The sequence below is a fragment of the Phyllobates terribilis genome, unplaced genomic scaffold (genome assembly GCF_046119375.1).
Source record: "Phyllobates terribilis strain yellow unplaced genomic scaffold, ASM4611937v1 Scaffold_1__5_contigs__length_1240528914, whole genome shotgun sequence".
Lineage (NCBI taxonomy): Eukaryota > Metazoa > Chordata > Amphibia > Anura > Dendrobatidae > Phyllobates > Phyllobates terribilis.
Window position 1 is genome coordinate 537,424,289 of NW_027362761.1, and position 143,624 is coordinate 537,567,912.

The 143,624-nt window shown below is 45.8% G+C and overlaps 1 protein-coding gene and 2 long non-coding RNA genes across 3 annotated transcripts; all 3 read left to right on the forward strand.

Moving 5' to 3' along the window:
• The first annotated feature begins 4,710 nt into the window (after window positions 1-4,710).
• On the forward strand, window positions 4,711-12,716 carry LOC141268813 (uncharacterized). Its single transcript, XR_012321446.1, has 4 exons — window positions 4,711-4,741; window positions 9,164-9,226; window positions 11,845-11,913; window positions 12,519-12,716. It is a non-coding gene; the product is annotated as an uncharacterized lncRNA (long non-coding RNA).
• A 68-nt stretch (window positions 12,717-12,784) lies between these two features.
• LOC141271163 (von Willebrand factor A domain-containing protein 5A-like) lies at window positions 12,785-64,827 on the forward strand. The gene is given in 9 exon segments (XM_073681298.1): window positions 12,785-12,826; window positions 13,956-14,178; window positions 14,380-14,549; window positions 29,225-29,345; window positions 30,148-30,193; window positions 30,195-30,309; window positions 33,876-33,964; window positions 47,025-47,166; window positions 64,744-64,827. Coding segments are annotated over 9 exon segments (1,032 nt in total).
• A 22,635-nt stretch (window positions 64,828-87,462) lies between these two features.
• On the forward strand, window positions 87,463-96,035 carry LOC141268802 (uncharacterized). Its single transcript, XR_012321443.1, has 6 exons — window positions 87,463-87,610; window positions 88,693-88,725; window positions 90,436-90,468; window positions 94,285-94,317; window positions 94,952-95,097; window positions 95,611-96,035. It is a non-coding gene; the product is annotated as an uncharacterized lncRNA (long non-coding RNA).
• The last annotated feature ends 47,589 nt before the right edge of the window (window positions 96,036-143,624 follow it).

The following is a 143,624-nucleotide window of genomic DNA, read 5'->3' on the forward strand; positions in this document are numbered from 1 at the left end:
CTAAGGATGATAACGATCAGTAACCGCTCTAAGGATGGTACCGATCAGTAACCGCTCTAAGGATGGTACCGATCAGTAACCGCTCTAAGGATGGTACCGATCAGTAACCGCTCTAAGGATGGTACCGATCAGTAACCGCTCTAAGGATGGTACTGTGGCGCCCTGCTACGCCTTGGTGCCACAGAACCCAGAAGGGTGCATGGATGGACTTCTCCACAAGAGGCCCTCACACATTCACACATCTCCACCCTACCACCTCAGACCAGCAGAGGGAGCCCGTTAGGGATATAAATAGGGAGGGTGCAGCCAGGCAGCTCAGTTTGTTCTAGTCAGAGTTCAGAGACCGAGAGGAACAGAGCTCAGAGTGAGCTGAGAGCAGTGAAGAGAGCAGCAAGCTGGCTGCTGTGCTTAGGCGAGCCAAGGCCTACAGCACGTGTGGAAGCCTAGTGAGGGTCTGAGTGTGGCCGAAGGTGAGAGGAGAAGGAAGAAGTAACAAGGGGGCAGAGGAGCATACCAGGCTCACCCGATATATACATACCGGACACCGGGTCCGTGCCTGCAGGGACTATTTATACCCAGTAGGAACCACCAGAACCCCTGGAGGACTACAGGTCCCAGGTTCACCAAACGCTGATTACAGTACCAGGGCTAGGAGTCACAGAGGTCCCAGCGTCCAGGGAGAGTGATCTCCAAACAGAAGGCCCTACCACCAAGTCAGCAGGTGCAAGGAGAGACAGTAACCAAGCTAGGCCTAGTTCCAGGCAGGCCAGAAGCTTAGAGAGTAAAGCCACGGATCAGGAGGCCCTGTACCCGCTCACTGGGGAGAGTCCAAAAGTGCGCCCTTCGCCTGGAGTACCCTGGACCGTGCCTGCAGCATCACCAGTAAAGGTACTGAAGCTTAACCCCGTGTGAGTGTCAGTCTTTCCTCCGGGACCGTCCTGCCGTCTCTCCCCTGCACCACCATCCATTACACCCCACGCTGCCCTGGAGCCAGCTCTACCTGTGAAGAGCCACACCATCCCTGCTGCCGTAACACCAGCTCCAGAGGACTGCTCCGCAGCGGCGGCCCCCTTAGCCGCATCCCACAGGTGGCGTCACAAACTTTCCCAAATCCCCTATAAACTATCCCCCTTTTACTGACCGCCCTGGGTCACGGACCGGGCCAGCCACCGTGATATTCCCCCAGCAACCAGAGGCCCGGCTGTCAAGTACTCCCACGGCCCAGGGGGCGGGTCAGTACAGATCAGTAACCATACCTCCCAACTTTGGAAGTAGAAAAAGAGGGACACATCATGTGGCGCGTGCAGCGTGTCGTGGCAAATTTTGGCCACACCTATTTACCATTTCTTTCTGCCAGGGCCGGCTCCAGGTTTTTAACACATACACGATTCATGATGCACAGATACGGCAGAGAAATATATATATAGTACAATGCAAAGATTTCACTCACTTCTTATATTACATTAGTGATATCTATTGTAAATTCAACAATAGTTCAGAAACCGGCGAATCCTCACAGTGCAAAGTGCAGACCGGACAGTATAGTCATCCATACAGTATTATGGGCCCCGTATATTGCTTCATACAGAATATTGAACCCCATATAATGCTGCATACAGAATAATGGGCCCCATATAATGCTGCATACAGAATAATGGGCCCCATATATTGCTCCATACAGAATACTGGACCCCATATATTGCATCATACAGAATAATGTGCCCCATATATTGCACCATACAGAATATTGGACCCCATATATTGCTCCAAACAGAATAATGGATCCTATATAATGCACCTTACAGAATATTGGACCCCCTATAATGTTCTCACAAAAAAACAACAGCTTTTAATAGTTTAATGACCCCCAGTATGCCTTTTTTACAGTATCCTCAGCACCATCTTTTCCTATACTGAAAAATAGCAGCCCTGATACACTAAAATGTAGCAGGTGTCGGCTCTATATCATAGCTGACACCTTGCTGCATCGGCCACAATCTGTGTTCCAACTAGGGATGGGCGGACCTGACTCGAACTTTTGAGAAAGTTTGGTTCGGGTACCAGAACAGTACCACAACTCGAAACCCATTGAACATAATGGAGACCAGAACTTGCAAGGGGAATTAAAAATCTCTCTCTCTTCTGCGCCACCACTGACTTACCTAAACACTGCAACGGACTTCAGGAGAAAGTCCATGTTTGGATTTCAGGCCCAAACAGTGACTGTCCGCTACGAATGCCGAACATTTCTGTTCGGGTTCGCCCATCAGTTACAACTGATAGCAACAGCAGCATCTAGATGGTTAACAGAGAGGAGGGGGCTCTCTCTTTAACCCCATCAGCACCCAGCGATCATGGTGTCCTGATGGTGGCAATTGCAAATTGAGGCCTCGGGGCATTTGCCAGCTGCAGTTATCCATAGCTCCCAACCGTACCGTTTTCAGCGTGACTGTCTCACTTTGAGGGCTCAGTTCCGTGTCCCGTCACGGCTCAGCTGTTCTCCCAGCTTCTATAAATTCTGGCTGTGGAGGGTGGTGGAGCAGCGGGCACAGGGGTAGTAGCCGGCAGCTGCAGCTACCACGTGTGCCGTCTGCTAAAGAAAATGAATATTCACTCTTCCCCACGCCCATGGGAGTGGAGAGGAGTGAATAGTCATTCTCCTTAATAGCGCACACTGTCAATCGCAGCCACCGGCTCCTGCAGCGGCTGGGCGATCCTGTGTGCCCGCTATTAGAATGAATATTCACTCCTCCCCACTCCCATGGGCGTGGAGAAGCGTGAATATTCATTCTCTTCTTAGTAGCAGGCACACAGGATCGCCCAGCAGCTTCAGAAGCCGCGGCCGTGCTGACAGTGCGTGCTATTAAGGAGAATGACTATTCACTCCTCTCCACGCTCATAGTCCCGGCATGGACAAGAGTGAATATCGCCGCAGCTCATATCAGCGTCTGAGGGCGCATGGCAGTGATGTCATGCGCTGCTCAGATGCTGACATGAGCTGCTCCTTGCAGAACAGGACACAGTGCTGGAGCAGAGGGGAGGAAGGAAGGTAAGTAGAAGTGTTTATTTTTTCATGTGTGCAGTGATGGGGGGGCAATGCATACCAGGATTGGGGATGAGGGGGCCATGCATACCAAGATTGGGACATGTGAACACGGCCTTACAGACACAAAAAAGTAAGATGTCGTATAGTGAAGCAGCATAAAGATGAGAATGTTCTGTCGGCTCTGACTGTGAATGAAGGAACAAAAAATAATCCACAGCTCCCAACCAGAGATGAGCAGGACGCACAGATGATGTTGCGCTGCCCGGGGTGATCAAAAGCCGCCAGGGACGCTGGATGGTTAGAGATTCACGGCCTCCCGTCCTGCCACCAGGTACCAATGACCTGGACGCTGAACCAGAGACCCAGGAATCCATCTGCTCATCTCTAGTCCCAACTGTCCTGGATACAGCGGACAGTCCTAGATTTGGGTCTGCACCCTGCAGTCTTAGGCTGAATTTTCCTCACTATCAGCGCTCCTCGGACAACTCCTCCTGCCAGGGGAGAAAGATAATGGTAAATGGGCGTGGATTGGGGTGCGGCCAGGGGTGCCGCATTGTCTGTCCCTCTTTCTCTTCTTCAAAAGTTGAGAGGTATGAGTTATCTGTTAGGTCCGGCCAGGTGTAAGTGTTACGCCACGTTCAGTGTTTGGTCAGTATTTTACATCTGTATTTGTAAGCAAAAACCAGGAGCGGAACAACAATAAAAACACGTCAGCACTTCTGTATTTATCACCCTCCTGGTTTTGGCTTACAATTACTGATGTAAAATACTGACTGAGTACTGAAGGTGTGAACGCGGCCTTAGGACTACACAGCGCATTTGGCCACAAGATCCCTGCTACATGCAGCACAATACAAGTAAATTCTGACTCAGAGGGAGAGGGAGAACCCCAAAGTGAAAAAAAAGTTAACTCATTAGCTGCCAAATACTTTGATTTCTAATCTCTGCAATGAAAAGGTGAAACAAAACAGACAAAAATATATATATTATTCCGCTCTGCAGCCACTAGTATTACATTCTGTGTGCAACTTGAATATGATAAATTTGGTGAAAGGTTCTCTGTAAGAATATTAGCAAAGTTTGAATATTGCTAATTTTTCTAAATTTTTGTCAAACCAGATCTTTTCACAAAAAAAAAAAAAAAAAGCCAAACGTCTCAACTTAAAATAACTGCTAACATAAAGTACAAAGTGTCCTGAAAAGGAAATCTCAATGTCACCCGGATATGTAGAAGCGTCGCAGAGTGATTGCCACAGGTCAGAATTGAAAAATGGAGCTGTGTCAGGAAGGGGTTAAAGAACACAAACATCCTGCAATACACCAATAGCTCAACCAACAAGCACCAGTCTGATGATTACCTCACATCATAGAATACAAGCTCAGCTCCAGCTCATACACCTCTTCCTATACTTGTCTTGCAACTAATATTATAGTAATTACGGCAGTCACGTGGCGCCCCTGTTATGGTTTCGCTTTACTAACGGGAACTGTAATGTGAAAAGTACCTTAAATAGTAAAATACACGCGCAACCCGTCTGTTTTTTACTCTTCGTTTCCGTACTTGGTTACTTCACCTAACGGAATACACCCGCAGCTCTCTGCTCTGCTCTCTGCACTCAACATTCTGAATGTTTTATGATAATTACGGTAGAATTAGAATCTTCCGCTTCTGTGCGGAGACGTTGACAGCGAGAGGTCAGAATGTTACAGGACTACGATTCCCAGCATGTTCTATCAGGCGTGTACCTGCTGGGATGTGTAGTCCTCTGGGGCGGATTAAGAGTAGCAAGGGCCCCGGGCAGTTTAGAAGTTCACATGAAATTAATTTGGCACAATATTAATATATTAATTATAATATTTTTTTTAGGCTGTGTGCCCACTATGCGTTTTTTAAGCAATTCCACTGCAGAAACGCTTAAAAAACGCTTGGTAGAAGGTCTGCCATGTTCCCCAATGATAATCCGCATGTGCTGTGCACATGCTGCGGAAATTTCCTCTGCGGATTATCATTGTAGAAAAATCCGCAGCACTACCAATTATTTTGTGGAAGCGCTGCGTTTTCGCCGCCATTGACTTGCATTGGAACGCATGGAATCCGCATCACTGCATCTGCACATGCGGAATCCAAGCGTTTCAATGTGCGGATGGTACCCGGGTGTGGAGGACAGGAGACTCTCCTCCGGACCCGGGTACCATAGAACCTGTAAAAAAAAGAATAAAATAAAAAATAAATATTATACTTACCTTCTGATGGCCCCCGATGTCTTTATCCGATGCGTCCTGGCTTGCCGGCAGCTCACGATGGTCTGAAAAGGACCTGCCGTGACGTCATTTAGTCATGTGACGGGTCACGCGACCGCTGACGTCGGCAGGCCATCAGAAGGTAAGTATATTATTTTTTACCATTCTTTTACAGTCACACTATATAAATCCATGCTGTTTGCATGGATTTATATAGTGTGACCAAGTTGTCAAGCACTTTCCAAGTGATGCTAAAATCTCTTGGAAAGCGCTTGACAACCCGCATGCGGAAATGCATGTGAAGAACGCTTCACATCCGCATGTCCCTGGCAGGAAAACGCATGTACAATCCGCATGTACAATCCGCATGTACAATCCGCATGTATAATCCGCATGCTTTTTTTCTGCCAGGGAGATGCAGAAACGCTCAAAAAAAATCCAGAGCATTTCTGCATCGTGGGCACATAGCCTTACATTAATTGTATGACTCAATATGGAGCACACGGCGCCATCTATACACAGCATGAGGCCGCACGTAGCCATCTATACACAGCAGGAGGCCACACGGCGCCATCTATACACAGCAGGAAGCCGCACGGCGCCATCTATACACAGCGGGAGGCCACACAGCGCCATCTATACACAGCGGGAGGCCACACGGCGCCATCTATACACAGCGGGAGGCCACACGGCGCCATCTATACACAGCGGGAGGCTGCACGTAGCCATCTACACACAGCAGGAGGCCGCACGTAGCCATCTATACACAGCAGGAGGCTGCACGTAGCCATCTATACACAGCAGGGGGCCGCACGTAGCCATCCATACCCAGCGGGAGGCCGCACGTAGCCATCTATACACAGCAGGAGGCCGCACGTAGCCATCCATACACAGCGGGAGGCCGCACGTAGCCATCTATACACAGCGGGAGGCCGCACGTAGCCATCTATACACAGCGGGAGGCCGCACGTAGCCATGTATACACAGCGGGAGGCCACACGTAGCCATGTATACACAGCGAGAGGCCGCACAGCACCATCTATACACAGCGGGAGGCCGCACGGCGCCATCTAAACACAGCGGGAGGCCGCACATAGCCATCTATAAACAGCGGGAGGCCGCATGTAGCCATCTATACACAGCGGGAGGCCGCACGTAGCCATCTATACACAGCGGTAGGCCGCACGTAGCCATCTATACACAGCGGGAGGCCGCACGTAGCCATCTATACACAGCGGGAGGCTGCACGCAGCCATCTATGCACAGCGGGAGGCCGCATGGCACCATCTATACACAGCGGGAGGCCGCACGTAGCCATCTATACACAGCGGGAAGCCGCACGTAGTCATCTATACACAGCGGGAGGCCGCACGTAGCCATCTATACAAAGCGGGAGGCCACACGTAGCCATCTATACACAGCGGGAGGCCGCACGGCGCCACCTATACACAGCGGGAGGCTGCACGGCGCCATCTATACACAGCGGGAGGGCGCACCCCCCAGAGACAGCGGGAGGCCTCACGCAGTCACGCACACATAAACATATACAGACATATACATACACGCATAAGCACATTTGAAACACAAAAATACATATAAACAGACATCACACAATGATATCTGCCTGCACACACACACACTCACTCAGTCACACATACACACACTCACTCTCTCACACACAGACACTCTCACACACAGACACACTCACACACAGACACTCTCACACACAGACACTCACACACACAGACTCACCATCCCCCGGCTCGGCTTCAGTCCTCCTGCTCCTTTCCGGTACAGCACTGCAGGCCGGGCGCGCACTGCGTGACGTCACAGCTACAGTGGTGGCCAAAAGTATTGGCACCCCTGCAATTCTGTCAGATAATACTCAGTTTCTTCCTGAAAATGATTGCAATCACAAATTCTTTGGTCTTATTATCTTCATTTAATTTGCTTGCAAGGAAAAAACACCAAAGAGAATGAAGCAAAAATCAAATCATTGATCATTTCACACAAAACTCCAAAAATGGGCCAGACAAAAGTATTGGCACCCTCAGCCTAATACTTGGTTGCACAACCTTTAGCCAAAATAGCTGCGAACAACTGCTTCCGGTAACCATCAATGAGTTTCTTACAATGCTCTGCTGGAATTGTAGACCATTCTTCTTTGGCAAACTGCTCCAGGTCCCTGATATTTGAAGGGTGCCTTCTCCAAACTGCCATTTTGAGATCTCTCCACAGGTGTTCTATGGGATTCAGGTCTGGACTCATTGCTGGCCACCTTAGAAGTCTCCAGTGCTTTCTCTCAAACCATTTTATAGTGCTTTTGGAAGTGTGTTTTGGGTCATTGTCCTGCTGGAAGACCCATGACCTCTGAGGGAGACCCAGCTTTCTCACACTGGGCCCTACATTATGCTGCAAAATTTGTTGGTAGTCTTCAGACTTCATAATGCCATGCACACGGTCAAGCAGTCCAGTGCCAGAGGCAGCAAAGCAACCCCAAAACATCAGGGAAACTCCACCATGTTTGACTGTAGGGACCGTGTTCTTTTCTTTGAATGCCTCTTTTTTTTTCCTGTACACTCTATGTTGATGCTTTTTGCCAAAAAGCTCTACTTTTGTCTCATCTGACCAGAGAACATTCTTCCAAAATGTTTTAGGCTTTCTCAGGTAAGTTTTGGCAAACTCCAGCCTGGCTTTTTTATGTCTCGGGGTAAGAAGTGGGGTCTTCCTGGGTATCCTACCATACAGTCCCTTTTCATTCAGATTCCGACGGATAGTACGGGTTGACACTGTTGTACCCTCGGACTGCAGGGCAGCTTGAACTTGTTTGGATGTTTGGATGTTAGTCGAGGTTCTTTATCCACCATCCGCACAATCTTGCGTTGAAATCTCTCGTCAATTTTTCTTTTCCGTCCACATCTAGGGAGGTTAGCCACTTTAAACTTTTTGATGACACTGTGCACGGAAGACACAGGAACATTCAGGTCTTTGGAGATGGACTTGTAGCCTTGAGATTGCTCATGCTTCCTCACAATTTGGTTTCTCAAGTCCTCAGACAGTTCTTTGGTCTTCTTTCTTTTCTCCATGCTCAATGTGGTACACACAAGGACACAGGACAGATGTTGAGTCAACTTTAATCCATGTTAACTGGCTGCAAGTGTGATTTAGTTATTGCCAGCACCTGTTAGGTGCCACAGGTAAGTTACAGGTGCTGTTAATTACACGAATTAGAGAAGCATCACATGATTTTTCAAACAGTGCCAATACTTTTGTCCACCCCCTTTTTTAGTTTGGTGTGGAATTGTATCCAATTTGGCTTTAGGACAATTCTTTTTGTGTTTTTTCATTGAAGACAAATTAAATGAAGATAATAATACCAAAGAATTTGTGATTGTAATCATTTTCAGGAAGAAACTGAGTATTATCTGACAGAATTGCAGGGGTGCCAATACTTTTGGCCACCACTGTAGGAGACACGGCCGCGCACAGGGCCGTGTCTCCTAGCAGTGACGCTGCCGGGTCAGCACAGGGAAGTTAACAGCTGTAGTGCTGGCCCGGCCGGAGAAGAAACAGCGTCTGTGCGCCGCTGCTGGGGAGTGGTCCGGGGGCCCCCCGCCACTGTCTGCCAGTACGTGCCGCGGCGCCGCACATATAATGAGGGCAATGTGGCCATAGACACCACTGAGCCCCGGGCCCCCTGGAGGCCTGGGGCCCTGGGCGGTAGCCCAGATTGCCCTCATTATAATCCGCCTATGGTAGTCCTGCAGAATATATATATGTTATGCTGAGCTGTTAGTTTTCTATACAATAAAATAAAACGGCTCCAATAATATTAATTTTATTTTTTTTTTTTTTTTTTTTTTTTTTACATTCAAGTGGATTTTCTTGCGGCAGAAACAGAAATTCAGATTTCATCAGACCGGGGACGAGACCGGTAAGGTGAGTGTTACTAGGGGCTTGTGCACATTACGTGTTTTACACGCTGGCGGAATCATCAAGGTTTCCTTAAGAGAAGCCGGCAGTCTTTTTCCTGATGTGTTTTTGCTGGCGATTTTGCTGTTGTCTTCTGGAGTCTGTTAGCAGGTTTTTGCTATGTAGCCTGAAGACAGCATGCTGTAGGGTTAAAACATAGATTTCAGTGATGCCTCTCTTATCAAGCTCAGAGATTTTGTTTGCTTACAATGATTGTTTTAGCACCAGAACATTATCATTGATGGGACTAACTGGTTTGAGAGCCCGTTACGACACGCCCCCTCCTGTGATAGGCCTCTCACTGTCTATGGACTTTGTACATGGAGAGCCTGGTGGGGGTGGAGTTAGCTGTGGTGTGGGCGGGGTTAGCTTTCTCAGCACTGCTTCATTAAATCTAAAAGCTCTAATTGTATCAGAACGGCTGCGCCCAGTAAACTAAGTGATACGTCATTGGATTCAGCTTATCTTTGCCTACATCAGGCTGCTCTCAGATGAGGTAGCGAAAACCTGCTGATAGATTCCCTTTAAATTTTAACAAATAGAAGGAGCCCCAAGGACGGACCGACCGTCGCTTCTGTTCACTCGAACCCTGAGCAGTTCAGAGAAGTGACAGAACACAGAATGTGTGCACAGTGATGTGGTTCTTACATTGCTCTGCACTATGGTCACTTTTTGTGGCGTTTTTGCAGGTGTGCGCATAGCCTTATGTGATTATGTTACAAAATTACAAAGTATTCAGTACATTCCCGTTATAAAGGTTTTTTTCCGCGAAAAGAATAAAATATAATCAATAGATCTTGGAATAGCAATAATTTCCACAATTGGATGTGTTAAAAAAAATGTTCCTGTGCTGAGATAATCTTATAAATGTGCCCCTGCTGTGTACTGTGTAATGGCCGTGTCTGACCGTGCAGGAACATGGGCTGATCATACCACATCTCCTGGGCAGGGGAGGAAGCAAAAGAGTATACAGACATTACAGCAGGGGAGGACGCAGGAGAGTATACAGACATTACAGCAGGGGAGGACGCAGGAGAGTATACAGACATTACAGCAGGGGAGGACGCAGGAGAGTATACAGACATTACAGCAGGGGAGGACGCAGGAGAGTATACAGACATTACAGCAGGGGAGGACGCAGGAGAGTATACAGACATTATAGCAGGGGATCACAGCTGATTCTTTTTGTGAGGTAAAACATTTCCCTTCCTGTTTTTAATTAGCGTTTTACCTCACACCAAGAATCAGCTGTGATCCCATGCTGTCCTGTCTGTATACTCTCTTTTGCCTGCCCAAGAATACTATAGATATTGACATTTACCCTTTGTCTGCCCCAGACCTTGCGTGTGTGCCTCTGACCTATGCTGCTGTTTAAGCATCTGGGTACAATGGTGTTGCACACTACACTAATCCATACATTAAAAAGAAGGGTATACAGATAAATACTCCTCCTGTGCTGTGTACCATGGTCGTAGCCTAACTGCCCGGCTCAGTGGCCATAAAGGCAAATCAGGAACATTGCCAAGACTTTCCTAACCTTCTCTGTGTTAGCTCGGTGGCTGGCTTTATGGCTCATGTAGATCACTAAGCCAGTCCCGTCTCTCCATACCTATGAAGGTAGGAGGAGGTACGGTAATTGATATTGGTATCAGCCAATCAGAATGTGTCCTGTTTGTGGACCACATGACAGGGACTGACATCCGGCATCTGCTCAGTTCTCAGATGTAAATGGAGTATTAGTACATTTAATTTATCACTTTGCAAATGACTGAAGGATCTTTTGTAGTTCATGAATATTGGGAGGTATAGAAAGTGATAAGATGGATCTGCCCCTGAAAGCGGAGATCCACTGTGGTCACCACTGAGCGTGGAGGTCCACTGTGGTCAACCCTGAACGCGGAGGTCCACTGTGGTCACCCCTGAGCGCGGAGCTCCACTGTGGTCACCCCTGAGCGCGGAGGTCCTATGTGGTCACCCCTGAGGGCAAAGGTCTAATGTGGCTACCCCTGAGGGCAGAGGTCCAATGCGGTCACCCCTGAGGGCAGAGGTCCAATGTGGTCACCCCTGAGGGCTAAGGTCCAATGTGGTCACCCCTGAGGGCGGAGGTCCACTGTGGTCACCCCTGAGCGCGGAGGTTCACTGTGGTCACCCCTGAGCGCGGAGGTCCACTGTGGTCACCCCTGAGCGCGAAGGTCCACTGTGGTCACCTCTGAGCGCGGAGGTCCACTGTGGTCATCCCTGAGCGCGGAGGTCCACTGCGGTCATCCCTGAGCGCGGAGGTCCACTGTGGTCACCACAGAGTTCTGGCTCTGTTGCTTGGCAGCTGCCACCATTATACTCAGTTCTTGTGGAAAGTGACCATTGGGGAGTATAATGGGCCTCAAACTGTCCCTGAACAATCGGGGAGGGGTTTATGTAGTAACACCTCCTTAGATGAGGGAATGATATATAGGATGAGGTTCCACATTACATTTTCCCAAAAATTACAACCTCTGAAAATAAAAAAAATGTTTTATTTGTGTAAATTTTAGCTGTCCTTTGCATAAACTTCATTCAGGTTTTGTCTGGAATTGTCTCGTTTCTAGGTTGCCCAGATAAGATGCCGGAACGTCCTCTTTCATGTGGGCTTCTTCGTGCGGATGTCAGGTGGCCGGGTGAGGAGCCATGTGTTTGTGAACAGCCGTGATCCACGGTTCTGCTGTAGATCACGAGGGGCAATCAATAGGCCACTCATAGACCTCGGCCAGGATGACTTAGTGTATACGGATCTGCAGCCGAGTCAGGAGTATTAAGGTTTTCTGGTTTCGGAAAACCCTTATTCCCCGGCTGCAGCTTGTTTTAGGAAAACAAACTATACTTTAGTCACTCTCCTTGGGTCTCTGCCGCTGCTCCTGGTGTCTATCATTGCATGTCAACGGCACTGCAGACAATCACTGAGCTCTGTGATTGGCGTCAGCGCTGTTCATGTGATGTCAGTGCTGCAGATAATAACAAATACTGGGGGGAAGCAGTGGAGACTTAGCGCTGGATCCAGGGATGGATTTGCAAGGTCACCCTTGTATTTGTTCCATGATGGGCCCTGCAAAACCTGGGCAACCACATCAGATGATGTTACTGGGGGTACCAGCAATGACATGTGCCTGCCTATTGGAGAACATATATTTATCATGTCCCTTTCCCTTTCCCTTTCCCCCCTCTCCCCATTTTTTAGGTGGGAGGGGGGACAAGCAGCTGCTTTTCTTTACTTTTTGTCATTCAGTTCCTCTGCAGGGGATCTCAGTTGACATCCAGGTGAAAGGCTTTGTGGCTGATGTGTCCTCAAAGCTCAAGTACAAGAATGAGGAGGAGAAGGCGGTGGAGGCGGTCTTTGTGTTCCCCATGGATGAAGACTCTGCTGTCTACAGCTTTGAAGCCACAGTGGAGGGGAAGACCATAGTAGCCGACCTCCAGGAGAAGCAACAGGTTTGTTATTTCTTAGTAATTAAAAGCACTGCATACTCTTTCTATACAGACTAGTTGGGGCACATGGGAGATCTCATGATTGGCATCCACAACTTTTATGAGAACGTGAGCTTCTTAAAGGGAACCTGATGTGACGTCTGAGCTGCAGGCTGTTATAGAGCAGGAGGAGCTGAGCAGATATAAAGGATTATGGGAAAAGATTCAGTGTCACCTTTAAGCCAGAAGAACCACCCACTGGACTCCTAAGCATAGAGCAAGGATTTCAACCCTTTAAGGACTTGGGAACTTTTTGTTTTTGCTCTTCCCTTGTTCCAAGAGCCATAACTTTATAATTTTTCCACCAAGCTTATTTTTGCAGAATGCATTGTAGTTTTGAATGATACTATTGAAAAAAAATCCACATCTGGTGAAATTGTGGAAAAAAAAAACACATTTCTGCTATAACTTTTAGGATTTTGTTTTAGGGTCTAATGGGAACGTTTCTCCTTGTGGAGAGTGACAAGCCAAGCCTGGCATGTTAGAGTGAAGCGACTTATAAGCCATGCAATGCTCCTCTGGGAAATTAAATATGCAAATTATCTCTTCAGAGAGAAAAAGGACTAAAACTCTAGTGCCACCTAGGTGATTCTAGGGTTCTAGTCCTCCTTCTTTCTGAAGAGGCAATTTGCGTATTGGGTTTTGTTTTAACAGCTTTCATTGTGCTGTAAAAATAACCTGCCAATATGATTTTCCATGTTAGTACGATTATGGTGATACCAAACTCATCCTTTTTTTATTAATTTTATAGTCAAAGAAAATATTGCAGTTGTAAAAAAAAAATTGTTTGCGTCTGCATACTTTGAAATCTATATCATTTTTATTTTTCCTTGTGTTTTTCAGCCCTTAGCTGTTATTTTTAGTGATGCCATTTTGGGTTATATATAACATTTTGATCACTTTTTATTATATTTTTTTTGTGTGAATTGTGGTGACCAAAAATATTAATTCTGGCATTCTGATTTTTTTTCACTACTCCAGAATGGGTTTATGAGTGCTCCATTCACTTCTACAGGAGCAGCGGTCATGCATGAGCACTACAAGTCCCATAGAAGTGGATGCAGCTGTGGCCACGATCCAACGATCTGTCAATCAGGCCTAAGTTGTGCTGATTTTTGCGAATTAAAATAAATTCTGGAGTTTGGCATATGGATACTTTTTTTTCTTTACCCTTTGTTGGTCTGTTCTTTCCTCCAAGGCTCACAAAACTTATGAAGACGCCATCCATGAGGGCCGTCAGGCGTATATCTTGGAGGAGATTGAAGATTCCTCTGATGTATTCACTTGCCTTATCGGTAATCTGCCTCCAAGTCAAGTGGCCGAGGTCACCATAAAATATGTGCAGGAGCTTCCGGTGGAGGCAGATGGAGCCGTGCGGTTTATGCTGCCTGCTGTCCTCAACCCAAGATATACCCCAAAAGGTACGGACTGCCCCCGTTAGTGGTTACATTGCAATTCCGAGCGGCTGAATACCGCATCACAAACTCGGCTGCCATATTGCCTGGCTCAGAATGATTGGGGACCGGGTTGCCACATACCGTGGAATGGTGGCCAATGACGTTCTCGATGATCTGGCCAGTAGTCTAGTGCAACTGGGGTCTACATTATTTTTCTTTTTGCAGACCAGCTTTTCAGTGTGACTGCCACCCGCCCACAGGTGCCTATCGAAGAAATCCCGTACACTCTGAGCCTGAGCGCTCACTTCCAGTCTGCATACGGCATTGCCAAGATAGTGTCCAACTGTGAGATCAGCCCTGTGGAGTACACGAATGAGGACAAGACCACCGCCAAGGTGAGGGGTTTAGAGCAAATTGTTCCCTCCAGTTATCCACAAGGGAACTGCAGTTGTACTGCTTGTTAGAAACCAAATGTCCTGTGCTCGCTCCCTGCCGTGCTAGCAGTTAGAAACCGAGTGTCCTGTGCTCGCTCCCTGCCATGCTGGCAGTTAGAAACCGAGTGTCCTGTGCTCGCTCCCTGCAGTGCTTGCAGTTAGAAACCAAGTGTCCTGTGCTTTCTCCCTGCCGTGCTAGCAGTTAGAAACCGAGTGTCCTGTGCTTGCTCTCTGACGTGCTAGCAGTTAGAAACCGAGTGTCCTGTGCTTGCTCTCTGACGTGCTAGTGACGCGCCCCCTGGGCCGTGGGGTACTCGGTGTCGGACTGGTCATTGCTAGGGGAGATGTCACAGTGGCGGTGACCCGGTCCGTGACCCAGGGCGGTCAATCAAAAGGGGAATTTTACTGGGGATTAATAGTTTTTATATATAGTTCGTGACGCCACCTGTGGTATGCGGCTATATGGAGCCGCCGCTGCTGTGCAGAACCTCTGGAGCTGATGTTTAGTGCAGCATAGTTGGTTCAGCTCTCCACAGGCAGAGCTTAGCTCCAGGGCAGCGTAGAGATGTTGTAGATGTTATAGGTGATGCTGGGCGTTGTAGTGCAGGGGTGATGGCGCAGATAATAATCACAGAGACAGTGGGGTGCAGTCTTCAGGGTCTTTACTCACGGTTGTTGCAGTCCAAGTTACAGGTACCAGTGTAACTTCCCTCTTCGTGCTGCGCTTACTCAGAGAGAGGTTCAGTCAACCCTCAGATATCTCCAGAGTACTTAGTGGGACCTCCAGAGTACTTAGCGGGACCCCCTTCTGTGTGTTCTCTCTCTCTCTGGCCGTCTCCCTGCACCTCATACCTAGTGTCCCAATCCGGTACCCGCATGCCTTGTCGGGCAACGTCTGTTCCTTCCCCTGGGTCCTCTATGGCTACCTTCTTGGTGAAACTGATATGGACTGTTGGCTGCAGGACTTGAAATACTGCAGCCTCCGGTTTCTAGTTGAGACATAAAGTACTCTGCTAGTTGAAGGACCGGTCCCCTTTGTGCGGCCTGACCCCTCCACCTCCTGGTAGATTCAGGCGTACGGGTGGCCTCCAGCACTGCCCTTACCCCTGGGGTCCCTTCCTCGTTCCTGGAGCCTTTCCTGCTCCTCTCCTTCTCCTTCAGTCCTCGGCCTCTACTCAGGCCCTCCTCCTGATCAGAGCTCCTACAGAGCTCCTGCTCCACACACTCTCCTCCTCTGACTGACCTAGCTGTACAAGATGGCTTCTCTATTTATACCTTCCTTCACAAGTGCTCCCCTGAACTACGTCCTCCACCCACACCCACTACATAGTTTCACCCTTCAGCTAGGGACCAGGGACTGTGCTCTCCCTTAGGAGCAATCTCGCCCTGCCCTTACTGAAGTGGAATGTGTTGGATGCAGGTGTTAGGGTCCCGGGCTGTACTCCTTCCTTACCTGAGAGTGAGATACCACACCTCTGGGTAAGATGCAGTACCTCTGTGGCGACCGAACCCTCAGTGGCGCCACACTAGCAGCAGAAAAGAGGATCTGTCAACAGATGCGTGATACTGATCCCACTGGTACCGTGTGTGGGGTGCAGTCAAGATCTACATTGACTTTACTCTGTCAGTGCAGAGAGGAGAGGAGCTGATACAGTAGTCTTCAGCACATCATGACAGGTACTCTCCTCAGACATACTAAAGTCAATAGGTACAAGCCATCAGTCTGGCACTGTTCTAAGATGCCACCATCTCTAGATCTTCCCCGATCACTTGTAAGAAATAACTGCTCAGACAGGAAGCTGGAGGGGGGAGATTGTTACATCCACAAAAGGGGCCAAACTCTGATTCCTGGGACCTCCACAGATCCTGAGGGCAAGGCTCTGAAATGTCCTGTGGCTGCACCCGGAGTGCCAGTGTTCCAGTCATTGTATATGGGACTGCCAGAAATAGCTGAGTGCTGAGCCGGCAGTCACATAGACAAGGAATGGAGCGGAAACAGTTACATTTCGATTAGGCAATTCAGATGCTCACTCTCGGGATCAGTGAGGGTCCCAACGATCAGACCACCAAAATTCTGTAGATAGGTGATTCTCATTGTTGAGAATAACTCTTTAACGCCCATGGCTTGGGACTGGGCCGCCCAACCAGCTTGTATATCTGTGATGGTCAGGTGTCCGTTCACTTGGCCATAAAACATGACATGCATTGTTCAGTTTTCCACCAGTCCAAGCAGTTTACAGATATTTTTCACTATATTCCTGGTACCGGATCAGCAAGTGTAAGATACCTAAAATGATTAGTGGAAATTCACACAGGACTGATACACAGTGTAAAATCCACTGAGCATTACAATACCAGCAAAGGGGATGAAATCTCAAAAAAAAAATCTCACCCTCGACATGATCTCAATAAATGGAAACTTGAGGAGGCAGAAAAACCGTCCTGAGCTCACCCTGCTCACACAGTTGAGTATTCTTGTGCTTCAGAGCTGTGAACTTAGTCCACATTCACACGATCAGTATTTGGTCAGTATTTCACATCAGTATTTGTAAACCAAAATCAGGAGTGGGTGATAAATCCAGAAGTGGTGACGTGTTTCTATTATACTTTTCCTCGGATTGTTCTACTCCTTGTTTTGGCTTACAAATACTAATATAAAATACTGACCAAATACTGAACATGTGAACGTGGTCTTATCCTGCTCACAAAGTCGAGTATTCTTGTGATTCAGAGCTGTGATCTTATCCTGCTCACACAGCCGTGTATTCTTGTGCTTCAGAGCTGTGATCCTATCCTGCTCACACAGCCGAGTATTCTTGTGCTTCAGAGCTGTGATCCTATCCTGCTCACACAGCCGTGTATTCTTGTGCTTCAGAGCTGTGATCCTATCCTGCTCACACAGCCGAATATTCTTGTGCTTCAGAGCTGTGATCCTATCCTGCTCACACAGCCGAGTATTCTTGTGCTTCAGAGCTGTAATCCTATCCTGCTCACACAGCCGAGTATTCTTGTGCTTCAGAGCTGTGATCCTATCCTGCTCACACAGTTGGGTATTCTTGTGCTTCAGAGCTGTGATCCTATCCTGCTTACACAGCCGTGTATTCTTGTGCTTCAGAGCTGTGATCCTATCCTGCTCACACAGCCGAGTATTCTTGTGCTTCAGAGCTGTGATCCTATCCTGCTCACACAGCCGTGTATTCTTGTGCTTCAGAGCTATGATCCTATCCTGCTCACACAGCCGTGTATTCTTGTGCTTCAGAGCTGTGATCCTATCCTGCTCACACAGTCGAGTATTCTTGTGCTTCAGAGCTGTGATCCTATCCTGCTCACACAGCCGAGTATTCTTGTGCTTCAGAGCTGTGATCCTTTCCTGCTCACACAGCCGAGTATTCTTGTGCTTCAGAGCTGTGTAGAGTAGATGATGGGGGTGATGGTGCGGATGTCCCAGTACTGGTGGTGCAAGTACGACGATGAAACACGGAGTCTGGTAGTGCAGTTTCAAAAGCTTTACTCACGGTTCTTTATCAGGTCCCTTGTGCACAGGAGGACCACCCGAGTCATGCTGCGTTCACCAGGTCAGGGACTTGGCCAACTCACACAGCCGTGTATTCTTGTGCTTCAGAGCTGTGATCCTATCCTGCTCACACAGTCGAGTATTCTTGTGCTTCAGAGCTGTGATCCTATCCTGCTCACACTGCCGAGTATTCTTGTGCTTCAGAGCTGTGATCCTATCCTGCTCACAAAGTTGGGTATTCTTGTGCTTCAAAGCTGTGATCCTATCCTGCTCACACAGTCGTGTGTATTCTTGTGCTTCAGAGCTGTGATCCTATCCTGCTCACACAGTTGGGTATTCTTGTGCTTCAGAGCTGTGATCCTATCCTGCTTACACAGCCGTGTATTCTTGTGCTTCAGAGCTGTAATCATATCCTGCTCACACAGCCGAGTATTCTTGTGCTTCAGAGCTGTGATCCTATCCTGCTCACACAGCCGTGTTTTCTTGTGCTTCAGAGCTGTGATCCTATCCTGCTCACACAGTCGAGTATTCTTGTGCTTCAGAGCTGTGATCCTATCCTGCTCACACAGTTGGGTATTCTTGTGCTTCAGAGCTGTGATCCTATCCTGCTCACACAGTCGTGTATTCTTGTGCTTCAGAGCTGTGATCCTATCCTGCTCACACAGTTGGGTATTCTTGTGCTTCAGAGCTGTGATCCTATCCTGCTTACACAGCCGTGTATTCTTGTGCTTCAGAGCTGTGATCCTATCCTGCTCACACAGCCGAGTATTCTTGTGCTTCAGAGCTGTGATCCTATCCTGCTCACACAGCCGTGTATTCTTGTGCTTCAGAGCTATGATCCTATCCTGCTCACACAGCCGTGTATTCTTGTGCTTCAGAGCTGTGATCCTATCCTGCTCACACAGTCGAGTATTCTTGTGCTTCAGAGCTGTGATCCTATCCTGCTCACACAGCCGTGTATTCTTGTGCTTCAGAGCTGTGATCCTATCCTGCTCACACAGTCGAGTATTCTTGTGCTTCAGAGCTGTGATCCTATCCTGCTCACACTGCCGAGTATTCTTGTGCTTCAGAGCTGTGATCCTATCCTGCTCACAAAGTTGGGTATTCTTGTGCTTCAAAGCTGTGATCCTATCCTGCTCACACAGTCGTGTGTATTCTTGTGCTTCAGAGCTGTGATCCTATCCTGCTCACACAGTTGGGTATTCTTGTGCTTCAGAGCTGTGATCCTATCCTGCTTACACAGCCGTGTATTCTTGTGCTTCAGAGCTGTAATCATATCCTGCTCACACAGCCGAGTATTCTTGTGCTTCAGAGCTGTGATCCTATCCTGCTCACACAGCCGTGTTTTCTTGTGCTTCAGAGCTGTGATCCTATCCTGCTCACACAGTCGAGTATTCTTGTGCTTCAGAGCTGTGATCCTATCCTGCTCACACAGTTGGGTATTCTTGTGCTTCAGAGCTGTGATCCTATCCTGCTCACACAGTCGTGTATTCTTGTGCTTCAGAGCTGTGATCCTATCCTGCTCACACAGTTGGGTATTCTTGTGCTTCAGAGCTGTGATCCTATCCTGCTTACACAGCCGTGTATTCTTGTGCTTCAGAGCTGTGATCCTATCCTGCTCACACAGCCGAGTATTCTTGTGCTTCAGAGCTGTGATCCTATCCTGCTCACACAGCCGTGTATTCTTGTGCTTCAGAGCTATGATCCTATCCTGCTCACACAGCCGTGTATTCTTGTGCTTCAGAGCTGTGATCCTATCCTGCTCACACAGTCGAGTATTCTTGTGCTTCAGAGCTGTGATCCTATCCTGCTCACACAGCCGTGTATTCTTGTGCTTCAGAGCTGTGATCCTATCCTGCTCACACAGTCGAGTATTCTTGTGCTTCAGAGCTGTGATCCTATCCTGCTCACACAGCCGAATATTCTTGTGCATCAGAGCTGTGATCCTATCCTGCTCACACAGTTGGGTATTCTTGTACTTCAGAGCTGTGATCCTATCCTGCTCACACGGCCGTGTATTCTTGTGCTTCAGAGCTGTGATCCTATCCTGCTCACACAGTCGAGTATTCTTGTGCTTCAGAGCTGTGATCCTATCCTGCTCACTCTACCGAGTATTCTTGTGCTTCAGAGCTGTGATCCTATCCTGCTCACACAGTTGGGTATTCTTGTGCTTCAGAGCTGTGATCCTATCCTGCTCACACAGTCGTGTGTATTCTTGTGCTTCAGAGCTGTGATCCTATCCTGCTCGCACAGTTGGGTATTCTTGTGCTTCAGAGCTGTGATCCTATCCTGCTTACACAGTCGTGTATTCTTGTGCTTCAGAGCTGTGATCCTATCCTGCTCACACAGCCGTGTATTCTTGTGCTTCAGAGCTGTGATCCTATCCTGCTCACACAGTCGTGTGTATTCTTGTGCTTCAGAGCTGTGATCCTATCCTGCTCACACAGTTGGGTATTCTTGTGCTTCAGAGCTGTGATCCTATCCTGCTCACAAAGTCGAGTATTCTAGTGCTTCAGAGCTGTGATCCTATCCTGCTCACACAGCCGAGTATTCTTGTGGTTCAGAGCTGTGATCCTATCCGGCTCACACAGTTGGGTATTCTTGTGCTTCAGAGCTGTGATCCTATCCTGCTCACACAGTCGTGTATTCTTGTGCTTCAGAGCTGTGATCCTATCCTGCTCACACAGTTGGGTATTCTTGTGCTTCAGAGCTGTGATCCTATCCTGCTCACAAAGCCGTGTATTCTTGTGCTTCAGAGCTGTGATCCTATCCTGCTCACACAGCCGAGTATTCTTGTGCTTCAGAGCTGTGATCCTATCCTGCTCACACAGCTGTGTATTTTTGTGCTTCAGAGCTGTGATCCTATCCTGCTCACACAGCCGAGTATTCTTGTGCTTCAGAGCTGTGATCCTAACCTGCTCACACAGTCGAGTATTCTTGTGCTTCAGAGCTGTGATCCTATCCTGCTCACACATCCGAGTATTCTTGTGCTTCAGAGCTGTGATCCTATCCTGCTCACACAGCCGTGTATTCTTGTGCTTCAGAGCTGTGATCCTATCCTGCTCACACAGTCGAGTATTCTTGTGCTTCAGAGCTGTGATCCTATACTGCTCACACAGCCGAGTATTCTTGTGCTTCAGAGCTGTGATCCTTTCCTGCTCACACAGCCGAGTATTCTTGTGCTTCAGAGCTGTGATCCTATCCTGCTCACACAGCCGAGTATTCTTGTGCTTCAGAGCTGTGATCCTATCCTGCTCACACAGCCGTGTATTCTTGTGCTTCAGAGCTGTGATCCTATCCTGCTCACACAGTCGAGTATTCTTGTGCTTCAGAGCTGTGATCCTATCCTGCTCACACAGCCGAATATTCTTGTGCATCAGAGCTGTGATCCTATCCTGCTCACACAGTTGGGTATTCTTGTACTTCAGAGCTGTGATCCTATCCTGCTCACACAGCCGTGTATTCTTGTGCTTCAGAGCTGTGATCCTATCCTGCTCACACAGTCGAGTATTCTTGTGCTTCAGAGCTGTGATCCTATCCTGCTCACTCTACCGAGTATTCTTGTGCTTCAGAGCTGTGATCCTATCCTGCTCACACAGTTGGGTATTCTTGTCCTTCAGAGCTGTGATCCTATCCTGCTCACACAGTCGTGTGTATTCTTGTGCTTCAGAGCTGTGATCCTATCCTGCTCACACAGTTGGGTATTCTTGTGCTTCAGAGCTGTGATCCTATCCTGCTTACACAGTCGTGTATTCTTGTGCTTCAGAGCTGTGATCCTATCCTGCTCTCACAGCCGTGTATTCTTGTGCTTCAGAGCTGTGATCCTATCCTGCTCACACAGCCGAGTATTCTTGTGCTTCAGAGCTGTGATCCTATCCTGCTCACACAATCGAGTATTCTAGTGCTTCAGAGCTGTGATCCTATCCTGCTCACACAGTCGTGTATTCTTGTGCTTCAGAGCTGTGATCCTATCCTGCTCACACAGTTGGGTATTCTTGTGCTTCAGAGCTGTGATCCTATCCTGCTCACAAAGCCGTGTATTCTTGTGCTTCAGAGCTGTGATCCTATCCTGCTCACACAGCCGAGTATTCTTGTGCTTCAGAGCTGTGATCCTATCCTGCTCACACAGCCGTGTATTTTTGTGCTTCAGAGCTGTGATCCTATCCTGCTCACACAGCCGAGTATTCTTGTGCTTCAGAGCTGTGATCCTAACCTGCTCACACAGTCGAGTATTCTTGTGCTTCAGAGCTGTGATCCTATCCTGCTCACACATCCGAGTATTCTTGTGCTTCAGAGCTGTGATCCTATCCTGCTCACACAGCCGTGTATTTTTGTGCTTCAGAGCTGTGATCCTATCCTGCTCACCCAGCCGAGTATTCTTGTGCTTCAGAGCTGTGATCCTATCCTGCTCACACAGCCGAGTATTCTTGTGCTTCAGAGCTGTGATCCTATCCTGCTCACACAGTTGGGTATTCTTGTGCTTCAGAACTGTGATCCTATCCTGCTCACACAGCCGTTTATTTTTGTGCTTCAGAGCCGTGATCCTATCCTGCTCACACAGCCGTGTATTCTTGTGCTTCAGAGCTGTGATCCTATCCTGCTCACACAGCCGTGTATTTTTGTGCTTCAGAGCTGTGATCCTATCCTGCTCACACAGCCGAGTATTCTTGTGCTTCAGAGCTGTGATCCTATCCTGCTCACACAGCCGAGTATTCTTGTGCTTCAGAGTTGTGATCCTATCCTGCTCACACAGTTGGGTATTCTTGTGCTTCAGAACTGTGATCCTATCCTGCTCACACAGCCGTGTATTTTTGTGCTTCAGAGCCGTGATCCTATCCTGCTCACACAGCCGTGTATTCTTGTGCTTCAGAGCTGTGATCCTATCCTGCTCACACAGCCGTGTATTTTTGTGCTTCAGAGCTGTTATCCTATCCTGCTCACACAGCCGAGTATTCTTGTGCTTCAGAGCTGTGATCCTATCCTGCTCACACAGCCGAGTATTCTTGTGCTTCAGAGCTGTGATCCTATCCTGCTCACCCAGCCGAGTATTCTTGTGCTTCAGAGCTGTGATCCTATCCTGCTCACACAGCCGAGTATTCTTGTGCTTCAGAGCTGTGATCCTATCCTGCTCACACAGTTGGGTATTCTTGTGCTTCAGAAATGTGATCCTATCCTGCTCACACAGCCGTTTATTTTTGTGCTTCAGAGCCGTGATCCTATCCTGCTCACACAGCCGTGTATTCTTGTGCTTCAGAGCTGTGATCCTATCCTGCTCACACAGCCGTGTATTTTTGTGCTTCAGAGCTGTGATCCTATCCTGCTCACACAGCCGAGTATTCTTGTGCTTCAGAGCTGTGATCCTATCCTGCTCACACAGCCGAGTATTCTTGTGCTTCAGAGCTGTGATCCTATCCTGCTCACACAGTTGGGTATTCTTGTGCTTCAGAACTGTGATCCTATCCTGCTCACACAGCCGTGTATTTTTGTGCTTCAGAGCCGTGATCCTATCCTGCTCACACAGCCGTGTATTCTTGTGCTTCAGAGCTGTGATCCTATCCTGCTCACACAGCCGTGTATTTTTGTGCTTCAGAGCTGTTATCCTATCCTGCTCACACAGCCGAGTATTCTTGTGCTTCAGAGCTGTGATCCTATCCTGCTCACACAGTCGTGTGTATTCTTGTGCTTCAGAGCTGTGATCCTATCCTGCTCACACAGTTGGGTATTCTTGTGCTTCAGATCTGTGATCCTATCCTGCTTACACAGCCGTGTATTCTTGTGCTTCAGAGCTGTGATCCTATCCTGCTCACACAGCCATGTATTCTTGTGCTTCAGAGCTGTGATCCTATCCTGCTCACACAGCCGAGTATTCTTGTGCTTCAGAGCTGTGATCCTATCTTGCTCACACAGTCGAGTATACATGTGCTTCAGAGCTGTGATCCTATCCTGCTCACACAGCCGAGTATTCTTGTGGTTCAGAGCTGTGATCCTATCCTGCTCACACAGTTGGGTACTCTTGTGCTTCAGAGCTGTGATCCTATCCTGCTCACACAGTCGTGTATTCTTGTGCTTCAGAGCTGTGATCCTATCCTGCTCACACAGTTGGGTATTCTTGTGCTTCAGAGCTGTGATCCTATCCTGCTCACACAGCCGTGTATTCTTGTGCTTCAGAGCTGTGATCCTATCCTGCTCACACAGTTGGGTATTCTTGTGCTTCAGAGCTGTGATCCTATCCTGCTCACACAGCCGAGTATTCTTGTGCTTGAGAGCTGTGATCCTTTCCTGCTCACACAGCCGAGTATTCATGTGCTTCAGAGCTGTGATCCTATCCTGCTCACACAGCCGAGTATTCTTGTGCTTCAGAGCTGTGATCCTATCCTGCTCACACAGCCGTGTATTCTTGTGCTTCAGAGCTGTGATCCTATCCTGCTCACACAGTCGAGTATTCTTGTGCTTCAGAGCTGTGATCCTATCCTGCTCACACAGCCGAGTATTCTTGTGCTTCAGAGCTGTGATCCTATCCTGCTCACACAGTTGGGTATTCTTGTGCTTCAGAGCTGTGATCCTATCCTGCTCACACAGCCGTGTATTCTTGTGCTTCAGAGCTGTGATCCTATCCTGCTCACACAGCCGAGTATTCTTGTGCTTCAGAGCTGTGATCCTATCCTGCTCACACAGTTGGGTATTCTTGTGCTTCAGAGCTGTGATCCTATCCTGCTCACACAGTCGTGTATTCTTGTGCTTCAGAGCTGTGATCCTATCCTGCTCACACAGCCGTGTATTCTTGTGCTTCAGAGCTGTGATCCTATCCTGCTCACACAGTTGAGTATTCTTGTGCTTCAGAGCTGTGATCCTATCCTGCTCACACAGCCGAGTATTCTTGTGCTTCAGAGCTGTGATCCTATCCTGCTCACACAGTTGGGTATTCTTGTGCTTCAAAGCTGTGATCCTATCCTGCTCACACAGTCGTGTATTCTTGTGCTTCAGAGCTGTGATCCTATCCTGTTCACACAGTCGAGTATTCTTGTGCTTCAGAGCTGTGATCATATCCTGCTCACACAGCCGAGTATTCTTGTGCTTCAGAGTTGTGATCCTATCCTGCTCACACAGCCGTGTATTCTTGTGCTTCAGAGCTGTGATCCTATCCTGCTCACACAGCCGTGTTTTCTTGTGCTTCAGAGCTGTGATCCTATCCTGCTCACACAGTCGAGTATTCTTGTGCTTCAGAGCTGTGATCCTATCCTGCTCACACAGTTGGGTATTCTTGTGCTTCAGAGCTGTGATCCTATCCTGCTCACACAGCCGTGTATTTTTGTGCTTCAGAGCTGTGATCCTATCCTGCTCTCACAGCCGAGTATTCTTGTGCTTCAGAGCTGTGATCCTATCCTGCTCACACAGCCGTGTATTCTTGTGCTTCAGAGCTGTGATCCTATCCTGCTCACACAGCCGTGTATTCTTGTGCTTCAGAGCTGTGATCCTATCCTGCTCACACAGTCGAGTATTCTTGTGATTCAGAGCTGTGTTCCTATCCTGCTCACACAGCCGAGTATTCTTGTGCTTCAGAGCTGTGATCCTATCCTGCTCACACAGTCGTGTATTCTTGTGCTTCAGAGCTGTGATCCTATCCTGCTCACACAGTTGGGTATTCTTGTGCTTCAGAGCTGTGATCCTATCCTGCTCACACAGCCGTGTATTCTTGTGCTTCAGAGCTGTGATCCTATCCTGCTCACACAGTTGGGTATTCTTGTGCTTCAGAGCTGTGATCCTATCCTGCTTACACAGCCGTGTATTCTTGTGCTTCAGAGCTGTGATCCTATCCTGCTCACACAGCCGAGTATTCTTGTGCCTCAGAGCTGTGATCCTATCCTGCTCACACAGCCGTGTATTCTTGTGCTTCAGAGCTGTGATCCTATCCTGCTCACACAGCCGTGTATTCTTGTGCTTCAGAGCTGTGATCCTATCCTGCTCACACAGTCGAGTATTCTTGTGCTTCAGAGCTGTGATCCTATCCTTCTCACACAGCCGAGTATTCTTGTGCTTGAGAGCTGTGATCCTTTCCTGCTCACACAGCCGAGTATTCATGTGCTTCAGAGCTGTGATCCTATCCTGCTCACACAGCCGAGTATTCTTGTGCTTCAGAGCTGTGATCCTATCCTGCTCACACAGCCGTGTATTCTTGTGCTTCAGAGCTGTGATCCTATCCTGCTCACACAGTCGAGTATTCTTGTGCTTCAGAGCTGTGATCCTATCCTGCTCACACAGCCGAGTATTCTTGTGCTTCAGAGCTGTGATCCTATCCTGCTCACACAGTTGGGTATTCTTGTGCTTCAGAGCTGTGATCCTATCCTGCTCACACAGCCGTGTATTCTTGTGCTTCAGAGCTGTGATCCTATCCTGCTCACACAGTCGAGTATTCTTGTGCTTCAGAGCTGTGATCCTATCCTGCTCACTCTGCCGAGTATTCTTGTGCTTCAGAGCTGTGATCCTATCCTGCTCACACAGTTGGGTATTCTTGTGCTTCAGAGCTGTGATCCTATCCTGCTCACACAGTCGTGTGTATTCTTGTGCTTCAGAGCTGTGATCCTATCCTGCTCACACAGTTGGGTATTCTTGTGCTTCAGAGCTGTGATCCTATCCTGCTTACACAGCCGTGTATTCTTGTGCTTCAGAGCTGTGATCCTATCCTGCTCACACAGCCGAGTATTCTTGTGCTTCAGAGCTGTGATCCTATCCTGCTCACACAGCCGAGTATTCTTGTGCTTCAGAGCTGTGATCCTATCCTGCTCACACAGTCGAGTATTCTTCTGCTTCAGAGCTGTGATCCTATGCTGCTCACACAGTTGGGTATTCTTGTGCTTCAGAGCTGTGATCCTATCCTGCTCACACAGTCGTGTATTCTTGTGCTTCAGAGCTGTGATCCTATCCTGCTCACACAGTTGGGTATTCTTGTGCTTCAGAGCTGTGATCCTATCCTGCTCACACAGCCGTGTATTCTTGTGCTTCAGAGCTGTGATCCTATCCTGCTCACACTGCCGAGTATTATTGTGCTTCAGAGCTGTGATCCTATCCTGCTCACACAGCCGTGTATTTTTGTGCTTCAGAGCTGTGATCCTATCCTGCTCACACAGCCGAGTATTCTTGTGCTTCAGAGCTGTGATCCTAACCTGCTCACACAGTCGAGTATTCTTGTGCTTCAGAGCTGTGATCCTATCCTGCTCACACAGCCGAGTATTCTTGTGCTTCAGAGCTGTGATCCTATCCTGCTCACACAGCCATGTATTTTTGTGCTTCAGAGCTGTGATCCTATCCTGCTCACACAGCCGAGTATTCTTGTGCTTCAGAGCTGTGATCCTATCCTGCTCACACAGCCGAGTATTCTTGTGCTTCAGAGCTGTGATCCTATCCTGCTCACACAGTTGGGTATTCTTGTGCTTCAGAGCTGTGATCCTATCCTGCTCACACAGCCGTGTATTTTTGTGCTTCAGAGCTGTGATCCTATCCTGCTCATACAGCCGTGTATTCTTGTACTTCAGAGCTGTGATCCTATCCTGCTCACACAGCCGTGTATTTTTGTGCTTCAGAGCTGTGATCCTATCCTGCTCACACAGCCGAGTATTCTTGTGCTTCAGAGCTGTGATCCTATCCTGCTCACACAGCCGAGTATTCTTGTGCTTCAGAGCTGTGATCCTATCCTGCTCACACAGCCGAGTATTCTTGTGCTTCAGAGCTGTGATCCTATCCTGCTCACACAGTTGTGTATTCTTGTGCTTCAGAGCTGTGATCCGATCCTGCTCACACAGTCGTGTATTCTTGTGCTTCAGAGCTGTGATCCTATCCTGCTCACACAGTTGGGTATTCTTGTGCTTCAGGACTGTGATCCTATCCTGCTCACACAGCCGTGTATTCTTGTGCTTCAGAGCTGTGATCCTATCCTGCTCACACAGCCGAGTATTCTTGTGCTTCAGAGCTGTGATCCTATCCTGCTCACACAGTCGAGTATTCTTGTGCTTCAGAGCTGTGATCCTATCTTGCTCACGCAGCCGAGTATTCTTGTGCTTCAGAGCTGTGATCCTATCCTGCTCACACAGCCGAGTATTCTTGTGCTTCAGAGCTGTGATACTATCCTGCTCACACAGCCGTGTATTCTTGTGCTTCAGAGCTGTGATCCTATCCTGCTCACACAGCCGAGTATTCTTGTGCTTCAGAGCTGTGATCCTATCCTGCTCACACAGTTGGGTATTCTTGTGCTTCAGAGCTGTGATCCTATCCTGCTCACACAGCCGTGTATTTTTGTGCTTCAGAGCTGTGATCCTATCCTGCTCATACAGCCGTGTATTCTTGTACTTCAGAGCTGTGATCCTATCCTGCTCACACAGCCGTGTATTTTTGTGCTTCAGAGCTGTGATCCTATCCTGCTCACACAGCCGAGTATTCTTGTGCTTCAGAGCTGTGATCCTATCCTGCTCACACAGCCGAGTATTCTTGTGCTTCAGAGCTGTGATCCTATCCTGCTCACACAGCCGAGTATTCTTGTGCTTCAGAGCTGTGATCCTATCCTGCTCACACAGTTGTGTATTCTTGTGCTTCAGAGCTGTGATCCTATCCTGCTCACACAGTCGTGTATTCTTGTGCTTCAGAGCTGTGATCCTATCCTGCTCACACAGTTGGGTATTCTTGTGCTTCAGGACTGTGATCCTATCCTGCTCACACAGCCGTGTATTCTTGTGCTTCAGAGCTGTGATCCTATCCTGCTCACACAGCCGAGTATTCTTGTGCTTCAGAGCTGTGATCCTATCCTGCTCACACAGTCGAGTATTCTTGTGCTTCAGAGCTGTGATCCTATCCTGCTCACGCAGCCGAGTATTCTTGTGCTTCAGAGCTGTGATCCTATCCTGCTCACACAGCCGAGTATTCTTGTGCTTCAGAGCTGTGATACTATCCTGCTCACACAGCCGTGTATTCTTGTGCTTCAGAGCTGTGATCCTATCCTGCTCACACAGCCGTGTATTCTTGTGCTTCAGAGCTGTGACCTTGTCACTTTTTATGGCGCTCAGTTTTTGATCCCCAGTATAACATCGGCGTTCTCTGATCTCTCCATTTTTATTTTTTTATCTTATTTTTATAGCTCTCCTTGGCTGAAGGACACAAGTTTGATCGAGATATGGAGTTATTGGCTCACTACATGGAAGTGTACAGGCCGTCTGTGGCCGTGGAGGCCGGGCTGGACTCAGATCTGGCCGTACCAGGTACATTAATGGCTGATTTATAGGAATTCTGTCTGCCTGTGAACACCGTCTGACAGTAGACAGCTGTGCCCTTCATTACTTTTGTATCCTTAGATATTGGAAAGTAAAGATGGACACATCGGTAACTTTTATATAATGTATCTACATACAAGTTTGTCAACTTTCCCAGGTGTGTAATTAATTATGCCTCGCTCTGATCCTGAGAATAGCCAGTATTATACTTCAGAGCAGCATTCACAGTCCAGCTGGTTGTTATTGGAAACAGTAAGCTTTTTGAAACATCCCCTACCTGAACAGCTGTGCACAGGGAGGTGCAGTTAGTTATCGATTCTACATCATACAGTGTCTGGTATAAAGACAACACTTCCCAGAATGCTCTGTGCAAACACCAGGTTCTGCTTTGCTTCACTTTGCTGCTGTTCCTCCGTTTGTCAAACTGCATACAGGCATAATATAGAGTTGGGCCTTCAGTATAGGGCAGGGAAGACATTATACAATGTCAGAGGCAGTGCTTGCTGCAAGATGATAGGACGTTCCAGCACCTATAGTGCTGGGCAGAAAGCTGATGAAGTGGAACTGCCCACTGAAAATTGGAAATGGGGACAATTGCCGGACATATTATTTCTCCCAATTAGTTTTATGTAGTCTTGCAGACCATGCTTTTCAACATGTTGTGTGTGAAAGGACAATTAGACTTTAATCATTGAGAAATCACATATTCCGCATTCCATCTTCTACGTTATCTTCTTCTATTATTCGCCTCCTCTTCCTCTTTATGACTCATGTTTATATTTCCTTTCAGGCTCTTTTATGTCCGACCAAGTTGTCATGTTGAGTTTGTTTCCCAGCTGGAAAGGAAGAGGCGATCAGCAGCGACTTTATCTTTCTTATGGATCGGTCCGGAAGCATGCAAAGTCCCATGAGTGCTGAGCCTAATGCGCCAATACGTATACAGAGTGCCAAGGTCAGCACAGCGCCCCCATATGCCTCACTGTGTCCTAGCAGGAATTGTGCACCTTCCACCTTCATTTTGAGTCTGCTGAGTCACCGCTGTGAGCACATATTACAAGTCTGGTACTGAGTTATATGCGTAATAGGCCTAAGACCATAAGTAATGTATGTGCACAGTGACTCCACCAGCAGAAGAGTGAGTGCAGCTCTGGAGTATAATACAGGATGTAACTCAGGATCAGTACAGGATAAGTAATGTAATGTATGTACACAGTGACTGCACCAGCAGAATAGTGAGCGCAGCTCTGGAGTATAATACAGGATGTAACTCAGGATCAGTACAGCATAAGTAATGTAATGTATGTGCACAGTGACTGCACCAGCAGAATAGTGAGTGCAGCTCTGAAGTATAATACAGGAGGTAACTCAGGATCAGTAATGTATGTACACAGTGATTCCACCAGCAGAAGTGTGAGTGCAGCTCTGGAGTATAATACAGGATGTAACTCAGGATCAGTACAGGATCAGTAATGTAATGTATGTACACAGTGACTGCACCAGCAGAATAGTGAGTGCAGCTCTGGAGTATAATACAGGATGTAACTCAGGATCAGTAATGTATGTACACAGTGATTCCACCAGCAGAATAGTGAGTGCAGCTCTGGAGTATAATACAGGATGTAACTCAGGATCAGTAATGTAATGTATGTACACAGTGACTGTGCACCAGCAGAATAGTGAGTGCAGCTCTGGAGTATAATACAGGATGTAACTCAGGATCAGTAATGTAATGTATGTACACAGTGACTGTGCACCAGCAGAATAGTGAGTGCAGCTCTGGAGTATAATACAGGATGTAACTCAGGATCAGTAATGTAATGTATGTACACAGTGACTGTGCACCAGCAGAATAGTGAGTGCAGCTCTGGAGTATAATACAGGATGTAACTCAGGATCAGTACAGGATCAGTAATGTAATGTATGTACACAGTGACTGCACCAGCAGAATAGTGAGTGCAGCTCTGGAGTATAATACAGGATGTAACTCAGGATCAGTAATGTAATGTATGTACACAGTGACTGTGCACCAGCAGAATAGTGAGTGCAGCTCTGGAGTATAATACAGGATGTAACTCAGGATCAGTAATGTAATGTATGTACACAGTGACTGTGCACCAGCAGAATAGTGAGTGCAGCTCTGGAGTATAATATAGGATGTAACTCAGGATCAGTACAGGATCAGTAATGTAATGTATGTACACAGTGACTGCACCAGCAGAATAGTGAGTGCAGCTCTGGAGTATAATACAGGATATAACTCCGGATCAGTGCAGGATAAGAAATGTAATGTATGTACACAGTCACTGCACCAGCAGAATAGTGAGTGCAGCTCTGGAGTATAATACAGGATGTAACTCAGGATCAGTAATGTAATGTATGTACACAGTGACTGCACCAGCAGAATAGTGAGTGCAGCTCTGGAGTATAATACAGGATGTAACTCAGGATCAGTAATGTAATGTATGTACACAGTGACTGCACCAGCAGAATAGTGAGTGCAGCTCTGGAGTATAATACAGGATGTAACTCAGGATCAGTAATGTATGTACACAGTGATTCCACCAGCAGAATAGTGAGTGCAGCTCTGGAGTATAATACAGGATGTAACTCAGGATCAGTAATGTAATGTATGTACACAGTGACTGTGCACCAGCAGAATAGTGAGTGCAGCTCTGGAGTATAATACAGGATGTAACTCAGGATCAGTAATGTAATGTATGTACACAGTGACTGTGCACCAGCAGAATAGTGAGTGCAGCTCTGGAGTATAATACAGGATGTAACTCAGGATCAGTAATGTAATGTATGTACACAGTGACTGTGCACCAGCAGAATAGTGAGTGCAGCTCTGGAGTATAATACAGGATGTAACTCAGGATCAGTACAGGATCAGTAATGTAATGTATGTACACAGTGACTGCACCAGCAGAATAGTGAGTGCAGCTCTGGAGTATAATACAGGATGTAACTCAGGATCAGTAATGTAATGTATGTACACAGTGACTGTGCACCAGCAGAATAGTGAGTGCAGCTCTGGAGTATAATACAGGATGTAACTCAGGATCAGTAATGTAATGTATGTACACAGTGACTGTGCACCAGCAGAATAGTGAGTGCAGCTCTGGAGTATAATATAGGATGTAACTCAGGATCAGTACAGGATCAGTAATGTAATGTATGTACACAGTGACTGCACCAGCAGAATAGTGAGTGCAGCTCTGGAGTATAATACAGGATATAACTCCGGATCAGTGCAGGATAAGAAATGTAATGTATGTACACAGTCACTGCACCAGCAGAATAGTGAGTGCAGCTCTGGAGTATAATACAGGATGTAACTCAGGATCAGTAATGTAATGTATGTACACAGTGACTGCACCAGCAGAATAGTGAGTGCAGCTCTGGAGTATAATACAGGATGTAACTCAGGATCAGTAATGTAATGTATGTACACAGTGACTGCACCAACAGAATAGTGAGTGCTTGCACCAGCAAGTCTGGAGAAATAGTGTATTTAAGGATACAGCAAGGGTGTGGTTATTAACAGCAGAGGGTGAGGATCACCGCTAGGTCCTAAAGGTATAATCCCCAAGCAAGCTAAGGATCACCGCTGGGTCCTAGAGAGAGGTGGATCATGAAAGGATCAGGAAGATGTTTGCAAGGCCAAACGCAGCGACCTTCTACAGCCGGACACAGAATGACTGTCTATCAAACTTGACACACTTTTCACACTCCACCAGCAGAATAGTGAGTGCAGCTCTGAGGTGTAATACAGGATGTAACTCAGGATCAGTACAGGATAAGTAATGTAATGTATGGACACAGTGACTGCACCAGCAGAATAGTGAGTGCAGCTCTGGAGTATAATACAGGATGTAACTCAGGATCAGTACAGGATCAGTAATGTAATGTATGTACACAGTGACTGCACCAGCAGAATAGTGAGTGCAGCTCTGGAGTATAATACAGGATGTAACTCAGGATCAGTAATGTAATGTATGTACACAGGGACTGCACCAGCAGAATAGTGAGTGCTGCTCTGGAGTATAATACAGGATGTAACTCAGGATCAGTAATGTAATGTATGTACACAGTGACTGCACCAGTAGTATAGTGAGTGCAGCTCTGGAGTATAATACAGGATGTAACTCAGGATCAGTACAGGATCAGTAATGTAATGTATGTACACAGTGACTGCACCAGCAGAATAGTGAGTGCAGCTCTGGAGTATAATACAGGATGTAACTCATGATCAGTACAGGATAAGTAATGTATGTACACAGTGACTCCACCAGCAGAATAGTGAGTGCAGCTCTGGGGTGTAATACAGGATGTAGCTCAGGTTCAGTACAGGATCAATAATGTAATGTATGTGCACGGCATACACACTCATCTTCTATTGTAAATCTTCTGATGATGATGGAAGAGGTTTTTATATATCTGTATACAAACAATTATTGATTCCCCCTTTTGGCTGCAGCGGTTTGTGCCTCCTGTCACCCAGTTTCTCTCTTCCAGGACACTTTGATACTAATGCTAAAGACCTTGCCCCTTGGATGTTACTTCAGTGTTTTTGGATTTGGTTCCCACTTTGTCTCCCTTTTCATGTAAGTATGTCGCAATGTGTCACATAATATCGCCTCACCCACCATCATTAGGACACTTAGTAATTTGCACAATTTTTTATTGGCTCATGCTCCATTGGTTGCTTTATCCTTGACTCGCAAATCGATTTGCTTTTCAAAATAAAAAAGTGAGACCTTTTTTTTCCCATGTTTCATTTTAATTGCAATTCTAATTAATTGGCAAAAAAATATTTATACCTGAGTTTTTTTCCTGCTTCATATAACCCAAAAGTGCCAGTCTGGATTGAATTGCACCAGGTATTATAAAGTGTCCTTCTCATCTTCATAGATTGATATTGTCAGATTGATGTTGTAAAAACAAGCACCAATCAATGTACTTACTGCTTATTAAAATTTTCAGCCGTTCTTGAGATATTAACACTTTTGTTTACAGTTAGTTGCCTAAGAAACCGACCACCACTGCAGTCTAGTATTAGAAGGTAACAGTGCACTGCGCTGCTCATAGCCAGCTTCAGAACAGTGTGCTACATGTCAATAGTAAAGAGCTGGTCAGCACTGCACATGTATCAGTGGTGGTTTGTCTCCAAGGCAACAACCTGTTAAAAGAAGAGTGTTAATATCTCAATAACAGCTGAAAATTTTATTAAACAGTTAATAGCAAAATTGCTTGTAGTTACAAGCACTATCTGATTATACCCATTTATAAAGATATGAATAACTCTTTAAGGCAGTTGCTGAGAAAAAGGCACCGCCATGGGCACAACTTGTACACCATATCATGCTGATTTATTTTTGAAGTGGTGGAAATCCCAAGAGTGTTATAGACGATTGGAAGTCTGGTTTATCATTGGATTTACTAGAAGCTGCATGTATAACTCTGCATGAAACAAACGGCTGCTGGTGTCCATAATTTTAGCCTATAACTATAGATCTGTGTGATGGGAAGCAGTGAAATTGGGGCTCTATGTCAAGAAGAAAGAACTGTCATATATTATGAAATTAATTATTAGGTACAATTTTATCATTAGTTTTAATTGGGTGCAATCATTTTCTCAGAAAGTCTTAAGGCAGAAAAATTTGAACCCCACTCTTAAAGAAGCACTCCCATCAAAGTTTTTATCCTCTTAATACGCTATATTGCAATAATCTTATTATACGGCACTGTGTATTTACAATTGCTCATTTTGCCTCATCCCTACTAATTCTTCTCTTTTCTCTGCTGTATGTAGAAACAGGAAGCCTCTATTCCCTGCATTTATCATTTCCCTCTTCAACTCTTGACCCATCTGCTCCGCTCCTCTCTGCCAGGAACTTTTACAGTGACTCATAAGTCATATAGGGACCTCCTGTTTCTACATAGAGCTTAGAAGGATTCAGCTAATCAGTTTTTAATCACGTGAGGTCATAGACCTAATGGAAAAAAAGAAGAATTAGCTGGGTAGAAAGGCAAAATAAGCAATTTTAGGTACACAGTGCTATATAATATGATAACTGCAATATATTAAGAGGACACATATTTTGATGGGTGTGCTTCTTTCAAAGGTTTCTCCAAGAATGTGATAAAAATCGCCCCTGTGACATATTTCCAATTGCAACCCATGCTAGTCATACTTCAGGATGGGTTGCAGTTAAAAAGAACACAGCTCAACAGTCTCAACTGCCAGAGGAGCGGCATCATGAGCAAAATATACCTCAGTCACTCAGAGCGCAGGGCAGTAATAGGAGAAAAAAATAAATCTCCTTGAACTGAGCATAACATGTTTTTTTTTGTTCTCCAGCTTCAGTTCTACTATGTGATCAATTAGTATCTTTGCCCTCCTGTGAAGCCATCTGACTGAGCAAAGCAAATAAGCACAGAGGAGGATGAAGTTGAAGAAAAAACCTTGTTGTGCTCAGTCAGCAAGGAGATTTATTTTTTTCTCATGTCACAGCCCTGCTCAGCAGCTGAGTGAAGTATGTTTGCTTTTGATGCTGCTCCTCTGACATTTGAGACACATGTCTGGAGCTGTGTTCATTCCATCTGCAACCTGTCCTAACTAGAGATGAGCGTTGTTCTACTCGAACTGTTCGCCAATCTCAAATTCGAGCTGTTTTGGGCGGTGTTCGAGCCGTTCGGCGAACACGAACGATTTGAGAAAAATTCGGCTGTTCGAGGTTATGTTCGATAACTGTTCATGCACCAAAATCATAACTGGATTTTTTCTCAGTAATGATGAAAATTAATGTTAATACGCAGTTTGAGTGTACAGCGGGGTGGGGGGAGGGGCAGGGGATGGATCTGTGCAGGAACAATGAAGATCTCCATTTTTTTTTCTCTTTCCCGCATTTGCAGTGGGGAGGTGCAATCTGTCAGCCTATCAGCAGCGCACACACGGAGCGAAGTGCTTTTTTTCACACAAGCAAGGGCATGTGTCATTGGCAGTGTATGTCACATGTCCTTGCCCTATAAGACCAAGCCATTTTCCCCGTCGCCACCATTTTCTCACTGCTGCAGCTGCGTGTTAGACGGCACCGCTGTTGCTGTGTGCGCTATACCTTGTTAATTTCAAGCCAATTTTCGCACAAATCTACAGATAGCTTGGGAGTAGGGAATAGTTGTGATTGCAGTCCTTTTAAGGACTAGGTTACAGCATTTCCTACGACTTTTATCAGGCAGGTCTGTGCTCTTAAATAGATAGATTGTGGGAGTAAAGACTAATTGTAATTGCAGTCCTTTTCAGGACTAGGTTACATCAGTTCCTATCAGTTTTTGCCAGGCAGGTCTGTGCCAGTGCTGTGCAAGTTTTTTTCACAGCATTTGGCTGAATCTAGCAAAGCTAATCCTTTTTGGCCTATTGCAGAGTGTGTTAGTCAGTGGAGTAGCCTATCTGTGTTGCAAGATATACCACCTGTGTATAGAATACCAATTTTTTTACTGCACCTAGTGAAATAAAATCTTTTGGGCATAGCATCATTCTATTAGTCCATCTATACTGACCTCCATCAGGTTGCAAATTGAATATAATTTTTTTCTGCATCTAGCTCTGAAAAAATATTTGGGCTTCTAGCAGTGTGTGGGACTTGTTCTATTAGTCCATCTATACTGACCTCCATCAGGTTGCAAACTGAATATAATTTTTTTCTGCATCTAGCTCTGAAAAAATATTTGGCCTTCTAGCAGTGTGTGGGACTTTCTCTATTAGTCCAACTATACTGACCTCCATCAGGTTGCAAATTAAAAATAATTTTTATCTGCATCTAGATCTGAAAAAATATTTGGCCTTCTAGCAGTGTGTGGGACTTTCTCTATTAGTCCATCTATACTGACCTCCATCAGGTTGCAAATTAAAAATAATTTTTATCTGCATCTACCTCTGAAAAAATATTTGGGCTTCTAGCTGTGTGTGGGACTTGTTCTATTAGTCCATCTATACTGACCTCCATCAGGTTGCAAACTGAATATAATTTTTTTCTGCATCTAGCTCTGAAAAAATATTTGGGCTTCTAGCAGTGTGTGGGACTTTCTCTATTAGTCCATCTATACAGACCTCCATCAGGTTGCAAACTGAATATATTTTTTTTCTGCATCTACCTCTGAAAAAATATTGGGCTTCTAGCTGTGTGTGGGACTTGTTCTATTAATCCATCTATACAGACCTCCATCAGGTTGCAAACTGAATATAATTTTTTTCTGCATCTAGCTCTGAAAAAATAGTTGGCCTTCTTGCAGTGTGTGGGACTTTCTCTATTAGTCCATCTATACTGACCTCCATCAGGTTGCAAATTAAAAATAATTTTTATCTGCATCCAGCTCTGAAAAAATATTTGGCCTTCTAGCAGTGTGTGGGACTTTCTCTATTAGTCCATCTATACTGACCTCCATCAGGTTGCAAACTGAATATAATTTTTTTCTGCATCTAGCTCTGAAAAAATATTTGGCCTTCTAGCAGTGTGTGGGACTTTCTCTATTAGTCCATCTATACTGACCTCCATCAGGTTGCAAATTAAAAATAATTTTTATCTGCATCTAGCTCTGAAAAAATATTTGGCCTTCTAGCAGTGTGTGGGACTTTCTCTATTAGTCCATCTATACTGACCTCCATCAGGTTGCAAATTAAAAATAATTTTTATCTGCATCTAGCTCTGAAAAAATATTTGGCCTTCTAGCAGTGTGTGGGACTTTCTCTATTAGTCCATCTATACTGACCTCCATCAGGTTGCAAATTAAAAATAATTTTTATCTGCATCTACCTCTGAAAAAATATTTGGGCTTCTAGCTGTGTGTGGGACTTGTTCTATTAGTCCATCTATACTGACCTCCATCAGGTTGCAAACTGAATATAATTTTTTTCTGCATCTAGCTCTGAAAAAATGTTTGGCCTTCTAGCAGTGTGTGGGACTTTCTCTATTAGTCCATCTATACTGACCTCCATCAGGTTGCAAACTGAATATATTTTTTTTCTGCATCTACCTCTGAAAAAATATTTGGGCTTCTAGCTGTGTGTGGGACTTGTTCTATTAGTCCATCTATACTGACCTCCATCAGGTTGCAAATCGAATCTAATTTTTTTCTCCATCTAACCCAACCAATAGTTTTGGCCTAATACCACAGTTTGGCCACTCAGCTCTGCTCGGTTCCCATCCATTGTTTTTTTGTGCAAACAACTTCAGAGTTGTGAATTAGTTAACCACCAAAATGAGTGGAAAAAGGCCTGCTGCTGGTGGAAAGGGGAATAGGCGTGTTGGGAAGGGGAAAAAAGGTTGTGTCCGTGGGGTAGGTGTTAAAGCAACAGTAACATCTGCAGAAGAAAGACCATCTTCCAGCCAAACTAAAATGTCTACTTCTTTTAGCGGACAATGTGATAAGATCCCTTTCTTACGGCCACGCCAATCGCTACAAATTCCAGATGAGGCACAAAAACAGCAGGTGCTTCAACGGATATCAAGTGCTCCTTTAAGTGGGCTCTCCTCCACATCAACTTCAACATCACAAATACTCCAGTCCTCAAAGGTGTCACCCCAATCGCACTTGCTTCCTCACAGCTCCCAAATCTCCAGCTGCCCATCTGAGTATGAGGTAGAACAGATGGTTGAGTCTGCAGAGATGTTTACTCATACTATAGCCTGGGAATCAGAGGTCGACTCCAGCGCTTCTGTGAATCCAGACGAGGAAATGATCTGCACTGATGCCCAGAATCTTTATGAGTCGGATCCAGGACCAGACGCAGAAGGTTCTGACCATAATGTAGACCCTCATTCCCAAACTGTAACTCCTGTTGGTGGAGACAATGAGGAAGACGATGATGAGACTCAAATACCTGATTGGAGCGACAACTTTAGTTTTTTGTCAGGGCAGGAACAGGTTGGCTCTGAGGACGACGGGTGTGATAACGCACAGGGTGATGATGATGAGGTTGGAGATCCCACTTACTGTCAACCCACAGTCAGCCAAGAGATGAGGTCAGCAGAGGAGGTGGAGGAAGATGCTAGTGACAACGAGGTCAGGTTGCGCCTTCCTGGACAGAGACGTAGTACTGGAAGCACGTCAACAACTGCATCCTCAAACACAACTCTGCCTCTCACCGCAAGTCGTGGTGGCTCTTCAGGTCGCATGGGTGCTAAGCCTTGCATAGCCTGGGCATTTTTTCAGATCGATAAAGATGACCCAACTCGTGTTATCTGTAACATTTGTCAGCAAAAGCTAAGTAGAGGCCAAAAAATACATAGTTTGAGTACTTCATGCATGAACCGGCACATGGACATGAAGCATAAGTTGCAGTGGGAAGCTCAGTGTGCTACAATGCGGCCTAGCCGGCCGGGCCAACCACCGTCTGCCATATCTTGTGCATCCGCGGCCTCTTCATCCTCTGTGACTGGGGGGACAGCAGTCACACCTGTTTTGGGGCGCAGACCTGCCACCTCTTTACCCGCAACAGCCAGCGTGATTGGCAGGTCATCATTTTCTTTGGAGGTGGTAACACCAGCTGGTGTTGAGCGCTGTCCGACATTGATAGCACCACCTTTGGATCAAGGCAACCTAACATGTCCGCCTGCATCTTCCTCACAGACCGGCAGTTTGCCGGGGACACCCTTATCAACCCCGTCTAAGCACAATAGCCAGCCCTCGGTCCCTCAGATGTGGACAAGTAAAAGACCATTTCCTCCTAGCCATGAGAAAGCTAAGAGGTTGAATTTCACCATCTGCAAGCTCTTGGCTACAGAAATGCTGCCTTTCCGCCTGGTGGACACAGAGGATTTTCGAGACCTTATGTCCGTCGCAGTGCCCCAGTACCAGATGCCCAGTCGGCACTACTTCTCAAAGAAAGGTGTGCCTGCGCTCCACCAGCATGTCGCACACAACATCACCGCTTCTTTGAGAAACTCTGTGTGTGACAGGGTGCATTTCACCACAGACACTTGGACGAGTAGGCATGGACAGGGGCGTTACATGTCGCTGACTGGGCACTGGGTAACTATGGTGACAGCAGGACAAGGGGCTGCTGTCCAAGTCTTGCCGTCCCCACGAGTTGTGCGTCAATCCTCTTTATGTCAAAGTTCCTCCACTGCTTCTGCCTCCTCAACCTCCTCTCGGTCTTCCACCTGCACCCAAAGCCTGTCTGGTCATGCCACAAGCTTTCTAACTGCGCAGAAGGGATCCTGCACACCTCCTTACTATGCTGGCAGCAGGGCTCAACGTCATCAGGCGGTTTTTACTTTGAAATGTCTGGGAAATGTGAGTCACACAGCTGAGGAGTTGTGGTCAGCTCTGGAGAACCAATTTCATGAATGGTTGTCTCCACTGGACCTGAAACCAGGGAAGGCCGTGTGCGACAATGCTGCAAACCTGGGTGCGGCCCTTCGCCGGGGCAATGTCACACACGTGCCTTGTATGGCTCACGTATTGAACCTGGTTGTCCAGCAATTTTTAGCCCACTATCCCAGACTAGATGGCCTTCTGCAGAGGGCACGGTCGCTGTGTGCTCACTTCCGCCGTTCGCATCCCGCAGCTCAGCGACTTACATCTCTACAGAAGTCGTTGGGCCTGCCACTTCACCGGCTAAAATGCGATGTGCCTACCCGGTGGAATTCAACTCTGCACATGTTGCAGCGACTGTGGCAGCACCGACAAGCCCTGGTGCAATACGTTCTGACGTATAGCCTGGGCCAACGAGATCCAGAGGTGGGGCAAATCACGCTGGAGGAGTGGTCTCAGATCAGGGACCTATGCACCCTTCTGCACAGTTTTGAAATGGCGACGAAGACGTTTAGTGCTGACGATGCCATTATCAGCATGACTATTCCGGTGATTTACATGCTGGAGCACATGTTAAACAGAATTCGGAGTCAGGTGGTGGCACAAGAGGAGGTGGAGGAAGTAGAGGAGGAGGAGTTGTATGCGGAAGGGCTAACATCTGCAAGGTCCAGACGGTCGGCAGCACCAAGGCGGCAGGCATGTGAGGGTGGGGGAGATGGTTTTACCAGGGCGCATGGTAGCAGCCAAACTAGTGAGGAAGGTGCAGGAGCCCAGGAAGAAGTGGAGGACAAACTGATGGAAGACTCATCAGATGAGGGAGACCTTGATCACATTTCTGTTGTGCGAGGTTGGGGGGAGAGGACAGAGGAAGGAAGCATGATTGTTACCTCGCCACCAACACAACAGGGACTTGGTGCTCCTGGATGCGCAACACACATGAGTGCCTTCTTGCTGCACTACCTGCAACATGACCCTCGAATTGTGAGAATTAGAAATAATCCTGACTACTGGGTTGCCACACTGTTAGATCCCCGGTACAAAAGTAAATTTGCCGAAATTATTCCTGCCATAGAAAGGGATGCACGCATGCAGGAGTATCAGCAGAGACTGTTGCAGAATCTTACATGTGCTTTTCCACAAAACACCAGTGGTGCACGTAGTGAATCTCACAGTTCCAACTTGCCAACCGTGGGACCGTCAAGTGTTCAGCACTCAAACCGTAACAGAACCACAGTATCTGCTGGTAACATCAATTTTGCGGAATCATTTCACCACTTTTTTAGCCCATCCTTTGCAAGGCCACAGGAGACAAGAAGTCTGACACATAGTCAACGCCTAGAGACGATGGTACAGGAGTATCTCCAAGTAAACATTGAAGCCACGACTGTGTCACTGGACCCTTGCTCTTTTTGGGCTTCCAATCTGGATAAATGGCCGGAGCTAGCCACTTACACCTTGGAGATCTTGTCATGCCCCGCAGCCAGCGTTCTGTCTGAACGTGTGTTCAGCGCTGCTGGTGGTGTGCTGACAGATAAGCGCACGCGGCTCTCCACTGATAATGTAGACAGACTCACGTTCATAAAGATGAACAAATCATGGATCCGAAACGACTTTTCTACCCCTGTGTCATCCTGGGGAGAGTAAAAGCTTGATGATTGGTTAAAATCACCCTACCAACCGTTTTAAGCTTTCAAATTACTAATCATGTTTATCTGTATCTTGGCTGGAAAATAATTTGGGCTTTGTAGCAGTGTGCAGCACTGATTCTATTAGGCCATCTATAATAAGCTCCACCAGATTTAAAATTACTAATCATGTTTATCTGTATCTTGGCTGGAAAATAATTTGGGCTTTGTAGCAGTGTACAGCACTGATCCTATTAGGCCATCTATACTAAGCTCCACCAGATTTAAAATTAATAATAATTTTTAGCTGCATCTAGCCCGGAAAATAATTTTGGGGCTCCGAGATGCGCAAGACACATAAGTGCCTTCTTGCTGCACTACCTGCAACATGACCCTCATATTGTCAGAATTCGAAGTAATCATGACTACTGGGTTGCCACACTCTTAGATCCCCCAAACTTTTCGATCAACCTTTTCATTTTAATAAAGACCAAAAAAATGGTCATTTTTGAAATTATAAGCATTAGCAGGTTATTAGAAACTGAAATCAAACAGTTTTCAACTCAAAACTTTATTCTAGGTGATGTTACATTTTCACATAGGACCCCTTGTTCGAAAGGAGCTTCTGAACTCTCTCGTCCATTGAATTTGTCAGGTTTTGGATGGTTTCTGCTTCAATTGTTTTGCATGAGGACAGAATACCCTCCCAGAGGTGTTGCTTAGATGTGAACTGCCTCCCGCCATCATAGACACTCCTTTTGATGATGCTCCAGAGGTTCTGAATGGGGTAGAGGTCAGGGGAGCATGGGGGTCACACCATAAGTTTGTCCCCTTTTATGCCCATATCAGCCAGAGATGCAGATGTTTTATGTGCAGCATGAGATGGTGCATTATCATGCAAAAAAATGATCTTGCTGTGAAATACACGGTTCTTCTTCTTGAACCATGGCAGGAAGTGCTGTTTGAGAAAATCCACATACATTATGGAGTTCATCTTTAGCGCCTTCAGGGATCCTAAAGGGGCCGACAATCTCTCTACCCATGATTCCAGCCCAAAACATTACTCCACCTCCTCCTTGTTGGCGCTGTAGCCGTGTTTGCGTGGGGTGTCCATCAACCAGCCATCCTCCACTCCATCCATCTGGACCATCGAGCGCTGCACGGCACTCATCCGTGAACAAAACAGTTTTGAAATCAGTCTTCATGTAATGTTTAGCCCACTGGAGCCGTTTCTGCTTGTGTGAAGTGGATAGAGGAGGTCGACAGGATGGCGTATGCACAGCTGCAAACCTCTGAAGGACCCTGCATCTTGTTGTTCGGGGGACGTTAGAGGCACCAGCAGCTTCAAAAACTTGTCTGCTGCTATGACAAGGCTTTTTTGCCGCTGCTCTTTTAACCTGACGTAATTGCCTGTAGGAAAGAGTCCTCAATTTGCCCTTATCAGCACGCACACGTGTGTACTGTGAATCAGCTACATACTTCTTGATTGCCAAGACACTTCATCCTGATCATCGCACAATGTTGATTGTAGTCATGCCTTGACCTAAACACTCCACAATTTGTTGCTTCTCAGCAGCCGACACATCCTTTTTCTTTCCCATTTTGGCAGAAAATGTAGGCTGCTTAATAATGTGAGACAGCCTTCTTAAGTAGTCTTGCCTTTCATTGGACACACCTGCCAAACTAATTAGCACAGGTGTCTGCAATTGCTTACAGTGATATAAAGAGCCCTGACACACATCACCATCAATGAGTTTAACTGACAAACAAACAAATTCTTCCCTTATCACTCCTAAACACTTTTTGCATAATAATTTGGAACACAGTGTACATGTGCTTTTCCACAAAACACCAGTGGTTCACGTAGTGAATCTTACAGTTCTAACTTGCCAACCATGGTCTGTATGGAGTTGTTCAATAAAGGGCCCAAAATTAAGATAACATAGATGGGAGAGGTCTCTATGAATAGGAATTCCTAAGTATTTGATACCCTGTGAGGGCCAGGCAAAGGGAAAGTTGGACTGGATGGAATCCTATATGGATTTGGGGAGGGAGACATCGAGGGCCTCAGACTTCGCTGCATTGATTTTAAAATTTGACCATGTAACAAAGTGATCTATTTCAGCCATAACAGCATGGATGGATATATGTGATTGAGTGATATATACTAGGACATCATCAGCAAATAGAGAGCACTTGTACTCGGTGCCTCCCACCTCAATCCACCTAATATTGGGGTTATGGCGAATTGATGAGAGCAGGTGCTCCGTCACTAGGATGTATAAGAGAGGGGACAGAGGACATCCCTGCCTTGTCCCATTGGTGATTGTGAAAGGTGATGAAAATGTTCTGATGCACCCCCTGGGCCTTGGGACTCCCGGAGCCGGACCCTTTTTGGTGGATGCTGGTGGTTGTAGTCTTCGTGGCGGCGACCCGGTTCCGTGGCTCAGGGTGGTCAAACCAGTGGCGGAACTATTTATGTGGTTTTGATGTTTAAATGTCCGACTACGCCACCCGTGGATTGCGGTCAGAGTGAACCGCCGCTGCAGGGCAGACCGCTGAGGCTGGTGTTGTGGGTGCAGCAGAGCGTAGCATAACTCCCCACGGGAGGAGTATAGCCTCAGGGCAGTGTATGCGGAGGATGGGGGTGATGGTGCAGGGCAGCAGCAGTAACGACACGGAGTCAGTGATGCAGTCCAGGGCCTTTACTCACAGTTCTTATTATCCAGACCACGTCTGCAGGTAACAGCTGCCCACGTTGTACTGTGCTCACTAGGTGAGGGGCTCAGACAACTCCCAGATAACTTTGGAGCGCTTCACAGGACCCCCTTTGTGTGTCCTTTGTCTGGCCTTTCTTACCAACCCTTCTGTCCGGCTGCCTCGGGCCTCCTCTTGGTAAACTTGGCGCCAGTTTCCCTGACCCTATGTGGTGCCTTCCTAGCGGGTGTAGCGAGGGGCTGCGCCACATAAAATGTCAGAGCCTCCGGTTTCTAGCTGAGGGTCGTTTCCTGCCTCCACTAGTTTCGGGGACCGGTCTCCCCCTTTGGCCTGACCCCTCCACGCAGGTGGATTCGGGCGTGCGGTGGCGACTCGCCCGTCCGCACCCCTGGGATCCCTTCATTCCTCGTTCCTGGAGCCTTCTCCGCTCCTCTTCCTTCCTTCTCCCTCTTCCAGGCCTGGGCCTCTGTTACTAGGCCCGCCTCCGGAGCAGAGCTCATGCAGAGCCCCTGCTCCCTGCCACTTCTGCTCAGACTTCTCTGCACTGAACTAAGATGGTGCCCACCTTTTATACTCCCTTCTCAATGCACCCAGGAACTGCTTCCTCCCTGCTCCTGCACTACAGGGTTCCCCTTCCTCAGTGTTCCCTCCCCCCACTCCAGCCAGGGACAGGGACTGTCGTGCCCATCTCAGAGGCATATTGGTCGCCCTGCCCCACGGCAATGTGGTGTAATGCATGCAGGTGTCGGGTCCTGATCCACACTCCATCCTTACCTGAGAGTGAGATATCACACCTCTGGGTGAGGTGCAATACCTCTGTAGCAACCGAGCCCTCAGGGTGCTACAGTTCCATTTATCTTCAGCCTAGGTGACGTATTGTGATACAGGGCCGTGATTTTGGCTATAAAAGGGTCCCCTAGACCCCTACCCCAAGCTTTTTAAGAGAATCATATATGGCGTGCCAGGAGACTCTATGGAATGCTTTCTCAGCATCCAACGAGAGTATCTAATTACAAATTTTTAACTGCATCTAGCCCAGGAAATACTTTGTGCCTAGTAGCAGTGTCTGCTAGTCAGCGGATTATCCCGGCTGTTAAGCAAGCTACACCACCTGTAGTTTGGACACTTAATTTTTTCAAAGGAAATGCTTCGGGACCACGGGATACTCAGTGAAGAGCATCAGGAGGCACCCCAAGGCATAGGGGCTGGGACTGGCAGTAGGATGCCTTGCGGTGGACAGCCGAGCTCGATCCTTATAAAAGCTTTTTAACTGCAGCAGCTTTAGTGGACGCTACTGGAGCTGGAATTACGCGGCTGCTGGCATGAGACTTGCCCTCCAATAGATCCTTGTAAATGGATTTAAAGTGTATTCATTCAAATTAGAGAGACAATTTAAATTAAAAAGCTTAGAGCTGCCTCCACCACAGGGGGGCTCGCTCGACCCACCAGCGGACAGGCACCAGTATTGGGAGAGGGGGGCTGGCCGTCAGGGTTCACCGCGGCTGTGGCACAAACCCGGCGACACGGAGGTGGCACGGGCAGGAGCGGACTGAACGTGTCGGCTTCTCACTTTTTGGATTTTAGAAGGGCATGACATGCCTATATTTGTGTCTCCCCCTCCTTTTACTCCTCCACCTCTTTTCTTTTCGCATGACTATATGTACTTGTCACTTTTCCATGTGTTAGTTGTGTCTTCAGAGCAGTTTGTCAGCTTTTGGACACCTTTGAAGGTGTTTTCTATGTGTTTCTATGTGTTTTTGTTTGCCTGCCATTGGTTTTAACGGTGTTCGAAGGTGTTCGACGAACAGTTCGACGAACAGTTCGGCGAACACACGGGTGTTCGACGAACCGAACCGAACTCGAACACTACGGGGGTGGCTCAATACTAGTCCTAACATGTGACTAGAACAGGTTGCTGTTTTAAAATATGTGATGGAGGCCATTTTTTATCACATTCTAAGACCACCCCTTTAATATTGACCGCTATTATTCTGGTTCCCCACAGTGAGAGTGTGGAATATACACAGGAGACTATGGAAGAGGCTATCAAGCATGTTAAAGAGATGGATGCTAACTTTGGTGGAACCGAAATCCTTCTTCCCTTAAAGAAAATATACTCGGCCGGGAAACCAGAGCATCTCAGACAAGTAAGTTCAATGAGTGCTAGTATCAAAACGGTTAAAAAGAAGCCCCGCAGTTCCTTTTTTCTAAGGCAGTGTTGTTCAGATCAGGTAGCTGTGATTAAGAATTAACCATTTAAAGAGAACCTGTTATTATAAAATAACCCATTGTTTAAATCACACTTTTCTGTTAAATGGATTATTTTTTAATTTTTGCTATTTTTTACTTTACATATCACTATTTGTATAAAAAAACAGAAATCCTTCAATTTTCACACTGACAACTGAAATTATACTCATATTTCCTGTTCTGAACAGTAGCCACATGTACAACAGTAGACTTGCTCTGACTTCAAAAGAAGTACTTTCTGGGCATGCTCTGATCTAGACAAAGGTCATTGTGAAGGGAGGAGGAGGAAGTGAGCTGTGACATCACCTGTTGTAAACGGTGGATCCTGTGTTATTTACTGTGTATAGAGGTATTACCTGTCATTGTACAAGAGGAGGAGGTGAGCTGTGACATCACATATTGTGAATGGTGGATCCCGTGTTATCTACTTTATATAGAGGTGTTACCTGCCTGTGCAGGAGGAGGTGAGCGCTGACATCACCTATTGTGATTGGCGGACTGTTATCTACTGCATATAGAGGTGCTATCAGTCAATATAATCTGGTATGTGATGATAATGAGACTGCTGAAATATCATCTGTACAGAACAGGAAGGATCAGTATAGTATTAGGCCTTGTGGTAAATGAAAATTCCATGATTTCGGAATGTTTTTTTTTTTAATAGTGATATGGAAAATTAAAATGCACTGCTCAAAAAAATAAAGGGAACACTTAAACAACAGAATATAACTCCAAGTAAATCAAACTTCTGTAAAATCAAACTGTCCACTTAGGAAGCAACACTGATTGCCAATCAATTTCACATGCTGTTGTGCAAATGGAATAGACAATAGATGGAAAATATTGGTAATTATCAAGACACCCTCAATAAAGGAGTGGTTCTTCAGGTGGGGACCACAGACCACATCTCAGTACCAATGCTTTCTGGCTGATGTTTTGGTCACTTTTGAATGTTGGTTGTGCTTTCACACTCGTGGTAGCATGAGAAGGACTCTACAACCCACAGAAGTTGCTCAGGTAGTGCTGCTCATCCAGGATGGCACATCAATGCGAGCCGTGGCAAGAAGGTTTGCTGTGTCTGTCAGCGTAGTGTCCTGAGGCTGGAGGCGCTACCAGGAGACGGGCCAGTACACCCGGAGATGTGGAGGGTGCCGTAAGAGGGCAACAACCTAGCAGCAGGACTGCTACCTCCGACTTTGTGCAAGGAGGAACAGGAGGAGCACTGCCAGAGCCCTGCAAAATGACCTCCAGCAGGCCACAAATGTGCATGTGTCTGCACAAACGGTTAGAAACCGACTCCATGAGGGTGGTATGAGGGCCTGACGTCCACAGATGGGGGTTGTGCTCACAGCCCAACACCGTGCAGGACGCTTTGCATTTACCACAGAACCCCAGGATTGGCAAAGTCGCCACTGGCGCCCTGTGCTCTTCACAAATGAAAGCAGGTTCACACTGAACACGTGTGACAGACTTGACAGGGTCTGGAGACACCGTGGAGAGCGATCTGCTGCCTGCAACATCCTTCAGCATGACCGGTTTGGCAGTGGGTCAGTAATGGTGTGGGGTGGCATTTCTTTGGAGGGCCGCACAGCCCTCCATGTGCTCGCCAGAGGTAGATTGACTGCCATTAGGTACCGAGATGAGATCCTCAGACCCCTTGTAAGACCATATGCTGGTGCGGTTGGCCCTGGGTTCCTCCTAATGCAGGACAATGCCTGACCTCATGTGGCTGGAGTGTGTCAGCAGTTCCTGCAAGATGAAGGCATTGAAGCTATGGACTGGCCCGCCCGTTCCCCAGACCTGAATCCGATTAAGCACATCTGGGACATCATGTCTCGCTCCATCCACCAATGTCACGCTGCACCACAGACTGTCCAGGAGTTGGCGGATGCTATAGTCCAGGTCTGGGAGGAGATCCCACAGGAGACCATCCGCAACCTCATCAGGAGCATGCCCAGGTGTTGTAGGGAGGTCATACAGGCACGTGGAGGCCACACACAATACTGAGCCTTATTTTGACATGTTTTAAGGACATTACATCAAAGTTGGATCAGCCTGTAGTGTGTTTTTCCACTTTAATTTTGGGGGTGACTCCAAATCCAGGCCTCCATTGGTTAATAAATTTGATTTCCATTGATGATTTTTGTGTGATTTTGTTGTCAGCACATTCAACTTTGTACAGAACAAAGTATTCAATGAGAATATTTCATTCATTCAGATCTAGGATGTGTTATTTGAGTGTTCCCTTTATTTTTTTGAGCAGTGTGACGCGCCCCCTGGGCCGTGGGGTACTCGGTGCAGGGCCGGTCGTTGCTAGGGGAGATGTCACAGTGGAGGTGACCCGGTCCGTGACCCAGGGCGGTCAATAAAAGGAGTGATTTACAGGGGATTTATAGTTTTTATAGTTTTTAATAACAGTTCGCGACGCCACCTGTGGTATGCGGCTAAAGGGAGCCACCGCTGCGGAGCAGGTCCTCTGGAGCTGGTGTGAATGCAACAGAGTTGGTTTAGCTCTCCACAGGTAGAGCTTAGCTCCAGGGCAGTGTAGATGTTGCTGTTATGGTGTAGTGCAGAGGATGGCGCAGATAATGATCACAGAGACAGTAAGGTGCAGTCCTCAGGGTTTACTCACGGTTTCTTAGGCTTCCAGTTACCAGTACTAGAGTAACTTCCCACGGCGTTCTGTGCTTACTCAGGGAGGGGTTCAACAAACTCCCAGGTCTCTCCGGATTATGTAACGGGACCCCCTTCTGTGTGTTCCTTCTGGCCGTCTCCCTGCACCTCACACCCAGTGTCTCAGGCCAGTGGCCGCGGACCTTGCCCGGCGACGTCTTCTCTGTCCCCTTGGTCCTCCATGGCCACCTTTCTGGTGATTAGATGTGGCTTGTGGCTGCAGTACCTGAAATACTGCAGCCTCCGGTTTCCTAGTTGAGGCGTAAAGAACTCTGCTAGTTTAAAGACCGGTTCCCTCTGTGCGACCTGACCCCTCCACCTCCTGGTAGATTGGGGCGTACGGGTGGCCACCAGCACTTTCCGTACCACTCGGGTCCCTTCCACATTCCTGGAGCCTTTCCTGCTCCTCTCTCTCTTCAGTCTTAGGCCTCTCTGGCTAGGCCCTCCTCCTCCTGAGCAGAGCTCCTGGTCCCTCTACTTCTCCTCTCAGACTGACCTCTCTCCACAGACTGCACTGACTCAAGATGGCTTCTCTATTTATATCACTTCTTTCAATGCTCCCCCGATCTTCGTGAAAACACAAAAGTCATTACCTCAGTAAATTAGAATAATTAACAAAAAACACCTGCAAAGGCTTCCTACACATTTAAAAAGGTCCCTTTAGCCTGTTTCAGTAGGCTCCACACTAATGGGGAAGACCGCTGACTTGACAGATGTCCAGAAGGCAGTCATTGACACACTCCTCAAGGAGGGTAAGCCACAAAAGGTCATTGCTAAAGAAGCTGGCTGTTCAGAGTGCTGTATCCAAGCATATTAATTAAGTTGAGTGGAAGGAAAAAGTGTGGTAGAAAAAGGTGCACAAGCAACCGGGATAACCGCAGCCTAGAAAGGATTGTTAAGAAAAGGCCATTCAAAAATTTGGGGGAGAGTCACAAGGAGTGGACTGCTGCTGGAGTCATTGCTTCAAGAGCCACCACACACAGACGTATCCAGGATATGGGCGACAAGTGTCACATTCCTTGTGTCAAGCCACTCATGACCAATAGACAACGCCAGAAGCTTCTTACCTGGGCAAAGGAGAAGAAGACCTGGACTGTTGCTCAGTGGTCCAAGGTGTTGTTTTCAGATGAAAGTAAACTTTGCATTTCATTTGGAAATCAAGGTCCCAGAGTCTGAAGGAAGAGTGGAGAGGCCACAATCCAAGCTGCTTGAGGTCTAGTGTGAAGTTGCTAGAGATGGGGTGCACCTTACGAAGACTGGAAAACGTGTATTTGGAAGTCGCCTTGCTACACTCATCAGGAGAGCTTTAAACTAGAACAATGTGGGAAGGGAAGCAAAAGGCCAGAAAAAGATATACAGCTGACACATACTATTGAGATCTCTGCTACTGGAAGTGGAAAGGAAGAACAAAGACAAAAAAAATCTAAATAATACAAATATGGGAGGAAGAGAAACCAATCACAAACTACAATGTTTTTATACAAATGCACAAAGCATGGGCAACAAACAAGGAGAATTGGAACTACTAACGCAGGAAAAGGAATATGATGTCATTGGAATCACTGAAACTTGGTGGGATGATACACATGATTGCAATACAAGGCTAAAAGGATACAACTTATTTGCAAGAAACAGACTTGATAAACGAGGAGGAGATGTCGCATTGTATGTTAGAAAAGCGTATATCTGCACAGAGATTGAAGCTTCAGAGACTGGGAGTTCTGTGGAAACTGTTTGGGTAAGAATACAAGGAGAGAACAACGGAAAGGACACCATTGTAGGCATTTACTACAGGCCACCTGGGCAAGCTGAAGATATGGATGAACTCTTTATGTATCAAATGACCAAGTTCTCCAAAAAATATGACGTAGTGGTCATGGGAGATTTCAACTATCCAGACATTTGTCGGGAATCTCTCTCAAGTAAAACTAACAGGTCAAGCAAATTCTTATCCTCTCTTGCTGACAACTTTATCTTCCAAAAGGTAGGGGAGAAAACAAGGGGATCTGCTACTTTGGATCTAATCCTAATAAACAGGGAGGAAATGGTTGAGGAGGTAAAAGTGGCTGGGACCCTAGGAGGCAATGATCATGCTATTATAGAATTTTGGATAACTAGAGGAGGAAGACATGTGAAGACTCAAACTTCAAGGTTAGATTTCAGAAAGGCAGATTTTAAGCAACTCAGAAAGAGAATAGGAGGGATCCAATGGCTGGATGTCCTTAAGGACAAAAATGTCCAGGAAGCATGGGAAATTTTTAAAAATGAGATTCTCAAAGCACAATCGTTAACAATCCCGAAAAGTAGGAAGAATGGGAAGCACTTAAGGAAACCAGGATGGATGAACACAGAACTTAAACACATGCTAAAAAGAAAGAAAGAAATGTTTATCAAGTGGAAAGAGGGAGGCATATCTAAAGAAGATTATAATGCAGTCTGCAGATCCTGTAGGGCACGCATCAGGTTAGCTAAAGCTGACAATGAATTAAGGCTTGCAAGAGATGTCAAAAGCAATAGAAAAGGATTTTGGGGGTATGTCAAAAGTAAAAGAAAAGTTAAAGATGCCATAGGATTTTTACAGGATAAAAATGGTGAAATGGTAAGAAAGGATGTTGAGAAGGCCGAACTTTTTAATTCCTATAGAAAGAAAATGTAACATCAACTGATCTTCACTGTCCTACTAAAGGAATAGAAGAATCCAAGTTATCTGTAAACAGAGAGATTGTGAGGGAATATTTAGCTAACATAAATGAGTTCAAGTCTCCAGGTCCAGATGAATTACACCCCAGAGTACTGAAGGAGATCGTAGAAGAAATTTTAGAATCATTCTCCATAATCTTTGAAAATTCTTGGAGAACAGGAGAAGTCCCAGAAGACTGGAGAAGAGCAAATGTTGTTCCTATCTTCAAAAAGGGGAAGAAGGTGGACCCAGGGAACTATAGGCCGGTGAGTCTGACTTCTATACCAGGAAAGATCTTTGAACAAATTATTAAACAACATGTATGTAAGTACCTGGATAATAATGAAGTGATTAACCAGAGTCAGCATGGGTTTGTAACTAACAAGTCATGTCAGACTAACTTAATTTCCTTCTATGACAGAATCACTGACTGGGTGGATCAGGGAAATGCTGTAGATATAGTATATCTTGACTTCAGCAAAGCATTTGACAAGTATCTCACACCATCCTTATTGAAAAAATTACCAAGTATGGAATGGACAAGGCAACTGTTAGGTGGATTCATAACTGGCTCAGTGATCGGACTCAAAGAGTGGTCGTAAATGGCTTCTCATCAAGTTGGATGAATGTCTCAAGTGGGGTACCACAGGGCTCTGTCCTGGGACCTGTATTGTTCAACATCTTTATCAATGATTTAGATGACGGAATTGAGGGTAAACTGATTAAATTTGCTGATGACACAAAGCTAGGAGGGATAGCTAATACTAGAGAAGAGAGAGAGAAGATTCAAAAAGACCTAAATAAACTGGAGCAGTGAGCAGTAACTAACAGAATGGTTTTTAACAGGGAAAATGCAAAGTACTACATCTGGGCAATAAAAATGAAAAAAGCATATACAAAATGGGAGGAAAAGAGCTAAGCAACAGTACATGTGAAAAAGACTTATGTATACTAATAGATCATAGACTGAACATGAGTCAACAGTGTGATGCAGCAGCAAAAAATGCAAATACAATTCTGTGTTACATTAACAGAAGCATACAGTCTAGATCACGTGAAGTCATTATCGGACTTTACTCCTCTTTGGTCAGACCTCATCTGGAATACTGTGTCCAGTTCTGGGCACCACATTTTAAAAAAGATATCGACAAACTAGAGCAAGTTCAGAGAAGAGCGACCAGAATGGTGACCGGTCTGCAAACCATGTCCTATGAGGAACGGTTACAGGATTTGGGAATGTTTAGCTTGCAAAAAAGAAGACTGAGAGGAGACTTAATAGCTGTCTGCAAATATCTCAAGGGCTGTCACATTGTAGAAGGATCATCTTTATTCTCATTTGCACAAGGAAAGACTAGAAGCAATGGGATGAAACTGAATGGGAGGAGACACAGATTAGATATTAGGAAAAACTTTTTGACAGTTAGGGTGATCAATGAGTGGAACAGGCGGCCACGAGAGGTGGTGAGTTCCCCTTCAATGGACGTCTTCAAACATAGGCTGGACAGATATCTGTCTGAGATGATTTAGTGAATCCTGCTTTGAGTAGGGGGTTGGACCAGATGACCCTGGAGGTCCTTTCCAACTCTACCATTCTATGATTCTATGATAAGTTTGCACAATCAGTGATGGTTTGGGGAGCCATGTCATCTGCTGGTGTAGGTCCACTGTGTTTTATCAAGACCAATGTCAGCGCAGCCGTCTACCTGGAAATTTACAGCACTTCATGCTTCTCTCTGCCGACAAGCTTTTTGGAGATGGAAATTTCATTCTCCAGCAGGACTTGGCACCTGTCCACACTGCCAAAAGTAACAATACCTGGTTTACAAACAACAGCATCACTGTGCTTGATTGGCAGCAAACTCGCCTGACCTTAACCCCATAGAGAATCTATGGGATATTGTCAAGAGGAAGATGAGAGACCCCAGAGCCAACAATGCAGACGAGCTGAAGGCTGCTATCAAAGCAACCTGGGCTTCTATAACACCTCAGCAGTGCCACAGGCTGATCGCCTCCATGCCACGCCGCATTGATGCAGTAATTGATGCAACAGGAGCCCCGACCAAGTATTGAGTGCATTTACTGAATATATATTTCACTAGGCCAACATTTCGGATTTTAAAACCATTTTTCAAGCTGTTGTTATAAAGTATTCTAATTTACTGAGATAATGACTTTTGTGTTTTCATTGGCTGTAAGCCATAATCATCAACATTAACAGAAATAAACACTTGAAATAGATCACTCTGTTTGTAATGACTCTATATAATATATGAGTTTCACTTTTTGTATTGAAGAACTGAAATAAATTAACTTTTTGATGACATTCTAATTTAGTGAGAAGCACTTGTGTTTATATACCGTATATACTCAAGTATAAGCCGAGTTTTTCAGCACATTTTTTTGTACTGAAAAAGCCCCCCTCAGCTTATACTCAGGTATATACTCGAGTATGTAGAAATTCCGTTGGTGGATAGTGGGGGCGGGTGGGGGAGGTTGCAGCGAGGGAAGAGCGGAGCACACGCTGTAGCCAGCTGCTGCAGCTACCACGTGTGCCCGCTGCTAAATGGAAATGAATATTTCCTCTTCTCCACTCCCATGGGCGTGGAGAGGAATGAATATTCATTCTCTTTAGTAGTGGACATTGTCAGCCGGAGTTGCGGCTCAGCGCTCCTCCGTGCCCATTACTAAAGAGAATGCATATTCACTCTTCTCCACGCCCATAGTTCAGGCGTGGAGAGGAGTGAATATGCCAGCAGCTCACATCAGTGTCTGCGAGTGCATGGCAGTGATGCCATGTGCTGCTCAGATGCTGATATGAGCTGCTGCAGCAGAACACGACGCAGCGCTGGAGCAGAGGTGAGGAAAGAAGGTGAGTATAAGTGTTTATTTTTTATGTGTGCAGTGATGGGGCCAAACATACCAGGAATGGGGGATGAGGGGTGCCATACATACCGGGATTGAGGGATGAGGAGTCCATGCATACCAGGATTGGGATGAGGGGCCATACATACCAGGATTGGGAGATGAGGAGGCCATGCATACCAGGATTGGGAATGAGGGTGCCATGCATACCAGGATTGGGGATGAGGGGGCCATGCATACCAGGATTTGGGATGAGGGGGCCATGCATACCAGGATTGGTGATGAGGGGGCCATGCATACCAAGATTGCGGATGAGGGTGCCATGCATACCAGGATTGGGGATGACGGCGCCATGCATACCAGGATTGGTGATGAGGGGGCCATGCATACCAGGATTGGGGATGAGGGGGCAATGCATACCAGGATTGGGGATGAGGGGGCCATGCATACCAGGATTGGGGATGAGGGGGCCATGCATACCAGGATTGGGGATGAGTGAGCAATACTTACCAGGATGGGGAAATTTACCAGTAGCTGCTGCATTTCCCACCCTAGGCTTATAATCGAGTCAATAAGTTTTCCCAGTTTTTTGTGGTAAAATTAGGTACGTCGGCTTATACTCGGGTCGGCTTATACTCGAGTATATACGGTATATATACTTAAACAATAAATGTCATTTTTAAATGGCAAATTCTCTCTAAGGACACAGCAGTTTTTTTTAAATTCTGTATCACTGTTCTGTCCGCCATATTTTTTTAATCTTCCTGTACTCTGACATTCCTGTATAAGGATTTATTTTGTAGGATGAGTTGGATTTTTTTAGCACCAGTTTGGTTATGTATAATATATTGAAAAACTTTTGTTCTTTAGTAGGAGAAATTCTGCCATGTTTTTGGCCTCTATTTGTAAGATGTTCACTGTGTAGTATAAATGATAACTTTATACTGCAGGTGAGTAAGATTATGGAGATGCAAAGTTTATACATATATACAGTATATATATATATCTATATCTATCTATCTATCTATCTAGATTTATATATATGAGATAGATATATAGATATAATTTTTTTTCTGTTTTACTACTTTTCCACAGCAAGAACACCATATTGTTTTTTTTTGTGTGTTTATTCCAGGAGCTGTAAGTTTCTTTTTCTTCTATTGATGGATCTGTATCAGGGCCTTTATTTTGTGGTCTAAGTTGTAATTTTTCATTGGTACCATTAAATGGTACATGTAACTTAATAACCTTTTATTCCTTTTTTTGGGAAGGAAGTGTAAAAAAAAACAAATTCTTGCAGTTGTTTTTACTGTGTTATATATGACATGGTAAATGGATAGTATGGGTTGCAACAGTTGTGGTTATACCAATTACATAGTTTAGGACCTAACAAGTTCTCAGATCTTGCAGATCTTTGTGGCTTATTTATGCCCCCAAAGACAATAGCAACTTAATAGTTTCCTGTGAGTGGGTCGTGAAAGCATTGGTGTGGTTATTGAGTGAGACCCTCGTCTGTCTGACCTGATAGCTGTGGTCGCTATTAATTGTTTCATATGAGGTTTAACAGCCAGGATCAGAGTCATCTGCAATCCCAGCCGTTGAAGCTGGATGGCAGCTCTAACACACATCCAGACAGAACTTCGCTCCAGCAATGCACAAGAGGTTTTCCAAGAATGTGATCAATATGGCCACCTTCACATATTTCAAGCTGCAACTTGTCCTAGTCACGTGTCAGGATGGATTGAAGTCTGATGAAGGACTGCTCGAGACTGTCTCGACTGTCAGAGGAGCAGCACCATGAATAAAGATAACTGATCTGCTCACTCAGCTGATTGAACAGAATGTGCTTTTTTCTCCAGCTTCAGTCCTCCTCCATGCTTATTCATAAGCCCATTCTGCTGAGTCAGTCTGACAGGTTTACAGTAGGACATGGAGACTGACTTAGTACAGAAGGAGGACTGCAGCTTGAAACATGTGACGACGGCCATTTTGATCACTGTGAAGACCCGGGGTCTTCCGTGGGCGTAACACTACTCAGACAACACAGGGTGAGGGTAAAACAGTATGGCAATACTTTATTGAACCACAAAGCGGACAATAAACACATAGAACAGTCCCAGCAAATACCCAAGATAATAAAACATTACACAGTCTCACCCTTCCGCTGGCCCGCCTGGGATAGAACAGTTGTGGCTTTCGGACTTCCAGGGCCAACTACTTCATAGAATCATAGAATCATAGAATGGTAGAGTTGGATGGGACCTCCTGGGTCATCTGGTCCAATCCCCTGCTCAAAGCAGGATTCACTAGATCATCTCAGACAGATGTCTGTCCAGCCTCTGTTTGAAGACGTCCATTGAAGGGGAACTCACCACCTCTCGTGGCAGCCTGTTCCACTCATTAATCACCCTAACTGTCAAAAAGTTTTTTCTAATATCTAATCTGTGTCTCCTCCCATTTAGTTTCATCCCATTGCTTCTAGTCTTTCCTTGTGCAAATGAGAATAAAGATGATCCTTATACAATGTGACAGCCCTTGACATATTTGTAGACAGCTATTAAGTCTCCTCTCAGTCTTCTTTTTTGTAAGCTAAACATTCCCAAATCCTGCAACCGTTCCTCATAGGACATGGTTTGCAGACCAGTCACCATTCTGGTCGCTCTTCTCTGAACTTGCTCCAGTTTGTCTATGTCTTTTTTAAAATGTGGTGCCCAAAACTGTACACAGTATTCCAGATGAGGTCTGACCAAAGAGGAGTAAAGACCGATAATGACTTCACTTGATCTAGACTGTATGCTTCTGTTAATACATCCCAGAATTGTATTTGCCTTTTTTGCTGCTGCATCACACTGTTGACTCATGTTCAGTCTATGATCTATTAGTATACCTAAGTCTTTTTCACATGTACTGTTGCTTAGCTCTATTCCTCCCATTCTGTATATGCTTTTTTCATTTTTATTGCCCAGATGTAGTACTTTGCATTTTTCCCTGTTAAAAACCATTCTGTTGGTTGCTGCCCACTGCTCCAGTTTATTTAGGTCTTTTTGAATCCTCTCTCTCTCTTCTCTAGTATTAGCTATCCCTCCTAGCTTTGTGTCATCAGCAAATTTAATCAGTTTACCCTCAATTCCTTCATCTAAATCATTGATAAAGATGTTGAACAATACAGGTCCCAGGACGGAGCCCTGTGGTACCCCACTTGAGACATTCATCCAGCTGGATGTGAAGCCATTTACAACCACCCTTTGAGTCCGATCACTAAGCCAGTTATGAATCCACCTAACAGTTGCCTGGTCCATTGCATACTTGGTCATTTTTTCAATAAGGATGGTGTGAGATACTTTGTCAAATGCTTTGCTGAAGTCAAGATATACTATATCTACAGCATTTCCCTGATCCACCCAGTCAGTGATTCTGTCATAGAAGGAAATTAAGTTAGTCTGACATGACTTGTTAGTTACAAACCCATGCTGACTCTGGTTAATCACTTCATTCTTATCCATGTACGTACATACATGTTGTTTAATAATTTGTTCAAAGATCTTTCCTGGTATAGAAGTCAGACTCACCGGCCTATAGTTCCCTGGGTCCACCTTCTTCCCCTTTTTGAAGATAGGAACAACATTTGCTCTTCTCCAGTCTTCTGGGACTTCTCCTGTTCTCCAACAATTTTCAAAGATTATGGAGAGTGGTTCTAAAATTTCTTCTACGATCTCCTTCAGTACTCTGGGGTGTAATTCATCTGGACCTGGAGACTTGAACTCATTTATGTTAGCTAAATATTCCCTCACAATCTTTCTGTTTACAGATAACTTGGATTCCTCTATTCCTTTAAAAGGACAGTGAAGATCAGTTGATGTTACATTTTCTTTCTGAGAGAAAACAGATGCAAAATAGGAATTAAAAAGTTCGGCCTTCTCAACATCCTCTCTTACCATTTCTCCATTTTCATCCTGTAAAAATCCTATAGCATCTTTGACTTTTCTTTTACTTTTGACATACCCCCAAAATCCTTTTTTATTGCTTTTGACATCTCTTGCAAGCCTTAATTCATTGTCAGCTTTAGCTAACCTGATACGTGCCCTGCAGGATCTGCAGACTGCATTATAATCTTCTTTAGATATGCCTCCCTCTTTCCATTTAATAAACATTTCTTTCTTTCTTTTTAGCATGTGTTTAAGTTCTGTGTTCATCCATCCTGGTTTCCTTAAATGCTTCCCATTCTTCCTACTTTTCGGGATTGTTAACGATTGTGCTTTGAGAATCTAATTTTTAAAAATTTCCCATCCTTCCTGGACATTTTTGTCCTTAAGGACATCCAGCCATTGGATCCCTCCTATTCTCTTTCTGAGTCTCTTAAAATCTGCCTTTCTAAAATCTAACCTTGAAGTTTGAGTCTTCACATGTCTTCCTCCTCTAGTTATCCAAAATTCTATAATAGCATGATCGCTGCCTCCTAGGGTCCCAGCCACCTTTACCTCCTCAACCATTTCCTCCCTGTTTATAAGGATTAGATCCAAAGTAGCAGATCCCCTTGTTTTCTCCCCTACCTTTTGGAAGATAAAGTTGTCAGCAAGAGAGGATAAGAATTTGCTTGACCTGTTAGTTTTACTTGAGAGAGATTCCCAACAAATGTCTGGATAGTTGAAATCTCCCATGACCACTACGTCGTATTTTTTGGAGAACTTGGTCATTTGATACATAAAGAGTTCATCCATATCTTCAGATTGCCCAGGTGGCCTGTAGTAAATGCCTACAATGGTGTCCTTTCCGTTGTTCTCTCCTTGTATTCTTACCCAAACAGTTTCCACAGAACTCCCAGTCTCTGAAGCTTCAATCTCTGTGCAGATATACGCTTTTCTAACATACAATGCAACACCTCCTCCTCGTTTATCAAGTCTGTTTCTTGCAAATAAGTTGTATCCTTTTAGCCTTTTATTCCAATCATGTGTATCGTCCCACCAAGTTTCAGTGTTTCCAATGACATCATATTCCTTTTCCTGCATTAGTAGTTCCAATTCTCCTTGTTTGTTGCCCATGCTTTGTGCATTTGTATAAAAACATTTTAGTTTGTGATTGGTTTCTCTTCCTCCCATATTTTTATTATTTAAATTGTTTTGTCTTTGTTCTTCCTTTCCACTTCCAGTAGCAGAGATCTCAATAGTATTTGTCAGCTGTATGGCTTTGTCTGGCCTTTTGCTTCCCTTCCCACATTGTTCTAGTTTAAAGCTCTTCTGATGAGTGTAGCAAGGCGACTTCCAAATACATATTTTCCAGTCTTCGTAAGGTGCACCCCATCTCTAGCAAGTAGTCCATCGTATAGGTAATTCATTCCGTGATCCAGAAATCCAAATCCTTGTTGACGGCACCATCGACGTAGCCAGTTGTTCACCTGTAGAATCTTATTCCACCTCATTGTTCCATGGCCATCCACTGGGAGGATGGATGAGAAGACCACCTGCGCTCCCAATTCTTTCACTTTCTTGCCTAAGTCTTCAAAGTCACTGCAGATGGTTTCCAGGTCCTTTCTTGCGGTGTCATTTGTCCCCACATGTATTAGCAGGAATGGGTAGTGATCTGTAGGTCTGAAGAGTCTTGATATCCTGTCAGACACATCTTTAATTTTTGCTCCTGGAAGACAGCACATTTCTCTTGAGGTTATGTCTGGTCTGCAGATAGCGGCCTCTGTTCCTCTTAACAGGGAATCCCCCATGACCGCCACTCTCCGTTTTTTCTTCACAACATTCTTCTTTCTCCATCCAGGAGGATTCTGAGGGCTTACAAGGTTATTCATTGCTGGCAAAGTCTTATTTTGCTGTATTTCTTCATGGTTCTCCTGCGTGAGAGCCTGGTACTGGTTCCTGAGCAGTATGGGTGCTGACTGCCTCTCGATCCTCCTGCTTCTGTGGGTCACATGCTTCCATTCCTCTGTTTCGTCAGGTGCAGTTCGAATTTCTTCTCTTTCTGAATCATGAAGAGATAATTCTGCTCTGTCTAAGAACTCTTCACCTTCCTTAATGATTTTCAAGGTAGTTAACCTCTCTTCTAGATTTCGCAACTTTTCCTCCAACAGGGACACAAGCTTGCATTTCTGGCATGTGAAGTTTGGCTTTTCCACTGGCAAGTCTGTGAACATGTAGCAGGATATGCAGCTCACCAAATGGCTCCTGGACTCTTCCATGTTCTTATTGTTAATGTTCTGAAAACAGTGAAAAAAGCTTAAAAAAAAAGCTTCAAAATGCGCGCGACGGTAGGCGCGCGGTTTACCGATGTCCTCTTTTCAGCTCCAACAGCCAAAATCCAGTGTTCTTTGAGCTCGCGGAGACTCTTCACTTACCCCAAAATGCAGTGGGAATATGCAAATTATCTCCTCTGGACTCCTCCCCTGGTTTACCGATGTCCTCTTTTCAGCTCCAACAGCCAAAATCCAGTGTTCTTTGAGCTCGCGGAGACTCTTCACTTACCCCAAAATGCAGTGGGAATATGCAAATTATCTCCTCAGGACTCCTCCCCTGGTTTACCGATGTCCTCTTTTCAGCTCCAACAGCCAAAATCCAGTGTTCTTTGAGCTCGCGGAGACTCTTCACTTACCCCAAAATGCAGTGGGAATATGCAAATTATCTCCTCAGGACTCCTCCCCTGGTTTTGGCAGTCCCCCACAGAAAGAAGGTAGCAGCAAGCTTAGGAAGATAGCAGTCCATCGAGGTATAAGGCCAGGAGACCCGAGAGTCCCACCCTGGCCTCTCTGAGAGTTTCCATGGGGCTAGATGACCGACGGGTCCCAATCTGGGTTCTCCGAATGTCTCCATGGGTTCCAGGCGATGGGATGTTGCCTCCTGGCAGCCCCAAACATCATATCCATGTGGCCATCCGATAAAAAAAATCTGGCAGCACATGGACATTTCACACAAATATGAGAATGCAGCCTATGGGATTTTACAGATAACATTATCACTCCAAGTCACACAGTGCAGATACAGAATAATATTTACATCCAGGCTCTTACCGCTGACGTCTCATCTGATCAGAGACTTTTTCTTCTCCATCTGGTCAGACCTTCGTGTCGACATCTCCCAGCCACGTCTCGTCTTGTCACGATGATCAGTGCAGTCTTAAAAATAACAAGGTCACATATATTGTATATATACATGTGTCTCCCCCACACTGCGCCCCTCACTACAGATATGTACTTCCCCCCCCCCCATTAATATACTATTAGCCACTTAGTAATCAAAATATAAAGTGATAAGCAGCACCGTGCCCCCCCATTAACTATAATCTCCACCGGCCAATAATATAAATTATTCAGTCTCTGCGACTCTTCTCAATTAACTGTAAGGCTATGTGCACACAGAAAATATACAAGGCTTTACAGTACAAGCAAAGTGAAAGCGCCATCATTGCTCTCTCCCAGCACCCCCATCATTGCTCTCTCCCAGCACCCCCGTCATTGCTCTCTCCCAGCACCCCCGTCATTGCTCTCTCCAAGCACCCCGTCATTGCTCTCTCCCAGCACCCCCGTCATTGCTCTCTCCCAGCACCCCCGTCATTGCTCTCTCCCAGCACCCCCGTCATTGCTCTCTCCCAGCAACCCCCGTCATTGCTCTCTCCCAGCAACCCCCGTCATTGCTCTCTCCCAGCAACCCCCATCATTGCTCTCTCCCAGCAACCCCCATCATTGCTCTCTCCCAGCATCTTCATCACTGCTCTCTCCCAGCATCTCCATCATTGCTCTCTTCCAGCATCTCCATCATTGCTCTCTCTCAGCACCTCCATCATTGCTCTCTCTCAGCACCTCCATCATTGCTCTGTCCCAGCACATCCATCATTGCTCCGTCCCAGCACATCCATCATTGCTCTCTCCCAGCACCCCCATCATTGCTCTCTCCCAGCATCTTCATCATTGCTCTCCCAGCATCTCCATCATTGGTCTCTTCCAGCATCTCCATCATTGCTCTGTCCCAGCACATCCATCATTGCTCTGTCCCAGCACATCCATCATTGCTCTGTCGCAGCACATCCATCATTGCTCTCTCCCAGCACCCCCATCATTGCTTCCTCCCAGCACCCCCATCATTGCTCTCTCCCAGCACCCCCATCATTGCTCTTTCCCAGCACCCCCATCATTGCCCTCTCCCAGCACCCCCATCATTGCTCTCTCTTCCACACCCCTATCATTGCTCTCCCCAGACCCATCATCCTCATCATTGCTCTCACCATCCCCATCATTGCTCTCCCCATCCCCAACATCACCATCATTGCTCTCCCCAACCTCATCAGTGCTCTCCCCATCCCCATCATCCTCATCATTGCTCTCCCCACCCCATCATTGCTCTCCCCACCCCCATCATTGCTCTCCCCAGCCCCATCATTCCTCTCCCCATCATTGCTCTCCCCATCGCCATCATCCCCATCATTGCTCTCCCCATCACCACCATCCCCATCATTGCTCTTCCCATCGCTATCATTGCTCTTCCCTACCTCACCTCATTCTCCTGTTCCTCTCCCCAGCTTTTCAGTAAAAAAAAAAAGGAAAAAACAACTTACCTCTCAGCTCGTTCCCCTGCAGCATCCTCGTTGGCGGCAACTTTCTCCCTGACCGAGGCGCGCGCTGCATGATGATGTTATCAAGCTGCGTGTGTCAGGGAGGAAGCGCCGGGCAGGAAGCAGAGGACGGATCCCTCCAGCTCCGCTGCCATTTTCTCCTGACAGCAGGTGAGCTGGAGGGATCGCTCCCTGCCTGCCGCACATGAGAGGGCAATCTGGCCATGGGCCCCCCGGAGCTTCGGGCTCCAAGAAGCAGGCCAGATTGCCCTCAATATTAGCTGCCCGGCAAGGGCCCCCCTGATCCATTGGGCCCTGGTGCAGTTGCACGGGCGATATGTCCGCCCCTGAATCAGGGTTGTACAAATAATCGTATGTCCTTCTTGTGCCATAGAAATACACAGACATTCACAAGTCAACAGAAACACAATAGTGTATTACTCTTGGATTAACAAATCTAAACATCTGGCTGATAAAAAATTTAAGCTGTATCGTCACAATCACATTCTGGGAGAACCCCTTTTAAGGCCTTTAAGGCTCTATATCATGATGTTCATGAAAAACCTTCAGTAAACACAAGAGTTTTTATTTGTGTTTATGAAAATTGAAATTGAAAGTTAATTTAGTTTCTTTAGTTTTTGTGGTTTTGGGGAAAGCAGGGTAAAACCATTGTGGATTGTGAAATGCTGACTTCACTTACCTCTTCCCTTTGTAGGTCTTTATTTTCACAGATGGAGAAGTTGGGCACACAAAGGAAGTGATTAAGGAAGTTAAGAAAAGCTCTCACAATTATCGGTAATGATCGGTAATCATTGATTCATAGACTTTGTATTAGAATAAGTTCAGGCTTTTGTGTCCATATGTTCACAACATTAACATAAGCACACATAGACTCACTAATGCCCATTTTACATCTACAGGGGTCTAGAAAGCAGGGTTATCACAGGGCATGATGCTGGAAGTGACCATTATATGATCATCCGATCCCCATCATGTTGTTGAAGTACCTGATGAAGACCTGGATCAGCCTACACTAGGGGAAGCTCAGGAGCTCTTGCAAACAGATGTGTTATAGTAAGTTGTATATATCTGTATCCAGTGAGCTCCCCCTAGTGGTGGCTGTTTACATTTTTGTGCAGTGATCTCCTGCTAGTGGTATCTATATAAATCTGTATGCAGTGAGCTCTCCCTAGTGGTGGCTGTATAAATCTGTATACAAGGAGCTCCCTCTAGTGGGCATTGTATAATCTGTATGCAGTGAGCTCCCCCTACTGGTGGCTGTATAAATCTGTATGCAATGAGCTCTCCCTAGTGGTGGCTGTATAAATCTGTATGCAATGAGCTCTCCCTAGTGGTGGCTGTATAAATCTGTATGCAATGAGCTCTCCCTAGTGGTGGCTGTATAAATCTGTATGCAATGAGCTCCCCCTAGTGGTGGCTGTATAAATCTGTATGCAATGAGCTCTCCCTAGTAGAGATGAGCGGTGTTCGACTAGAACTGTTCGCCAATCTCAAGTTCGAGCTGTTTTGGGCGGTGTTCGAGTTGTTCGACGAACCCGAACGATTTGCAAAAAATTCGGCTGTTCGAGGTTATGTTCGATAACTGTTCATGCACCAAAAGCGTGTCCTGCATGTCTGACGCTATTTAGAGCACCAATCATGCAGGGATTGTCTGCCACTCACTGTAATGCCACAGCCATGGTGGTTGTGGCATTACAGTGATTGCCCAAATCGATGGGAACAGTGCCAACAGTGAAACATGGAAAGCCGGCAATTCAGCAGCGGCATACACTGGTACCCGACAACTTAGAACCGAAAGAATAGAGCATCACACATAGATTAGATAGATAGAAACATGTCATTCACATATATATGAAGTACAGTGACAGTGTTGCTTACTGTACTTGTCATTTAGTGTAAAGGATTTATTAAAAAAAAATAATAGTGTTTTCATGCACCGTCTCTTTAAAAAAGCCGGCCGGCAATTCAGCATCGGTACCCGACAATATATAACAGAAAGAATAGAGCATCACACATAGATTAGATAGATAGAAACATGTCAGTCACATATATAATAAGTACAGTGACAGTGTTGGTTACTGTACTTGTCATTTAGTGTTAAAATAAAGGATTTATTAAAAAAAAAATTGGCGTGGGGTTCCCCTAATTTTAGTCTCTAGCGGAGGTTAAGCAGACGGCTGGGGCAGATGTTTGAAGCCTGGGAAGGGGGTAATACCCACGGAGCTTCCCAGGCTGCTAATATCAGCCCCCAGCGGAATACTTAGCCTTTACTAGCTATTAAAATGGGTGACCCCCCAAAAAAAATGACGTGGGGTCCCCCCTATTTTAATAGCTAGCAAAGGCTAGGCAGACAGCTGGGGGCTGATATTAATAGCCCAGGAAGGGTGCCATGAATATTGGCCCCCTCCCAGGCTAGAAACACCAGCCGTCAGCCGCCCCAGAAATGGCGCATCCATAGGATGCGCCAATTCTGGCACTTAGCCTCGCTCTTCCCACTGCCCTGTAGCGGTGGCAGTGGGGTAATAGGGCTGGGGTTGATGTCAGCTTATAATGCCAGCTGACATCAAGCCCAGGTTAGTAATGGAGAGGCGTCTATAAGACACCCCCTTTACTAACCCCATAGTCAAAGTTAAAAAAAACACAAACACCCAGAATAAAGTCCTTTAATTGAAATAAACACACAATTCTTTATTGTTCTAAATTAAACCATACTTACCATCACGCCCATTCCAGCTGAAGCCAACGATCTCCTGCAATAAAAGTAAAATAATAAAGCAACATCATCCTTACCTTTCCATGGTTGCCACGACAGCTTCAGCTCTGCTACATTCACATGACAGGCTGGACCGCAGCAGAACGCTGCCATCCAGCTTGCCATGCCGCACACACTGAGAAGCGCAGGCATGCTTGCGCTCCTCAGTGTCTGCCTGTGACGGCATCCAGATGAGCCGAGTTCATGTCCAATGAACTCCGCTCACCTCATGCATGTCACTGACAGCGTGGGAAAATTCTCCTGCACTCAGCGCTTCAGCGTGAGAATTCTCCCACGCTGTCAGTGACGTGCATGAGGTGAGCTGAGATCATTGGACATGAACTCACCTCATGCATGTCACTGACAGCGTGGGGAAATTCTCACGCTGAAGCGCTGAGTGCAGGAGAATTTTCCCACGCTGTCAGTGACGTGCATGAAGTGAGCTGAGTTCATTGGACATGAACCAGGGCCCTGGATGAGTTGGGTACAGCGCCAGAAGATGGCGCTTCTATGAACGCGCCATTTTCCGGGGTGGCTGCGGACTGCAATTTGCAGCTGGGGGGGGCCCAGAAAGCCCCCAGCTGCCTAGTTGTACCTGGCTGGACACAAAAATAGGGCGACACAAATATAGTGCGAAGCCCCACTTCAATTTTTTTTTAATTATTTCATGAAATAATTAAAAAAAAAAGGGCTTCCCTATATTGTTGTGTCCGACCAGGTACAAATAGGCTGCTGGTGGTTGGGGGAAGCCCGTTCCTGCCTGCTGTACCTGGCTGGACAGAAATATAGTGCGAAGCCCAACGTCAATTTTTTTTTTATTATTTCATGAATTTCCTGAAATAATTTAAAAAAATTGACGTGGGGCTTCGCCATATTTTTGTGTCCAGCCAGGTACAACTGGGCAGCTGGGGGTTGGAATCTGCAGCGCAGGGAGGCCCAAGCTTTCTGAGCCCCACCCGCTGCAAATTGCAGTCCGCAGCCACCCCGGAAAATGGCGCGTTCATAGAAGCGCCATCTTCTGCCGCTGTACCCAACTCATCCAGGGCCCTGGTGCGGTGGCTCACTGGGTAATATAGGGGTTAGGGCCAGCTTGGTATTATCAGCTGGCCCTAAGCCCGAAATTCATGGGGTCATGCCAATATTAGACATGACCGCCATGAATTTCTAGTAAAGTATTTAAAAAAAAACACAACACCCAGAATAAAGTCCTTTAATTGAAATAAACACACAATTCTTTATTGTTCTAAATTAAACCATACTTACCATCACACCCATTCCAGCTGAAGCCAACGATCTCCTGCAATAAAAGAAAAATAATAAAGCAACATCATCCTTACCTTTCCATGGTTCCCACGACAGCTTCAGCTCTGCTACATCGAGATGACAGGCTGGACCGCAGCAGAAAGCTGCCATCCAGCCTGTCATCCCGCAGACACTGAGAAGCGCAGGCATGCTTGCGCTCCTCAGTGTCTCGCTGTGACGGCATCCAGATGAGCCGAGTTCATGTCCAATGAACTCGGCTCACCTCATGCACATCACTGACAGCGTGGGAAAATTCTCCTGCACTCAGCGCTTCAGCATGAGAATTCTCCCACGCTGTCAGTGACGTACATGAGGTGAGCTGAGTTCATTGGACATGAGCTCACCTCATGCACGTCACTGACAGCGTGGGAAAATTTTCCTGCACTCAGCGCTTCAGCGTGAGAATTCTCCCACGCTGTCAGTGACGTACATGAGGTGAGCTGAGTTCATTGGACATGAGCTCACCTCATGCACGTCACTGACACTGTGGGAAAATTCTCATGCTGAAGCGCTGAGTGCAGGAGAATTTTCCCATGCTGTCAGTGACGTGCATGAGGTGAGCTGAGTACATTGGACATGAACTCACCTCATGCACGTCACTGGCAGCGTGGGAAAATTCTCACGCTGAAGCGCTGAGTGCAGGAGAATTTTCTCACGCTGTCAGTGACGTACATGAGGTGAGCTGAGTTCATTGGACATGAGCTCACCTCATGCACGTCACTGACAGCGTGGGAAAATTCTCACGCTGAAGCGCTGAGTGCAGGAGAATTTTCCCACGCTGTCAGTGATGTGCATGAGGTGAGCTGAGTTCATTGGACATGAACTCGGCTCATCTGGATGCCGTCACAGCGAGACACTGAGGAGCGCAAGCATGCCTGCGCTTCTCAGTGTCTGCGGGATGACAGGCTGGATGGCAGCTTTCTGCTGCTGCCCAGCCTGTCATCTCGATGTAGCAGAGCTGGAGCTGTCCTGGGAACCATGGAAAGGTAAGGATGAAGTTGCTTTATTATTTTACTTTTATTGCAGGAGATCGTTGGCTTCAGCTGGAATGGGCGATACGGTAAGTAGGGTTTAATTTAGAACATTAAAGGAATGTGTCTTTATTTCAATTAAAGGACTTTATTCTGGGTGTTTGTGTTTTTTTGTAACTTTGACTATGGGGTTAGTAATGGTGGTGTCTCATAGACGCCTCTCCATTACTAACCTGGGCTTGATGTCAGCTGGCATTATAAGCTGACATCAACCCCAGCCCTATTACCCCACTGCCACCGCTACAGGGCAGTGGGAAGAGCGAGGCTAAGTGCCAGAATTGGCGCATCCTATGGATGCGCCATTTCTGGGGCGGCTGATGGCTGGTGTTTCTAGCCTGGGAGGGGGCCAATATTCATGGCACCCTTCCTGGGCTATTAATATCAGCCCCCAGCTGTCTGCCTAGCCTTTGCTAGCTATTAAAATAGAGGGGACCCCACGTCATTTTTTTTATTTGGGTCCCCCAGTTTAATAGCTAGTAAAGGCTAGGTATTCAGCTGGGGGCTGATATTAGTAGCCTGGGAAGCTCCGTGGGTATTACCCCCTTTCAGGCTTCAAACATCTGCCCCAGCCGTCTGCTTAACCTCCGCTAGAGACTAAAATTAGGGGGAACCCCACGCCAATTTTTTTTTTAATAAATCCTTTATTTTAACACTAAATGACAAGTACAGTAACCAACCCTGTCACTGTACTTCTTATATATGTGACTGACATGTTTCTATCTATCTAATCTATGTGTGATGCTCTATTCTTTCTGTTATATATTGTCGGGTACCGATGCTGAATTGCCGGCCGGCTTTTTTAAAGAGACGGTGCATGAAAACACTAATATTTTTTTTAATAAATCATTTACACTAAATGACAAGTACAGTAACCAACACTGTCACTGTACTTCTTATATATGTGACTGACATGTTTCTATCTATCTAATCTATGTGTGATGCTCTATTCCTTCTTGTCTAAATTGTTGGGTACCGGTGTATGCCGCTGCTGAATTGCCGGCCGGCTTTTTTAAAGAGAGTGTCTTCTGAGCAGTTTGTCAGCTTTTGGACACCTTTGAAAGTGTTTTCTATGTGTTTCTATGTGTTTTTGTTTGCCTGCCATTGGTTTTAACGGTGTTCGACGGTGTTCTAAGGTGTTCGACGAACAGTTTGACGAACAGTTCCTCGAACATCCCGGTGTTCGACGAACCGAACCGAACCCGAACACTATGGGGGTGGCTCAACACTACTCCCTAGTGGTGGCTGTATAAATCTGTATGCAATGAGCTCCCCCTAGTGGTGGCTGTATAAATCTGTATGCAATGAGCTCCCCATATTGGTGGCTATATATATCTGAATGCATTGAGCTCCTCCTAGTGGTGGCTGTATAAATCTGTATGCCGTGAGCTCCCCCTAGTGGTGACTGTATAAATCTGTACGCAATGAGCTCCCCTTAGTGGTGACTGTATAAATTTGTATGCAGTGAGCTTGTTAGAACCCTCCTGTTTGTTTTTTCCATCTTGTGTTTTGCGGTCACGTGACCATCTGCCTTTATATTCCTGCTCTGCCAAAATGTGCTGGACTTCAGTGTTGTTTGACTGTTTTGCTAGCCAGGTGCTTCGGTGCCTGTCTCTGTCAGTTCGCTTGGTCATTCTGGAACCTCTAGTTACTTTTTGTCCGTTTATCTTTTTGTGTTCTGCAACAACCTTCTCTGTTCAGGAGGTGTCCCATTTTTGTTCCAGTCCTTAGTTCTTTTAGGGACCCCTTCTTTTATGCTATAGGTCTTCGTTCAGACTAGCCGAGGACTAAGGCTTGTCTGTTTGCAAGGAACAGGCAGCCCGCTACATCGTAGGGATTCTGCTTAGTCTTACTGTAGGGAAAGCTTTCCCCTTCTTTCCTTAGTACTTGTTGCAGATCATAACAGAGCTCCCCCTAGTGGTGGCTGTATATATCTGTATGCAGTGAGCTCCCCCTAGTGGTGTCTGTATATATCTGTATGCAGTGAGCTCCCCCTAGTGGTGGCTGTATATATCTGTATGCAGTGGGCTCCCCCTAGTGGTGGCTGTATATATCTGTATGCAGTGAGCTCCCCCTAGTGCTGGCTGTATAAATCTGTATGCAATGAGGTACCCCTAGTGGTGGCTGTATATATATGTATGCAGTGTGCTCCCCCTAGTGGTGGCTGTATTAATCTCTATGCAGTGAGCTCCAGCTAGTGGTGTCAGAATTTTATTATACCTGTGTGAGGGAAAGCAGTGGATTTGGACTAGATGTCAGAAAAATTATCCCTTTTACAGAACTATCTGTTCCTATTTACTTTTAATGCATGAAATGATCTTGATGGTCCAGATGGATGGAGTGGAGGATGGCTGGTTGATGGACACCCCATGCAAACACGGCTAGGGCGCCAACAAGGAGGAGGTGGAGTAATGTTTAGGGCTGGAATCATGGGGAGAGAGATTGTCGGCCCTTTTAGGATCCCTGAAGGGGTAAAGATGAACTCCATAATGTATGTTGAGTTTCTCAAACAGCACTTCCTTCCATGGTTCAAGAAGAAGAACCGTGCATTCTGCAGCAAGATCATTTTCATGAATGATAATGCCCCGTCTCATGCTGCACATAACACATCTGCATCTCTGGCTGCTATGGGCATAAAAGGGGACAAACTTATGGTGTGGCCCCCATGCTCCCCTGACCTCAACCCCATTGAGAACCTCTGGAGCATCATCAAAAGGAGTGTCTATGATGGCGGGAGGCATTTCACATCTAAGCAACAGCTCTGGGAGGGTATTCTGTCCTCATCCAAAACAATTGGAAGCAGAAACCATCCAAAACCTGACAAATTCAATGGACGAGAGAGTTCAGAAGCTCCTTTCGGACAAGGGGTCCTATGTGCAAATGTAACATCACCTAGAATAAAGTTATGAGTTGAAAACGGTTTGATTTCAGTTTGTAATAACCTGCTAATGCTTATAATTTCAAAAATGACCATTTTTTTGTTCTTTATTAAAATGAAAAGGTTGAAAACTCTGCTGTGCATAATAATTTGGAACATGCATTTTGAGTGCAGTTTGAGTTTTTTATTTTTTTAAAAATATACTGTTATCATAGGCAGTTTGTACAAAAACCTTTCAATTGTACTCTAATAGTTATTTGACTGGAAAATTGCAATGACTGCAATTCATATAGGTAATTTGGGAAAATCTGAGAAAATATTATTTGCATAATAATTTGGAACACAGTGTATAATGTATTGTGGCCCTATGAGAATATTCTTATCTTTTTTAATCCGGTCAGGTTCTTCGGGCGATGAGACGCGCGCTGCAGCCCAGTGTGACAGATGTCTCCCTTACATGGTCCCTACCTGCTGGACTTGAAGCCTCCGTCCTGTCCAAGGTCCCCACCTCCATCTTCCAGGGTCAGATGTCGATTATTTATTCCCAACTGAAAGGAAACATGGTGCGTTATAGTTATAGCAATGAATCCACCTTAAAGGGGACTTTTACCAGAACCTTTCATTGGTGAGACCCAGACTGAAGCTGTCCTGCTCCCAGAGAACTGCTAGATCTGCAGCAGAATTACCGGTATCTTTGTGGGTGAAACCGTTCTTATTGAATGAATACGTTTCATATGTTTTTGTCTTCTATTTCATAGGTGGAAGAGTCTGTGGAGGGCTGCGTCTCCCTGCAGTACAAGCTCAGAGGGGAGATAATAAGTCATGCCTATAGCCTCCCCCTGATTCTCAAGAATATTCACAGGTGATATTAAAATCAGGAAAGCTGCAAAATTGGGAAAGATAGATAAAACTCAGTTCATAACAGCCGAATACCATCCTTCGAGATATAACAGACAGATTTAATCCTTCAGGTTATAACATCCAGATACGATCCATCAGATTATATTAGGCAGATATGATCCTTCAGGTTATAACATCCAGATACGATCCATCAGATTATATTAGGCAGATTTGATCCTTCAGGTTATAACAATCAGATACAATTATTCCTATTATATTTGCCAGATAATATCCTTCAGATTATATTAGCCAAATACAATCCTTCGGTCTGTAAGAGCTATATATGAGCATTCAGGTTATAACAGCTGGATACAATATTAGAGGCTATAGCAGCTGGATACAGAGTTTCAGATTATGTTAGCCAAAAGCGATCCTTAGGCTATGCGCCCACGATGCAGAAATGCTGCATATTTTTTCCGCTTCTCCCTGGAAGGAAAAACGCATACGGATTTTACATGCTTTTTTCCTGCCAGGTAGAAGCGTTCTTCACATGCATTTCTACTTGCGGGTTATCAAGCGCTTTCCAAGCGATTTTAGCATCACTTGCAAAAAAGTGCTTGACAACTTAGTCACACTATATAAATCCATGCAACCGGCACGGATTTATATAGTGTGACCAAGTAATATTTAAAAAAAAAGAATAAGAATGGTAAAAAATACAGATTATACTTACCTTCCGATGTCCCCCGGTGTTTTCTCCGCTCCGTCTGGTCTCTTGTACGGCTCACGGTGGTGTGAAAGGACCTTCCATGACGTCATTTAGTCATGTGACGGATCACGCGACCGCTGACGTCGGCGGTCGCGTGACCTGTCACATGACTAAATGACGTCATGACAGGTCCTTTCACACCACCGCGACCCATACAACAGACCAGACGGAGCGGAGAAAACACCGGGGGACATCGGAAGGTAAGTATAATCTGTATTTTTTATTTTAAATTCTTTTTTTAACAGGTTCTATGGTACCCGGGTCTGGAGGAGAGTCTCCTCTTCTCCAGACCCGGGTACCATCCGCACATAGAATCACATAATATCCATGTGTGCACATGTAGTCATGCGGATATTATGCTATTCAATGCAAGTCAATGGCGGCAATTATGCTGCGTGTCCGCAAAATTAATGGACTTGCTGCGTATTTTTCCGCAATGATAATCCGCAGTGGAAATTTCCGCAGCATGTGCACAGCACATGCGGATTATCATTGGGGACCACAGGGCACTTATTACCAAGCTTTTTTTAAGCGTTTTCGCTGCAGAAATTCCGCTGAAAAAACGCTTGAAAAACTCATAGTGGGCACACAGACTTTAGGTTATATTACCCGAACACAGGCTGTAACAGCTAAATACAATCCTTCAGGCTATAACAACCGGATACAATTTTTCAGGTTATAACAGCCCAAAATGATCTTTTAGGCTATAACAGCCAGATATGATTATTCAGGGTTTATTAATCAGGTATGATTCTTTAGGTTATAATAGCTGGATGCTATCCTGGGGCTTTAATGGAGAGTCCATTAATGGCTTGTGTTCTCTAGACTCATGCTTGGTCTTGCCTGTGTATACCATGCAAGTACAGCAATGATGGCTGTACTGTTTGTTGATCTGCTTTCCCAGAACTGTATATGCAAGAAAAGGTTTCCCAGTGTTATTAGCTTTATCCTTTCTTTCTTCGATCAGTCCCACCATCCACAGACTGGCAGGTAAAGCTCTGATCTCTAAATTGGAATATGGATTGGACTCACAGTCCGAGGAAGTGAAGAAGAGGATCCTGGAGACCAGTCTTCAGTCTGGAGTCATCTCCTCCCTCACTGCCTTTGTCGCTATTATGAAAGATACCAAGGTTACAATAAAGGGTCCTCCTGTGCGCCGGGACATCCCCGCTCCAGGTCCGCTGCCACCGCTTTGGTCTTGGCCTTCAGTATTCCCTGAAACTGATATACTGGAACATCCAAATCCAACAAGTACATGGCACCTCAAAAAGAAAAAAGCATGTAGTGAATTCCTCATAAGGATGCATTAAGCTTCATATTTCTGATACAGAGATCCAAATCCGCTGCATAAAAAGAGGATAAATGATACATTTCTGCCTGCAGCCTCATATAGGGGGAGCACGGGAGCAAACTGCATGCTCTTAAAGGGAATCTTGGAGATAGGAATACCCCTTTGAATGTATCTCCGCAGAATGTTGTACATGGAGACGACACAGCGCCACATATCGGACCTTCACAGGCAGACGGGATCCCTTTTTTCAATTTCTGTACTTACTCAGTTGTACGAAACTGCTGATTTCTTCTGATGTTTTATCTTGTTTTTATCTCAGTAGCTTTTGGCTTATTTTCTTGGGCAGGTAAGTTTTCTTTTTCTCACAGCCCATGTTCATACAGTCAAACTCTCCCCTGATTATTGATGTCAGATTTGCAGATTTTTGCAGTTTTTGAAGTTTTTTTTTTATACTGAACCAATAGCTGCAGTGTAATGTACAGCGAGAGCGATCACCACATGTGGACGCAGTCGCAGGTTAAAGATAAGTGCGCTGTCAGGAAACTTATGACACGTAATAGGGACACATGGAAGGTTGTGATTGGTGGGGTCCGGATGTTGAGACCCCTGTAGAATGCTAAAACTAGGGCAAAGTGACCGGCCAAACACTACTCTCATCTAAAACTAAAGACTGGCTCAGAAGTCTGTCTTCAGTGTTGGGGAACAGCGGCCCTCGCTTCAGTAATATTGACAGCCGCATTTAATGCTATTTTGACGCTGCCAAAACTTGTTCCTCACAGCATAATGCAGGTGAATGAGAGTCACATTGTGATCCTGTCATTCTAGGTATGGGAAGGACCCAGAGTACGACGAGGGGAAAGGGAGAATGGAGACCGCTAGGTAGGTCTTACAACACCCTGACTCCCCTATGGTCCCTAAATAGGTTCCTCACCTATTGCTGAGCAGGATACCTTAGCCCTGGCTGACTCTGAAGCTAGGCCCTAGGTAGGGAGGGGGAGGGGTGAGCACTAGTCAGCTCCACTACAACTAAAGATAGATTAGGGTATACATTTAGCTTTGAGAAGACACCAGAACAATCACAACAACAATCACAAAAGGAACTCCAAGAAGAAACTAGCCGACTGCTAGAACTCCAGGCCTGAACAGAGGAATATACTTCTATCACCAGCGATTCTCTGTGGAGAGACTGGGTGTTATTTAAAGGTCCAGCAAGGGTGTGTTAATTTGCAGCATAAAATGGAGTTCACCGCTTGGTCCTAGTGAGGGAAGGATAGTGAAAGGATCAAGAAGGTGTCTGCAAGGCCAAGCGCAGCAACCTTCTACAGCCAGATCTAGAATGACTGTCTGTCACACCCGACACACCCGTGAAAGATCCTTAGGATATCACAACCAGTAAATCGCAAAAAATCCAACTCGTTCCAACTACCTCCTCCTTTCCGTCAGCTATAGCAAAACTAGAATGCCATTCGAGGGTCGGTGTTTGTGCACTCGGAATCATTTCCTGCCTTTAATCTGATCTGTTGTCTTCTCAGGGTCATCGGGAGGCTCACTGGCGCCAGGTACGCAATAGTCACCATCTGTAGATGTCAACACAAATGATTTGTGCCCACGACTAGCATTAGTTTCTGCAATTTGGTCATTTAAGAGGTTTAACAGAGATAGTAAAACATGGCTGCTTCTCAAACAAGTGCTTTTTTATCCATGGAGGGGCAGGAAGAATACGGGACATTCTTGGATTGACACCTTGTGTTTTCTCCTCAGCACCCCAGTTATTAGGAAGCTCGGCATCTTCAGGTTCCGTCATTTTTACAGAAATGGTTTTCATTAGTTTATATTTTAATTCAACAAAGACTAAGTGCCCACGGCGGTGTTTTCTCTCATCAGAGAGAATCAGGACAATTATGCAAATCGCACTTTGATCAGAGTTTGATCACTGTGTGATCCAATTCTCTCGGATGTGGAGTAGATGGAAAAACAAATTTTTCCACTCTGTCAGTCCGTGGAAATCGAGTCCCATGTTTTCCATAGATTCTGTCCGAGGAAAAAAATCTGACACGTGCACAACCCCATAAAATAACATTGGTCCCAGTACGATCTGATGTTTTGTTGGTTTTTTGTTGGACCGAAAATTCCGTCAGGCTGTGTGCACACAATGAGTTTTTGGTGAGTTTTTGAAGCTGCACAAAAATTGCAGCATCTTACAGTTCCAGGAATGTGGATGGGATTTATAGACATCTCCTGTCGACTGTGCTTTTCTTTACTCAGCGTAAACTGGCCTGCGGTGTGAGTTTCAATTTCGCAACATGTCGATTTCTCCTGTGGGTATGTTGAGTTTTATGTGCAGATTTTCTCTATAGACTTGCATTAGATGCAGAAAATCCGCAGGTAAAACAGTATATGTAATCCGCACATAACTGTATCAATAAAGTTCTGGCAAAGCCAAATACCAGGAAGGATCAAAAACAAAGCAGCTTTATTTAAATCACGTCATAGCAAAAAGAGGCAAAAATACAATAAAAACACATGTAGAAAACGCACTCAAAAAACACAATGAAAAAACACAAGTAACCTAAGTTACCTAATAGGTACAAAAATGCATCCTTTCCAGGTCAGGAGCTGTTGTATGTGCGATCATAAGATGGAGCAACTCTACATGGTAAGACATATCCATTACACAGTACACAGCAGGGGCACATTTATAAGATTATCTCAGCACAGGAACATTTTATTTAAACACATCCACTTGTGGAAGTTATTATTATTACAAGATCTATTGATTAAAATGTACTTTGTTCATGGGGAAAACCCCTTTAAGTAAAAACTATAATAATAAATCTGCCCCGACCTCTTTTTCTTCTAGGAGTGTTTACATATGGAAGTGCGCCCTCTACTGGTAGGTATCTGCTTTTCTTTACTGACTGCAGTCAACAAATCAAATAATTCTCAGCCATCTTTATATCAGATATGTGTTTACTAAAATTTCAGGCAGGAAAATAAGTCAGTGAAATTGAAGGAAAGGGTTAAGATTGAGATGTAACTGAGAGCGAGTAGCTCAGCAGATGAGAAATAATGGGTATATTCTGTTTTCTTCCAGGGTCCTCATTACTTGGGAGAGCCTCCGCTACAGGTGGGAATTACCAGCACATTTTTTTTCAATTACTTTGGGGCAGTTGTTTCATATTACGCATTTTGTAGGGAGTGGCGCAGCGTCGATTTTTTTTTTGTTTTTTTTAGTATTTTAGTGGGTTCATAAAAAATCTAAGCTTTGTAAATAAAATAAAAAATGTGCTTTATGTCGCCATCTGCCAAGACGCGTAGCATTTTTATTTTTCTGTCGAAAGAGGGCTTGTTTTTTGCGTGCTTTGTTGTAGTTTTTGCAGTTTTGGCATTTGTTTTCTTTATGGAATTTACTTTAAATTATATTACATTTTTATAACTTTTATGAACCAAATATGCTTCTTTTTTTACATTTTTTCTATTTCTTACATTTTTATTATTTTTAATAAAGGGGAAGCAGTCTGAGTCAAATTTTTATCCTTTTTAAATGGAATGTTTTTTTTTTCTTTGTGCTTTACACACTATATTTTAGTCCCCCAAGGGAACTTGAACTTGTGGACGATTGATCGCTTGTGCTGTGTTCTCCAATAAAAATCACAGCTTCCTCTGAAGCTCAAGGAGTACAAAGATGGCAGTGATGGGGGCTTTTAACAGACTCCTGACTGCCAGGGCAACCCATCAGCACAACGCAATAATTTCATAGAGGAGGGTTTGGTGGATGCCCAGACAGACAAACCAGGATGGTGCGACTTAAATGCTGCAGTCAGATTTTGGCATCAGCATCTAAGGTTGTTAAGCATGGGCCCTCGTATCTAGCCCCGATCCCTCTTTTTAGAGGTTAATGTCAACTGTATTACACAGCTGGCACCTGCCCTGTGTGAAGCGGGGTTCACACACACCGAAACGACAAGTATATACGTCATGGAGTGTGAAAGTGTTAATCTCTATGGGACCGTCAGAGATATCTTAGCGCAGTACTCCACTATCTCCATCAATCTCATAGACTTTGACTAGAGCAGCCGCAAATACAACCACTGCTTCATTCACATGGGCTACACTTGTTCCCCATTTTGATTATGTTTTGGTGTCTCCGTGCCTGGACTTCCATCAATCATGTAGTTATTGTGAGCGAAATACACTCCTTTGTATGCCTTTCGTACTACAGATTAATAAGATTTGTTTTACAAGAACTCGGGAAATCAATACAACACCGCCTTGTATGGTGTACTCAGGAGGATTTCTGCTTTATTAGCACATGTAGACTCTTTAAATACATAAATAGTAACTTTAGGGGTGTGAATAGAAATGTGAAACTTCCCCACCCATCAGTGTTACTTGATCACCATGACACAGGGGTTATAAGAAAAGATCAGACCACAGGCACAAAATGGAATCTGTTCTTTCTCATTATCACCTATCCTGTAGACAGTTGATGAGGTGTTATAACTGGAATACCCCTTTATTTAGAATACAAAGGTGTGCAGACATTTTCTGTTGTGTTTTCTTCCCAGGAAGAATCCTTCCATATGGATTCGCACCATCATTTGGTAAGAATCGCCTCATGTTACAGTCAATAAAGCACATTTTTCAGATGAGATATTAGATAACACTACATACTTGACTATTCTTGAGCCTCCCAGAAAAAGTCCCATAAAAATCTGTCCTGTTCCCTGGAGCCGGACGTTGCACCATCAGGAGGCTCATGCTGCGGACGCTGTTATGTGCTGATAAATATGCTGTATCTAGTACAAGGGACATTTTATTGAGAGTTTCGAAGCAGTTTTTTAGGATGAGCCACTCCAAAAAAAAGTATTGTGAACATTACCTTAACGACGAGCACTGTAAATGTACAGCGTTCATCAGGAGCCCCTATTCTCGGCAGATGATGACTGTGTTATTTAGCCATCATCTGCCTCTATCAGCCATAAGTAAAGTACAGCTGCGCCTGCTGCTGTTATTTTGTTAAATGCTTTTTTAATCTTCCCATTGACTTGCATTGCAATGTAATTGAGTGTGGAAAACACGTGAAGAATGGACACATCACTTTGTTTAAACACTTGACATCTTTTGAAAAACTGAAATGTTTAAATGGAGTCTGTCAGCAGGATTTTACCTCTCAAACCTCTTTCAAAGACAAGTTCAGCAATACGTTTACATGGCCAGTTCATTCCTCTATTACTGAGAAATCGGCGTTTTAATTGAAATAAAGATGAGGCTGAAGAACTATCTGTGACTCTGAAGCCTCTGTCACTCCAGCTCTATTCTCCACCAGGCACCGCCTCTTCTGTTCCCCATGACTGTGCCCAGTGCACAAGGTCCATAAAGACATGGTTGGAGGAGTTTGGTTTACGAACATGACCGGCCGCACAGAGACCCAACCTCAGCCCCATCCAAAACCTTTACAATGAACTAGAATAGAGATTGTGAGCCTGACCTCTCACCAACATCAGTGTCTGACCTCACAAATACTCTACTGGGGGAAGGGGGAAAAATGCCACAGGTGCCTTCAATAGTGGGAGCTACATGGAGGGTACCAACTGAAAACTGTTCACACAAAGCTGGAAGCTACAATTGTCCAAATGTCTTGTGCTAAAGCATTAAGATTTTCTTTCACTAGAGCTAAGGAGCCAAGTCCGCCCCCTGAAAAACAAGCCCATAGCATTATCCTCCCCCCCCAAATTGTACAGCGGGCACAATGCTGTCAGGCGGGTAACATTCTCCTTCACCAAACCCAGACTCGTCCATCAGATGCCAGATAGAGAAGTGTGACCCGTCACTGCACAGAACACGTCTCCTCCAGAGTCCATTGGTGGCGGCTTTACACCACTCCATCCAACGCTCGGCATTGTGCTTGGTGATGCAAGGCTACATGCAGCTGCTCGGCCATGAACCTCCCGGCGGGGTGCAGTCTATGTGCTAATGTTAATACCAGAGGAGATCTGGTCTCTGCAGTTATGGAGTCAGCAGAGCTTTGGTGACTTTTCTGCCCTCTGCTCCTCAGCACTCGGCCCCCCGCTCTGTAATGATACGGGGTCTCCACTTCGTGGCTGAGTTGCTGCCGTTCCTTCCACTTCTCAATAATATCACTCACAGGTGATGGGGGAAGATTTAGGAGGAAGAAATGTCCTGACCTGACTTGTTACCCCGGTGGCTCCTATAACAGGACTGCGCTGGTATCAGGGATCTCTGCACCACCGGCCGGTCTGTCACATGTTAGTAAAGGTAGGCGGCATGGCGGGGGGCTGGATGTTATACAATGGGGGTGATGGGTTGGATACTATACACCGGGGGGTGGGGGCCAGATGTTATACACCGGAGGACGAGGGTCTGGATGTTATGCAGCTTGAATGTTATACGCCGAGAGCAATAGGACAGAATGGAAACCTAAATCCCATGATTAAGACGTGTGTCCCATACATGTATCCATACTATATACAGTACAGACCAAAAGTTTGGACACACCTTCTCATTTAAAGATTTTTCTGTATTTTCATGACTTTGAAAATTGTACATTCACACTGAAGGCATCAAAACTATGAATTAACACATGTGGAATTATATACTTAACAAAAAAAAGTGTGAAACAACTGAAAATATGTCTTATATTCTAGGTTCTTCAAAGTAGCCACCTTTTGCTTTGATGACTGCTTTGCACACTCTTGGCATTCTCTTGATGAGCTTCAAGAGGTAGTCACCGGAAATGGTTTTCACTTCACAGGTGTGTCCTGTCAGGTTTACTAAGTGGGATTTCTTGCCTTATAAATGGGGTTGGGACCATCAGTTGTGTTGTGCAGTAGTCAGGTGGATACACAGCTGATAGTCCTACTGAATAGACTATTAGAATTTGTATTATGGCAAGAAAAAAGCTAAGTAAAGAAAAACGAGTGGCCATCATTACTTTAAGAAATGAAGGTCAGTCAGTCCGAAAAATTGGGCAAACTTTGAATGTGTCCCCAAGTGCAGTTGCAAAAACCATCAAGTGCTACAAAGAAACTGGCTCACATGAGGACCGCCCCAGGAAAGGAAGACCAAGAGTCACCTCTGCTTCTGAGGATAAGTTTATCCGAGTCACCAGCCTCAGAAATCGCAGGTTAACAGCAGCTCAGATTAGAGACCAGGTCAATGCCACACACAGTTCTAGCAGCAGACACATCTCTTCAACAACTGTTAAGAGGAGACTTTGTGCAGCAGGCCTTCATGATAAAATAGCTGCTAGGAAACCACTGCTAAGGACAGACAACAAGCAGAAGAGACTTGTTTGGGCTAAAGAACACAAGGAATGGACATTAGACCAGTGGAAATCTGTCCTTTGGTCTGATGAGTCTAAATTTGAGATCTTTGGTTCCAACCACCGTGTCTTTGTGTGACGCAGAAAAGGTGAACGGATGAACTCTACATGCCTGGTTCCCACCGTGAAGCATGGAGGAGGAGGTGTGATGGTGTGGGGGTGCTTTGCTGGTGACACTGTTGGGGATTTATTCAAAATTGAAGGCATACTGAACCAGCATGGCTACCACAGCATCTTGCAGCGGCATGCTATTCCATCCGGTTTGCGTTTAGTTGGACCATCATTTATTTTTCAACAGGACAATGACCCCAAACACACCTCCAGGCTGTGTAAGGACTATTTGACCAAGAAGGAGAGTGATGGGGTGCTACGCCAGATGACCTGGCCTCGACAGTCACCAGACCTGAACCCAATCGAAATGGTTTGGGGTGAGCTGGACCGCAGAGTGAAGGCAAAAGGGCCCACAAGTGCTAAGCATCTCTGGGAACTCCTTCAAGATTGTTGGAAGACCATTTCCGGTGACTACCTCTTGAAGCTCATCAAGAGAATGCCAAGAGTGTGCAAAGCAGTCATCAAAGCAAAAGGTGGCTACTTTGAAGAACCTAGAATATAAGACATATTTTCAGTGGTTTCACGCTTTTTTGTTAAGTATATAATTCCACATGTGGTAATTCATAGTTTTGATGCCTTCAGTGTGAATGTACAATTTTCATAGTCATGAAAATACAGAAAAATCTTTAAATGAGAAGGTGTGTCCAAACTTTTGGTCTGTACTGTATGTTCAGTGTAAGCGGATTGTAATCATACATACACGTATTAGTACTAGTAGAATCAGTGATATCTCCCATAAGGGATGTTTTTAGTATATGGAGGCTCCTAGGAAGATAAATAGTGAGATCACTGACTTCGGAGCTGTGCCACCTAAGTATACGCCAAAATCTGGCGACTGCTCCATGCTAAGTACGGCAGTGATGGTGTTATGTGATGCAGCTGTCGACAACAAATGCTCCTGACTTTGGGTCCTGTCCTGTATGGAGAGAACACAGATCCTCAGTACACAGGTGATAATGACGCCAATATGCATATATTATTATATATATATTATTGTATGTCCAATGAGGACAATATGCATATTCCAGTTGGACTAGTATCTGCTGACATCCGGCCAGTACACTGCAGCCTGTAACCTCGGTGTATGGCGTCCTTATAAATGGTAGTCTTCTTCTTTCAGGGCTATAAGGGAGATGTAGCTGAGAGCGCAGAGTTTTGTAAATGTTTAATATCTGGTATAATCTTTTTTCCTTCCAGGAATCTCGGGTGTGCCGTCTTCTGGTATGTTTGTCTTTTCACTTTATGGGTATTTTATTATACTCAACAGCATTTTTTGTAATGGATTAATGGATAATAATAATCTAGATGTCCAGAAGACATGTGGCGTCAGGTCTTTAGTGTGAGATTCCAGTAGATGGCGCCACTTGTCACAATATTTGTGGGGTGCGTTCCTGGCAATATGGCAACTACACAGCTGTCATCTGTCATAGCAGTAGACATAGAGATTTGATATTGTGACTAGAGAGGAGATCAGAACATAGAGGTTCAACATTGGGAATTTTTGCATTTGGAAGTACACCCCCCTTCTAATAGGGATCACCCTATTACTACTGGGTGAGAGAGTAGGGGATGTTTATAGAAATATTATTTGGGCACAATGTGACACATATGATGGTGTTATTACCTGGTGAGGTAGATCCATAAAGCCTTTGGTCCACGTGAGTAGTTCTCATAAGCACGGACATGTGGCGTTGGTGCAGCAGAGTGATAAGTAGGAACAATGGAGGCTGATGAGGCAGGGCTAAAAGTACAGCAACTGGAGTCACAGTGTCAGAATCACAGTAATGGGTGCAGCAGAGCTGTTGTCCACAAAGTGGCAGAGTCTGAGTCATGCCAACTGGTGTAGCAGAGTAGGGACAGCGATGAAGCAGAGCTAACTCAGTGATGAGGAACCAGAGTAGCGGAGCTGAGGTGGTGAAATGTAGCAGAGCTGGACATTGATGTCACAGAGTAAGCTCAGTGATGAGGAACCTGATAGCAGAGTGGAGTTAGCTTCATCATCCAATGGTAAATATCGACATAATGAAGCAGCAATTCAAAAACTACCTGAATACTCAGGCCAGCATTGCACCAACTGAGACTATTTAAATGGCCCGCGAGAGTGATGTGCTTCAGGTTGCCATGGCAACCTGATGAACATAAGAAGATACACTCTCTGACAGAAGTTATGTCGCTTATCCATGTTATGTAAATAAAAGCTTATAACCTGACGTTAAATTCATCCATTGGTTTTATAAATTACTCTTTTGAAAGCTGAAACCCTCCCAAATTTGGTTTAGGTTAAGAAAATAAATTGGCATCAATGCTGAAATATTGTTCATTTAATGAACACAGAATGGTCAGATTTTGGCAAGGCAAAAGTTTTGTCGCCCACAGAAAGTAATGTGATATTCAAACAAATAATTATCTTAAAATACAATTATATGTTGCATAACATTGGTGAATGAAGTTGTGGTGCTATTAGAGTCATATTTAATATTTTGTGTGACTTCCATGAGCTTGAAGGACTGCATCCATGCGGTTCAACAATGATTCATACAATTTATTAATGAAGTCATCAGGAATAGCAAAGAATGCAGTCTTACATGCCTCCCAGAGGTCATCTAGATTCTTTGGTTTTGTCTTCCAAGCTTCCTCTTTCATCCTACCCCAAACATGCTCAATGATGTTCATGTCTGGTGACTGGGCTGGCCAGTCCTTGAGCACCTTGATCTTTTTTGCCTGGAGGAACTTTGTTGTAGATGGATGTATGAGATGGAGCACCATCCTGCTGCAGAATTTGACCCCTTTTATGATTTGGAATGTAAGAGGTAGCTAATACTTCTTGATATTTTAGGCTATTGATATTGCCTTCCACCTTGCAAATGTTTCGCACACCCCATACTGAATGTAACCCCAGACCATGATCTTTCCACCACCAAATTTAACTGTTTTCTGGGTGTATTTTGGATCCATACGGGCTCCAGTTAGGTCTCCTGCAGTATTTGTGGTGGCTGTGGTGTAATTCTACTGAAGATTCATCAGAGAAATCCACCACTTTTCCAGCGTCCATCTGTTTAGCAGGCTGTGGGACTTTGAAAATGCCACACGTTTTTTTATTTGCCTTTTGTTTAGTGCTGGCTTCTGGGCACTGATTCAACCATGGAGGCCATTTCGAGACAGAATCCTACAAACTGTTCTAGTTGACACAGGGACTTGAGGTGACCAGGCCTGTTGGAGCTCTGCTGCAGTGGAAGAGGGGCTTTCTTTGGATTTTCTAACCAATAAACGTTCCTCCTGAGCAGTTGTCTTGCGGGGTCTGCTGGACCTGGGCTTGTCAAACACATCTCCAGTCTCTTCAAATCTTTTTTTAATTCTTTGTACTCGACGCTGAGACACATTAAAGGTGCCAGTCACCTCTGCAGTGGATCTGGTCTTCAGCCTCTTGATAATCAAGGCTTAGGTCGCAGGGTGGATTTTTGGCATGTTGTCAGAGCTCAAGTTGCAGTTAAAGTGAAGGTCTGGGGTGCTGGGTTTCTTTTTATACACACCCACTAATTAACCAATCATTTACTGAGCACTGGTGAGGATGTAAACTAGGATTGGGTGCATTATATCACCAGGCGACATAAACTATTGTCTTACCTAAATATGACCATTCTGTGTTCATTAAATGATCAGTATTTCAGCATTGATGCCAATTTATTTTCTTAACCGAAACCAAATTTGGGAGGGTTTCAGCTTTCAAAAGAGTAATTTATAAAACCAATGGATGAATTTAACGTCAGGTTATAAGCTTTTATTTACATAACATGGATAAGCGACATAACTTCTGTCAGGGAGTGTACAGTACCAGCCAAGGAGGGAAGATGATGCAGAGTTTAAGCCAACCTAGAGGTGGCCTAGTTAAGAGAGCAATGTCTGACATGTCCAGCATGATATGCCATGTCTATCCTACAGAGTGTTGTACATTTGTCATATCTTCCGCCTGCCTGGCCTACAGTTCAGCTATGTTTGAGAAAAAATAATAAATCTATTCCAAATCTCTATTAATAAAATGTGTTATCTTGCCAGCACCAATAACATTTGGAAGTGCGCCCTCTACTGGTAAGTATATGGCTCTCCTTACTATCTGTAATCAGCAAATAATTCTCAGCCGTCCTATATCAGATATGTGACAAGCTGCACATTTATTATCGTGATAGTAGTGTGCCCCCTGCAGGCAGGACTTTAATAACCACAACTGTTCTTTATTTTGATGCTGGTAAATTTAGCCTAATGCTGTATATTTGTTTATTTTTACTCCCTTATATAGCGCCATTAATTCCACAGCGCTTTGCAGACATCATCATCACTGTCCCCATTGGGGCTCACAATCTACATTCCCTATCAGTATGTCTTTGCAGTGTGGGAGGAAACCGGAGAACCCGGAGGAAACCCACACAAACACAGGGAGAACATACAAGCTCCTTACAGATGTTGTCCTTGGTGGGATTTGAAACCAGGACCCCAGAGCTGCAAGGCTACAGTGCTAACCACTGAGCCACCATGCTGCCGTATATAACAATAATTACGATACTGTTACATTACTGTTACTTACCTGCCTCCTGCTATTTCTGTATTCCTACAATTTGCAAGAGGAAAATTAGTCAACAACTAATTATTCAATTTTCTTCCCAAGATTATAAGGACGGTCTTTAGTGAAACGTTATTGACCTGTAGGGAGTAGTCCTTACTGACTGCAGCAAAGTCATTTTAGATGACTTATTGGCCAACTGTCTTGGAATGTCTGGAGAAGAAGGAGACCTTCTAGACTCCCAGAAGAGTTGCCAAATCTCCCAACACCCCTAAAATATATCGTAAGGAAGCGCCAACGAAAACTGTCTTCTGCCCTGGAGCTAAGTGATGCTCCACCAGACTCAGCCCCGGCGCCAGAACACATATCCTATAGGTGGCGCTGTGCTCGGATATATATTCTAGCGGTAGCCGTGGGAATGTTCTCTCGTCACAACAGGTGTGGGTCACATAGGTTAATCTGGTCTTGGTTCAGAAACAAGATTTGCAGGATTGGGTTTAGCATAAATGGCGGCATCAGGTGTTTCCATTCGTGAGGAAGTTTAGTCTGGGATCTATAGAAATGGGGGAGTCTGGTCTCGAGTCTGTATGAGGAAGGGTCTGCGTTCAGGCATGGAGCTGAGGGCATGATAACTGGTGTAATCTCTATTCTCCGCAGGAGCCTCGGTATTTGGGAGTGCGCCCTCTCTTGGTAAGGATTATTAGCGATATTTTCTGCTTTATTTTATGACATATTCGGTAGTTCACACATTATTGTAGGGGCAGGTTTTTTTTTATGTCGGAACAAGCTCACTGATGGATTTTTAGTCAACTCATTCTGCAGCCAGCAATAGCAAACTGCAGAAGCTATAGAAAGCCCCAAAATACATGCAACCTGTTTAATTAATAGAGGTGAATAGGGAGCATCACACTTTATTTAAGTAGCATTTTATCAAAGGTAAAACATCCAAAATAAAGGAGATATGTTTGTCCGATGCCTTACTTGATATATCAGCTGCTAAGGGTATGTTCACACATTGCAGATTTGCAGACACAGTTTCCTCATCAAATCAGCGGCAGATGTGCATAAAATCATTTTGATCTGCAGATTTCCCGGACTAGCAGAGTATATTCATTTTTCACGATGGTCTCGGTGCATCATGGCCACCTAAAGTGGTAGAGATGTCAGAACATGTCCACAGGAGGCTGGGATGGGCCAAGACCGGCATGGAAGCCCTGATAGGAGTGGAGAAATTACCAATAAAGGTCTCTTCTTTTTTTTTTCATATTTTAACTTTTAATTTTTTTTAATGGAGTTGTCCAGCAGAATTTTTATATTAAAAATGGACTCATTCGGGTAATAAAACAAAAGAGGGCACATACTCACTAATCAGGTCCCTGACTGTTCTGCAGCATCACTGCCTGTGTCCCCCACCGGTCTACTGGCCTTCTTCTCCCAAACGGGATGTCATATATTCACTGATTGGCTGTAGACATCATTGATCGGCTGCAGCGTTCACATGCTATCAGAGGCACTAGAAACAATCTCTCTTCTGGCTCGGACAGAGTGTGAAATAAGGGATATAATACATAAAATCTGTTTTAATATATTGAGCCTCATTTGTGACAACTGTCGAAAAGAAGAACAGTCTTTGTTGACCATAGAGACAAATCAGAGTTAACCTTTTAATTTGTAAACAACTCTGGGAAAATGAAAGCTGTGCTGTGATTGGCTGCTGTGGGCAACAAAATCAGTTTTTAGAATTAATCTTCCCTAATGTGTTTTCTTCACAGGAACTTTTGCATTTGGAAGTGTGCCCTTTTCTGGTGGGTATGATTCTCTACTGGCTGCTTTTGAAAAAAATTTTTAGATGCACCTATCAACCTTTAGGGACATTGAACCACCTCATCATTCCTTGTATCTTGGTGGTGGGAAAATTCATCTCCGTTTGACCGAGTTGTTGTGTTGACTGCTGTTCTCCATATACCATTGGGCATTATCTTTATAGGGCCTTTCAGTACAAATGGAGGCATCGATTTACGGGACTTCAGTTTATCAGCTAGGTCAGTAGTCTCTGGCCGATGGACAGGAGGCTCACAAATCTCTTACCTTCCAGGATCCTCGGAGCATCTTCTGATTATCCGGGCTGGCATGATGTTATCTGTGCATCACGTTTCAATGATGATGTTCCAGGCCGGATAATCAAAAGCTGCGCCAGGATCCTGGAAGGTAAGAGATTTATAAGCCTCCTGTCCAGTGACCAAAGACTACTGACCTGAGCAATGCAAGAAGAATCCTATGAATTGATCTGTCCATCTCTATCCTTGAGAAGTCTCTGATTGGGTTTTAGCCCTAAAGACAAAAATAGAAGTCCGTTCTCATTTGGTAGGAGTCATTAGCCCTACGTCAAGAGATCCAAGCCGGTCACATCTCCAGCACCTGCGAGGCTCGATTGGCTTCCATGATTGGCTTCATTGCTTGTTCTGGTCCTTATCAGATGGACAGTTTCCACTATCATAGCTGTCAAGAAACCCATAATATCTCTACTGAATTCCTGTAATTTTCCCATGGTGAAAGCTGGAGTGTTTGTGAGTGGTTCAGGAGTTGCCACCCATCCTGATTGTGACACCATAAATGTAAGAGGAGTTCCCCTTAAACCAGAGGAACTTTATGTTCTTCTCAATGGTGGCTTGTGCGCTCAAGGGTGTCAGGCTACCACTTTAGGCATTTTTGCTGCAAGAGAACGCCCCTGCCCAATTTCAAGTGCATGGACCCCAATGCAAAATTTACAACAAGGCCTCTCAAGCATTATGGGTATTTAATATTATTGGTCCTCTCCTATGGGCCAAAGTGACCATTTAGGCCCCCCTAAGATTCTGGGCCCAGGTGGGTCTGCAGCTACAATAGTTATGCCCCTACCGCGCCTCTTTCCCCTCCCTATAGAGGAGAAGCAGTATGTAAGACTTGAGAAGAGTCTCATGTCCCATCAGCTTAGTTGAGTTTTGCTTGAGCTCCTCAATCACCAGTGTACTACAGGTAATAAACTTCTTTTAATTAATGGGGAAAGGTAAAACATTACAAACTGAGATTGCCCCAATCCATGTCCTACATGTTTGTCAGGGGATACCCCCGTACATGCTTGCAGCTTGCTCACTGCTTCGCCTGTTTGCTTGGCGTTCAGCTCGGTGTTAGACAATGTTGAACCATGGGTATGCCACACAACAGCGGGGAGGGAGGTTCTGAATCTGCTCATACCTAGCTGTGCGCTAAGTGCTCTCCTACTGACACCAATGATATCCACACAGTACAAAAGGTCAAACAGGACACACGCATGGGGAAAGAGCTGTCAGTCTAGGGGAGTGGGGCGGGGCGAAGCTGAGGGGACCTGCCTCCAATTACTCACTCTCATACATCTCTCCTGGATTTGCAATGTATATTTTCTCTGAAATGCAGCAACGTCTCGAAATAAAACCTACATGGCTACAATGATGCAGTCAGAATGTTATTCTTGATGATTCATTTCATTTATTTCTCAGGAACACCTGCATTTGAAAGTCTATTCTCTTCAGGTTGGTATCCTTTTTCCTGTCCTTGTTCTTCTAGGCCCTCTCCATGCTCTTTCTCTCCAGTCCCAACCTCATAGTTAAGGTGTTTTCACACTTTACCAAGTTAATGTTACCCCCTCATCTATAAGGCACGATACGGACCACCATGCACGGACTGACCGCGTGTCTCTTGATCCAAACTCAACACCATTTATATTTCTATGAGGCTGTCAAATTCGGGTCAGGAGACTCCCAGCTGGTCCGTGCATTGTACCATGAAACACTGATGTAAGAAACCAGCCTAAAATAGGGAATTTTGATCACTGGGGGTCTGACTGCATGGACACCCAGCGATCCAGTGAAGGTATGAATGGAGCGGAGGTCGAGTATGTGCATCTGTGCCCTATTCATTCTCTGTGAGGCTGCGGTAGAGAACGAGTGCTGAAATCTGCTGAGCCTCGTTCTCCGGATCGCACAGGGTCTCACCAATTGGACACCCAGTGCTCACACATTTATGTCCTGTCCTGCCCTTTAATCTGTATTAATTTTGTATTATTTTTGCCTTGTTTCTTGGGATTATTTATGCTCTATATTTAGATAGCATTATTACAAAGGGTTAATATTTGGACATTTTATGGATATGATATTTGTGGGCTGTAGAATGTTTTTATATTCACATTTTATGCATGTATTATGTGAGTACATTATCACTGTATTTGGGCAGCATATAATAATCGTATTTATGCTAAGTATAGCAGAATTATTTGGGATTTGGAATGGTTTTTATACTGTACTAGATGGTGGCCCGATTCTAATGCATCGGGTATTCTAGAATAGGTATGTGGCCGACCGGGCGCAATTAGCAGAGCGGTGTTTAAATTTTGCGCCAAAATCGCTGATTGGTCGCGTTCGGCAACCGCGACCAATCAGCAAAGCGGTGTTTAAATTTGGCGGCAATATTGATGATTGGTCGCGGGCGGCGGCCGCGACCAATCAGCGCACCGTGTAAGTGAGGACTGGAGAGCGTGTTTAAATTTGGCACCAAAATCGCTGATTAGTCACGACCAATCAGCAGAGCGGTGTTTAAATTTGGCGCCAATACTGCTGATTGGTCGAGGCCGCCGGCCGTCAACCGCGACTAATCAGCGACTTTGGGGCCAAATTTAAACCCCGCTCTGCATCGCTCTGCTGATTGGTTGCGGTCGCCGGCCTCGACCAATCAGCAGAGCGTTGTTTAAATTTGGCGCCAATCTCGCTGATTGGTCGCGGATGGCGGCCACGACCAATCAGCAGAGCGGTGTTTAAATTTGGCGCCAAAATCGCTGATTGGTCGCGGGCGGCGGCCGCGACCAATCAGCGAACCGTGTTAGTGAGGAATGGAGAGCGTGTTTAAATTTGGCACCAAAATCGCTGATTAGTCGCGACCGCGACCAATCAGCAAAGAGGTGTTTAAATTTGGCGACAATACTGCTGATTGGTCGCGGCCGGCGACCGCGACCAATCAGCAGAGCGATGCAGAGAGGTGTTTAAATTTGGCGCCAAAATCGCTGATTGGTCGCCGGCCGTGACCAATCAGCAGAGCGTTGTTTAAATTTGGCGCCAATACTGCTGATTGGTCGCGGCTGGCGACCGCGACCAATCAGCAGAGTGGGGTTTAAATTTTGCGCCAATACTGCTGATTGATCTCGTCCAGCGACTGCGATCAATCAGCAGAGCGTTGTTTAAATTTGGCGCCAATCTCGCTGATTGGACGCGTCTGGCGTCCGCGACCAATGAGCAGAGCGTTGTTTAAATTTGGCGCCAAGCTCGCTGATTGGTCGCGGCTGGCGTCCGCGACCAATTAGCACAGCAGTGTTTAAATGTCGCGGCAAGATCGGTGATTGGTCGCGGCCGCTATTTAAATGTGGCGCCCAAATCGGTGATTGGTGGCGGGCAGCGGCCGCGACCAATCAGCAGAGTGGTGTTTAACTTTAGCGCCAAGATCACTGATTGGTCTCGTGCGGAGAGCGCGACCAATCAGCGAATCGTATTGGTGAGGAGCGGGGAGCGGAATCGTATTAGTGAGGACCGGGGAGCGCCGCTGCCTGTGCGGATACTTCCACTCCGAGAAGTCGGGACATGAGCGACTGCTCGCAGCAGAAGTATCCCGACCCGCAGCGCCGCTCCCCGGTCCTCCCTTCACACCCTAGCCGCTGATGTCCCCACAGTATCCGCATGGTGTTACAAAGGTCCGGACATTAGTGTTAAAAATCGCTGATTGGTCGCTGGCGCTGCCCGCGACCAATCACCGATTTGGGCGCCAAATTTAAATATCGACCGCGACCAATCACCGATCTTGGCTCCACATTTAAACACCGCTGTGCTGATTGGTCACGGCCGATATTTGAATTTGGCGCCCAAATCGGTGATTGGTCGCGGGAAGCGCCAGCGATCAATCAGCGATTTTTAACACAAAGGTCCGGATCTTTGTAACACCATGCGGATACTGTGGGGACATCAGCGGCTAGGGTGTGAAGGGAGGACCGGGGAGCGGCGCTGCGGGTCCGGATACTTCTGCTCCGAGCGCCCGCTCATGTCCCGGGCTCTCAGAGCGGAAGTACCCGCACAGGCAGCGCCGCTGACATCCATGCGGCTAGGGCGTGAAGGGAGGACCGGGGAGCGGCGCTGCGGGTCCAATTGGTCACAGCCGCTATTTAAATGTGCCGCACAAATCGCACTGATCTTGCGGCCAAAGTTAAACACTACTGTGCTGATTGGTCACGGACGCTGCCCGCGACCAATCACCAATTTGGGCGCCAAATTTAAATATCGGCCGCGACCAATCACCGATCATGGCTCCACATTTAAACACCGCTGTGCTGATTGGTCGCGGCCGATATTTAAATGTGGCGCCCAAATCCGTGATTGGTCGCGGGCAGCGTCGGCGACCAATCAGCACAGCGGTGTTTAAGTTTTGCGCTAAGATCAGTGATTGGTCGGGTCCGAAGACCGCGACCAATCATCGAATCGTCTTGGTGAGGACCGGGGAGCGGCGCTGCCTGTGCGGGTACTTACGCTGCGAGAACCCGGGACATAGCGGGCACTCGCAGCAGAAGTATCCCGGCCCCACGCGGTCCTTCCGCTGATACCGGCAGGGAGATGAGCGCCTCGCGCCGCTCATCTCCCGGCTGCATCTCCGTCCCGCAGATGGGTCCGGCGGTCGGGTTCCTTCTGCTGTTGCCGGCCGGGAGATGAGCGCCTCGCGGCGCTCATCTCCCGGCTGCATCGCCGCTCAGCTCCGTCCCGCAGATGAGCCGCTAACGGCCGCCATCTTTTTTCAGAAATCCCGCGGCGCTGATTGGCCGCTGCCGGACCAATGAGCGACGCAGGATTTCCTGGACAGACAGACACACACAGACAGACGGGATAAGACGATTATATATATAGATAGTATTATTTGGCCTTTGTATGGGGGTATTATTTATGTACACTGTGATGGTTTTATTTGGGCTTTATGATTTGCGCAACGTATAGAAGTATTTTCTTAGCTCTCAAATTATTGCTCTCATTTACAGAACCTGTAATTCATCTGTTTCATTCTTTTTAATATGTAAAGTACATTAACATTATTTTTTGCCTATTTCTACACTTTCCAAGTGTAAGATTGGAATGAATGTCTTGTTTATTTTATCCTGGTGGCGGTATTTTTGCGCGTTCGTTATGATGTTGTCATCTTGTATTTCCTTCACCCTACATTAGGAAAAATAGAGTCAATGAGATTTGCGGAAAGGGTGAGACAATGAAGGTGTAACTGAGAGCGCAGAGATTTTGTCATGTATTAATACTTTGTTTTCCTCTCAGGACCCGTCTTACTTGGAAGTGCATACTTTTTGGGTAGGCGTAAACTTTTTAACTTTTTTTTTTCAACAATTTTTTATGCAAGATATGACAGTAAGTTCATCATAATAGGAAAAGGTAAAGATGTTTTTATTTTACTACTTCATTTAGAAAGGAGTTGTCCAGGTAGTGGACAACTCCATTTACATTATGGTTAATAAGCCGCCACAGGTTCTGTTATGTCATATTAACATATTTAATTTCCCAGAGGAGCATTGCATGGCCTATAAGTCTCTTTACACTGGCATGCCAGGCATGTCACTCTCCCCTAAATTACAATCAGAGGTCTCTCATACAGCCAAATTGGATCTCTTGCTTTGCACTGAGGAGGAGCAACGCCCTGAAACATGTGTCTGCAAATTGAAATTATGGTTTGGCTTTTATCCTAAGTTATGTGGCAAGGGTCGATATTAACTTTTAGGATCGCTACTTCCAATAGGTGGCGCTAGAGTTCAAGTCATATTCCTCTCTGAAGAGACAATTTGCATATAAGATGTAGCAAGCAGTGATGTATCTCAGTATCAGCATAGCCCATGGTGGATACTGCTGTGGACTGCAAGCACCTTTTGGTATTACCTATAAAGTATTTCTTACCCTCGGTATCATGCAGTGACTTTATCTATATCCTTAGATGGCGATCCTGCTGAGGAGGAGATGTCGCTTGAAATGAAGCTGATTTTGCTGCAGAAAGCTGATGGTTCCTGGAGCTCAAGCCCTGAATTAGCCGCAGTCTTGGGAATATCAGAGAGAGACTTAGACGTCAGTAATCCAGATCAGGTATTACTCTTGGATTTAAAGGATTTGTACTGTAAGATAGATGACAACACTAGGACCCACACCATCCCGACTGATTCCAGCGTAACCACCACTCCATTCATTGTCTATGGAAGTGTCGGAGATAGCTAAGTATTGGTGTCCTTAGATTGGTGGTGGTTTGAGTAGCGGAGACCCATTCAGTCAGCTGTCTGTAGAATCAAAGCCTCTTTCAGGATACTTTGCAGGGTGGGTCGTACTTTTTCCAAGATACTGTTCCACTGAAGTAAATGAGGCTCAGCTGTCATACCAGATATGTCCTGTGCACAGGTATGGCGCTGTTTTTAGAAGAAATTTACCATTTTTTTGTAATCCTGGACAACGCCAGCCCAGACATCATGAGAAGAGATGGTGTCTGGTAGATTTTGTGGCAGAAGAGCCTGGTTGTTTTTATACTCTGTAGCCTCCTATATTATGTGTTTGGCCGTTAAACTTGCAGAAATAGAGAATGTAATGGATATTATTCTGCTCTTCCAGGGATCGGACTCATCTGTGTGGATGACGGTGCTGGCTGTCATCTGGCTTTATAGTAACTGTGTGGAGCAGAAGGATGAATGGGACTTATTGTCCCGGAAGGCAGTGAGCTGGCTGAGGTCCAAAACGGGTAAAGGCCAGTAAGGCTCTGTTCACACAGCGTTTTAACCAACAGTCAGTGGCTCTGTCTGTGCTTATGTCGGAAAATGTGAGGGTATGTAATGACTGGACCATTGAACGTAATGATGTAAATGTAGTGTGCTCTGCCAGACATAAATTTTCAGCCGTATACACCTCGTTGAAGCGGGCAGAAAAATGTAGTCAACTATGTCTTGCTGCCCACCTCAACCTAGTGTATACAGCCAAAAATGAGACAGTCACTGACTGTAGGATAAAACACTTCTTAATTCCTCTAAAATAACTTTAATTTTGGCGCTTATCAGGGAACCGTAAGGGAAATTGCTGCTGTTTAGCTCAAACAAAAGCATACAGCAGCACTCTGTAAGCGCTAAGATGTATGCAAACATTAAATATATTACATTTTGGCTGCATTACTACTATATGGAATACCATTATAAAAATGAAGATACTTGGAGCTTAAATTGTCCAATTCATGAGAGCCCACTAGCCATGACAAGGGCTTTCTTTGATGTCAACCTAAACCTAATATTTATAAAATATACCTACAAATTTAAAGGGCAGGTAGAATCCAGCATTAAAGGGGTATTCCCATCTCCAAGATCCTATCTCAATATGTAGTAGGTATAATAATAATATTAGCAAATACCTTCAATTAGAAATCTAGTATAGTTCTTCAGATTCGCTATGTCTCTTACCCCATGAGCAGGGCATTGCAGTAGCTTAGGTATCCATGGTTACGACCACTCTTATAGTGACTGTTAGTTAGTTAGACAGCTCTTAGTGGTCGTAACCAATCCATGCATACCTAATCTACTGCAATGCCTGCACATGGGGTAAGAGACCTAGCGAATCTGAAAAATGTTACTACATTTCTAATGGAAGGTATTTGCTAATATTATTATTCTAAATATTGGGATAGGGTCTTGGAGATGAGAATATCCCTTTAATTAAAAAAACACCTTAGTCTGATAGGACGGAGTGCACAGTCAGAAAAGGAGACAGTTGTTTTGCTTAGCAATTTTTGGCCTGAGCAGGTTGTACAGGGGAAGCACTTGGATTTAGTGTGCTGTAAAAAGTTATCCAATTTTCCCCAATACTTGCTGTGTCAATTTCTCAGTTTGTAAATCTCTGCTTGCCATCATTTCATAAAAATCTTTGTTTGCTCCCAGTGGATAAATATCTGTCCTGATCCTGTGATTAATGTACAAGCGCACAACTTGTTATCAGATCCCCTGCGCGATCATCACTCGACAGGTTTCTGTTAGAACTCTCCTGTTAGTGTTTTTCTATCTTGCTGGTCACATGACCTTTTTTGCCTATTTAATCCTGCTCCGCCCTCCTGGCCTTGCTGGACTTCATTGTAATTTCTACTCTTGAGCTAGCTTGGTGCTCTGTTGCCTTTCGCAGTCAGTTTTGCTGGGTCTTCGGACCTCTATGTTCTATGTTGTTTGTTTGTCTTATTTCTGCTACAATTTCTGCTAGGAGGTGTCCATCTTTCTCCCAGTCCCTAGTTCTTGTAGGGATCCCTTCCTCACATCTATAGGTCTTCGTTCAGACTAGCCGAGGACTTTAGCGGGTCTGATCGCAGGATCAGGTTCCCCGTTACATCGTAGGGATCCAGCTTAGTTCTATTGTAGGGACAGATCTCCTGTCTTTCCTTAGTGCTTGTAGCAGATCATAACAGTAAGTCCAGCCTAAAAATTTCTCTAAGGAAAGACCTTCAGTTTCCATCATGGTCTCGGTTCAGGATTTGGCTCAATGCTTGCAGGGACTCTCTCTGGAGGTGGCCAAGCTCCAACAACACGTGAGTAGCTGTTCTGGAGCACATTTTGTAGAGCCAAAGGTACGTCTGGTGTGACGGGTGGGAATAATGACGGGATGGTGGACCCTAGGTCTGTTGCTAAACGAGCAGTGTATTCTAGGGATCGTCTTCTGGAACTGCGCAGGATAAAGTCTTCTCCAGCAGTGGCAATACTGAATGTTCCACGGGAAATAAGGAGACCTTTCAGAGGCTGCAGAGCAGGCAAGAAGATCAAGTCCTGGAGGAGAAGGTTTAAACCAGTGGTCCCATCCATTATCATGGGTAACGTACGATCGCTGGGAAATAAGTCGGATGAACTGCTGGCTCTGAGTAAGACCCAGAAGGAGTTTAGGGAATGCAGTCTCATGTGCTTTACAGAAACCTGGCTGCATGAGGAGGTCCCAGATTCATGTGTCTCGGTACCAGGGTTTCAAATGGTTCGGGCTGATAGAGAGAGAGTTAGATGCGGCAAGAAAAAAGGTGGAGGAGTGATACTCTACATTAACAACAGATGGTGCAATCAGGGGCATGTAACTGTTAAGGAGAAACATTGCTGTCCAAATATTGAACTGTTAGCAGTGGGCCTCAGGCCTTACTATCTGCCTAGAGAATTCACTCTTGTTATTGTAGTTGTGATGTATATACCACCATCTGCGAACCCAGAGGCTGCTGGGGATGTGTTGTCAGGGGTGATGGCCCGGCTTCAGACTAAACACCCAAACTCTCTAACTGTAATTTCTGGGGATTTCAATCGAGTAAAGATCTCATCTGCAATACCAAAGTTCTATCAATATGTCAAATGTCCTACACGGGACAACAACACACTGGATCTCCTCTTTGCTAATGTTAAGAATGCTTATTCATCGGCTGCATTACCCCCCCTGGGGAAATCTGACCACAACCTCATACTATTGTCTCCTGCTTACCAACCAGACGTCCGCAAACAACTAGTGACAATTAAAAAGATAAGGAAGTGGTGTCCAGCAGCAGAGGAGGCGTTACAAGACTGCTTTGACTGTACAGACTGGGAGGTGTTGTGTACCATGAAAGAGAAATGTAATGTTAATGAGATTACTGGCAGAGTTACTGATTACATCAACTTCTGTATGGACATTGTAGTACCTGTTCAAGAGATTCGGTGTTATGCAAACAATAAGCCATGGATTACAAAAGAGTTGAAACATTTACTAAACATGAAAAAACTGGCTTTTAAAAGGAAGGACAAGGAGGCATTGAAAATTATACAGCGAGACCTAAAGGGGAAAATTAAGATTGCCCGTGAGGCATTCAGAGTTAAATTAGAAAATGAATTTGCACAAAAAAGCTCCAGAGAGGTGTGGGCTGGAATGAAGCTAGTGACTGGGTTTAAGGCAAGGTCGGAGCAGGGGGGTGGTGGACTTACAATGGCTAATGAAATGAATCAGTTCTTCAATAGATTCAGCAATAAAGGTGCGGTAGCAGCAGGGAAGGGGGAGGAGGCCGGGGAACAACTAGCTAAATTAACAGGGGGTGAAATAGATCATTTCTCGGTCTCCAAAAATGACGTGAGGGACCAGTTTAGTAAGCTGGCTATTGGCAAAGCAGCAGGGCCTGACGGTCTCAGTCCACGTGTCCTCAGAGTGTGTGCAAATGAGTTATGTACTGTCTTCCAGCATCTCTTTAACCAGAGCTTACAATCAAAGAGAGTACCAGTGCTATGGAAGACTTCCTGCCTGGTGCGGATTCCCAAGACTACCTTCCCGGCTTCCCCGGGGGACTATAGACCGGTGGCCTTAACATCGCATGCGATGAAGTCCTTGGAGAGAATAGTACTTGCTCACTTGTGTCCGAGGGTGATGGCGCATACTGATGCTCTTCAGTTTGCGTACCGGCAGGGACTGGGTGTGGACGATGCTGTAGCGTCTCTGCTACAAACAGTACATTCCTTTTTGGACAATGATGGAACCACAGTGCGTGCTTTGTTCTTTGATTTCTCTAGTGCGTTCAACACATTACAGCCACTCTTACTGCGAGGAAAGTTGATTAAAATGGCGGTGGATGAGGGACTTGTGAATTGGATAATTGACTACCTGTCGGATAGGCCACAGTTTGTTAGGTGGGGGACGGCTACATCAGATAGTGTACTGAGCAGTGTCGGAGCCCCGCAGGGAACAGTGCTGTCGCCATTCCTCTTTACATTGTACACAGCTGACTTTCAGTATAAATCAGACCGTTGTCACCTCCAGAAGTACTCGGATGACTCTGTGATAGTTGGCGGTATTGGGAAGGACCAGGACGAAGAGGAATATAGAAGGGTGGTTGCGGACTTTGTAGTATGGTGCCAGGCTAACCATCTAGAACTAAATGTTAAGAAAACCAGGGAGTTGGTGATGAGCTATGGAAGGTGCAAGAAGGTATGCCTACCTGTTACCATTGACGGTCAGGATGTGGAGATGGTGGACAGTTTCAAATATTTGGGGGTTTACCTGGATAGCAAGCTAGACTGGAAGTGCCACATGGAGAAGGTCTACAAGAAGGGGATGAGTAGATTGTACTTCCTAAGGAAGTTAAGGTCTTTTAATGTGTGTGGCAAAATGCTTGAGGTGTTCTACCAATCCATTGTGGCTAGTGCCACCTTTGCGGCAATAATTTGCTGGGGTAACAGTGTGCATGTTGCTGACGCCAACAAGCTCAACAAACTTATAAAGAAGGCTAGCGCGACGGTGGGCCTACAGCTTGGGACTTTTGAAGAGGTGGTAGAGGATAGGATTAAGAAGAAGTGCAGAGCTATAATGGGCAACAACACACACCCGCTTTATGAACTGTTTGCGAAACAGAAGAGCACATTCAGCAATCGCCTAATACAACTAAGGTGTAAAAAGGAAAAATACAGGAGATCGTTTGTTCCAACAGCTATGGGGGTGTTTAACAAATGTCTGAAAAGCAATGTCTAAAGCATTCCAAATGTTTTGTTATCATATGTGTCATGTTCGAGATCTGTGTTCTGCTGCTGTGATACCGCAATTTCCTCCGGGATAAAATAAAGTATATCTTATCTTATCTTATCTTATCTTATATCTTATCTTATCTATTTTTTGGTGAACAACAAGATTTTTTTTCCTTTAAAAATGCTTGTTTATTGTATTTTCGTTTAAGACCCGGATCCTCTGGTGATGAATCACAGCGCATAGGGTTCATAATGTCACTTTTGCGCAAAGAACCTCAGGGATGGGCCTTTTCTCTCCAACCTAGTGATCCGTGCTTTAGATCAGTGGATAGTTTTTTTTCTGCTTTGGGGTTGTTGTATGATGATCCTGATCGTGTCTCATCTGCTGAGTCTGAATTAAGAAGTTTGAGGCAGGGATCATGTAATATGGAAAATTATTGTACTCACTTCCGTCGGTGGTCTGCACAGGTGGGGTGGAACGATTCAGCTTTGAAAAGTTTGTTTCTTGCGGGGCTAGGTGAAAGGGTTAAGAATCTGCTGATTGCTTATCCTTCACCTGGAAACTTGCAGGAGGCAATGCAATTAGCTATACGGGTGGACAGGAGACTGCGTGCAAGGGTTAATGAGAGTAAATCCTCTGCCATGTCAGCTCCGAGTCTTGAGAGGGTCTGTACTGACATTGGAGAGCCGATGGAGATTGGGGCGATGTCACCCCGCTTTCAGGAAAAAGACCGCAGATTTTTTGAAGGTTTGTGGTTTTATTGCGGTGGATCTAACCATTTCATTAAGAACTGTGTGCTTCGTATGAACAAAGAAAAAAAAAAGGTCAGTTACGCCCGTATAGCCTGTTTAAATACTAAGGGTGTACTTCTTTCTGCTACTACCACTGCTCAGGAAGAATTAATTGAATTTCGGGTATTTGTGGATTGTGGTTCTACTCTGAATGTGATTGATGGGGGATTCTTGGAAAAACTTAAATTAAAACCCAAACCTTTGTCATCCCCTATTGCCGTGGTTTCTGTCGATGGCTCTCCCTTAAAGAGTGTTACTCACAAGGTCTGTGAATTTCCCCTCACTATTAATGGTATTCACCAAGAGAATTTGGATTTGGTAGTATTAAATAATTTGCCTTCTCCAGTAGTGTTGGGGTTACCCTGGTTAAAATTGCACAATCCTGTACTGGATTGGTCTACCAATGAAATTAAGTCCTGGAGCCCTAAGTGTTATGACAAGTGTTGCAACGGGCGCATTGCTGCTGTGGATAAAGGGGAATTACCTGTACCTATTCAGGATTTTTGGAAAGTTTTTTCTGAGAAGGAATCGCAAATTTTGCCTCCCCATAGAGACTATGATTGTACCATTGAATTTGTCCCTGCAGCGACTCTTCCTAAAAGTCGTTTATTTAATCTTAGTATTCATGAGAGAAAGGCTTTGGAGGAATACATACAGACAAGCTTGGCCGCCGGTCACATTAGGCCTTCCAAGTCTCCTGTGGCTGTTGGATTTTTTTTTTGTTAAAAAAAAGGACGGCGGTTTACGTCCTTGTCTGGACTTTCGTGAGATTAATAAAATTACTGTACGCAATCCTTACCCACTGCCATTGATTCCTGATTTGTTTAACCAGTTAGTGGGGGCCAAGTGGTTCTCTAAAATTGATCTCCGGGGGGCATACAATTTGTTGCGCATGAAGGAGGGTGATGAATGGAAGACTGCTTTTAACACTCCTGTGGGTCATTTTGAGAACCTGGTTATGCCTTTTGGTCTTACCAATGCTCCAGCATTTTTTCAGAATCTTATTAATGACATCCTTAGACCTTTGATCGGCAAAAATGTGGTTGTGTATTTGGATGACATTTTGATTTATTCGCCTGATCTGGAGTCTCATTGGCGGAGCGTACGTGAGGTTTTACAGTTATTAATTGACAATTCGCTTTTTGCTAAGCTGGAGAAATGTGAGTTCGCTGTACAGAGAATTAGTTTTTTGGGCTACATTATCTCCAGCGAGGGCTTTGAGATGGACCCGGTGAAGGTTCAGGCGGTTCAGGAATGGCCTAGGCCTATTGGTTTGAAATCGATACAGAGGTTTTTGGGTTTCGCCAATTATTACAGAAAATTCATAAAAAAAATTTCTATTATTGTCAAACCACTGACCGATCTCACCAGGAAAGGTGCTAATGCGGTTCAGTGGACTTCTGAGGCCATTGAAGCTTTTGTGTTTCTAAAGGAGAGGTTCACCTCTGCTCCTATCCTTATGCAGCCTGATGTGACTAAGCCGTTTTTGGTTGAGGTTGATGCTTCTTCTGTGGGGGTCGGTGCGGTGTTGTCTCAGGAAAACAAGGATGGAGTACATCCCTGTGTCTTTTTTTTTAAAAAAAATTTCTGAGACTGAACTTAATTACGATATTGGTAATCGGGAATTGCTGGCGATTAAACTCGCATTTGAACACTGGCGTCACCTCTTGGAAGGTGCTGAATTTCCCATTCAGGTTTTCACTGATCATAAAAATCTGATCTATCTTGATGCTGCCAAGCGCTTGAATGCCCGTCAGGCTAGGTGGGCACTTTTTTTCTTGCGGTTTAATTTTTCCGTTACTTACATCCCGGGTACCAAGAATGTTAAAGCTGATGCTTTGTCTTGCAGGTTTTCTTCCATGGTCGGTGCTGAGGAGGAGGAGAGCATTTTACAAGAAGGTGTTGTGATTGCTGCTTTGGACTCCGTTTTGGAGGATGAGATTCTTAAAGCTCAGGAGAATGCCCCATCTAACACTTCCCATGGGAGGTTGTTTGTGCCTAAGACCTTTAGGAGATATTTGTTTGTTGAGTGTCATGAGTCTCGGTTGGCAGGTCATCCAGGAATTTCTGAGACCAAGAGACTTGTGGGTCGCAGTTTTTGGTGGCCTGAATGGCAGAAGGAAGTCATTAAGTGGGTGCGTCAATGTACTGTGTGTGCTAGATCTAAGTCTTCGCATGCTCCTGCTGCGGGGTTGCTTTGCCCTCTGGAGGTTCCTAGTGCACCTTGGACACATCTGGCTATGGACTTTATTACTGACCTTCCCCCCTCTGAGGGTTTCACGGTCATCTGGGTGGTCGTGGACCGTTTTAGCAAGATGTGTCACTTGGTTCCCTTCATCAAACTGCCCTGCGCTAAGACACTCGCTAAGGCCTTTGTCAAGGAAATTGTCAGACTACATGGCGTTCCTACTGACATTGTTTCTGATAGGGGACCTCAGTTCGTGGCTCGTTTTTGGCGTGCCTTTTGTGACAGGTTGGGAGTTCATTTGTCGTTTTCATCCGGATATCATCCTGAGTCTAATGGCCAGACAGAAAGAAAGAACCAGGATGTTGAGCAGTTCTTGCGTTGTTTTGTGGCAGACAATCAAGAGGAGTGGTCTGAGTTTCTGCCACATGCTGAATTTGCTCTTAACAACCATACATCCTCTTCTGCTGGGTGTTCGCCTTTTTTTTGTTGTTCTGGGAGACATCCGTCTTTTGGGTCATTCTCCAAATTGGTATCGGCTGTGCCTGAGGAGGAGAGTTTTTCCGGTGATTTGGAGAGAGTTTGGACGGATGAGCGTGGTAATCTTCAGGAGGCTAACAAAAAATCTAAGAGGTACTTTGATAGGAAACGGCAAGAGGTTTTGTTTGCTATTGCTGACATGGTTTGGTTGTCCTCTAAGAATCTGCGATTGAGGATTCCTTCTAAAAAATTGGGTCCCAAGTTTGTAGGGCCCTTTAAGGTGCTTCAGATAGTTAACCAATCTGCTGTTAGGTTGGAGGTTCCTACCTCCTGGAAGATTAATCCGGTGTTTCATGTTTCTCTGTTGAAAAGAGCTGATGTGTCGGATGGTGACGCCTCTGCCACTGTTCCTCCGGTGGTGGAGAACGGGGAATATTAAATTTCCCACATCCTAAATTTTAGACGGTATAGAGGGAGTTTGCAGTATCTCGTCGCTTGGAAGGGTTTCGGTCCAGAGGATAACTCATGGGTGAGGGCGGATGATGTTTCTGCTTCCAGACTTGTCAGAGCGTTTCACAAGAGGTTTCCTGATAAGCCTGGGCCTAGGGGATCCGGAGGATGCTATTAGAAGAGGGGGTACTGTTAGAACTCTCCTGTTAGGTTTTTTCTAGTTTGCTGGTCACATGACCTTTTTTGCCTATTTAATCCTGCTCTGCCCTCCTGGCCTTGCTGGACTTCATTGTAATTTCTACTCTTGAGCTAGCTTGGTGCTCTGTTGCCTTTCGCAGTCAGTTTTGCTGGGTCTTCGGACCTCTATGTTCTATGTTGTTTGTTTGTCTTATTTCTGCTACAATTTCTGCTAGGAGGTGTCCATCTTTCTCCCAGTTCCTAGTTCTTGTAGGGATCCCTTCCTCACATCTATAGGTCTTCGTTCAGACTAGCCGAGGACTTTAGCGGGTCTGATCGCAGGATCAGGTTCCCCATTACATCGTAGGGATCCAGCTTAGTTCTATTGTAGGGACTGATCTCCTGTCTTTCTTTAGTGCTTGTAGCAGATCATAACAGTTTCTATTTACTAGAAGTAAACAATGAAGGATTCCATGTGTAAGCAGAGATCTTGAATGGAAGCATAGATACGGAGAAAATATATAGGGTTTTTTGCAGTTCCTCTTGTATATATAACACAGTACCTCCACTCTGTAATATGTAATATCACTTTGTTTTCCCCATTACAGGCTCCTCTCTGAGCCACTGGGTGAAGGCTGGGACCGAGTTACTGAAATCGTCAGTGGATCTCTCTGTTTTTGGCTTGTGAGAGCGGAAAATGCAGTTCTCCTATTGAGCTTTTAGTGATATGAAGGATGGCTTTAGCTTTTTTGGTTGCTTTTAAGTTTGGCGAACTTGTGTTTCAGACAGTTGCACTCAGAGCACTCTTCTCAGATACTTTTGATTTCAAAATTGTTCATATTTGGGGGATAACAGAAAAGGAAGATAAATCGTTGACAAGAGAATTTGCCTGTGAACTAGTTACTACATAAAGAGGATGATACCAGTACAGATCCGACTTTTCATTTCCCAAGGCTCGTTGTAAAATGGAAAAATATTGAAAAGATTGAGAAATCTTATACTTGAGTCCAAAGAGATTTTCGGACAGTCAGTGCTTGCTGCTTTGTATACGGGATACAGTCTGTAGTATATAGCAGCCTGTATTCCCCCCATAAAGGAGGGTAACTGTTATGATCTGCAACATAAATTAAGGAACGATAAGGAAAAGCTGTCCCTACAATAAGACTAAGCTGAATCCCTACGATGTAGCGGGCTGCCTGTTCCTTGTGAACAGACCCGCCTTCGTCCTCGGCTAGTCTGAACGGAGACCTATAGAATTAAGGGAGGGGTCCCTAAAAGAACTAAGGACTGGGGCAAAAAAGGGACACCTCCTAAACAGAAGTTGTTGCAGAGCAAAAAGGACAAACTGACAAAAAGTACTAAAGGTCCCAGAGGAGCAAGAACTGACAGAGATAGGCACCGAAGCACCTGGCTAGAGAAACAGTCAAAACAACACTGAAGTCCAGCAAAGTCAGAAGGGCGGAGCTGGAATATAAAGGCAGCTGGTCACGTGACCGCAAAACACAAGATAGCAAAAACTAACAGGAGGGTTCTAACAGTAACACAGTATTAAAACAAAAGTTTTGAAACTGAAACAAATCTTGACTTTCACTATTTGTTGCTTCAGTGTTTTAGATCTTTTAGTTTGATGTTTCTATGGTTACTGTAAGTTTTTACACTTTTAGTTACAAATACATCAAGTTTATGCCAAAATTCTATATTTACAGTGTTCTCCCTTATTTCTCTTCTCATAGTTTTTAGGTTGAAGGAAGACTAAGTCCATCTAGTTCAACCCATAGCCTAACATGTTGACCCAGAGGAAGGCAAAAAAACCCATGTGGCAAACACTAAGCTCCACATTGGGGAAAAAAATTCCTTCCTGACTCCTTACGACAATCAGACTAGTTCCCTGGATCAACGCCCTATCAAGGAATCTAGTATATATAACCTGTAATATTATACTTTTCAAGAAAGGCATCCATGCCCTTCTTAAATTTTAATAGTGAATCACTCATTACAACATCCTGCGGCAGAGAGTTCCATAGTCTCACTGCTCTTACAGTAAAGAATCCGCGTCTGTGATTATGATTAACCCCTTTCCGACCCAAGGCGTACTAATACGTATCTGTGCCCTGGGACTTATGGACCAGATACGTATTAGTACGCCCTATCTTTAAAGCGGCACCGCGACCGAAGTTGCGGTGCTAAAATTAAAATTCCGGTGCCATCTTACCTCAGGGTAGATGGTGCCGGCATCTCGGGGTGTGGCGCCGCCCCCCCGCATCCACGATTGCTGTGATTGGCTGTTCAGAATTGAACAGCCAATCACAGCATTTCTCACTGTTTCCGGCAATCAGATTGCCGGAAACAGTGATGTGCAGCCTAGGATCGGTGCTCCTAAGAGCACCGATCCTAGGCTGTTGCCTAGTAACCCCAGCCCTCACCCCAAACTGCTAGGATCGGTGCGATCGCCGATCAAATCGATCGCACCGATCACAGCGAGACCGCGCGGTAACAGGGCAGTCACGGGGCGGTGACCGGCTTGTGACCTGCCTGTCACCTCCCCATGACCCCCTGTGAAGTCATACAAGCCCCCAGCCAGCTCTGATTGGAGCGATCGATGATGACATCGATCGCTCCAATCAGAGTACATGAACACAGGTGACTCGGCGGTCACAGGGCGGTGACCGGCTTGTGACCTGCCTGTCACCTCCCTGTAACCCCCTATGGTGCGTGCCCAGGCCCCAGCCATCTCTGATTGGTGCGATCGATGTCATCATCAATCACACCAATCAGAGTACCTGACCGGGTGGTGACCGGCCTGTGACCTGCCTGTCACCACCCTGTCTCCCCCCTGTGACTGCCCTGCAGATCCTCACACTTGGTGAGGATTTCTACAGAGCGGTCACGTCTGATCACTCTGTGCTGGGCCTTGTAGTTCCACAACCTTTTGTGACACTACAAGTCCTCTCTCCTACCTGCTCCAGTCGCTGCTTCTGCTCCGGCATCCCTCTGCGCTCTCCAGGGTCCTGGATCTCTTGCTCCGGCATCCTGCTGAACTCTTCAGGCTGCTGGCTGAGCTTCGACGTCTGGCTGCTGTCCAGGATCCTGGATCTCCTGTCTCCTGGGTCGTCGGTCTCCAGCTCCTTATCCTGCGGATCCTGCTCCTGAGCCTGCTGAAATAAGAACAGAGAAGACTTTGGTAAGTGCATCTCTGTTCTCCCCTCATCCACCCCTCCCCCCCACCTCCTCTCCCCCCCCCCCCTCCGTTTTAACAATTTTTTTTTTTCGTGCGTCCTGCAGCGGCCGAGCGCTGAGCAGTGTCTACGTCACTGATCAACGTCCGTGCTCGCTGCTTTTCACGACTTTTCTTTTTTTCTTTTCACGACTTTTCTTTTTTTCTTTTCCGTGTTCGCTGTTTTCACGACTTTTCTTTTTTTCTTTTCCGTGTTCGCTGTTTTCACGACTTTTCTTTTTTTCTTTTCACGACGTTTCTTTTTTTCTTTTCCGTGTTCGCTGTTTTCACGACTTTTCTTTTTTTCTTTTCCGTGTTCGCTGTTTTCACGACTTTTCTTTTTTCCTTTTCTGTGTTCGCTGTTTTCACGACTTTTCTTTTTTTCTTTTCTGTGTTCGCTGTTTTCACGACTTTTCTTTTTTTTTTTTTCTTTCTCTTCTTTCTCTTCTTTTTCTTGTCCCTTTCAATTCCCCCCCCCCACCTTTGCACCACATCCGCGCACACACCCAGCAGCTGCCGAGAGTTGATTGGTGACATAGTTCACCGATCCGCACTCGTGCTCGCTGTTTGAACCACCCACGGTAGTTCTTTTTTTTCTCTTTTTTTTTTCAGGAAAAAAAAGTTCACACCAAGCACACTGACACACACACACTCTAAATAAATTACTGACACACACGCACCACATACACGGAAAAAAAAAATGGCCAGCTCATCCCAAACTCGCTATTCAGCGGAGGAGGCATACTCTTTTGTTGCCTCCGACACTGAGACCGACAACGAGGGCGAGGATCCCACATTTCTTTGCTTTTCTGACGCCTCATCGTCCTCCTCTTCCTATTCTTCTTCCTCCTCTTCTTCCTCAGGTTCTCCTGGACCGCACCGCAGTCATCGCAGGAGAGAAGATGTTCCAGCGCCCCCCAATACTGACCCCATATGGACCTCTCCCCCCGAAAATTTTGAGCCATTGATTCCTGATTTCGTGGCGGAATCAGGAATCAAGTTTGACACCACCGGCCTCACAGAAATAGACTTTTTCAAAGTCTTTTTCTCTGAGGATTTTATAAACCTCATGGTGGGCCAAACTAATGTGTACGCTCATCAGTTTTTGGAACAAAACCCCTCTTCATCATTTTCTGACTGGTCTCCTGTAGACGCAGAAGAAATGATGAAGTTTTGGGGCCTGGTCCTTCATATGGGGATCCTGAAACAAACAGAGATTTGGCAATACTGGAGTGTTGACGTTTTGTATAACACTCCAGTGTTCCGAATGGTGATGATCCGGAAACGTTTTGAGGCCATCCACAAGTTCTTGCATTACAACGATAATGCAAGGTGTCCTGCACGCGATGACCCGAACTTTGATCGTCTTTTCAAAGTTCGGCCGGTCATCGAGCACTTCAACAACAAGTTTGGTGAAGTGTATGTGCCCCAAAGGGACATCTGCGTGGATGAGTCCTTAATTGCTTTCAAGGGGCCTTCTTGGATTCCGGCAGTACCTGCCCAGTAAAAGGTCCAGGTACGGGATCAAGCTGTATAAACTTTGTGAGAGTACCTCAGGATACACTCACAAGTTTAGAGTTTATGAAGGGAAGGACTCCTGGATTGAACCCCCTGAATGCCCCGCTGTTCTGGGAGTGAGTGGGAAAATTGTGTGGGACTTGGTGCACCCACTGCTGGATAAAGGTTATCACCTGTACGTGGATAACTTTTATACAAGTATCCCACTCTTCGAGTCCCTCTCAGCGCGACATACCGCAGCTTGCGGTACTGTCCGCAAAAATCAGAAAGACCTCCCAAAGACGCTCATTGGGCAGCTGCTCAGAAGGGGTGAGAGCAGAGCCCAATGTAGCGACCACCTGTTGGTGGTCAAGTACAAGGACAAGAGGGATGTCCTTCTCTTGACCACCATACATGGTGATGGCAGCACCCTCAGCACTGTAAGAGGTTCCACTACACAGGTCGCCAAACCAGACTGTGTAGTGGGGTACAACAAGTACATGGGGGGAGTTGATCTCTCCGATCAAGTCCTCCAGCCGTACAGTGCTTTGAGAAAGGCCAAGGTATGGTATAAGAAGCTGGCCGTGCACATTGTTCAGATGGCAATGCACAACGCTTTCCTTCTGTCTCAATGTGCAGGCCAGACTTCTGCGTCGTATCTTCACTTTCAGGAGACAGTTATCAAGGCCCTGATATTTGACAGTGGTGGCGGAGCGGGTCCCACTACTTCTGGAACTGAAGGACCTCGAATTGTACCGGGCCAGCATTTCCCGGGGCAGATCCCTCACAGCGGAAAAAAGGGTAAGTCACAAAAGAAGTGCCGAGTGTGCTACCGAAGAGGAATACCCAAGGACACCATTTACCAATGTGACACCTGCCCCGACAAACCTGGCCTCTGCATGAAAGACTGCTTCAGAAGATACCATACCTCCATGGACTATTGAATTAATTTCTGACGTATGATAACCCGACGAACACTACACAGCTGACGTAGTGTTCGTCAGGTTGTCATACTTCAGTTGTGTAGTGTTTGTCAGGTTGTAATACACAACTGGCATATAACACTACATAATAAAATTGACAAATCAGGAATCCGTTCCAAAAAGGGGGCACTTGTGGGGGAGCTCCAATGTTTGGGCACACAGGGACTCTCCAAACGCAACATGGTTCCAATTTGTTAGCGGACACCATGTCGCGTTTGGAGAGACCCTGTGTGCCTAAACGTTGGGGCTCCCCCACAATTGACCCCATTTTGGAAACTAGACCCCCCAAGGCACCTATCTAGATACATAGTGAGCACTTGGAACCCCCAGGTGCTTCACAAATTAATCCGTAAAAATGAAAAAGTGTGTTTTTTTCCACTTTTTCATTTTTACGAATCAATTTGTGAAGCACCTGGGGGTTCCAAGTGCTCACTATGCATCTAGATAGGTGCCTTGGGGGGTCTAGTTTCCAAAATGGGGTCACTTGTGGGGAAGCTCCAATTTTTGGGCACACAGGGACTCTCCAAACGCAACATGGTTCCAATTTGTTAGCGGACACCATGTCGCATTTGGAGAGCCCCTGTGTGCCTAAACGTTGGGGCTCCCCCACAATTGACCCCATTTTGGAAACTAGACCCCCCAAGGCACCTATCTAGATACATAGTGAGCACTTGGAACCCCCAGGTGCTTCACAAATTAATCCGTAAAAATGAAAAAGTGTGTTTTTTTCCAGTTTTTCATTTTTACGAATCAATTTGTGAAGCACCTGGGGGTTCCAAGTGCTCACTATGCATCTAGATAGGTGCCTTGGGGGGTCTAGTTTCCAAAATGTGGTCACTTGTGGGGGAGCTCCAATGTTTGGGCACACAGGGACTCTCCAAATGCAACATGGTGTCCGCTAATAAATTGAATGAAAAATCGGCTCAAATTGTTAGCGGACACCATGTTCCGTTTGGAGAGCCCCTGTGTGCCCAAACATTGGAGCTCCCCCACAAGTGACCCCATTTTGGAAACTAGACCCCCCAAGGCACCTACCTGGATGCCTAGTGAGCACTTGGAACCCCCAGGTGCTTCACAAATTGATTCATAAAAATGAAAAAGTGTTTTTTTTTTCACTTTTTCATTTTTACGAATCAATTTGTGAAGCACCTGGGGGTTCCAAGTGCTCACTATGCATCTGGATAGGTGCCTTGGGGGGTCTAGTTTCCAAAATGGGGTCACTTGTGGGGGAGCTCCAATGTTTGGGCACACAGGGACTCTCCAAATGCAACATGGTGTCCGCTAACAAATTGAATGGAAAATCGGCTCAAATTGTTAGCGGACACCATGTTCCGTTTGGAGAGCCCCTGTGTGCCCAAACATTGGAGCTCCCCCACAAGTGACCCCATTTTGGAAACTAGACCCCCCAAGGCACCTATCTGGATGCATAGTGAGCACTTGGAACCCCCAGGTGCTTCACAAATTGATTCATAAAAATGAAAAAGTGTTTTTTTTTTCACTTTTTCATTTTTACTAATCAATTTGTGAAGCACCTGGGGGTTCCAAGTGCTCACTATGCATCTGGATAGGTGCCTTGGGGGGTCTAGTTTCCAAAATGGGGTCACTTGTGGGGGAGCTCCAATGTTTGGGCACACAGGGACTCTCCAAATGCAACATGGTGTCCGCTAACAAATTGAATGGAAAATCGGCTCAAATTGTTAGCGGACACCATGTTCCGTTTGGAGAGCCCCTGTGTGCCAAAACATTGGAGCCCCCCACAAGTGACCCCATTTTGGAAACTAGACTCCCCAAGGCACCTATCTAGATGCATAGTGAGCACTTGGAACCCCCAGGTGCTTCACAAATTGATTCGTAAAAATGAAAAAAAAAATCGCTGGTCAACTTTTAACCCTTTTAGCTCCCTAACAAAAAAAAATTTTGGTTCCAAAATTGTGCTGATGTAAAGTACACATGTGGGAAATGTTATTTATTAAGTATTTTGTGTGACATATCTCTCTGATTTAAGGGCATAAAAATTCAAAGTTTGAAAATTGCTAAATTTTCAACATTTTCGCCAAATTTCCGCTTTTTTCACAAATAAACGCAAGTGATATCAAAGAAATTTTACCACAATCATGAAGTACAATATGTCATGAAAAAACAGAATCAGGGGGATCCGTAGAAGCGTTCCAGAGTAATTACCTCATAAAGTGACAGTGGTCAGAATTGTAAAAATTGGCCTGGTCATTAACGTGCAAACCACCCTCGGGGGTAAAGGGGTTAAACCTTCTTTCCTCCAGACGTAGAAGATGCCCCCTTGTCCCCGTCTCTGGCCTCAGAGTGAAAAGATCAGTAGAAAGGTCTTTGTACTGTCTCCTCATATACTTGTACATAGTAATAAGATCACCCCTAAGCTTTCTTTTTTCCACACTAAATAACCCCAAGTGTAATAACCTGTCTTGGTATTGCAGACCCCTCAGTCCTCTAATAACCTTGGTCGCTCTTCTCTGCACCCGCTCTAGTTCAGCTATGTCTTTCTTATACACCGGAGACCAAAACTGTACACAGTATTCTAAGTGTGGTCGCACTAATGACTTGTATAGAGGTAAAATTATGTTCTCCTCATGAGCATCTATGCCTCTTTTAATGCATCCCATTATTTTATTTGCCTTTGCAGCAGCTGCCTGACACTGGCCACTAAACGTGAGCTTGTCGTCCACCAATACACCCAGGTCTTTTTCAGTTACAGTTTTGCCCAGTGTTTTACAATTAAGCATATAATTATACATTTTATTTCCTCTGCCCAAGTGCATTACCTTATATTTATCCCTATTAAAGCTCATTTAATTAAAGCTCATTCTCCTCGCCCCGGCAGCTGGATATCTGCTTTTGTGCCACATCCTGATTGATCACAGCCCATTCTTGTCTCATCAGTGCCCTGTAGTTTTATCACACTTTCTGTGTCCTTGTTTCTCCTCCTGATTTTGAGGATTGATCACAGGTTTTCAATGGGATTGAGATCTGGGGAGTTTTCTGGCCATGGACCCAAAATGTCACTGTTTTGTTCACTGAGTTATTACTTTTGCCTTGAGACATGGTCTATGTCATGCTGGAGGAAGCATTGTTCATCACCACATTGCTACTGGATGGTTGGGAGAAGTTTCTCTTGGAGGAGGTTTAGATCTCGTTCTTTATTCATGGCAGTGTCTTAGGCAAAATTGTGAGTGACCATCAATGAAAAGCAAATTCACACATGAATGTTCCCAGGAAGCTTTACTATGGCAAGAAACAGGACTCGTAGTAGCGCCCACCTCATTTTGCAGATGTCCCAAACAGTGTTAGGGACTTTTCCCCAGTTCACTACAGACCAATCACTATATTTTCTACAGAATGTCAGTATATCCTTGATGTTTTTCTTGGAGAGGAGTGGTTTTTTTGCTGCCCTTCTTGACACCAGGTCACCTCCAAAAGCCTTCTCCTCATTGTGAGTGCAGATACATTGACACCTGCCAGCTGCCATTGGTATTTAACCCATCCCATAGCTTTAGAAGATAGTCCTGGCACTTGCTGGACATTCTTGGATGCCCTGAAGCCTTCACAGCTATTGAACCTCTGTCTTTGAAGATGATCTGATAAATGGTTCATTTAGGTGCAACCTTGCAAGTAGCAATGTCCTTGCCTGTAAAGGCATGACTTTGAGATTTTTTGATAACTCTTCGTTACAATCTAAAGTTAATGCAAACTGTCATTATAAAAATTGAAGCAGTATTCCAGGTGCTACTGGATCCACCCAGAACTGGACTTTTATCCCATTTACATGCCCTTTTCCTGGCAGGGCATGCAGAACCATTACATGACCTGACGAGAAGCAAGTGGAGACAGATGTAGGACCGATAAGTGATGAGCACTGGGAGCTTGCTTTTAAAGCCCCCCTTTTTTAATCTTCAATGGGATTATCTGGAAATTAATGAATACTGGGCCAAAGTTGTTCACTTCCTACAAGACCATATGGGAATCCCCATCAAAAAAGACCCAAGGACTTTTCTACTGTTTGTTGACCTTGAACAAAACCAAAAGACTGTAGATTGTTCCTGGCTGAGTTTCTATTTGTAGCCCAAAAACGTGTGGCCAGACATTGGATGTCATCAAGAGTGCCTACCATCTCACAGTGGAAATCAGCAGTAAACCTCTCTCTCCCTTTAAAAAAAACTATTAACATACACTAGAGCTGACTGTTTAACTGGTAAGGGTGCGCGGAGGCGGGGTTGTGGCTGACTGGGGAGCGAGAGGGAGGAGGGCTTCTGGAGCAGAGTCGCCCTTTATCAACCAATCTCACTAGATAGCAATAGACAAGCAGCAATGACTATTGCTTAACTTTGGTTTATTTGGTATAATTTTCCGTTTGTGAATATAACCCACTGATATCTGTTTATTCCAGTCTGTTTTATACATTATTTTTCACAAATACCTTATATAAATGTAGGAATTTTTATTTCACAAGATTTATGCTAATCATGTGGAAATAATGATATGGAAACTGAGAGTCAACCCAATTGTGCCACACTTGGGTCTCTCTGTTTCGCATGACATCCGAGTGCAGTCCAGAGTCACAGAATGCAGAAGATGGAGAAATTTTGTTCTCCATCTTTTCCTCACCTATGTTACGATTCTCTCATACAAGAGAATCGGATCACACTAAGCTGACACTTGGATCAAAGTCTGATCAGAGAGTTTTATCCGAGTGTCATATTCTCTTCAGCGTAAGGCAACATGACCTCTTCAAGTATTTTAAAGGGAACCTGTCATGTCCTGTATGTGTGCATCACTAACACACTTTTTTCATTAAAACCGGCGCTAATGTGTAAAATCCACTTCATATGTTTATATCATACCTGCTCATTTAGTCAACAAGCTTAGTTAAATGAGCAGGTATGATATAAACATATAGAGTGGATTTTACACATTATATTAGAGCTGATTTTAATGAAAAAAGCGTGTTAGTGATGCACATTGGGGGCAGTTTACATAGTACACAGGACATGACAGGTTCCCTCTAATATACGCAAACTGGTCCATGATCCCTGGTATGCGGTAAATAGGTTCAGCACCATAGTAAGAGAAACATGCCCATATCATGATGCGTTCACCACCATGCTTCACTGTCTTCAGAGTGTACTGTGGCTTGCAGAGTTTGGGGGTCGTCTGACGAACTGTCTGCGGCCCTTGGACCCAACTAAAAGCAAACCAGATGGAATAGCATGCCGCTGCAAGATGCTGTGGTAGCCAGGCTGATTCAGTATGCCTTCAATTTTGAATAAATCCCCAACAGTGTCACCAGCACAGCACCCCCACACCATCACACCTCCTCCTCCATGCTTCACGGTGGGAACCAGGCATGTAGAGTCCATCCGTTCACCTTTTCTGCGTCGCACAAAGACACGGTGGTTGGAACCAAAGATCTCAAATTTGGACTAATCAGACCAAAGCACAGATTTCCACTGGTCTAATGTCCATTCCTTGTGTTCTTTAGCCCAAACAAGTCTCTTCTGCTTGTTGCCTGTCCTTAGCAGTGGTTTCCTAGCAGCTATTTTACCATGAAGGCCTGCTGCACAAAGTCTCCTCTTAACAGTTGTTGTAGAGATGTGTCTGCTGCTAGAACTCTGTGTGGCATTGACCTGGTCTCTAATCAGAGCTGCTGTTAACCTGCGATTTCTGAGGCTGGTGACTCGGATAAACTTTTCCTCAGAAGCAGAGGTGACTCTTGGTCTTCCTTTCCTGGGGCAGTCCTCATGTGAGCCAGTTTCTTTGTAGCGCTTGATGGTTTTTGCAACTGCACTTGGGGACACATTCAAAGGTTGCCCAATTTTTCAGACTGACTGACCTTCATTTCTTTAAGTAATGATGGCCACTCGTTTTTCTTTACTTAGCTGCTTTTTTCTTGCCATAATACAATTTCTAACAGTCTATTCAGTAGGACTATCAGCTGTGTATCCACCTGACTTCTCCACAACACAACTGATGGTCCCAACCCCATTTATAAGGCAAGAAATCCCACTTGTTAAACCTGACAGGGCACACCTGTGAAGTGAAAACCATTTCCGGTGACTACCTCTTGAAGCTCATCAAGAGAATGCCAAGAGTGTGCAAAGCAGTCATCAAAGCAAAAGGTGGTATAATATAAGACATATTTTCAGTTGTTTCACACTTTTTTGTTAAGTATATAATTCCACATGTGTTAATTCCTTCAGTGTGAATGTACAATTTTCAAAGTCATGAAAATACAGAAAAATCTTTAAATGAGGTGTGTCCAAACTTTTGGTCTGTACTGTGTATCTATCTGTAAAGTGCTATGGAATTAATGGCACTATATAAGTGAGTAAAATAAATAAATAAGATAAACACATATATATTGAGTAAGTGATAATACTTTTATTTGGATGTAATGAAAAAAAACAATTCTTTTATTTATTTATTTTTTTGCTGGAGGCGGGGATTTTGGGGAGACCTTTTTTTTTTGTGTCATGGCTCTCCAAAAACTATAACTTTTTTATTTTTCTTTATTTAAGTAATAGGTTCCATCATGATATACACAGAGTTGTGCTCAAAGGTTTACATACCCCGGCAGAATTTTTTCTTTCTTGCTCTTGTTTAAGAGAATATGAATGATAACAAAAAAACTTTTTCTACACTCATGGTTATTGGTTGGGTGAAGCCATTTATTGTCAAACTACTGTGTTTTCTTTTTTAAAATCTTAATGACAACCAAAACATCCAAATGACCCTGATCAAAAGTTCACATACCCTGGTGATTTTGGCCTGATAACGTGCACAGAATTTGACACAAATGGGTTTGAATGGCTACTAAAGGTAACATCCTCACCTGTGACCTGTTTGCTTGTAATCAGTGTGTGTGCATAAAAGCTGAGTGAGTTTCTGGGATCCAGACAGACTCTTGCATCTTTCATCCAGCCACTGACGTTTCTGAATTGTGAGTCATGGGGAAAGCAAAAGAATTGTCAACGGATCTACGGGAAAAGGTAGTTGAACTGTATAACACAGGAAAGGGATACAATAAAATATCCAAGGTACTTATGTAGCACCCTGAGGACTCGGCTGCTACAGGGGTATTACACCTCAAGCCAGAGGTGTGGTATTCCACTCCCGGGTAAGGATGGAGTGTGGAACTGAGCTAGTAGGCTGCATGCACTACATACATCCCATTTCCGGGGGAGAGAACGACGGTACTCCCACCAGTATATGTGCAGGTACGACAGTGTCTGTTCCTGGCTGGAGTGGGAGGGGGGTGGAACATCCCAGTAGTGTAGGGGCAGATAGGGGGAGCAGCCTGGGTAAAGCTAGGAGCTCATTGGGTGCTGGTCACCTGAGCTCACACATAGAGGGAGTATTTAAGGTGGGCACCATCTTAGATCAGGGTCAGTCTGTGAGACGTCAGTCGGTTGTCAGTCAGCCAGTCAGACAGTCTGTCTGAGAGCCTGAGAAGCAGAGCAGAGGAGAAGGAAGAGAGACCCAGAGGCGCAGAGGGGACCCCAAGATCCCAGAATAAGGACAAAAGGGTGAAGGGTCGGCAAAAGGGTACCGGATCCCAAGCTGGCAGAGGCTACAGCACACCTTAGCCAGGAACCGGAGGTCGTGGGCAGGATCTGCCACGACCCTCACCAAATCCACTAGAAAGGCATACCAAGCATAGGGTCAGGGAGCCCAGAGGAGGCTTGACCACCAAGAGACCCGAGGGAGCCGGCCAAAAGTGGATCCCTGGTGGGAACGGCCAGAAGAAGGGAGAGTCAGAAAGGAGCTCAGGACCATACTCAAGAATTGCCCGGGAGTTGACCGATTCCAGGACCTGGTGGACGCAGCACGGCTTGGGTGGTCACTGCTGTACACAGTGACCCGAGCAACACCAGTAAGTAAAGCCCTGGAACTGCATTTTATGCCTCTGAGTCTCCTTGCTGCACCTTCACAACCACCATCCTCCACGGCTGACCCCCTGAGGCTATACCCCTCCCGTTGGGGGTTATACTACCAAAGCTGCACACATACCAACAGCCTCAGTGGACCCTGCTGCAGCGGCGGCCTTTTGACCGCAAATCAACGGGTGGCGTAGTCGACATAAAAGAACATCTAGTAACATCTATAAGGACTGCCACACACTGAGTTTGACACCCTGGGCACGGACCGGGTCACAGCCACTCGGAGACTACAACCCCCATCTGATCCGGGTATCCCTAACAACATGGCCCAGGGGGCGCGTCATTTATAATGCCAGTTATCAGCATTCAAACTGTGATTAACAAATGGAAAATCAGGGGCTCTGTAAAAACCAAACCACGGTCAGGTAGATCAACAAAAATTTTGGCCACAACTGCCAGGAAATTTGTTCGGGATGCAGAGAAAAACCCACATATAACATCAGCTGAAATTCAGGACTCTCCGAAAACTAATTAATAAGCAATTACGTGGGAGTGTAGAGCTGCCACTCAACCCAATTTTTTCACTATGTAGAAGATTTGACAGCAAAACTGTGAAATCTAAAACATAACTTTTATTACGAAAAAATATATAAAATACCACTTACAACAAATATGGAGAGAGTCACCCGGCCAACCTGATAATTTCCAGAATTATGGCACAGAGATCACCCCAATATATATATATAAAAAAAAACAGTTTTCTGATCAACCCTGCAGTATGGCGACCAAAACAACTTATTTGGATAGATTTCTATAGCAGAGGGACAGTAGAACAACAGGGCTCAGCACAGGAGCCCTGTATCAACCAGATACCTTCTAACGTATAGATTTTTTATAGACATAATAATCAAGATAATCATTCAACATGGACTCATGGACCACAAATTTGCCCAGTGTCCAAGAGTACATGAAGTTGACATATGAATTGGATTATATATTATGTAATCTGAGTGCAGAAAAAAACATAAAAATCAAAATTCATTTATACAAAAGAAGAAAATGGAATTTTCTCACCCATTTGTCTTTGTTGTCAAGGGAGGAGACTGTTATCCAGAGGTACCTTCTGGATACAATGTGGGGACATGAGCTGACCCTGTTTAATCCCTGTCAGCTCACAATATTACTGACCCCACGAAACTCCGGCCATTACAAGGGCAGTCTACAGCTAGCCCTATATGGAGACCCTGCACTTTCCCTTTTTCATGTCCCAACGCGTTTCATCCAAGTAAAATCCTCAAGGGACTAGCTTGTATCCAGGGAACTAAAGTGCTAAGTGCATATAATCAAACATGAGTCCCTCCACTCTCTGTCCTAACCTGCAGAGAATGGGATGTGAAGCAGGGTCTGTATATATACCTATCAGTATGAAAGATAGATTGCTGGTGTCAATTGGCTCACCTGGGGACACCCCCCTTATGATTATATCGTCCCCATTCAATGTACCAACACATGTCAGCGCTTCAGCACTGTATCCGGTATTCTGGACCGCACGCGCGAGCACTTCCTGTCTTCGTGGAACGCATGAAACTCCTCCCACTTCCAGTTTCGCGAACAACCGTTCTGCGTCACCCAGATGCCTGACTCCAGGCGCTGCGCTCCTCCCTCATCACCTCCGAGACAAGGGGCACAATATAACAATGCCTGTATGCCCCCCGTCACCTCCAAAGAGCGGAAATGTGCATATTGCTTTCAACATCCATACTCAATATCCATACACAGCCACTGCAGAATATACCACTCTGTATTTTAAGTTAACACTATTGGGACCGTTGCAACTAGGTCCATCATGCAGTAGACTGTAATTACTCATTACTTCATAGAACCCACTGATGCTTGGAGATAATAGGGGGGAGGGGGGAGGATAATTGTAGGGAGGGGGCGGAAGAAAATCAACAGGGGGAAAGAAGGTATTAATACAAGTGCCCCCTTGGTAAACCGTAAAATGCCAAAATTATCGTGATCTTAGTTAATATACTATCCATTAGCACAAGTGGCATGTATTAAATTAAATAGAGCTTATTGGCCAGAAAATCAAAAGTTGGGAATCCAACTGTGGTAAATAAGGAAGGAGAGAAAGGATCAAAATTCTCTTACTGTATATAAAACACCCATAATTAATTTGTTCATTGAGGCCTAATGGTGACACCATTTTCATATAGAATATCCATTTTGCTTCTTTTTGCAAAATGATTCTGTCCCAATCACCTCCTCTTATTGGACTCGGTACCTTTTCGATTCCCATAAATTTCAGAACACCTATATTACCCCCATGATGGTTATTGACATGTCTAGACACAGGTGTGTCCCTTTTGTGGATGATATCGCCAACATGGTCACCTATCCGTCTTTTGAATTCTCTAATTGTCTTTCCGATATATTCCATCCCACATTCACAAGAGGCCCTATAAATAACACCTCTTGTACTACAGTTGATAAAGTCTTTGATTTTATAGTTCTTGCCAGTCACATTACTGGCAAAAACCTTATCAACTTGTATGTATGGGCAAGTCACACAATGACCACATCTAAAACATCCCTTGGTGTCACTAGCCAGCCAAGTACTCGTTGTCTCTCTTTTAAAATGGCTGTGTACCAATCTATCATTCAGTGACCTGCCCTTTTTGTAAGTTATTTGGGGGCTACTAGTAAGTTGGGAACCTAAATGCTGATCCATTAAGAGGATGTGCCAATGTTTATTCAGGATTTCTCGCACCTTACTGGCTCCGTTGTCATATGTCGTAATGAATCTGATTTTACCTGATTCTATTGGTTTCGGTCTATGAACAAGTAATTCAGATCTGTCCTTCATCTTCGCGTCCTTATATGCCTTTTTCAAAATGCCTTGTGGATGTCCCCTTTCTGTAAACCTATTTCTGAGTTCACTTGCCTGCTTCTCAAAAAGCTGTTCATCCGAACAATTACGGCGTACCTGAAAATATTGACACTTAGGTATGCCCTTTTTAACATGTATTGGGTGGCTGCTATTCCATTGGAGTAATGCATTGGTGGCAGTGGGTTTTCTGTATATTGAGGTTTTCAATTCACTATTAGTACCCCTGGTTATCATTACATCCGAAAATGGTAAGGTATGTGACTCATGTTTGATTATATGCACTTAGCACTTTAGTTCCCTGGATACAAGCTAGTCCCCTGAGGATTTTACTTGGATGAAACGCGTTGGGACATGAAAAAAGGAAAGTGCAGGGTCTCCATATAGGGCTAGCTGTAGACTGCCCTTGTAAGGGCAGGAGTTTCATGGGGTCAGTAATATTGTGAGCTGACAGGGATTAAACAGGGTCAGCTCATGTCCCCACATTATATCCAGAAGGTACCTCTGGATAACAGTCTCCTCCCTTGACAACAAAGACAAATGGGTGAGAAAATTCCATTTTCTTCTTTTGTATAAATGAATTGTGATTTTTATGTTTTTTCTGCACTCAGATTACATAATATATAATCCAATTCATATGTCAACTTCATGTACTCTTGGACACTGGGCAAATTTGTGGTCCATGAGTCCATGTTGAATGATTATCTTGATTATTATGTCTATAAAAACTCTATACGTTAGAAGGTATCTGGTTGATACAGGGCTGCTGTGCTGAGCCCTGTTGTTCTACTGTCCCTCTGCTATAGAAATCTATCCAAATAAGTTGTTTTGGTCTCCATACTGCAGGGTTGATCAGAAAACTGTTTTTTTTTTATATATATATTGGGGTGATCTCTGTGCCATAATTCTGGAAATTATCAGGTTGGCCGGGTGACTCTCTCCATATTTGTTGTAAGTGGTATTTTATATATTTTTTCGTAATAAAAGTTACATTTTAGATTTCACAATTTTGCTGTCAAACTCTCTGAAAACTAGTGGTGTGGCTGTTTCAAGATGCACAATAAGGAGGCACTTGAAGAAAAATGGGCTGCATGGTCGAGTCGCCAGAAGAAAGCCATTACTGCGCAAATGCCACAAAGTGTCTCGCCTACAATACACCAAACAGCACAGAGACAAGCCTCAAAACTTCTGGAACAAGGTCATTTGGATTGAGGAGACCAAAATTGAACTTTTTGGCAACAGCCATAAACCTTACATTTGGAGAGAGGTCAACAAGACCTTTGGTGAAAGAAACACCATTCCTACAGTAAAGCAAGGCAGTGGATTGCTGATGTTTTGGGGATATGTGAGCTACAATGGCACAAGGAACTTGGTAAAATTTGAAGGAAAGATGAATGCAGCACGTTATCATCAAATACTGGAGGCAAATTTGCACTCATCAGCCCGGAAGCTGCGCATGGGACGTATTTGGACGTTCCAACATGACAACGATCCAAAACACAAGGCCAAGTCGACCTGTCATTGGCTACAGCAGAACAAAGTGAAGGTTCTTGAGTGACCATCTCAGTCTCCTGAGCTCAATATCATTGAGCCACTCTGGGGAGATCTCAAGTGTGCAGTTCATGCTAGACAGCCCAGGAATTTACAGGAACTGGAGGCTTTTTGCCAAGAAGAATGGGCAGCTTTACCATCTGAGAAAATAAAGAACCTCATCCACAACTACCACAAAAGACTTCAAGCTGTCATTGATGTTAGAGGGGGCAATACACGGTATTAAGAAATGGGGTATTTGAACTATTGATCATGGTCATTTGGATGTTTTTGGTTGTCATTAAGATTTAAAAAGAGAAAACACAGTAGTTTGAGAATAAGTAATTTTTTTGTTATCATTCATATGCTCTGAAACAAGGCCAAGAAAGGAAAAATTCTGCCGGGGTATGTAAACTTTTGAGCACAACTGTACATACATTTCCAAACTCTCTTGAACATTCTGACTTAATAGAATGTGGGGGGATGTGGTGGCCCAAACAGCGGTGGTTCTCTAGTCAGGAAATTTTAAGGGTTATACATAATTTAATTTTTACTAATCTCACTAATTACTTTACTAACCATGAATCTCAGTATATTATCTTGTTATTTAACATTTTAATGTGCTATTGTTAAAATCTCAAGGTACTATCTGTGAGAAACTTCTAGATTTTTAGCTTCCTTTGGGTTTATCCTAAGAATGTAGTTTTATTTTATAAAAATCTAAGCTAGGTTCCAAATATATTGGAAGTTAATTAATTATATTTATGACCATACATAGGTAATGATATGTGTCTATGTAACATATTTTTCTATATTGTGTCTGCAGGCCAACACCCGACATGGTTGGGTGATTGGAATCTTGTCCTATTACATTGCATTGTGACCATGCATTGTTGCCAATAATTCATTACTATGAGGCTAAGTGCCTATGATGCAGAAATGCTGCTGATTTTTTCTGATTTTTTACATGCGTTTTTCCTGCCAGGTAGAAGCGTTTGTGAAGCGTTTTTGCATGCATTTTCACATGCGGGTTATCAAGAGCTTTTCCAAGTGATTTTAGCATCACTTGGAAAAGTGCTTGACAACTTGGTCACACTATATAAATCCATGCAACCGCCATGGATTTATATAATGTGACAAAGTTAATAGTTAAAAAAAGAATAAAAATTGTAAAAAAAATTAAAAAATAAGCATTATACTCACCTTCTGATGGCCCACAGTCTTCTCTCCAGTGCGTCCTGGCTCCCTGGTGGCTCATGGTGGTGTAAAAGGACCTTCCATGACGTCATGTGACGGTTGCGTGACCTGTCACATGACTCAATTACGTCATGGAAGGTCCTTTTACACCATCGCGAGCCACCGGGGAGCCAGGACGCACCGGAGAGAAGACCGCGGGCCATCAGAAGGTGAGTATAATGTTTATTTTTTAAGTTTAAATTATTTTTTTTTTAACAGGTACTATGGTACCCGGGATACTCTCCTCCAGACCCGGGTACCATCCGCACATTGAATCGCTTAATATCCACATGTGCACATGTAGGCATGCGGATATTATGTGATTCAATGCAAGTCAATGGTGGCAATTATGCCGCGTTTCCGCAAAAATAATGGACATGCTGCGGATTTTTCCGCAATAATAATCCGCAGCGGAAATTTCCGCAGCATGTGCACAGCACATGCGGATTATCATTGGGGTCCATGGGCCACGTATTATTAAGTGTTTTTTAAGTGTTTTCGCTGCGGAAATTCCGCTGCAAAAACGCTTGGAAAACGCATAGTGGGCACCCAGCGTAAATAAAACAAATTGGGGTCATGCCCATACATTATACACATTTTTGTGCTTTTTGTTAGGCTCACGTGCTGATGTAGTTTCATGAAGCCGCAGGTAAGAGAGGATCTAGGGCATTGGCATGGCAGGCTGTAAGGAATGTGGAACAGTGAGAACTTGGAAAAGAAGCTATGCAGGATGGAAAAAATAAGCAAGCAAGCTACAGAACTAGATATAGAAGGAAGAATCCACTGCAAATTGTAGTATAATGAGAACAGTTTCTAATAACTGTTCACAAGGCATACAGCAAATGATAGGTTAACCTGTAGGTCATGGAAGCAGCTGATGCAAGTTATAGAATCCCCAACACTTTGATAAATTTGGCCCATGGAATCCATAGCAGATTGCTATGCAATGTGAACAGACTCTAATAACAGCTCATGATGCTTATAGCAAACGATGGCTAAAACAGAAGGTCTCGGAAGCATCAATTACAAATAGTAAAAATCCCAGTAGTATGAGGAGATAATGGCAGAAGAAAAAAGTGGATAGTTGCAACCCCAAAAAAAGCTGCAACTGAACACATTCCAATCACAATACTAATACACCGTAGTGTGTCCAAGAGAGCCTTAAAAGGCCTTGGGAGATGATGTCACTGAGGAACGCCAGGTCACTTGTAACACCCAATGTAGAGCACAACAAAGGGCCAAAGCCCTAGAGTAAGGGAGCGAAATTTGGCCCTGAAGACGGGGCAGATACCTAACATTTCCTTTCCTCCCTAACCCCTTTTATGAACTCTCCCAGACAAGTAGCAGAAGAAATAGGATGCTTGGAATGAAGTCTCTTAAGTAATATTGGAGCACTAATGTTCTTTTTGGGCTCTCTGCGTCTCTCCATGGGACTGTATCTCTTCCAGTCTGTTAAGTAATTTCATACTCTGTGTCTGGATAAGAGGCGGAAGCAGAAACTGTTTTGATTGTAGGAGATTATTTGATGAGAACCATAAGACGTAGTAGGGAAATATGAAAGTCCCCATGATAAGAGTCAGAGGCAGCGCAGGTGCAAAATACTGATAAAACAACACATAACAATCATGAAGGGGTGGCTGCCTAGTATTATAAATGCACGCTGATAAGGCTTACAGTGCATTAGTATTATGACAAGCTATTGGTAAGTATGGCTTTTTCTTTATTTTTTGTATCTGTTGTCCTTTTCAGTGAATTGGAGATATGAAGGCATTCAACATTTTTAGCGTAGGAGGTAATTTCAGACAAAAAGTGACCGGATTACTTTGCTGAACTTAGGAGCCAACATTTTGCAAAAAGTCTTGTTTTTCATGGAAAACCAAACCTTATCTATGGGAAAAATATTAAGGGGCATTTACACTGCAAGATAAATGTGAATGAGTGTTGCTAAAAATGTGTAAACAGGCTGCTGCTCGCCCACCGAACCAGTAAAACACACTTTCATCAGATGAAATGATCTTTTGTACAGCACAAAATATTATCCTTCCTTGATGGTGCATTGTCCTATGTAAACAGGACTCGCACTACCAAGAACTATGGCAGCCTATTTGCACTGTGCAATTTGGTATAGATCATTCAATACACATTGGTTACTTTGCTCTGCCTGTGTAAACAGGCATTTAAACTATGGCCAATTGGTAAAACCAATCGGCAGACATTCCATGTGAACAAGTCGACGGTGTCTATTGGCACCAGATTGGATTGCACCTCAGTCCAGAAGTTATGTTTGATCTGAGAGATGACGTAGACTTCATTGAGCAATTGCCAGAAGAAGACAAGGTTCTCAACCATACCCTGTAACAAATGGAGATTTCCCAGAAGACTCTGCAGCTGAGTTGTTGATAGTAAAGTTGGAAAGCAGTAGATCCAGCCAATTAACTTGATGTGAGTTAGAGAAAATTCATATATATTGCAAAAAGTACTTATTGATTGTCTCAATTTATCCACTATGCCTACTTTGGAGATGATGGTCTGAGGAGAAGTCTAAGGGTGCTTTCACATTGCGTTCTGTGTTCACGTCGAGGCATACATCCAAAATCTTCAACAAAACGTGGTGTCGATGGAGCCATAGACTATAATGATGCAGACAGAGCAAACGCGTGCTCTGTCGTGCTTCATTTTCGGGAGTGTCCGCCTTCAAGAGGAGGACACTCAGATGTATCAGACTGCGTCTGAGTGTCTGCCTCCTGTAGGCGTACAGTCCCGAAAAAAAGTGCACGGCAGAACTCATGTTCGCTCTGCCGTCACCATTACAGTCTGTTGACTCCATTGGCGCATGCATCCGGACCCCATTTTGCAGGGGATTTCGGACTTATGCCCCGACGGGGACACAGAACGCAATGTGAAAGCACCCTAAGATCTTCAATTTCTGGTAGAACGCCATCTAGAATGTAAATTGGGAGACAGTGGAACTGAAAAATTTGTTTGAAAAACACTTGGACAACTGTGGAGCAGATGGAAGTTTTGAAAATGGAACAAAATGAGAAATCTTGGAGAAAAGATCCATATGACCCAGACAGTAGTGAATTCTTTTTTAAATATGTATATACAAAAAATAAAATTAATTAAAAAGATTAAATGCAAATAAAAATATCCCTGTGGTATCTAATTAGTAAATCAATGTCCTTATAATACTCACTCTATGGCTAGAGATACCTCAGAACGAATATTAAAAATATAATATGGCCCACATAGAGAAATGTATGGGATTAGCAAGTAAAAAAAAAGTTATCAACCTGACACAAGGAATAATGGAATAATAAGGTAGATAGGCCACGGTTAACTAGGGGGGCGGAAGATACCAGGAATGGAGGGAGCTTCCACCGCCAGCGCGGCTGCTGCCGCAGTGATGCCGCGCACAATGCCATATATCCCAGGAGCGGCATGGCTACCCCAGTAGTCAGGGGAGTCACACACCCTAAGTGACTTTAAGGAAAGACTAAACAGCCTCTTCCAAGTATACCCCCTGACAGAAGAGCAAAAAGTGAGCATCTTGGTGGGCCAGTTAATCGGAGCAGCCCAAAGGGAGGTAAAGTCCTGGCCACCACGGGAGAAGGGGACTGTCAGAGAAATACTGGCCCGTCTAAAGGACACTTTTGATACCCGCACCTCAGCAGAGATTAAACTAAGATTTTACGGGTGCAAGCAACGGGCACAAGAAAGTATAAGGGACTATGCTTTGAACTTGCAGGAAGCCCTGAGAGTCATTAAGCAGGCAGACCCTGACAGCGTGCGGAATGAAGATAAGCTGTTGACTGAACAATTCATAGAGGGTCTACTGTCCAATGCCCACCGAACCCAGTTGCGGGCAATGGCCCTACAGGACCCTGATTTAGATTTTGCACAGTTCAAGGACAAAGCCATCCGGGTGCTCCGAGAACCGGCACCGAGTGGCACTGTAACCCAAAGGCGCCCTGCTATCACTTATCCCAAGGAGGCAGCGCCCTTGTCTGCAGGGCCTGTGGGAGCTGATGCGCAGGCTTTGGACAACAACCCGGCTACAGACCTGCACCATCAGGTCCAAGAGCAAACCAAAAGCGCTGCCGCGCTAACCAGAACTGTGCAGCCTTTACAGGTCTCTCCTCCAGGAAAGATCCAGCTGGCATCCGGACCGGAGGACGTCCCGTGGCGCCGACAGAGGAAGACCCAGCGACTGATACAACGAGGACGGGCAACCCATCTGCCGCCGCTGCAATCAACCCGGACATATGGCAAGGTACTGTCATTTAAACGGGCACAACCTGGGGCAGAGGGCCAACCCCCAGGTATAAGATCATCAGGCCCATCGAACTGGCGTGATAAATACGTAGGGGGACGTCCAGTCTTGCCTGTGGTACTGGATGGCATTCCTATGAGTGCCCTACTAGACACCGGGTCACAGGTGACTACCATCCCTTATGTGCTCTTTAAGCTGTACTGAAATGACTCGGACATAACCCGCTACCCAGATGACGACCTGAGTATCATCGCCAGCAATGGTCAGCCCGTGCCGCAGGTGGGATTCAAAGAGGTGACCATTAAAATCGGTAAAGTTGAACTGGCGGCACAAGGACTGATTATTGTGGACATTGACCGTCGTGAGAGTCACCCTAAAATAAAGTTGGGTACTAACGTGATTGAAAATTGTCTTGCAGAGATAATTCTCATTTTACAGCAGGTTGCCATTAACGCCAGTTCCAGCCAGCAGCGTGTCCTACAAAAGGAGATCCGGGCGTTGATGAAACGGCAACAGGTGGAACTATCTGGTGGTGAGATTGGTAGCGTGAGAATGTGTGACCCGTTCCCTATTGCCATGCCCCCGAAAAGTGAGATGATGATATGGTGCCGGGCAGCTATTGGTCTAAGAGGTAGAGACTACCAAGCAATGGTCGAACCCATCTACTCGGACAGTAGGCCCACCATTTTGACAGCACGGGGGGTGGTCGATGTACGCCATGGGAGGGTGCCCGTTCGCATCTTAAATATCGGGGAGAGAGAAGTATACCTGCCCCGGTATGCCACGCTAGCCAAATTGTTCACCATAAACCAAAATTCTGTAAAAGCCGTAGAACCCTTGCCTCCGTCTCAATCAGAGGAAGGTAATTGTTCTAAGAAACAAATGGAAGGCTGGTGTCAGCAGCTGCATTTGGGTACTGACTCCACTCCCTCACACCAAAAACAAGGAGTCTACCAGGTGGTTCAGGAGTATGAAAGAGTCTTGAGTAAACACCCGCTAGACTTCGGGCGAGTAAAGGGGGTAGAACATCACATCCCCACAGGAGACCATCCACCCATAAAAGAAAGATACCGACCTGTACCCCCTGCACACTATCAGCATGCAAAGGGGATGTTGCGAGACATGAAGGAGGCTGGAGTAATCAGGGACAGCTGTAGCCCCTGGGCAGCTCCACTAGTTCTAGTGAAAAAGAAAGACAACACCATGAGAATGTGTGTAGACTACAGAAAGATCAACCGAATCACACACAAAGATGCGTACCCGTTACCTAGGATAGAAGAATCTTTAGCTGCATTAAAATCTGCTAACTTCTTCTCCACTTTGGATCTTACTAGCGGGTACTGGCAGGTTCCTGTAGCAGAGGCGGACAAGGAGAAGACCGCGTTTACCACCCCGATGGGTCTCAGTGAATTCAACTGTATGCCGTTCGGGCTCTGCAACGCACCGGGGACCTTCCAGCGGTTGATGGAATGCTGTCTGGGACACCGAAATTTCGAGATGGTCCTGTTATACCTGGACGATGTCATCGTTTATTCCAAGACCTATGAGGACCATCTGAAACACCTGCCAGAAGTGTTTGACGCCCTGGCAAGCTACGCCCTAAAGGTGAAACCCTCCAAGTGTCATCTACTGAAACCAAAAGTACAGTACCTGGGACACGTGGTGAGTGCTGACGGAGTGGCTCCCGACCCCAATAAGATCACCGTGATTAAGGACTGGCCAAGACCCTCCAGCGTAAAGGAAGTGCGGCAGTTCCTCGGGTTGGTAGGCTACTAACGAACATTCATTCCCGGTTTCACCAGAATGGCAGCTCCTATGCAGGACCTCCTGATAGGCCAGTCCAGGAAGGCCAAAACCCAGAAGCCACCCTTCAGGTGGGAAAAGCTGGAAGAGGAGTCCTTCCGCCAACTGAAGATGGCCCTCATGGGGGATGAAGTCCTGGCGTACCCTGACTATGGCCAGCCCTTTATCCTCCACAAGGACGCAAGCAACATCGGGCTAGGAGCCTTACTGTCCCAGATTCAGCAGGGGAGAGAACGGGTAATCGCTTACGCCAGCCGAAAACTACGGCCCACAGAAAGGAACCCTGAGAATTATAGCTCCTTCAAGCTAGAGTTCCTGGCAGTGATGTGGGCAGTGACCGAACGTTTCAAGCATTACCTTGCCTCTTCCAAGTTCACCGTGTACACGGATAACAACCCGTTGACAAACCTGGACACTGCAAAACTTGGTGCCCTGGAGCAGAGATGGATGGCCCGCCTGTCCAACTATGAATTCGCCATCAAATACCGGACGGGACGCTCAAATGCCAACGCGGATGCCCTGTCCAGAATGCCAAACTTACTGGACGGAGGAGAAGATCCAGAAGAACTAGAAGAGATCGAACTCCCGGCGTTCCACCGTCATGGGATTATCCAGTATTCCCACCGTGTAAGGGACAGGCGCTCTGCTACGTTCAATCCCTTACCCCACTACGGCTGGGCGGAGACGCAAGACAGTGACCCCGCAGTCCGTCTGGTGAAGGAAATGTGACACAGGCTGATGCCCGCCTTGACCCAGACGCTCCGGAGGAGACCAAGCAACTGTGGAAAGAGAAAAGTAAGCTGTTTCTTTACAAAGAGAAGCTGTGCCGGAGAGTGGTCAACTCCCGAACACATGAGCTGACCTGGCAGGTAGTGGCCCTGAGACGAGACGCGGCTATGGTTCTGGAGGCATACCACGACGGAGCAGGGCACTTCGGATGGAAGAAACTGGAGTTCCTGTTGCGTGGACGGTTCTTCTGGGTAGGCATGAGAGGAGCCATCGAGAGATGGTGCAGGGACTGTGGACCGTGCAACCTAAAAAAGAAGGACCGTGCCAGCCAGAAGACTCCTCTGCAGCCCATCATCACCAGGCAGCCACTGGAGCTGGTAGCTCTGGACCATGTGAAACTGGCTCCGAGCAGATCTGGGTACATCTACGCCCTCATCATCGTAGATCACTACTCCCGGTTCCTGGTGGTGGTCCCTGTCAAAGACTTGATGGCTAAAACAGCAGCCAGAGCCTTCCAGCTGCACTTCTGCCGTCCACACGGGTATCCGGAGCAAGTGTTGACGGACCAAGGACCAGCCTTCGAAGCGGAGGTCTTGCAGGAGTTCTGCAACCTGTATGGCTGCAGGAAGATAAGAACAACGCCCTATCACCCTCAGACCAATGGACTATGTGAAAAAATGAACCAGGTGGTGATAGACTTGCTAAATACGTTGCCCCTGGAAGAACGTAATCTGTGGCCTGAGAAACTGCCTGATCTGGTGGACCTGTATAACCACATCCCGGTAAGTTCCACCAACTGTACCCCGGCTTACCTAATGAGAGCAAGACCTGGTAAGCTGCCTATTGACCTGGATATGGGAGTCCTGACACCTGAGGACACCTCGCCAGAGGCAGACTGGGATACAGAATGGCAGCAGCAGTTCCGGAAAGTACAAGAGAGCGTCGAGCGAAGTCTGTCTCAAGCAAGAGAAAGGCAAGAGAAGACTTATAACCAGCATGCTCCCGCTGTTCCCCTGGTACCTGGAGAGCAGGTCTTGAAGAGATAGAGGCGGCTCCATAAGTTGGATGACCAGTGGGAGAAAGAACCGTACACCGTACTGCTTTTACGCCATGAGAATCCAAAAGTCTGTATAATCAGTAAGGATGGAGGAGAAACCACAGCCATTGTCTCCAGAGACCACCTGAAAAAGTGTCCTGAGCAGTTGCAAAGCATTGACGAAGATCAAGAGAACCCTCAACCCGCAGAGGAAAGGGAAGAAATGATCATTACCGTACTCAGAGACTTTCCCCAGTCCTGGACTCAGATCAACAATGCAGTCGTGTTACCCGCCCTCACCTTTCTCCAGCCAGCCCCTCAAGGGCCTACAGAAGAACAGGGAGTGTCGGAAGAGCAGCCGGTCCAGGAGGCAGAAGGATCCATACCAGCAGCTCAGGAGAATCAACCCTCTGCTAGTAGTGAGCCTGTCGTGCCCCTAGTAAGCCAAAGAGTACGCAGGAAGCTGCCAGGCCTACCCGCAACACCTCCTACACCCTGTAGTGCAGAGCCAGATAGTGGGTTACATAGGTCCACCAGGAGCACTAGAGGACAGATGCCCACTCGCTGGAGAATCTAGAATGTGGATTAACCTGTAAATTGCAAATGCTGAAAATGGTTTATGTTTTTGTTGCCTGTTTATTAATTATGTTCCTCTAGTTACCCTGCAGGTTTATTTGGACTGTCAGGTTATGGACGCTGAATAACCGGAACTACATTGTAAATAGTTGCACTTGGTGCCTCTTGCAAAGACGGCCACGGAAGAAAAACCTGTCTGGCGTGGCCCCGTGTGGTCCAAAGTAGTTCGCTTCGCCTTGCAGCCACGCCCAGGGCCAACATTTGGGGTTTGCTTTGGACAGGTCCCCACACCGTTCAAGACTTCACCTCGTTGGGTGACATGGACACCCGGTCACGGACGCGCCGTGACCTCCAAAGACTAAACTTCTTGTACATATGTTGTTGTATTATTGTTTATACCCTGTTATGTTATGTTTCAAAAATGTGTTTAGTCCCGGAGTACTAAATTTCACTAGGGGGAATGTGGCACCCCAGGGGTCTGGTTGCCACAGTGATAGAAATATCACGTCTGAGAGCAAGTGGGAGGTTCCCTGGTCAGGAGCCCTTGAACATGCAACACCTCCTGTCCCAGACCAGATAGGGGAGGAACCTGCCCTATATAAACTGGATCTGGGGTGGGGTTAGAGTAGAAAGTGAAGCAGAGAGAGAGTAGAGAGTGAAGTTCCAGACACAGGGAAAGCAACAGCTAGGAGCTCTGTAGGAGTAGGAGCTGAGTGCGGGGACTGGAAGCAGATATAGCTCGTCCTGGCTGAAGACACTACGACCGGACAACGGAGTCCGAGGCTGTGAGGATCTCTACGTCCAGCAGCAGAAACCAGCCGGCAGGGGATTCCAAGTCCTTTGGCCATAGAAGCCCGGAGGTTCAGTCACGAGCAAGGGACCAGCACCGCCATCGAGGAGCGGAGGCTATCAGAAGGCCCCAAGTCACCAGCCATACGGGTGAGCACTACACGGTACGCTCAGGGACGTGGGCTACTTCCACTCGCTTACAGCAAGGTAGCCAGGAAGAGTGCAGACAGACGGGGAGGCCTACAACTCCACCTGGCCAGGGGAACTCCTGTTTGTTCACAGACTGACCAGGCCTTTTATGCTAGCCAGTACTCCCGGGAGGGTCTGCCTTATCATCATCAGTAAAGACCCTGAACTGCACTGCAAAGACTCTGAGTCGTTCCTGCTACACCCGTGCACCATCACTCCCATCATCCACACTCACTGCCCTGAGGCTATACTCCTCCAGTGGGGATTTGTCCCATTCTCTGCTGCGCACACAACACTAGCCTCAGCGGTCTGCCTCGCAGCGGCGGTACACCCTGACCGCAATCCACGGGTGGTCTAGTCGGACATTAACCTAAAACATATAAAAGACTGCCACTGGTTTGACCACCCTGAGCCACGGGGCCGGGTTGCCGCCACGGAGACTACAACCCCCAGAGACCAGGCTCTGGGTAACCCACACGCGTGCACACACGGCCCAGGGGGCGCGTCAAATATCTTCCACGCTCACTACAAATGGCTGAATTTAGAGCGAAGTTATATGTAATCCGTGTGATAGAGAAACCACAGTTTTAAATACCTGGCTTGTAGGTAACTATTTTGAACCGCAAACCGGTGGCAAAAACTTTGATGACACACTGAAAAAAAATGTGAATTTAGGCCAGAAATGGCAGAATTTTCAGAAAACGTATATGTGATCCGTGTGACGGGCAAACCACAGTTTTAAATACCTGGCCTGTAGGTAATTATTTTGAACAGCAAACTTGTCTGAAAAACTTTGCTGACACACTGAAAAAAGTTTGAACGGAGGCCAAAAATGGCAGTATTTTCAGCGCAATCACCCCCAATCACGGTATGCGTGGCACCCCTCACCCCCCAAATCATGGTATGCGTGGCACCCCTCACCCCCCAAATCCTGGTATGCGTGGCACCCCTCACCCCCCAATCCTGGTATGTGTGGCCTCCTCAACCCCCCAATCCTGGTATGTGTGGCCTCCTCAATCCCCCATTCCTGGTATGTGTGGCCTCCTCAATCCCCCATTCCTGGTATGTGTGGCCTCCTCAATCCAAGTATCCTGGTATGTGTGGCCTCCTCAATCCCCTAATCCCTGGTATGTGTGGCCTCCACAATCCCCCATCCCTCGTATGTGTGGCCTCCTCAATCCCCCATCCCTGGTATGTGTGGCCCCCTCAATCCCCTAATCCCTGGTATGTGTGGCCTCCTCAATTCCCCATCCCTGGTATGTGTGGCCTCCTTAATCCCCAATCCCTGGTATGTGTGGCTTCCTCATCCCCCATTCCTGGTATGTGTGGCCTTCTCAATCCCCCATTCCTGGTATGTGTTGCCTCCTCAATCCCCCATTCCTGGTATGTGTTGCCTCCTCAATCCCCCATTCCTGGTATGTGTGGCCTCCACAATCCCCCATTCCTGGTATGTGTGGTCTCCTCAATCCAAGTATCCTGGTATGTGTGGCCTCCTCAATCCCCTAATCCCTGGTATGTGTGGCCTCCTCAATCCCCCATCCCTGATATGTGTGGCCTCCTCAATCCCTCATCCCTGGTATGTGTGGCCTCCTCAATCCCCTAATCCCTGGTATGTGTTGCCTCCTCAATCCCCCATCCCTGGTATGTGTGGCCCTCTAAATCCCCTAATCCCTGGTATGTGTGACTTCCTCATCCCCCATTCCAGGTATGTGTGGCCTCCTCAATCCCCCATCCCTGGTATGTGTGGGCTCCTCAATCCCCCATTCCTGGTACGTGTTGCCTCCTCAATCCCCCTTTCCTGGTATGTGTGGCCTCCTCAATCCCCCATTCCTGGTATGTGTGGCCACCTCAATCCCCCATCCCTGGTATGTGTGGCCTCCTCAATCCCCCATTCCTGGTATGTGTGGCCTCCTCAATCCCACAATCCCTGGTATGTGTGGCCCCCTCAATCCCCTAATCCCTGGTATGTGTGGCCTCCTCAATCCTCCATCCCTGGTATGTGTGGCCTCCTCAATCCCCCATTCCTGGTATGTGTGGCCTCCTCAATCCCCCATTCCTGGTATGTGTGGCCTCCTCAATCCCCCATTCCTGGTATGTGTGGCTTCCTCATCCCCCCAATCACTGCACACATAAAACAATAAACACTTATACTCACCTTCCTTCCTCACCTCTGCTCCAGCGCTGTGTCCTGTCTGCAGCAGCTGCTGCCGGCACTTTCACGCTTCTCCATGCGGGGACTATGGGCGTGGAGAAGCGTGAATATGCTTTCTCTTTAGCGGCGGCCACTGACAGCAGGAGCCGGGGCTCAGCGCTCCTCCGCAGCCGCTATTAAAGAGAATGAATATTCCGTCTTCTCCACGCCCATGGGAGTGGCCTCAGAGGGAATATTCATGTCCCTTTAGCAGCGGGCACACGTGGTAGTGTGCTCTGCTCCTCCACTGCCGCAACCCGCTCCTCTGCCGCCGCAACCTCCTACTCACCTATCCTCCTCGTTCCCACGCTGCTTGGGGCCCTCACGGGCCCCCTCCGGCCACGGGCCCGGGCCCCATAGCAGTGGCTGTCTTACCTGTAACGGCTGGATGCGGTCTTCTGTCTGGAGCCAGACTGCGCGTCACGCATGCGCAGACTATCGAGGCTTCGGACAGAGACACCTATCTGCCGTTATATTATAGATGTTATACATATGGTTACCTGCAATATTTGCGATCTCTCCTATATCTGCTCACTGTATATGTCGTCATCTATTGCTCTGCTTCCCTGAATCAACTTACTGGTACAATTCTCCGCTTGATATTTCTGCTTTATCTGTCCCATTCCATTTAATACTCACATATGTCTGTCCTTTCCCCACTGTAGATTTTATCTGATGTTTAGAGGGGCTAAACTGCAGAGCCTACAGAGTCCTAGCTCTGTCTTTGATCACCCATCTCCTGGTGATGTGAGCAGCTGCTAATTTAGCCACAAGCAGCTCCCACAATGCCCCTCACCAGATGGTTTAGTGTGCCCTATATATTTAGAAGCTCTTTAAGGGGTGCACGTGTGCTGGGTTGTGCACGCGTCTTCTTGTGCAAAATGGCTTCGGAGATAAGTGGCAGTTATTTCAGAGGCAGGAGTCAGGTAACCAACACTTTGACCACTTACTCTCTTTTAACTATGTTTCTGTTAGCTTTCACTTTTTCCCCTATAGTACTCCACTTTCTACTAACCCCTCTAACCCCTACACCTAGTAAGGAACTGTTCATCTCTCCCTCCATCCTCCCCATTCATCTCACCTCCTCCTCAGAAATTATTCCTCAACATTCAATTCTGTATCTCCAAACACAGATAGCCACCTCATGCTCTCTCCTACTCCCACCTGCTAACGCTTTCTCTACTCCTTCTCACTGCCGGTGACATTTCTCCAAATCCTGGTCCTCCTCGCCATATCCCCACAGTCACTTCTACCTCCTATCCACGACCTTCCACAAACTCTCGCAACCCTTCTAACCTCATACCCATCCAACTAATCCCTACTTCCCCAGTCCCTCTAACAGGAGCTCTATGGAACGCTCGCTACGTCTGCAACAAACTTTCCTACCTCGCCATCACCGAAACCTGGCTCACCACCTCTGACACGGCCTCCCCAGCTGCACTTTCGTATGGCGGATTCCACCTTTCCCACACACCCCGCCCCAATGGCAAACATGGTGGAGGAGTAGGTTTTCTCCTGTCCGATACCTGCGCCTTCACCCAAATCCCACTGCCACCCTCCGTTACACTCCCCTCTTTTGAGGTGCACTGTGTGCGCATCCATTCCCCCTCTGACCTCCAACTGGCCGTCATTTACCGACCCCCAGGGCTAGCCACCACTTTCTTAGACCACTTCACCACCTGGCTGCTTCACTTCCTTTCCGCTGACATCCCCACTATCATAATGGGTGACTTCAACATGCCCATTGACACTTCCCACTCATCTGTCTCTAAGTTCCTATCCCTCACTTCCTCCTCAGGCCTAGGTCAATGGTCTTCTGCCGCTACTCATAAAGATGGCCACACGCTGGACCGCCTCTGTTCCCTATCTAACCTCTCTAACCACAACCTCCTCACATTCTCTACCCTCTCCTCTCCAGGTCCACAATCCCCATTCCACAAACGTACACACACTCGCAGAAACCTCAAACACTTTGACTTACACTCACTCTCTGAATCCCTCCTCCCTCTTACAGACATAAATTCTTTACACGTACATGACGCAAATGTTGCTGCTACTTTATATAACACCACAATAGCTGCAGCTCTCGACTCGATCACTCCTCTCACACATACCAAAGCTCGCACAATCAACAGGCAACCCTGGCACACCAACCTTACTAAAGAACTGCGACGGGCCTCCAGGGTTGCGGAGTCGAGATGGAAAAGGTCTCACTCCATCGAGCACTTCATTGCATTCAAACAATCCCTCACTATTTTTAAGTCCCCCAGCGCCTCCTCCCTCTTCTCTCATCTCAGCCGAAGACTTTGACACCATCAGACAAAGCTTTTGCCTAAAGTCCCCACAACCCCTCCTCACATCTACTCAACCTTCATCCTCCAAACCCCACTTCTCCACCATTACAGAAGGTCAAGTCTCCTCTTTACTCTCCAAATCACACCTCACCACCTGCGAACTTGACCCAATCCCATCGTAACCTCATCCCTAACCTTACCACAGTCTTCATCCCAACCCTAACCCACCTCTTCAACCTGTCACTAACAACCGGTGTCTTCCCCTCATGTTTCAAACATGCCTCAATCACACCCATCCTCAAAAAGCCGTCGCTTGACCCATTCTCTCTGACTAGCTACCACCCCATATCACTTCTCCCCTATGCCTCAAAACTACTAGAACTACTACTACAACATGTCCACCTTGAACTGTCCTCCCATCTCTCCTCATGTTCCCTCTTCGACTGCTTACAATCTGGCTTCTGACTGCATCACTCGACTGAAACTGCCCTGACCAAAGTCACCAACGACCTACTAACCGCCAAATCCAAGCGACGCTACTCCATCCTCCTCTTCCTGGACCTGTGATCTGCCTTCGACACAGTGGACCATTCCCTCTTACTACAGATTCTCTCATCTCTTGGCATCACGGACTTGGCCCTATCTTGGATCTCCTCATACCTAACAGACAGGACATTCAGCGTCTCCCACTCATGCACCACCTCCTTCATCTCGCCCCCTATCTGTCAGTGTCCCCCATAGTTCAGTTCTAGGACCTCTGCTCTTCTCCATCTACACCTTTGGCCTGGGACAGCTCATAGAGCCTCACGGCTTTCAGTATCACCTCTATGCTGATGACACATAGATTTACCTCTATGGACCCTATATCTCCTCCCTACTAACAAAAATCCCACAATGTCTGTCCGCCATCTCATCCTTCTCTGCCAGATTTCTAAAACATAACATGGATAAAACAGAATTCATCATCTTTCCACCCTCTCATTCATATCCCCCATCTGACCTATCCATCAACGTCAATGGCTGTCCACTCTCCCCAGTCCCACAAGCTCGCTGCCTTGGGGTAACCCTGGACTCTGATCTCTCCTTCAAACCACATATCCTAGCCCTTTCCACTTCCTGCAGACTCCAACTCAAAAATATCTTCCGGATCCGCTCGTTCCTCAGCAAAGACTCTGCAAAAACACTGGTGCATTCTCTCATCATCTCCCGCCTTGACTACCGCAACCTCCTGCTCTGTGGCCTCCCTTCCAACACTCTCGCACCCCTCCAATCTATCCTAAATTCTGCTGCTCGACTAATCCACTTGTCCCCCCGCTATTCCCCGGCCTCTCCCCTCTGTCAATCCCTTCACTGGCTCCCCATTGCCCAGAGACTCAAGTTCAAAACCCTAACCATGGCATACAAAGCCATCCACAATCTGTCTCCTCCATACATCTGTGATCTAGTCTCCTGGTACTTAACTACACGCAACCTCCGATCCTCACAAGATCTCCTGCTCTACTTCCCTCTTATTTCCTCTTCCCACAATCACATACAAGATTTCTCCCCCGCATCCCCCCTACTCTGGAACTCTCTACCCCAACACATCAGACTCTCGCCTACCGTGGAAACCTTCAAAAGAAACCTGAAGACCTACCTCTTCTGAGAAGCCTACAACCTGCAGTAACCACCGCTCCACCACATTACTGCATGACCCCCACCTACTGTATCCCCACCCATCCCTTGTAGATTGTGAGCCCTCACGGGTAGGGTCCTCTCTCCTCCTGTACCAGTCGCTGACTCGTTTTGTTAAGATTATGTAAATGTTTTTGCTATGTATACCCCTTTTTTCACATGTAAAGCGCCATGAAATAAATGGCGCTATAATAATAAATAATAATATAGGCTGCACAACACGAAAACTACGGCAGCGCATCAGTGAACATCTAAGGGATTCAGTGAACAGAGATGCACCTAATCCTTCTAATGTATCGAAACATTTTTACCAAATGCACGGTGGTGATTTGAGCGGTTTCCAGTTTTTCCGAATGGAAAGGGTCGGTAAGCCCAGAAGAGGCGGAGCCTGGCAACAGAAACTGCTTAGCCGAGAAACCCACTGGATCCTGATGATGGAGACCGCCCATCCCACCGGTTTAAATAAGCGTACAGACGTAATCATGTTTAATTAATACTGTTCACTTACCTTCTAACTGTGTATAATGTCTGCTTTCTCTGCCATTTCTTCTGCTGTCGGTTGTCTATGCTTTTAATGAAGATTTTGGAATAAAGTGCATTGGAGTGTAACCTTTTGGTAGTGGATTCTTTAAAACTGGTCAGCTGCACAGTATCATGACTCGAATACACCAGGTCAGCTGCACAGTATCATGACTCGGATACACCAGGTCAGCTGCACAGTATCATGACTCGGATACACCAGGTCAGCTGCACAGTATCATGACTCGGATACACCAGGTCAGCTGCACAGTATCATGACTCGGATACACCAGGTCAGCTGCACAGTATCATGACTCGGATACACCAGGTCAGCTGCACAGTATCATGACTCGGATACACCAGGTCAGCTGCACAGTATCATGACTCGGATACACCAGGTCAGCTGCACAGTATCATGACTCGGATACACCAGGTCAGCTGCACAGTATCATGACTCGGATACACCAGGTCAGCTGCACAGTATCATGACTCGGATACACCAGGTCAGCTCATCTGCACAGTATCATGACTCGGATACACCAGGTCAGCTGCACAGTATCATGACTCGGATACACCAGGTCAGCTGCACAGTATCATGACTCGGATACACCAGGTCAGCTGCACAGTATCATGACTCGGATACACCAGGTCAGCTGCACAGTATCATGACTCGGATACACCAGGTCAGCTGCACAGTATCATGACTCGGATACACCAGGTCAGCTACACAGTATCATGTCTCGGATACACCAGGTCAGCTGCACAGTATCATGACTCGGATACACCAGGTCAGCTGCACAGTATCATGACTCGGATACACCAGGTCAGCTGCACAGTATCATGACTCGGATACACCAGGTCAGCTGCACAGTATCATGACTCGGATACACCAGGTCAGCTACACAGTATCATGTCTCGGATACACCAGGTCAGCTGCACAGTATCATGACTCGGATACACCAGGTCAGCTGCACAGTATCATGACTCGGATACACCAGGTCAGCTGCACAGTATCATGACTCGGATACACCAGGTCAGCTGCACAGTATAATGACTCGGATACACCAGGTCAGCTGCACAGTATCATGACTCGGATACACCAGGTCAGCTGCACAGTATCATGACTCGGATACACCAGGTCAGCTGCACAGTATCATGACTCGGATACACCAGGTCAGCTGCACAGTATCATGACTCGGATACACCAGGTCAGCTGCACAGTATCATGACTCGGATACACCAGGTCAGCTGCACAGTATCATGACTCGGATACACCAGGTCAGTTGCACAGTATCATGACTCGGATACACCAGGTCAGCTGCACAGTATCATGACTCGGATACACCAGGTCAGCTGCACGGTATCATTTCTCGGATACACCAGGTCGGCTGCACGGTATCATTTCTCGGATACAGCCGGTCGGCTGCACAGTATCATGACTCGGATACACCAGGTCGGCTGCACAGTATCATGACTCGGATACACCAGGTCGGCTGCACAGTATCATGACTCGGATACACCAGGTCAGCTGCACAGTATCATGACTCGGATACACCAGGTCAGCTGCACAGTATCTTGACTCGGATACACCAGGTCGGCTGCACAGTATCATGACTCGGATACACCAGGTCAGCTGCACAGTATCATTTCTCGGATACACCAGGTCAGCTGCACAGTATCATGACTCGGATACAGCAGGTCAGCTGCACAGTATCATTTCTCGGATACACCAGGTCAGCTGCACAGTATCATGACTCGGATACAGCAGGTCAGCTGCACAGTATCATTTCTCGGATACACCAGGTCAGCTGCACAGTATCATTTCTCGGACACACCAGGTCAGCTGCACAGTATCATTTCTCGGATACACCAGGTCGGCTGCACAGTATCATGACTCGGATACACCAGGTCAGCTGCACAGTATCATGACTCGGATACACCAGGTCGGCTGCACAGTATCATAACTCGGATACAGCAGTTCGGCTGCACAGTATCATTTCTCGGATACACCAGATCAGCTGCACAGTATCATTTCTCGGATACACCTGGTCAGCTGCACAGTATCATTTCTCGGATACACCAGGCCGTCTGCACGGTATCATTTCTCGGATACACCAGGTCAACTGCACAGTATCATGACTCCGATACACCAGGTCAGCTGCACAGTATCATGACTCGGATACACCAGGTCAGCTGCACAGTATCATGACTCGGATACACCAGGTCAGCTGCACAGTATAATGACTCGGATACACCAGGTCAGCTGCACAGTATCATGACTCGGATACACCAGGTCAGCTGCACAGTATCATGACTCGGATACACCAGGTCAGCTGCACAGTATCATGACTCGGATACACCAGGTCAGCTGCACAGTATCATGACTCGGATACACCAGGTCAGCTGCACAGTATCATGGCTCGGATACACCAGGTCAGCTGCACAGTATCATGACTTGGATACACCAGGTCAGTTGCACAGTATCATGACTCGGATACACCAGGTCAGCTGCACAGTATCATGACTCGGATACACCAGGTCAGCTGCACGGTATCATTTCTCGGATACACCAGGTCGGCTGCACGGTATCATTTCTCGGATACAGCCGGTCGGCTGCACAGTATCATGACTCGGATACACCAGGTCGGCTGCACAGTATCATGACTCGGATACACCAGGTCGGCTGCACAGTATCATGACTCGGATACACCAGGTCAGCTGCACAGTATCATGACTCGGATACACCAGGTCAGCTGCACAGTATCTTGACTCGGATACACCAGGTCGGCTGCACAGTATCATGACTCGGATACACCAGGTCAGCTGCACAGTATCATTTCTCGGATACACCAGGTCAGCTGCACAGTATCATGACTCGGATACAGCAGGTCAGCTGCACAGTATCATTTCTCGGATACACCAGGTCAGCTGCACAGTATCATGACTCGGATACAGCAGGTCAGCTGCACAGTATCATTTCTCGGATACACCAGGTCAGCTGCACAGTATCATTTCTCGGACACACCAGGTCAGCTGCACAGTATCATTTCTCGGATACACCAGGTCGGCTGCACAGTATCATGACTCGGATACACCAGGTCAGCTGCACAGTATCATGACTCGGATACACCAGGTCGGCTGCACAGTATCATAACTCGGATACAGCAGTTCGGCTGCACAGTATCATTTCTCGGATACACCAGATCAGCTGCACAGTATCATTTCTCGGATACACCTGGTCAGCTGCACAGTATCATTTCTCGGATACACCAGGCCGTCTGCACGGTATCATTTCTCGGATACACCAGGTCAACTGCACAGTATCATGACTCCGATACACCAGGTCAGCTGCACAGTATCATGACTCGGATACACCAGGTCAGCTGCACAGTATCATGACTCGGATACAGCAGGTCGGCTGCACAGTATTATGACTCGGATACAGCAGGTCGGCTGCATAGTATCATTTCCAAAAGGTAGGGGAGAAAACAAGGGGATCTGCTACTTTGGATCTAATCCTTATAAACAGGGAGGAAATGGTTGAGGAGGTAAAGGTGGCTGGGACCCTAGGAGGCAGCGATCATGCTATTATAGAATTTTGGATAACTAGAGGAGGAAGACATGTGAAGACTCAAACTTCAAGGTTAGATTTTAGAAAGGCAGATTTTAAGAGACTCAGAAAGAGAATAGGAGGGATCCAATGGCTGGATGTCCTTAAGGACAAAAATGTCCAGG